General features: G+C 39.0%; 1 protein-coding gene across 1 annotated transcript; it reads right to left on the bottom strand.

Moving 5' to 3' along the window:
* Window positions 1-46,003: 46,003 nt before the first annotated feature.
* On the bottom strand, window positions 46,004-109,581 carry LOC135468486 (neuropeptide prohormone-4-like). Its single transcript, XM_064746769.1, has 6 exons — window positions 109,493-109,581; window positions 77,251-77,372; window positions 55,378-55,516; window positions 48,641-48,772; window positions 48,295-48,408; window positions 46,004-47,353 (listed from the first exon to the last, which is right to left on the bottom strand). Exons 3-6 carry the CDS (start codon window positions 55,511-55,513, stop codon window positions 47,154-47,156), a joined length of 582 nt encoding a protein of 193 aa, XP_064602839.1. The 5' UTR covers window positions 55,514-55,516; window positions 77,251-77,372; window positions 109,493-109,581; the 3' UTR covers window positions 46,004-47,153.
* Between the last annotated feature and the right edge of the window lie 10,571 nt (window positions 109,582-120,152).

Raw genomic sequence — 120,152 nt, 5'->3', positions numbered from 1 at the left:
TTGTGACGTAAAACCTTAATCATACATACATACATGCATACATACATACTTTCGCTATTGTTGTGGTAAAACAGCGTCGTCTTGCCTTTATTACTCTCCGGGTTAGGTTTAGGAGGGAGACTAAGATTTTAGGTGTCACTTTGGTACAATAATTTAGCCTTCGCCTTACGTCACATCAACTCATGAATGAACTGTGTACAAAGCCGTTTTCCATGTTGGATTCCTGTGTTAATACCCAGATTTTCCAGAACAGAGTCACGTTATAAGAAGAAAAATGAACGAGATTAGTCTGTCAACTGAAATAAATTGTCTCTGATAGTAAATTATTAAAAACAAATGTCTTTACTCAAACATTTTATATATTTGCACTTATCGCATGAAGCGGTTAGAAACAATGTACATTAGAAAAAGCAATGCTTTTAAAGTCAAATATTCTGCTAAACTAAATAAATAGGGGTGTTAATTGATTAAAGTAGGAAAGATAAATCGCTGTTTCCTATTAGGACTTAAGATCTTTAGAGGAAAGCGAGTCACAGAAAACAATACACGGGACTCCAGGAAATTTACCACATAGAATTCACAAAAAACCACATCCCTTGGGATATACTTAAAACCTGTATCGGAAAAGAAAAATTCCAAACACTTTTGTTCTTCGCGTCACATGACAGAGGCCGGTAACTCAAGCACTCTATTCTTGACTGGCCGATTGCACGACAGGCTTCCTTTCTTTATGAACCGGCTCCAGTGGCTCAGTTTGTAAAGCGTCCACTTCGGGGTGGTAGATCCTAGGTCAGTCCTGGATCGGGTCACACCTATGACCTTAAAAGGCTCATTCGGTTAGCGCGCTAGCGCAGCGTAATGACCCAGGAGCCTCTCAACAATGCGGTCGCTGTGAGTTCAAGTCCAGCTCTTGCTGGCTTCCTCTCCGGCCGTAAGGGGGAAAGTCTTCCAGCAACCTGCGGATGGTCGTGGGTTTCCCCCGAGCTCTGCCCGGTTTCCACCCACCATAATGCTGGCCGCCGTCGTATAAGTGAAATATTCTTGAGTACGGCGTAAAACACCAATCAAATAAATAAATAAATAAACCTTAAAAGAGGAAGTGGTAGCTTCCTTGCATGGCGTTCAGCATAAAGGGGATTGTGCAACGACTAGTTGACTCGTATCAGTATTATGGCTCGGATGGGGTGGTTTACTTGCCTTCGGTAGGTCGTGTCAGTGAAGCAGCACTAGACAAAAGAGTGGTGGAAATCCGTCCTGTAACACGGAGGTACATTACATGCACTCTGAGGACTCCTTCGTCGTCACATGATTGAAAAAAATTGTTAAGTACCACGTTAAACCCTAAGCACTCACTCACTCTTTATGACGATACTGCCCTTGGCGAAGGACAAATTGGCTAGTCATTGAAGTAAAACGTGATCCGAAAGATTACAGTATATTTTTTTTCGAGAGAGGTATTGACATTACACCGGTATCCTCCATAATATATTCATGAAGGAAACTATTCTGGCTGTGTGGCAGATAATCAGAAACCGTCTTCGACTGCACCGGAACCTTCCTGAATCACTTAATCGATAACATTAATTTTATCATCGACAGAAATCAACTAAGCCGACCATGCGTTTTAACAGGAATGTGGAATGGAGGAGAATTTTATCCAGTGAATGAATTTATTATTAATATGTTGGTATTTATTATTTATTATGATCCTACAGAGAAATGATGCTGTATCAAACCGCGCTGCAAACGACTTGAATTGTGCCCTATGACAGGTAACTCGTCAATTCTACATTTTCTATCACTCTGATGTCTGTCAATCAACAGATTTACCCCCATGGACCAAAACAGTAAGCAATGAGACAATATGTCTGCCTCCGAAATCTTGATCTTATCCACACTGAATATGGACAAGTTCATGAGATTTTCTGTCCTCCTTTGATTAGACAAATGCCTGTGTGAATCTGTATAACTCTGTATGCTTCTTATACACTTCAAACTATAATTTTGCACTTATTTTTATCTATTCACTTTCAGCAGGAAACTTTTGATTTATACAGTGTTAGTAATTTTATGAGTTCAAGATGATTTCACTTTGGAACCAGGATTTCTATTTGTTACCTCAATTACTCAAAACTGTAGCAGAACTACGTGAATTTTACAGTGGTTTCAGAAGCCAGTTTTCTGGAACTTGCCATTGTTATTTTGTTTTAAATGTATGGCATGGGTTATACTTGTTAGGTTCGATTCGAACACTTACATATAAATTTGATGCTATCTAATCATAAAACTGTTTCTTTGTTTTCTCACTAAGTTATACAAGTACATGGGTATAGTGAGGAAGATGAAGATGGCTGTGACAGCTTCTGTAAGCAATGCATTAGGACTTTGTTTGAGAACATTGATTTGTTTTGACCGCCTTGCGTGCTACGTTTTAGCGGATTTTCAAGGTGTCTGTCGAAACTGGCATTTCTGTCACAACTATGGTGAAATACGTACCCGTACTAGGTCCAAATCATCACGAACGTGATTGCAGGGTGGGAACGATCCTGTCCCGGCCTACACAAGATTTCCAGGAAAAGCCTGTGAAACGGACTGCAGTAATTGGCTGCCAAGACTTGTTCTATGCCTGGAAAGAAATCCAACGGTATCGGCTTTTAAGACAGAGGATCGAAGTAATTTGCCCAAACAGACAAAGGCTTTTCTTTTTTACCCCCTTTTTGTTGGGATTTCATTATCTGTTGGCAGGCTATATCCTGCACCGAAATTAGCCTTCTCCCCTGTATTATACATTGCCCGTCCTATAAATACTGCTCGCTTTCGTCACATGGACTGTGGGGGTTGCACGCGCGCATTGACGAAACCAAATGCATGAAGAAATTTTATGCTATCAAACACGTGTAGTGCAATAGTCCACACACTCTCGTCTCCTCGCATCTGCGGAACAGAATGTCTAAGGTTGCTGATTCAAGTCCAGTCCATGACAAGAGGCCGTATTTCCTCGACCTCATCACACTTTCGTGGCTGATCAGGTTTAACCCATTATGGCAAAAATCTCTGAATATATTGCTGTTTTACGTCAAGAATATTTTAATTTTTAACGAGCATTATGGTAAGTCCGTGGGGAAACACGACCACAAAATACGAAAAGAAATGGCCGGTAATTTATCCGAGCATTCGGATCTATGATTATGTTTATCTGTACGTAACAAGCTTGCCAAAGGTTGGGTGGTTTACCCCGGACATGCTGGTTTCCTCTATCCATACCACTCACCACCATCGTACAAGTGAAAAAAAAATTCTTGAGCACGGTGTTAAATATAAATCACTTAATGGATCGTTTCCTCGACCCAGTTAACCCGGCAGACTGATGGCTGGTACAGATTTCTATACAGCCTGTAAGCGGTCGCATGACTTCCACTTGTCTGCTGAATCGGGCATGACTCCGGCTTTTCTGATGAATCAGGCATGATTTCCACATTTCTGATGAATCGGACATGACTCCGGCTTTTCTGGTGAATCAGGCATGTCTCTCGCGTTTCTGATGATACAGACATCAATCCTGCTTTTCTGATGAATCAGGCATGATTTCCACATTTCTGATGAAACGGGCATGACCCCCGCTTTTCTGGTGAATCGGGCATGTCTCTCGCGTTTCTGATGATACAGACATCAATCCTGCTTTTCTGATGAATCAGGCATGTATCCCACTTTCTTGACGACCTGTGTAAATGTTGGAGAAACTTTTGGGTCAGTCAGCTTTTGTGAATCATGCAGACCAGATTCCTTTTGATCACACACAGGAGATCGGTAATGCCTTTGACCTCTCGTGTGAGTTTCCCAAAACTCAGTACATCTGACTGGGTGTATGACTGAGTTGAATAAGCTCATTGGAATGCTCGGATTGTTGCGTCAGTTTTGACCCTCTCTTTTTATCGGAGTGTAGATAAAGCTGTCCCGATAAAGGGCATGCACAGTGACATGAAAGCAATTTCAATGACTATCATTCACTCGAACATACTGGAAGACAACTGGGCTTAAGTATTTATTTATTTATTTCATTGGTATTTTACGCCGTACTCAAGAATATTTCACTTATTCGACGGCGGCCAGCATTATGGTGGGTGGAAACCGGGCAGAGCCCGGGGGAAACCCACGACCATCCACAGGTTGCTGGCAGACCTTCCCACGTACGTACGTGGAAGCCAGCATGAGCTAGACTTGAACTCACAGCGACCGCATTGGTGAGAGACTCCTGGGTCATTATGCTGCGCTAGCGCGCTAACCAACTGAGCCTCGGAGGCCTCCCTGGGCTTAAGTAGAGAATGTCCCTGTCCCTAGTTTAAAACACTAGCGTTTAATGGGGGAAACCAGCGTTTATTGGGGGGACACTAGCGTTTAATGGGGGACTTCTTTATCTAATAAAAACTGCACAAAAAACCGGGCTGGTTTTGCCTGTTTCAATTTGTCATGTAATTACAACATAAGCTGACAGTGAAAAGATTATTCCATTTAATATTCCATTCTGTTGTCTGCATGCCGTGCGCATGTCAACTACATTCGATATATATATATACTGCGCAATTACTCATCAAGCTAAATGTTAGATTTTATTTATTTTTTATCTGCGAAGACGAAGTCAGCATGAGCTAGACGAACTCACAGCGACCGCACTTGTGAGAGGCTCCTGGGTCATTACGCTACGCTAGCGTGCTAACCAACTAAGGCACGAGGGCTCCTGTTAGACTTTAAGTGCAACATATATCAAAGAAGTTTAAAATTACAAATCTGTTGTTATAACGGCATCCAGCTGAGAGATGGGCTCTGTGTTGCCGGATAACCGTATTCTGTGATAAACGTGTTGGAAGTGACAACCCACGGCTTGCAGTTACAGGCTCTGATTCCCGATTCCTTTCCCCGTTATCAACAATGTGCCGATTGTATATGTGTAGACAAAGAGCACGTGTTCATGATTTAGGTATTGCTCTTGTAGAACATACCATTATTCGCTGGAATCGCTTTAGAGAACACACATAACATCTCCCTTATACCGAGAACCGTAAACATCGTCAATAAATCATCGAAACAATATCCGGTCCATTAACCCCAGATCGCATAAACAGATTAGACGACCTTTGTACGTTTAATGCAGGTGTGCATATGTGAACGTTGTTTTGGTAAAACTCTGTATAGATAATTAATTTATTAAAATATCCATGATGGGAACCCTTCGAGAGATGATACCTTTCGATATCAAATGACAAATGAGAAAGATCATTTAAACGGTACTGATTATTTATAGTCATGTGGTCCCGAGTTTATAGGTGTCACTAAAGGAAACTCTTTATGGGGTAACGGTCTTGTACGACTAGCATCCCAAGGGAGTGGATAGGAAGGCTTTATCTGTTCAGAGCCTTCAGTCATAACCACAAATGACAATCCAGTGATTTCCAGTGCTTGATCTTAGTCGTCATATGCTTTATAACCGGATGCCATAATCAGAGGCATATTCTACACAGTCACTTCTGACATGAGTCAAAATTTATTATTTCCATTTTAAAGTTTTTTGTTGTGTTCAGGAAGGTAAAATGTTATCCACCTCATCAATGTTATCTTACGGCATTTATGTTAAATTCTAGCCATCATAACGAGAAAGTATACAATTTGAGGAGGTTTTAAATTTTGACTAGAGTTATAACTTTGACTACTGGCTTCTGCTCCATGCAGGTAGCTGTCGAAGTGAACTCCAGTTTCATCCGTCTATAAAGCTATTTGCGGTGATGTAAGTCAAACATTTTCGGGTACGACGTTAATCTCTAATGAGGAATGTAAAGAAAAGCTTTCAAAACAGACGCGAGTAAAAGCAAAATGTGAGAGATTTAGCAGAAGTACAAGTTCAGTTAACGGAGTACACGGCTACACATATATCCTTGAACATGTCACTGCTAGGAAAGGCTAATTGTGATTTCCGCCTGCATGCAAATGGAGTGGCCGACACATATTTCGCAGGAAGTCTTTATAGCAGAATTACTCAGTTAAAAAACAAAAACGGAAAAAACAACAACAGAAAAAAAGAAAACAAAAAGATTTAACTTTGAAAATATAAAAAATTAACAATTATAGGTTAAATGTAACGCCCAGGATTCAGCTGATGTTGTATTATTAGCCGATCATATTGCTCTACTTGCAAATCATCCGAACCTTTCATCGTGTCAACTGTTATCTGTTCTGAAAGTGTGTAATCTGAAGTGATTAGATTTATCACATATGTGGAAGCTTCTTGTTGTTTTCTAAGAACTAAGACTTATCCGTGGCACTCCCATGATAGTCGAGTTAAATCACCTTGGAAGGCCGATTACTGCCACCAATGGAAAGCAGTTGAGGGAGGAGAGAACCCAAGGATTCCGTGTTAACATTGTGCGCTTTTCTGGTCTATTTCTGCTTTAATGTAAAATGTGTTGACAACACAGCATTTTAGTAATTCACAAGATGATTTCTAGACCAGCGACATCTAATAAATTTTAGTTGGCATCGATGCAAATTTGAACTAATTCAAACAACGCCAAATCCCGCGAGATGTGAAAAGGGAGCTATTATTATCATGCGACTAATGTCCCTGATTTATCGATATCGATAAATAAATTAACGATATCGATAATTCATTTATCGATATCGCTAATTTGATATAGCTAAAAAAATTAGCAATATCGTTAATTTATTTATCGATATCGATAATTCTCGATTAAATGTCAATTTGGCCCCTCATACTTTGCTGCTCTAATTTTACTCTCTCTGCTCTATGTCATTAATTATATTCTATGTCTTAGTGATATTTGGAGATGAGGAATTTCCTTGAGCTATATGTGGAATGGTCTTAGATATGGTTGTACTATATCGTGTTTCCACGTTTGTAAAAAAAGAAACTCGGAACACTTTAAAATGTTTTATAAATACTGCAATATTTTTACCTATATTTTGACTATGGTGTCCGTTTTGACGACAACCTTAACAACTGTTTTAAGCACATAGACCTGGCACAACCTTCTATACTTTTATTGTCTCTCATTGTATAAACATTTATTTGTAGTACTGACAACTGTCAGTACTGGTACTTACCGATGAATAATCCTCGACTCGATCAATTATGCAGAGCATCGCTTAAAAAGAGAAGATTGTCATGAGAGAATTAGTGACAGTAGGGGATACCGCTGTCAATTTAGGACATTTAATATGGCACGGTCTACTAAGCCTTGAAAGCCAATATCTGAATACATATATATAAATGTTGGGCGGCCATGAAAAGGCTCCTGTATACTGGGACATGGAATATTCGGTGGCCATTCAACTTGTCTAGTGGGATTGATAATGGAAAATACATTACATTTGTTCTGGTTGAGAGGAGCAGCCAGGGCAGGAGGCCAATTTTTCTGGTGGTTGGTTGTTACTGTCGTTCATATTAGTTATAAATTCTGTGCTGTCTATCGTCGTCGTCGAATTAAGTTCTTAATGACCAATGGAGCCTAGTTTCCGCTGACAGATCGATAGGGTTAGCAAGACAGCAATTCTAGACCAGTGAGGTTCAATACATTGCAATTAACACCGTCATTTTTTACCTACTTCGGCTTATGGTGCTAGGGGCTTGTACATTGCTACTATTCATGTATTTACAAGACCAGTTAGAATGAAATCCTTAATAAGGCAAGTTAAGAAGAGGACCGGATTTCACCTGTTAGGTGCAGTGACCATGTGTCAACTCTCTGGTTTTGTTCTCCATGCTGTAATCTTTAAAGTTCTTCTGCTTTGGTTTTCTTCAAACGGTTGCAGGTAGATTTCTTTGGATACGTAGGCCACAACTTCATCAAAACATATTTTTATTCCTGTTGGAAATTATTGACCGACTGCTTCTCCCCTATAGTTTATCTGGTTTATTTACTACAAATATGTGTATACAATGCCGTATATACTCCTTTGAACGCTGGTGTTTTTAAGTTTCTTTGCAAATTGGTCATGCTACTCAAGAATATTTGACGGCTGCCAATATTGTGGTTGGAGGAAACCGGACAGAACCCGAGGAAACCCACGACCATCCGCAGGCTGCTGACAGACCTTCCCACGTAAGGCAGGAGAGGGTCTCCTGGGTCAATGCGCCACGCTAGCATGCTAACTCCTCAGCTACCGAGGCCTCAGTCTTGATATTATCGTATATCTCGTGTCTACGAGTGATATACGAATGTCGGACGTGACACCCATATTGTTATAGCATGGTGCTGTTAGAAAGAGAGAAATTTTGGTGATTTCGCCCGACATTGACACCAATTGTATACGCGCTGTTTTCAGTCGGTGTGAGGTAACTTTCATAACCGCACTTCGCGCCATCAATGTGACATACACAAAATTGATAGATCTGTCATCGGCATCAGCTTAATACACAATTCCTCTCAGTCGATACATAATCATTAAAAGTAAACACTAACTAATAAAATGGCAACAAATTGTTCTTAAAGAAGCACAGGCCTTTCCAGTGTCGATGGTTATTGTATTTCAAAGGTTGCAAAACTGTACTGACGTTCACCAATAGATCTGTGACACCAAGAATGGGTTTCCTGAGATGTTCAATTCCAAGGAGATCGCTTTTAAATTGAGTTGTCCCATTTACACGATTTCCTAAATAACATTATTCACATACTCAATTAACTCTTTTGATCAAATGCTGTTAACCTAATTCAAAAGATAATCCGTTCAGACTTCAGATGATTTGACAAAGTAGCTCTCAGAATATCAAGCATGTTACCTGATTCAACTGTGTAGTACGACTCATGGTTTTCAAGAACCAGTGATACTGAAATCATGAAAACTTCCATGAGTCTAGTCTCATGAGCAGATGTTCTCTGGAACAAGCAGGTGATGCGTTCAAAGTAATACAGTGTAGGGACCGTCATTAGAGGACAAGGACAGAAACCCTAAGGACTTCAGACAGGGAAAATCGCAACGAAAGCCATTGTCATGTGATCCGTTACGAGATATGTTATTAGACATCGGTTAAAAGCCATGTCAAGGAAACCAGAGCAAAGAAAGGCTCTCAGCACGAAAGCCACTTAAATATTTCATCCGGGAGGGTGAGGTTCAATTAGATTTCTGACCGACGTCAAAAATAATCCATACCCTCTTGAGAGGGAGACAATCGTATTTTATAGCCAGGTCGGCGGCGTAAGCTCGTGGGTGATAGCCAAGGTTAATTACTGGAGATTTCGAGTCTCATCTGGCGCTGCGCAGTGGAATAAGGTGGGCTTTTACTCTATAATATTCATAGATATGCTGTCTGACAAGAACATGAGCTGAAAAGACAATTAGATATGTCCACTTCTCTCCAGCAGGTACAGCACTGGATGATAATGACCACCGACTTCTGACTCTCTAGACAGACTTCTTCTTCGCATTTGCTTACAACAAAGGCTATGTTCTAGCCACCAAAAGCCCATCTCCTTAGACACATGTCAGTCAGTGAAACGATGCATGAGTGTCTTTTTACACTTACACACTTCGCTTTTACGTGATAATTTATTCCTTCTCCATGTGATGTTGATCGGCCCCGATGGCTCAGTTGGTAGAGCATCCGCTTCGGGAGCGGTAGATCCAGGATCAGCCCTGGGTAGGGTAACACTAAGATCTTAAAAAAGCTTCCTCGCTTAGCGTTCAATATTAAGGAATAATGCCACGACTGATTAACTTGTATCAGTATAATGGCTCGGCTAAGTCGCCTGAGTGAAGCAGTACTAGATAAAAGAGCGATGGAAATCCGTCCTGTAACAAGGTGGCACATTTCACATACATGCACTCTAAGGGCTCCTTCGTCGTCATATGACAGAAAAATAATTAAGTACGACGTTAAACCCTTAGCCCTCACTTACTCACTTACATGTGATGTTCAAAGGCTTACCCAGTGCTACAACATAAGCAATGCAACGAAAATTGAGGCAGAGATTTCAATGTCCAACGAGATGTATATCAATGTTCGAAGAGATATCATTTATCAGAATCTCATGGCTCAACTATATATATTACATTGCAGAATAATCCCTAAGCGTTTAGTTCATTGCACATTCAAGTAATCTGACAAGTGTGTATTTGGCGCAATGACGCCCGTTGGCTACCACCTCATTCATCTGTAATATGGGAATATCGTTTCCTGATCTAAGAAGCTATTCGTTATTTTATATTAATTAATAAGATAGACACATAATAAACAATACAAGAGGGAAAGATAAAAAAAAATCAATAATTCCAAACAAAGAAAGTATTGAAAAAGCCTTTAACATGTAGTTCAAGACAATGACTCGGCATTATAAACCCTTGTGAACTGGACATACGCAGAAGGTCATGCAACGATGTCTTCACTATTTCCGTAGTACTTAAATGTATGTCTAGTTTGTATGTCTCAGACTGAGTCTACTTCGGCCTTTCCGCCCACTGCTAGATAACGACGATGCTGTCCCATGAGGATAGATGTTTCAGCAGTTGGCCAAAGGTTATAGCTATAGAAAAGGGGCCATCGCCTATGGTGTATATGCATATAGAATATATACTAAGCCAAAGCCATAATGTTACGATGTAGCACTGGGCCAGTGTATACGCCTGGCTGTAAATACAACTGCAGAATTGCTGGGAGGCAGAAAAAAACATGCTTAATAAATCTCCCTTGATAATTCGTCGGGTCTCTTTGGCCGGCGTAAATTTGACGTCGGGATAGAATTGTGAACGGCGCTTATAAATATCTCAGTCGGCATATCAATAGTTAGCCATGCTATGAGGGTAGGTAATCCAATAATAACGGGAGCGCCGTAGCCAGATAAAGATAGGGGAAGTCAGATCTGTGGTTCCATCCGAATAGGGAGGCCAGACAATTCTTCCAGAGACGTACACAATGTATTATTCTTTATATGAACCGAGACAGTCTTTTGGATAAATTTTACTCCAAGAGAAACCTTAAAATGATTTGCTGGGTGTCTAATCTATACCGGCAAGCACCATCATTTACTTGTTATGTCTTTTTTGGCTGACATTGAAAACAGGTTTTTATGTTATGTGTGGATCCACTGAGAGTATACCGTCGGAGTTTTCTTATTTTCTTTTGGTCAACGCAGTTATGACTACTCTCATCTTATTTTAACCACAGGGCGATTGCTTTATATAATGATATCGGGGAGTTCAGCATAGATGTGTGCCGTAACTATCAGCAATACATGTTAAGGGTGTATCTGGGTTTATGCTTTCAAATCATTAGCAACCCAAACCAGTTGCACTTTGGTCGGATCCACTAGCTATAATCTATTCCCTATTGACAGACGAGGTGAACTGACATTTTCGAGCCAGTCCTGAATGGGTTCAATGGACGAAAATTTGTTCTTGATTGAAATAGATGGCTTGCGATAATGAGTAATTGCACCAAAGAGTGCAATGGGTAAATGATGTTGCTATCACAGAGTGTCACTTCCTGGGTTTTCAATATCCCCTCATCACCGACGATAGGCATCTTTAATTGCCGAGAGCTGTCAACCACCTACTCTCACTAAACTCAAACTCTGATTTGATGAGCATAAAGAGTTCATTGTTGCTGTCATTATGTCATTATATATGTAAATATTTTTTTTTACATTTGGTTGAATTGGTGTTAACGAAGGCTATTTACTATATAAAATACACGGTTCACCACATATCGATCACTCCATTGATTGATGGATAGAAAGATTGATTATTTATTACTTAATGACTTAACTGTTTGAATTATATACATTTGGTTTAATTTCATATCTATGCGTCAAAACAGACATTCGTGTACCAGCCATCAACCAATATGAATATTCTAGACCAATAATCTCGACATGCTGGGTTTTAACACGAAAATCTAAATCTAAAGCTGTCCAAACTGGCTTAGTAAACTAGTGCAGTTGAACCGTAATGATAATGCAACGCCATCTGTTCCGTATATCGATAGCGTACATGGACGACAGAATTGCATCAGCGCACAAAAGATGCAAATTGTTCGACTGTAACAATTGCTGCGTTGGTGAGACTTGATCTAACACATGGACATTCTACCATCAGGAAAGATTCAAGACAGACTGGTGTCACCGAAAGCTAGGCCTTGGTATCAGATATATACGTTTCTTGCTGTCAACATCTGGCAAGTCGGTAGAGTTAATATACAATCACTTTAAAATGACGCAAAGACGCTACCGATCTCTGATGAACGAAATGTCGTCATGCTTTTGTGTATAACCAGGGCGATAGTTAAGTCAGCTGACTGATCCTATATTTTAGGGTAGGTCTCAAGAACACCATAGTATTGTAAACTTGTAAGTGTCGTTAATTTTTGTTGACATGCACTAAGCCTGTTTGTTTGCTCTGACTAAGCTTAGAGATACCAGTTTCATCTTTTTACATGTAAGAGCGTTTTGGTAAATTCTATGAAGACGTTGTTTTCTTTAGATTTCTGTGGCGCCCGGATCGTATTTCTTCAACTTTTAGAGTCACCCGACTTCTAAACCATAATCAAAGAATTTTTTAGCTTTTACATTATCATTATTGTCGATTTGATAAATTATGGTATTAGTTAATTGCTAGAATAAAGAATAACCATTCCAAAACAGCTTTCTTGTATGTGCAAGGATTTATAATGTTTCCTTCGCCATTTTATTTACCGTCATTTTATGTTAGCATCTTATTATCTCACATGCGACTCCCAGAGTGAAAACACCTTTTTTAAAATAATTAATTGAACTGGTCACAGTCAAGTCAAATGTGAAAATACGAGAAAAACCATGTGTAAATATTTTCTTTCCAGCCTCGCTAAAACCATATGTATTCACGGCGCATTGCTGTTTCTCGGCAGAGTCTATAATGGCGAGGCATTCAGGATTCAGCTCCATTATTGTCATTTTTTCCTTGAACAGGCCATTGGCAAGTTACGGAATCTGTGGTTTAACAACGGTTTGTGTGAATGGCCACATTCCGCACTAAATATCTCTAGGCAACATTGACCAAAAATAAACGCAAGTTAGGCTGGCAGGCAGGTAAGACGAAAACAGACGATCCCTTACGCCTTAACGCCAAGTGAAAAGTGAACCAGAAAGAAAAAAACAGTGATATGTGAAATGGCGCAGTTTTTGGATCGGATACACTGATTACATGAACTAATCTGGTGTTATGCGGATTACACAACTAAAACTGAAGCCTTAAATGTGTCGGATAAGAGGAAAGTCTTGACAAACAAGATCGACCAGAACCCTACAACAGTGTTCTCATTATTTTAAAATATATTTTTTGGCTCGTATTTGACTGAGAGGCAATTTGCTTAATAGGAAGTGTAGTAAGATATGCTCTGGAGAGTACACTGTGTAGGGCTTCCTGTGTGTGCACATACAATCATAATGGCGCCATTCTGCAACAAGAAACAGATAGCCTGGCAACAAGGACGTTATAGAAAGCTGAGGTAATCAGGTGGCCACGTTCTCGACGAGGAGAATACTGTTTGTCACACTCTTCATGATGTTCTGAATCTTTATACATATACAGTTTTTAACCCCATGTGCTACATCATTTGTCATTAGCCAAAATTTCCCATATATGTCAGACATGGATGGACCCCTCAAGGCATAGTGCTACGCAGGTAGCCCATCCCCGACTAAATGCTGTCTCCCCACACGTGAACATTGTCGACATCACAATCTGTAATCACGCGCACTCCGACGCTTTAGCTATTCGTCAGGTGTGTTTTATGCGATGGCAAAAGTTCCTTAATAGCCAAACCGCAAAATCGAACTTTTCTCAGCTTTTACCAACTCTGTCCGACTTTTTAGATGCAACGCGCCGTAGATTTATCTACAGTGATTTACTTTTGTTCACTTTTGTTGGAAGGCTGTTGAATGACAACAGAAGTTGGATTGCGGTTAAATATAGCACAAGCTGTTAGAGAACTGCTCAGTAAAGCTAATTAAATGAGTGGTGACTGCTGTGCGTGTAAGTCATGCATCGGGGACGAATACAACTGTAACAGCTGTTATACTATCTCCTTCTGTGAGTTTTCACCACGGTGTCCTTTCGAGACTAACAAGTTCCAGTATCGACACACACATATTATGGTACAGCCTTACTGATGCCTTACCCACTGAGGTGGGTGTTGGTTACCAGGCAAGTACCAAATTTGGGGATGTTCATGCGATAGTACCAGTTATTTCATTCATCTATGAGTATTATGTAGCTTATGGACAGGGAGACCTTACTGTGTCTTATTTATTTTGGTATCTGAGAATCTCCGACCGTTGCAAAGGTATGGCAGCGGTTGACCAAAATTACCAGATGGGATATGATTCCTTTGTATCCAGAAAGCGTAACCCTCCAATGATAGTGAACCAGTGAGCAATCACACGTATACATGTTAAAAACTGCTTTTGGTGCGGTTGTGAAATCTCTGCTCGTCATGGGCCAAAACGCATCATGAACAATGTCACCTCCACACCATATACCATATTCTAAGACGAGAGACCAACACATACGGTGTTTCGATCGGAGCTAGCTAGTGAGCACCTGTCAGCAAATGACAAGTGTAGGCCAAGTATGAAGAGCTGTCTGCTAGAAACTTCTGTCCGATATGAATAGTATGTTAATAATTCGTCTGAACAGAAGTATTAATACATACATTGTGTATTTCTGACTCGGTGAAGTACATTGCCGTTTTACCAAGGAGTCATCTCTAGGAATCGACTCACGTTTTGTCGGCGGCTTAATTAAAAGGTTGTCAAGGCAATGCCAATTGTTCCCGACCAGTCTGCTACTTAGAGGAGTCTGTATAACCTGAACATTTCCAATGACCCGATACTTTGCCATCCGACCACAATGCCGACTAATTGACTGTAGCTGACACATGCCCAGAAACCTGTGTTAAGTAAATTCCTCAGCCCTGGAAGTGGGACAGATAACTGTCGTTTGGGATCAATAAGTTTCCTGGCAAGCCGGACAGCTCTCACTTTTCCGGGCTGCAATCCCGTGACGTGAACACGTGTTCAAGCATTAAGAAGGGATGTCACTTTTTCCACTATTCGACAAAGTCAACATTGCTGGTGCAAACCCAATATTCAGTTTTCCTGTCACTCACAGTAAGGTTACAGGCAAATGCCTACCCCAGGGCTGGAGGGGGTGGCAGGCTAAAGGGCGATGCGTGTTTTTATCACATCCCTGTGACATGGCATCCAATAGAGAATAATAATCTATTTCATGTCATGACCGATTAAAAACATTTTCTAGCTTGCGAGATCAATAGCATCTTGGATTCTGATGTTCAGTTAAGGCTTGTCGACTCTCAGGCAACATTATGTAATTGTACGACAGTTCGTTCAGCGAAGCAGCATGGAGAAATATCAATTCCGTGCGATTCTTCAAAGGTTACTTTATTGCTCGAGTGTTAACCGAGAGGCGGCCGATTAGAGTTTGTGATAGACCAGAATCTGGTCTGCTCTGACGCGAATACGCCGTCCACACAGACATTTACTGCCACCGCCAGTTTTATTCCGAAGCACCAGCCGATTGGAATATAATAGTCCCTTAGTTCTTCTGAGTGTAGACATTCGAGGTTATGAAACCAAATATTAATCCAACCCCTTGTGGGACAGTTTCAATTTCTTGCTGACGTGCAGGGAACTGTAATGAGCTTGGTGTACTAATCAGTTAAAGCAACGACGACACCAGCTATATGACCGAATTAAAAAGCAACGATATAGCATGTAGCTGTTATCTACGGCTCATTTATGCACCAGAACACTAGGATGATGAACCTACATTTGGTCTATTTGGCATAGACCAAAGTCATAAAAATGAACCCATAGCAATATCTAATACAGCTATGTTTTATAGTTGATCATAGTGTACTTATGCGCAAGGTTTTTTTTCTTATACCACGTTTATTGTGGCTTCAGATACTCTCTCACGATGTAGGGTCAATGCCCCAGTGTATAAAAGATCAACTCTCGTCCGTAATGGTTACACTTTCAAGCCTGTGTGGTGAAGACTAGAATCTAAGCTTCATATCAAGAAGATGGCGATGGTACATAGTATCGCTTTTCTTGGAGTCATGCATTATTTTAAGGAAAGATGGTCGATCTGCACGGACACGGGAATGGTACATGGTATCCCTTTTCTCGGAGTCATGCATTATTTTAAGGAAAGATAGTCGATGTGCACCAAACCATGGACACGGGAATGGTACATGGTATCCCTTTTCTCGGAGTCATGCATTATTTTAAGGAAAGATAGTCGATGTGCACCAAACCATGGACACGGGAATGGTACATCGTGTCCCTTTTCTCGGAGTCATGCATTATTTTAAGGAAAGATGGTCGATCTGCACCAAACCATGGACACGGGAATGGTACATCGTATCCCTTTTCTCGGAGTCATGCATAATTTTAAGGAAAGATGGTCGATCTGGACCAAACCATGGACATGGGAATGGTACATCGTGTCCCTTTTCTCGGAGTCATGCATTATTTTAAGGAAAGATGGTCGATCTGGACCAAACCATGGACATGGGAATGGTACATGGTATCCCTTTTCATTATACATGGTATAATTTTCAGGAAAGATCAAGGAATAGCCGAAATGGACCAAACCCAGAACGTTGTTTTACGAAAGAAAATATTTTCACCAGACTTCTCTTTTCACCAGCCATCTTAGAAGAGCCTGGTTATGGTCTACTGACGTTTGCTTACCTGGTGAAAACATAGACCTGATGTGACCAGACGAACGGCCGTCGAGTGTAGTTACCTGTGCCCCGTTTCACCAAGCGGTCATAGAATAACTTGTACGTCACAACTATGGTGATGTTACACATTCTCTACTGGCAAAAATCCGAATCATTAATTTCTTTAAACAGCGATTTTACCAACTGGAATAAAACTATTAACAAGTAGAAGCCTATAGAATTGTTAAATTGTCTAACGCATAATGCTGTACTTTCTTTAAGACGAAAACATTTTTTTCCATTAAAAATTAAAAGTATTTTCCTCGTTTTGTATATTCACTCTCCATGTTACACATCAAGCATACCCCTCTTCGAGTAAAGAAGAATAAGGTATATGTTGTTTGTATAAGGTTTACCGTAACATTACTTCAGTCACAACACAACGGTGTCTCCCTGTGGTAGGCCGGGCTCAATGCCGACATGTGTTGTGTGCCTCACTGGAATGCCATGCCGAAAACACCAAGCACAACATCCAAACCACTGAGTTGGCCCTTGATTTGTGTCTGATTTGAATATCTGGAAAAGACTTCAAGACTTTGGTTTATTTATTTATTGCCAACTGTGGCATTCGAAGGCGCCTAAACAACCCACTGAAAACAGTGTTAAAACTGGGTGTGATATTTTATGTTTTCGCCAATCTGCTATGAACAATGTGGATTTGTTATTTTGAAAAGAAGCACTTTCAATTTATGTTCCATTTTATTTTAGAATAAAGGGGTTGTTGAGGCTAAAAGACAATCAACACAATCCATGTAGCAAATCTACGTCCAACAGATCCCATGTAATGATTATGAAGTCGATTGTGCTTCTGTGTGACTTAGAACTGATCTTTTCTTTTATTCATTTTATTAAATTTGTTTTTATTATTGTTTAATCGCCATACTCACGAACTGTAGGATGGCGGTCACTTTCTTTGATGGGGGGGAACTAGAGATCAAAAAACTAAGGTTACTCTGCGAAACTTACTAGTGTCATCAATGGCTTATTATTACCAGTGAGATCGGGGGAATCGGATCGAATCGATATTTTGAGTTTGAGGGAACAAGACACATATATTGACTAATATCAACAAACAATAATCGATAACTCATTTGAAACCTTTAAATGTTACTGATGTCAAAATTCCTTGATGCTTTAATACTTGATGCCTACGCTGTAGGTGATGTACATTTAGTGAATAAGCTTTCAAGATTTGTTATGGTTCAGACTGCGCAGTTCTGACTTTTATCTGAAGTTCTAAGTACATTATAAAAAGTAAGGGATTATCTGATAATCCATTCGTAAGGCATAAGTTTTCGGTTAGAAGCGATTAAGGGAGATAGTCACGAAACACTGTAGCCAACGGACCTAGTGGCGGAATGACCTTTTCCCTTTTACCGACTCAGACAAATTTCTGCCTTCTTTAATTTCATATCCATGGTCTTTATGACTGATCAATGGGTATTCCACAAGTGGCTTGCTCTAAATCTATCGTTTTTTTTACTTAGTGTCAAAGCGTTTTCCGCCCCGGAGACATTCGTTTAAAGTACTCAGGAATTCGTTACATGGTCGAGGTGCCACGCCATTATTGAGTGAATGGAAATGTTTCTGGACAGTGCTGATGTACAACACTGATTTATCATGACGTAACAATACCTCCATTATTGACATCTGTTTTGCCTGAAAAGTTGAGTGGTTGGAAATATTTTATATCAAAAACAAAAACAGTAACACATCATCCTGCTCATAATTACTTTAACGGCACGACAGAAAAATGGCTACTCTTTGCTACATTAATCATTTTTTGAACATTTTCAACTAATCTTTTAGCCTAAAGGGATGCTCTTTGAGTTGCCAATTACAATGTTAGGCAGAGGTTGTTCAACGAACTATCAAAAATTCCGGTGTTCTAATTACCTTTTTTGAGCAAACAGTAAATTAATTATAAACTGACGTTCATGGCTCACAAATGTGTGTCGTATGCAAATGGCCTTTGTAATGATATTATTAGCTGGAGAGAACTGAATGGCACGCGAGCTATTTGAGTATTAGGTAATTTAATACTGAGCAATCTTAGATTATAAAGACGTGTCGTCACGTTTTCAAAAATTCGATAATTTTTGACTTAATAAAACGACTTCTTTGTCCATTGGTTCCGGACGAATTGGTTAATGCGGAGACTGTAGCTCCATTAGCTTAGGACAGAAGGCGACAGTTGGTGGACAAATAAGAGGAACTTTGTAGGTTATTGATTCATGACCGTGTAAAGCAAAGCCGTTGTGATGGAACTGGTAAGACAGATGTCAAGATGCCCCTTGAAGTCAATCTCTGCGTGGAGAAATTCGGACATGCCGTAGTATTGGGTCGGCAGAGATCGTGGTTAAGTACCCGAGGCGGACGTCAGCTTGTGAGCTGATCTTCAACGGGAATACTACGAGGGCTACAAGTAGTGCGGGCGTCGACAACAAAGAATCCATTAAAGTAAAAAGAGCATGTATAAGTCGGACGATTAACTTGGGATGTCATTTTTTATTATTTCACTGACACTGCAAAAACCCCGGAGAATACTTGAGTTATTTCACGTCAGTAATGATTACCTCAAACATGCTGAAGCCGAGTTCTTCGATCTCAGTCATAGCTGTATTCAATATATTCTTCGCCTAGAACAGGAAATTTAGTGTCTTAAAAACTATAGCAGGTCAGTATTTTACTTCTTTAAAACCGGTTTCCGATTTTTTGGCGCGCTAATATATATCCGAAGCTTAACCCTTGATAGTCTTTGTCTCATAAAAAAAGGACAACAACATTTCTTTGAGTTCCTGAGACGCTGCAGAGTTGTGCCTCGCTCTAAAAGTTTTTTTTGTCAAACTCCACAAAAGTTTTGACAAGTCTGTGATCTAATATCCCGAGATAGTAATCACTGCGGCTAAGGTATTTATATCAGACGTTCTCAGAATTTAATTTCATGAGTTATTAGGGCTTGGCCAATTGGACCCCCCGCATAGATTTCTTGTTCACAATGACGACAGTTGTCACACATATAATCGATCAATCATTTAGGTGTCAATATCCGAGTCTCGAGCTGACAGACAGCTTAAGTGAGGGCCTAATTTTACCAGTTAGAGATACTTCCAGCCTACACACACAGCTCCGGATAGACTTGACACGGCTATGTGATTCAACTCTGAAGAAGCGAGAAAAACGTCACATCTGGTATAACACAGTGTAATCATTCAGAATTAGCATGTTTTTCATTTACCCAAGCCTCGATCTAAAGAAGAAAAACCCCCACAACGAAATGTTTTCTCTCTTCCTCATTTTCTTTGTCAAAGGAGCTTTTTAGACTTTGTATAGATCTTAAAATTAAAAAAAAAAACAAGTTATAAGACGCGAATTTCTAAAACTGCGTTTGTCTTAGAGCCAAAAAATGAGTTCAATAAAATCTGGTATGTACAGTGATACATGTATATTTAATTTATTTACAAACGGCAGGGAAAACAGAGTGCCTTAATTGGTTAAAATGGATGAAATAACGATGATTTTTACAATCCTTAAACATTGGCATGTCACAACAAAATAAGAACAATAAAAAATTGCAACTTTTGAAAACAGCTACAGTGTGAGTGCTGACTTATTGTTACCGAAGGCTGAAAATTGTGGCGATGTGATTGGCCTAAGATGCGACATCAAAGTGAAGCATATGGTTTCGATCTCTCATATGCAAAGACCTGTCGTAAAAAATTTGTTGTGACTTTACGTCTGTCTTTGACACACAACGAATAAACAGTTACTTTTAAAGAGTACACAGGCGAAACTGTGTTTTTTTTTTTTACAAGTTTCAAGGTTAGATATTCAGATTGTTCCAAGATGTCGCTTGACATTGCTCAACAGAAAACAGAATGTTTTTTCCTTGCCACGTTAGTCTTCGTCATTGACGTGGTCAAAGTGGGGGTGTTTTAAAAGTTATACACATGGGGCATTCATAGCCGATCGCTTTCAGGCTGTGATTAGATTGTATAAAACAGCGAAGGAAAGCCTCTTAATTCTTCAAGAAAACAGCAATCTTTCACTGTCAATCCAAACGTTCCACGCGCTAGAACTGCAAGCTAGGAATTTTCATGTAAACAGTGCGAGTCCTGTTCTGAAATTTGTTCCGCCAAAGACATGGTGCAAATGTATTCTTGATTTCTCCGCGCCAAAGAAAATAAGCTCAAATTGGCCATTGCTGCGGAATCCCCCAAATGTCGATGTTATCTTGTACTCAGACCCCGCGTCAGCTAAATGATCAGTGTTAAAAAGGTAGGATGTTTAACATCTGACAGACAGAACGACCTACAAAGCTGCTGGTCACAGAAACAAATTTTCTCCAGTATTTGCAGTTCGTGATTTCCACAAAAATCCAGCCCTCATTGGTTACCATTTTGATTAGTATTAACATTAAAGACACGAAGAACATATAATCCTATGTGATTTGTGACATCAAATTTCATGTTAATAAACCTATCCATTTTGAGAATCCTGTTACAGGCAACTGTACAGATGCTTTGTTGTTGTGTTGCGTGTAGATCGACCATCTCGCTCAACTACTGACTGATCGTCAATGTCAGTGAAAACAAAAACAACGAAACAGTAATTGGTTGAAGGTTGTCTAGTTGTTAAGGGCTCTTCATGCATACAGGCTTCCATTCGGCGCAGTTACAACTGCACCTCCTCGGTTAACAGCTGATCTGAAAGGGTCTATTTGACTGTCTGTTTAGCCTCACTTTCATGACTTCGACCATACTATGGCAGTGTGAGCCTACCCGTGTAGTACAGTTAAGATCGGTGCTTGGCCCAAGAAACCAAGACTTTTAGAATGATCCTCCTTGCGATTGAATCCCGGTTTGTCAATTACGTGGAGAGCGATATTATTAGTATGCGTGAACAACCGCATGATGATGTACTATATCTTCATTTGATTGTTATTTAACGTCATTCTCAAGAGATATACTTCATTACAATCCTTTACAGCCAAAATTTAAATTTTTAAAAGCCATATCTCTCTGTAGAATCTGCTAGTTTGTTGGCATTTTGTTGACAACTGAGTTACGTGTTTGATGTTGTGTTGACTTTGATATGAAATCGCAATACAACGCTCCATGTGAACGTAATCCGTGACAAGTTATTGTCTCTTTGGGGAAAAAAAATCCCTTATCGCTTGAGTTTAAAAACTGGGGAAATGAAACATTTCCCCCAGGCGGTATTAACGTGTGTATCATACAACGGTCTATGTCCATATGATATGATATCATCTTACATTTGTACAAAAAGTCCACATGGCGCCTTCTAATAATGGCTGACGTCTTCGAGATCTTTACCCCAGACATCGGTTGTTCATAGAGACATATAATCAGAACCATTACCAGCAATGAAACGTAGAACTGTGAAAATTTTGTCAGGTCAGAACAATCCAGTCGTGAAGGACATACACAAAGTATTAGACGGCTATAAACCACAAGTGGTCAGCTCTCGGGGTGTCAAAAATTTGAAAAAAGAATTCATTAAGGTCGATGGTATATATTCTAACCATCTATACGGACCATTGTGCTTTATACTTCATTTTTTTATAACATGGCTAGAATCCGCGGCCACTATGTTTTTTCCTGATATTTAATATATTGCTACACCTGTTGCTTCGATCAGGTATGCAGTACTTTGGGCCTTACAAAACTCCTCCTCTATTATCTTTCAGTGAGTAATAATATGTAGTTGATATGATGTTGTTTCGCCTCCCTTGCATTACGTCTTTTTTGAATTTGGATACCGTTTTCAACGGTACATTAACTCAGGAAGAGGAAGAGGTTGGTATATATGGTTAGATATCCCTTAAGCTATTTCCATTATAAACTAAATGTCTTCCAGAGGATGTATGCGCCAGAAAACACCACGCTACCCCTGTTCCTTTGGCATTTATTTATTTATTTGTGTTTCTGGGTCATTCCATAGCGCTTGTGTGCTAACCCGATCGGCCACAGGGGCTCCAAGTATGTAATAATATATAGATAGTGCATGCTGTGGAGTGGGACATCAGGGATTATCAGCTCCCAAAGCCCCACCTCTGAGAAGTGATTGAAAATCACTTCTTTCGAGCTGATATAATCATCATGTGACATAATCATCATCTGTAATATCATGTGACCGTCTCTCCACCAATGGAAACTGAAAATTACCCTATGAGGTATATTAATATGTAATAGAAATGATATTGTTTTCGCCTTCGTTGTATTACGTCTTTTTTAAAATGATTTCTTTTTGCAACGGTACATTAACTCAGGGAGAGGAAGAGGTTGGTATATATGGTTAGATATCCCTTAAGCTATTTCCATTATAAACTAAATGTCTTCCAGAGGATGTATGCGCCAGAAAACACCACGCTTCCTCTGTTCCTTTGCCATAGACACGGAATACAGATTGATTGAGACTCAATGTAAACTTCATAAAACGTTTAACATCGGCAGGTTTCGTGGACAAACTTTCACAGTAGTTTTAGGTTTGCTGACTGAGCAACCTAGAACAATGCATTCAGTGATGGCATATTGAACAGTCAGACAAACACTTGCATTGGCGATTGCTGATATTACTATACAGAGTTATTAGACAAATAATGACGTGCTGATGTCAATCTGGTAACTAGACAATTACTACGACATCAACCTTTTTGACTTTGAGGTTTGCATGAAAAGTTAATCAGCCAATAACCTAAGTGCAAACATTTTAAATATTTACTATATACAGTACTGGTCTTTATTACAGAAAACTCTACTATATTGTTTTTAAACTGTTTTCCAGGCTAAATACACATTTGCTTGTATTTCTGTCCCTGCATGAACTTATAATCAAAATCGCTTTAGATGACGTCTAAGCAGCGTATGAGTTGATGAAATTAGCTGATGAATTGTGTTAGATATAGCGAAGATATATATATTTGTGTACATGTAAACACCTGCGAATAAGCTTGTTTCGTGCAGCGCCAGTGACCCAAAGGGAGCGTTATATCCTCTGACAACCATACACAGTAGAATGTTACGAATACATAGCTGCAAGACTTGTTACCATGTCCCCTGGTATGGTAAGGCGTGGAATCGGCCCCAGTGGAAGAAATTGTACACCTCATACAGCGAAGCTGACTGTAGCTGTGAGTGACGACATACACTCGTAAAACTGCTTTTTTTAGTTCTGTTTTACTCTTCTTTTCCTGTTATATGGCAGCCATGCGACTTATGAAGCGCTGAAGCGATGAATAAGTCATAAAATCGAAAAGTTGTAGTCGGCTCCAGCCACAATGAAGTATTGTTTTTTGCATTAGACAGTATAGAGTTATGAAAATCACAACACCACAAATGTAACTTTCTGAAGAATTCTTGAGGAAACATAACCTTCAGCCTTATACTTGCGCTACGCATAACATGTCATCTGAAAAGTTTTATCTGAAAAGTTTCCAGAATTTTTGTATCGGTTTAAAATACACTTTCACATATTTTGGCGTAAAACACCAATCAAATATATAAATGAAATTACTTGCAGCTTTGCATACTTGTTTAGGCACATATACAACATCTGAATGCGTGAGTGCTTTTCAAATAGCAGTGTGTCAATTATCACGTTGCACAAGGCATTGAAGGTACACAGGGAAACAAAGAACATTTTACTAGCCTTACATGCTAAACTAATGGAATAGTCTGATGTTTCAAAGTAAGCGTTGGAATAATGCGAGTGATTTGTTAAATGCTTTATGGAAATGCGATTCAATTGTTCAAGATGTATATATTTATATATTTTGTATAAAGCCACGTAACACACTGTAATACGGGTAAGTATCGCACGCATTCTGACAACTGGCTAGTAGGGCGTTTTGTTTTTCTCCACATGCGGTGTCTACAAGCACTGTTTGTCACATTTACGGGAGGTTGTATTCACACCGAAAACATTACTGTGTTTTTTCTGCGAATTTCTGAGCAGTGACAATAGGAGTCAGCAATCGTGTTAATACAATGTCCGTCACCTGGACCAGAGCCTCGGTGTGCTTCAATTAGGTCCTAATGGACGGAGATAGCAGCAGTTCCATCAACATGTGACAACCTATGGCTGTTAGAATAAATAGCTATTTAAACACTGGTCTGTCTTGGGAATTTCCTTACAGAAGAGATGCTTACCGATGAAAGAGGTACGGATTACATGATTGTATTTCCTTGTCCTGTTTCTCAACAGGAGAGGGTGAGTTTGGATGCGGTTTGAAACATATCGATGGTGTTCTTTTCCTGAACGGACATGGAACAATGGGAAAAAGTAACATTTCACCCGATTGAAATAATTTAGTTCATTGCATGTGCAAATTACGTATCGTAAACTGACTCCCTTGATTCTATCAGAGGCCAAGCCCGAGGAAAAATTGCTCCTTGTAAGTTAACATACCGTATTAAAGAGCTAAGTCAGGCGATTTCATGGTGATCTAAGGTGGGATACTTAGCCTTAAAAATGGGAGAATAGTTATGTGAATTACAGAATTTTGCTTGAAGATTTAATATCAAAATTATCGCTGGTAACCATCACGACTAACTTTGTATGTGTAAAATCCAGACCACATATATTCTGGGATAATTTGAGAAACCACCTCTACTCATCGATGTTGACCACTCTTTATACAACGGTAGCCGACTTGTCGACCTTGTAAGGCCTAGTTCTTTATAGAATTCTTTGGGTCTGTTTGGGCGAGTGTTGAGTGAAGCAGGTCAAGATGAGCACAATGGCCCAGGAGCCTCTCACCTAGTTGCTGTCTCTTGCAGGTTTCATCTTCGGTTTACGCGAGGAAGGTCTGTTACTGAAGCAAGCTTCGTGTGGCTGTGAGTTTCCCGTGGAATCTGACCGGTTTCCTCTCACCATAATACTGGCCGCCGTCATTTCTTACAGCATAAAAGATTACGAATTAGACATTAAAACGACAGAAACGACAACGGTTTGAAAGTTAGAAAGTGGATACACATAACCAGTGAAATCCGTCCTCTTCTTTATTTTTCTCAGTTACGATTTTAATCCTACTGTTTGTGTAAAGGCTTAAATTGTTGCAACTGATACGCACATAGCAGAATTAGATAAATCATGCATAGATCTTATGCCATTTGACACTCGGAAAGAAAAGAGACAAATGAATACAAGATAAAAGACTTCAGTTTAGAGAGGAAAGCTAGAGCAATGACAAGGGTCATTATCAAAACCAAAGACATGTTTTCAAAAATGTACAAAGGCAATGCTTGCTTGAAACTTTGTTTAGAGATTTATGCCGCTTTCAAGGTTATTTCGGTGATGTCAAGCCGGTGTTTTCTTGTAGCAGGCCAGACCCAATTTGGTTCATGGTGCTGCCTCACTAGAACTCCACGCCGGAAAACTACATGGTGACCCCACAACCTCTGATAATATTTGCTGACTCCGACCGGAACAGAACTTGCTCTATGCCCTGATGCTGTGAAGACAACTTATCATATACCTTTCATAATAGTAACCCCAAATAAAAGCATTTTTTGAACATATTATCAATGGGAATACAAATACAAAGCAACTAAACCAACTTTTGTTGAACATTTCTTCGCCGTCAAGACAATAGTGTTCATGGATAGATTGTCATTCTGACCTGATTACCTCCTGTTCCACAAAGGCCTGTTTGAGTGTCTATTTAGAGTCGCTTTAACTATAATTTCATTCATTCCACGACGGTGTAACCATGTAGCAAGGTGCAGAAGTTTGTCTACCACGACAACCAGTTCTTGGCCATGTCCATTTTGGTCTTCGTCATGCCAGGATTGACTGAGTGGGTGCTGTATAAAGTCATAGTTCAGAATGTTTCAGATGTTTGTTGAGGAAATATATAGTCTGGGATGAACCACAGACCTAAAATTGGAAATTGGAAAGTAATTAACGAATTATTCCTTGCGTGACTTACAGACTTGCACACCAGATTGATGGAAGAGGAACTTCTGCAAATAATTTCCTGTGCACACCTGGTATTTCTCGTAGTTAGGAGACAAGCACTGCATACAATGGAGTGGCGGCGTACTGTTTTAAGCATGTTAATTATTTGCAAGGCGCAGTCACGGATTATAATATCAGAACCAAAAGTGTGAAAGTCTTATCATTCTGTAGAACATAAAATGTTAGTTTGTTGACATGGTGTTGACAACTGAGATATGTGTTTGATGTTGTCTTGCCTTTGATATGAAATCGCATTACAACGCTCCATGTGAACCTAATCTCTAACAGGCCATGGTCTCTTTGGGGTAAACGATTCTGGTTCACACACTTGGCAATGATTTTTTTATTCAATCCCTTATCGCTTGGGCTTGAAAGCTGGGGAAATGAAACCTTTTCCCCCAGACGGTGTTAACGTGTGTATCATACAACGGCCGATGTCCATATGATATGATATCATTTTTCATTTGTACAAAGAGTCCACATGGCGCCTTCTAATAATGGTTGACGTCTCGGAGATCTTTACCCCAGACATCAGTTGATCATAGAGACATATAGAGACCATAGAGACATATAGAGATCATAGAGACATACCGTTATCGGTCATTAAACGTAGAACCGTCAAAATATGTCAGACCAGAGCAAGTCAGTCGTGAAGGACAAACACAAGTATTAGTCGAGAATAACTCTAGTGTTCAGTTCTGGAAATATCGGGTATTTAAAGAAGAATTCATTAATGTCTCTGGCATATATTCGGCAATCTGTAGGGGCCATTGTGCTTTATAAGAAAGTTGCCTGATCTTTATTCAAGAAAACTGTGTTTTGAAAGTGTTCTTCAGTTTGGATACACATTTGCCTGTATTTCTGTCCCTTTGTGAAGTTATAATCAAAATTACTTTAGATGACGTCTGTCTGATAGGTATGAATTGTGTTAGAGCGAAACATTTTTCAATTTGTGTAAATATTTGCGAATAAGCCCTAGGCGTGCAGTACCAGTGACCCGATGAGAGCGTCATGCCATCTGACAGGCATACAGACTAGACTGTTAAGAATGCATAACTACAAGGCTCACTATCAATTATTTGTTTTTTGTTACGTGTTTAGCGTCGTGTTTGAGATAATTGTGGTTTTTTTTTTTAACTGCTTGTATCCCGTTATTCCCACAGATGAAATGTTACAATGATACCTGCGGAAAGCCGTGAGGAAGACTCCAGATCAAACGCCTCATTTATACATACACTGGACCGAGCAGGACTGCACATTAGCCGACGAAACAACTTAACGTGCGCCCATTCTGCGTAAGATGCTCATCCAGCGCGCCTTCATTTTGTTATCAGTTCTTCACGAGATAAAACTAAATGCTCCTCCATTCCCACGAATTGCTCAGTTATGACCTATTAACCGAGTAACCTCTTCCTCCACAAATGTGATGATCTGTATCTGAACAGGTTTTATGCGTTGTGTCCTCCTTGACCGCATTGATATAGGTCTATATACATAATTAATGTTATAAGAAGAGAGTGGGTGATAAATACGGTAGCACTTAGTGGAAGTGAATCTCAAACCTTTGGGTCCGAGGATATATAGTAAGTCTAATTCCAGATTGCATGTCACCATTGGATTCCATACTACAGATGTATACTGCAGTTTTTTTTTAGTAAAACATCTTCCTTTCGTTTCCTTACCTGGCTCCTATGTGCAAGTTTTACCACAGATGGATCTGAATGCGGATCACATCTATGAATCTTTAGTATATTTACATACGACATACGACACCTAGATTTAACAGAAGGCCAGGTTTAAGGCTTGATGTACAAAAGTCTGATACGAAGCCTTGATTTGATAGAAGGCTGCGGTTAAATTTTGGGGCGGGGGTGACGAAGAACTGTGTTGTCTGACATATAGCCATTCTATATATTTAATCAATTTAACCATGAATTTAAGCATCAGGCCCCGAGATCACGAAGAGATCATACACATAAGTCAAAATTTCAAAATTGTAAATTATAACTTAGCATCGGAATCCCATATTTCCTAATAACATCGCCTGCATCTGATCGCTACTGGGTGTTCGACGGGTCAGTGTTTCAAAGCGATTTCTGGCTCTACCCTAAAGTTGTAATGTAAACTCTTATATAAATGCATCAAATGGATGAACTTTCCACCTCCTATTCTGTACTCTGGAAGTACAATTTTAGTCAATTTGTGCTTCCAATGTTATATTTGGTGAAGAAAACATGGCCTTCTGAAGCATGTCCACTCTTTATCCTCTCCAACCACACTTTTGGCTGAACCCTTTCTTACAGGCTTTCTGTCGTTTTATAAAGGGATAATTGAGTGACCTGTAAAATACCAATCAAAAATGAAAATAATGGTGACCTGTAGTTGTATCTGACAAACATACACCAATGTAGACGGACGTCAAATGATTCAAGAAAATCACAACTGACGCGTTCTCGTATATTTCAACTCTGGGTAGATGGTAGAAATCGGTTCAATGTTGTGGGAGATTTGGCTGAAGATTGGTTAATTGGTAAATGGATTGCTGTCTACCTTTGTAAATACTTTGGTAGCTCTCCCCATGCACACACCAACCTTGAGAAAGAGTTTGTCTGGTTAGCGATGAGTTGTGTATTACCCATGGAATAATGTGGGTATACCGGCGACTTATTGCCCTAATTCTGTACAGGTATTAGTGGGCGTTCTAATGTCCTACGTGTGGTTGGCAAGACGCGTCAAATGCTATTTAATGTTTCAGTGAGTCATTGCGTTACGACTTGAGCCTCATTTGCGAAGCCCAAACTGCGTACAAGGAAATCGTAAAGCCACTGGTAAAAGCAAGAGCCAGCTAACACATTAAAGACTATCCAAAATCTAACAGTACTGGGGTAATGTGAAGACATCCGCCTCCCGGAATCCCACACCTTCCATTTTCTCAGAATATTTTACATTACTCATTAAACTGCGTGTTTTGATTGAATTTTGTAGGCCATGTTAAACCCAATCCTGTGAAGAACTCTTGACATTTCATTCGATACTTTCCGGCTTAACGTTTTAACTGGTGACGCTGAGTTAGTTGAATCTGGGATATACTATATCACATGCTGAATGTGTACATTTTTAAGCAGTGTAAGACTAACCACAAAAAAAAATATCCAAAATACAAATGTTCATCACAAACCAAAGACAAAAAGAAAGTACATAAAGTTACATAAAGAAGGACAAATTCGAACACAGAGAGGAAGTGAACAGTTTCATAAACCCTTCAAGCTTTAATGAAGGATACTGAATTTTTTACCGCGGGATTTAAACGATTTTGGAGGGTATCTGTGGTGAATTTGCTTCTGATTTTTGAATCGATGTTACTTTGCTACATGTGCTTAATTATTATGGCAGTTTCTCATGGCATATCGCTGCTCGTTTCATACTTAGTTAAATGTGGTGATATTTATTTTTTTTTGGTTATCTCTGCGTTATATTCCTGTAAATGATAAACCACTTATTTCTTTTGTATCTCATGAAAGGAATACTTCGATTTTCGAGTGTCAGACAAGTCAAGCAATTTTTTTGTGGACAAATATTATGGTCTGATAGTTATATAATGGTAACAAATTAAGATTGTTTTTTGTGTGAGCCGTGTTTTATTACCCTTTATGGGCTTGTGTCGAATGGTTGACTGCCCCCCTTTGATAATAGGCGGTGGCAAATCAGGTCTTTAATTACCGCGTTAGAAGCAATTTATCATGTCAGTGGGAAGACCCCCTGTGGTAGTGATGTCTGCAGTGGATACACTTGAGTAGCTTTTATTATCAAAAACCCTTAATAAAACAGCAAAAGGGAGAATCCTTACAAAACAGGAAACCTGTCCTGTGCCACAGCTATGGAGTGCAACTCGCCGGATGTCCAGTTCAGTGTGTTCATGTTAGCAACATACTTCCAAGTCAACAACATTTTAGCCCTGTTGCAATCAAGGTAGTTTTTCCTGGATCTCGGCCATTTTCTAGAACCCTTGTTCCCGGATATTACTTTGAATGGAAACTACATCCCAACGGGCCACATTATCCACATAGATCTTTATGTATCAAGTTAAATTGATTGATGATTACATCTCAGGGTATAAAAATAACTGGACTATAGTCTATTTCTTTTAGCCAGTCGCCTATATTCAGTTGTCTGTAAAATCGGTCATACTCGCTACCAAAATTACCTTTCCTTAGTGACACGTAACAAAACAAGCTCTACACATTGATATGTTGTACGTCGAAATTATTGCAAGGAGGATGAAGTTATAATACTTTTTCTGATCATAATGTTAATGTCCATAAGCCAAGTTTCAACACCAAAGGGGCTGGAAAGCAATTTGTTTTACAATAGCCACATCAACAAACGGTTAGAGCAAACCCCACACAGGAATACAGCCACACTAATGTCTCAGCGAATAGACTATATTGCTTTTTTTTAATAACAGAATTTCCTAAAATGCATCTCTTAATCCATACTGCTGTGATATATTCTACAAAAGATAAAATCAAATTCATTTATGAAGTTTATATTATACTAAAAGGTGCCAACATTGTCACATATGAAAGTGTTCTAACAAAACATAGCACGTTACGACTATCAACTTTAATAATTTCTAGCGGTATATTAATTGACGGGAAAGCACTTTTATACCTGATGTCTCCTGTAATAGAAGCACGCGCATGCGGTGAACTAATTTATTTCAATCGCGTTAAATGTTAGTTTTTCACATTGTTTCATTTCCGTTCAGGAATAGAACACCATCGATATGTTTCTAATTGCTGCCAAATTCACCCTCTCTTGCTGTGAAACAGGACGCGGGAAATATAACCATGTAATCTGTACGTCTTTCCATCGGTAAGCATCTCTTCTGTAAGGAAATTCCAAAGAAAGACCATTGTTTACACAGCTATTTATTCTAATAACCATAGGCTGTCACATGTTGATGGAGCTGCTGCTATCTCCGTCCATTAAGACCTAATAGAAGCACGCCGCGCTCTGGTCCGGCTGACGATCATTGTATTAACAAGATTGCTGACTCTCATTGTCACTGCTCAGAAAGTTGCTAAAAAAACTCAATAAATTTTTTCGGTGTGAATACAAGCTCATGTAAATGTGGCAAGTCACAACGCCTGTAACATCGGGTGTGGAATCAAACGAAACTAGCCAGTTGTGAGATTGTGCACGAAAATGATCCGCATTTCCATAAGTTATGGTTTTGTGAAAAAAAAACGCTTTAATCTATTTAAATCAATTGGATCGCATATACATAGAGTGTTTAACAAATCGTCGCACTATTACTTCGTTTACTTTGAAGAATCAGAATATTCCATTAGTTTTGGTTTATAAGGCCAGTCTAATGTTCTGTGTTTCCCGGTGTACCTTCAATGCCTTTTGCAACATAAATGACAATCAAATCATCTATCTGATTGGTGCTTGACGACAAAAGTATTTGCAAGTGTATTTCAAACTGATACAAAATTCTTGAGAACCTTTCATATAGAAGCACCAAAACTTTCACAATCTGGTACTGTATGGTTACCGAATGGTACTGAGCAGAATGTTTCCACACGGTTTTGCAGATGCATTCTCAACATTCTATTCTGTATGCTTGTCAGATGGTATGGCGCTCTCATCGAGTCACTGGTACTGCACGCCACAGGCTTATTCGCCAGTATTTACACAAATCTAGACCTCCTTCGCCCTATCCAATACAGTTCATCAACTAATTGCCATTTCATAGGCTCGTTACCTATCAGAAAGATATCATCTAATGCAATATTGATAATAACTTCATGCAGGGACAGAAATACAAGCAAATGTGTATCTAGGCTGGAAAACAGTTTAAAAACAATATAGTAGAGTTTTCTGTAATATAGACCAGTACTGTATATAGTAAACATGTGAAAATACCTGCGTTTAGATTATTGGCTGATTCCCTTGACATGTCAGCTTCAAAGTAAAGAAGGTTGACGTGATGGTATCAGATCAATATCATAGCGTCATTATTTGTCCATTAACATTGGACAGATTCATATCATCAATCGCCAACGTAAGTGTTTGTCTGACTAGTCAGTATGGGACAACGAAATGCATTGTTCCAGATGGTTCATTCAGTAAACCTAAGACTACTGTTAAAGTTTGTCAACCAAACGCGCCGACATCAGACGTTTTATGAAGTTTACATTGAGTCTCGATCAATCTGTATTCCGTGTCTATGGCAAAGGAACAGAGGAAGCGTGGTGTTGTCTGGCGCATACACCCTCTGGAAGACATTTAGTTTATAATGGAAATAGCTTAAGGGATATCTAACCATGTATACCAACGTCTTCCTCTCCCTGAGTTAATGTACCGTTGCAAAAAGAAATCATTTTAAAAAAGATGTAATACAACGAAGGCGAAAACAATATCATTTCTATTACATATTAATATACCTCATAGGGTAATTTTCAGTTTCCATTGGTGGAGAGACGGTCACATGATATTCCACAAAACATGATGTACAATGATCACGCGCGCCAAGGAATGCAACGCCAAGCTCACAAAGTATTATACCAATTTCCAACGAACATCTAACGATCATGTGCGTTTATTCCACAGCAGATATCTCCCTTTGAGAGCTACATACAGATTCGGCGATTTAAAGTACAACTCGAACAAGTACTGTTTTTTCGGTATAATAAAACAGATAGCGCATGATGTGGGGTGGTAAATTATCAGCTCGAAAGAAGTGATTTTCAATCACTTCTCAGAGGTGGGGCTTTGGGAGCTGATAATCCCTAATGTCCCACTCCACAGCATGCACTATCTATATATTATTACATACTTGGAGCTCCTGTGGCCGATCGGGTTAGCACGCAAACGCGATGGAATGACCCAGAAACACAAATAAATAAATAAATAAATAAATAAATAAATAAATAAATAAATAAATAAATAAATAAATAATGAATAAATTATTACATACTGAAAGATGAAAGAAGATTTTTGTAAAGCCAACATGCGTGATCAAAGCGAAAGGAGCAGCAATACATTAAATATCAGCAACAACAACATAGTACCCACCAATTCTAGTCATATTATAAACTTATAAAGTAAATACTATGGCCCGTATAGATGGTTAGAATACATACCAGCGAAATAATGAATTTGCTTTTCAAATTCTCCGCACATTCAGAGTTGAACATCAATGGTTTTGTCCAGGCCTTGTGCATTGTTCTGGCCTTCCATATTTTCACCGTTCTACCTTTCATTGCTCGTAATGGTTCTAACTACATGTATACGATCTCTACGGATATCTCAACGGATATCTGGAGTAAAGACCTCCGGAGACGCCAGCCATTATTAGAAGGCGCCATGTAGTCTTTTTGTACAAATGTAAGATGATATGATATCATATAGGCATCGACCGTTGTACAATACACACGTTAACATCGTCTAGGGAAAAAGGTTTCATTTCCTCTGCTTTCAAACCCAAGCGATAAGGGACTGAATATTAAAAAAAATCTTTGAGTGTGTAAACCAGGATCGCTTTCCTCCAAAGAGACCATGGCTTGATGGAGATTAGGTTCACTTGGAGCGTTGTAATGCGATTCTATATCAAAGGCAAGAATCATCAAACACGTAACTCAGTTGTCAACACCATGTCAACAAACTAACATATTCTGTACTACAGAATGATAAGGCTTTCACAGGTTTGGCTATCTTAACTATGACGTTATACAGCATCCACTTGTATCAATTCTCGCATGACGAAGAGCAAAATAGGCAGCATAGTGAACGCGACGCTAGAAAGACACTCAAACAGGCCTTTGTGGAACAGCAGGTAACCATGCCTAAATGACAATATGTCCATTGCCACGTACAGTCTTGACGGCCAAGCAATGATCAGGATGTTTAGTTGTTTTGTGTTTTTATTGCCATCGATGATATACATTTGTTAAAGAAATGGATTTATCTGGGTCAGTGCCATGATGGATATATGCATGTGTACAATTGTAATGTGTAAGTTGATAGAATTTAAGCATTTACATGAACAGTTAGATTAAAATCGTAATTGAGGCAAACTGTCCAGACGGTTGCTTTTCAAATATCAAATGTTTGTGTATGCCATGGTTTTAATTTCTATTCTGTAATCTTTTATACTGTAAGAATTGACGCTTGTGTTCATTTGCATTATCTGCACATCGCAGAACCATTCAATATTTTACACATGACTCAAGAATATATATATATATATATATATATATATATATATATATATATATATATATATATATATATATATATATATATATATATATATATATATATATATATATTTTACTTACACAACGGCGACCATTATAGTGAGAGGAAACCGGCCAGGAGAACCCACAAGAATACGAATGTTGCTGCAATAGCAGGCCATCATTAGACAGCATGAGCCGGACTTGAACTCATAGCCACAAGGTGAGGAGCTTTGTGCAGTCATTGTGCTGCACCAGATGTTTCTGAATACATGTTGACCTGCTTCGCCAAACACTCAGCCCCACAGGCCCCAGGTGCTTTTTATAGGACCAGGTCTTACAAGGGATTCTCTGCCGGTAACTTGCGGGTGGGCGCGGGTTTCCCCCGGGTTCTGCCCGGTTCCCTCCCATCATCATGCTGGCCGTTTTCGTAGAAGTGAGATATTCTTGAGTACGGCGTAAAAACCAATCAAAAAAAGTAAAAGGGTTTCGTGTCACCCAACAACTATAATGCTAGTGCCCTCTCTTCGTAAATGACTTTGCATATCACAGAATAGTATTTATTTCTATATTTGAATGGTGTTTTAAGCCGTACTCAAGAATATTTCACTTATACGACGCCGGCCAGCATTATGGTGGGTGGAAACCGGGCAGAGCCCGGGGGAAACCCACGGCCATCCGCAGGTTGCTGAGAGACCTTCTCACGCGCAGAATAATAAAAAAGAAACTATTTTATCTGTCATCCACAAGTCGGCTACTGTTATATAAAGACTTTTCAGCATCAATGAAGAAAAGCCACTCTCCATCGAAGTGTCGGTCTACGATACACCGCCTACCTAAGTGTTGCGTGAAATTATCCTAGAAGTTGTGTGGCCTGGCTTTTACATTTGTAAAGTTAGTGGCGATGATTAGCAACGGCGATGTGGATATTGGATGATTTTCATTTCCAAGAGCAAAATTCTGTAATTCTGCAACAGTCCAACTTGACCGCTGCCTTTAACGATGACTTTTAATGCCGTGTGTTAATTTGTAACTGTATGGGGACTCCGTGGCTGGGGAGTTAAGCACGCCATCGCCATGCAATGACCTAGGAGGCTCTCACCAATGTGTTTGCTGTGAGTTCAAATCCAGCTCATGCTGGCTTCCTCTCCGGTCGTAAGTGGGAAGGTCTTCCAGCAGACTTGTGGATGGTCGTGGGTTTCCGCCGTGCTCTGCCCGATTTCCTCTCATCATAATAGTGGCCGCCGTCGTATAAGTGTAAAATGTAAACGGTATGTAAATGTAACGGTATGTTAACTTGTAACGAGAAAGCACTTTTCCCTCGTGCCTGGCCTCTGATAGAATCACGGGAGTCAGATTACGATATGCAGTTTGGACATGCAATGAACTAAATTATTTCATTCTCGCAAAGTATTAGTTTTTCAGATTGTTCAATTTCCGTTCAGGGAAAGAACTCCATCGATATGTTTCTAACCGCAGCCAAACTCACCCTCTCTTGTATGGAGACGAAATACAATCATGTGATCTTTACGTCTTTACATCGGTAACGAAAACACAGTAAATGTTTTCGATGTGAATACAAGCTCGAGTAAATGTATCAAGTCGCAGGGCTTGTAGACACTGCTTGTCGAATAATACAAAACGCCCCACGTGCCAGTTGTGAGAATGCGCGCGAAAGTTATACGGGCTCATGATGTGTTGTTTCGTACAAAATGTTACACTTCAACTTGTTGATCAGTTGGATCGCTTTTCCATAAAGCCTTTAACAAATCACGTGCCAGTTGTGAGAATGCGCGCGAAAGTTGTACGGACTCATGATGTGTTGTTTCGTACAAAATGTTACACTTCAACTTGTTGATCAGTTGGATCGCTTTCCATAAAGCCTTTAACAAATTATTCGCATTATCCCGTTATTTACTTTCAAAGATCAGAATATTCCATTAGTTTTTGTTTGTAAGTCTAATATGATGTTCAGTGTACCTCGTGCAGAAGCACAGTTGATAAACAGGATCCTAATGAGGATATTTTTACACTCAGTTCTTTTACACTACTATTTAAAAATCACTCACGTACTTGGATCTTATATACTTGTCTAAACAACTATGCAAAGCTGTAAGTGATTTCATTTATTTACATGACTGGTGTTTTACGCCAAAAATATTTGCATCTGACTTTAAAAAACTGATACAAAATTTCTGAGAACCTTTCAGATACAAGCAGTAAAAATTTCACCATCTGGAAATGTTGCCTAATGATAGTGAGCAGAAGTGTTTCCACATAGTACACACGATTTTAACCGTTGTGGTACATGTGACTTTAATACTTGTCGTACTTAATAGCCGACCATACATTATAACGTGCGCCTTCTGCGCGGTACTGAGTCGCTCACAACCGCACAGTACTGAACAGATGCCTCACGGTACCATGTGGCTACCAAATAATTTGTGTACTACACAGGTTGTGGCTGTAGTTAACCTGGAGACCAATGACAGTACGGTATCGAAATGGAATTGGCACACAGTATTAAACATGTTTGTTTTTTCACGTTTCTGAACCGGTCCATGAAATGAAGTGATCGTTTTCCTCTAAGATCGCTTATACGTCTTTTCACCTTGGTTCATTTTGATTTCTGCTTAGAGCTAAAGATTTTAAGTAATTTTAAGTAAGACATCACTGTTTTGTTACATTACAGACTATGTTCCGCTTAATGTTACTGTGTGTGGTGTCATGTCTGGTGTCTTCGACATGATGCTTCTGAGGCGGCAGCTCTTTGGCGGAATGGACGCCCTGCCAAAAGAAGATATGTACACCTATTGATTCCTGGTCATTATATAACTGAAAAATGATTAAATACGACGTTAAACCCCAAGCATGAATACATACATACGTTTTTTGTAAGTTTGTATAGTTGAAAGTCATTTGCTTAAAGACAATGGTTTTAAAAATTAACCCACCTGACGTTTAACGGGAGTTTTTCCCAAGAGAATGTCTGCTATATGTGTGAGTGAGAGAACAATATCAAAAGGTGATTTGCAAAAATGTATCCGGCAGTATTAACAGTTCCGGATAAATGCCATGTAAATAATTATGATGAACGATTAGAAGGGTACCAATTTCTGAGTGAGTACATTAATAATCGATACTGAATATCCCTTTAGTGATAACCAGTGATACAAGCATGTTACATTTGATGCTTAAAGGATCAAATGCAAATTGAAAATGCAAATTTCAAAATATATTCCTGAATGAGAAGTACAAAAACTGGTCGAAGCACTCATAAAGTTATTTGGCCATAGAAGAGATGGTTGCTTAGTAATAACCCGCCAAAATTGCACTCTCAATCAAAAACGTCAATTTTCTGTTCAAACAAAATTTTTTGTGAATTTTCCAGAAAGTTACATTTGTAGTGCGGTGATTTTCCACATTCTGCAGTGTCTAATACTAAGAAAAAAGGGAAAGAGTATAACGAAACTGTTGAATTAGATCGCTACATTGGATATATGATCAGTTGCAATCAAAGCGCAACCGAGAGTCATGTTTTATTATCAACAACTTTACCAGCCTGGTTACACGATTTGAATTTCTCTCGTTCGCTTTGAACGTACCTGGCGCTTTTCTAAACATCAATGAAACCTGCTGACTGCTTTTCTTTGCACGATTCCGTCCTAATTTCGCACTTAATGTCCTTCCTTAGTTCTTTGGTAGTTTTGTTAAAAGTTGTTTTGGCCTTGCAATTATTGACCTGCAACATCCATATTGTTTGACAGCTGCTTCGATGTATATATTCTGTTTTTTGTTTTTTTTTTTGGAGTTTCTATGCTTTTGCAAACAATCTGGATCAATTCCACGAAGCTATTTCGGACTTGAGTCAAAATTTTAAGTAAGATTCTTGAGGTTATTTGGTGGGCTCCAGAAAAAAATTTCACCATCGCATGAATGTCATCTTAAGACAAAAGTGTCAAAATTTCAACTTCTAGTGCCAAAACATAACCTTGTTGAAGTAAATTTTGATGTCTGAGTAAGAAATGGCTATCTGTACTGAGAACTCTCTATTTCTCTTGTTTTGAAGAGTATAGTATTACGACACGAGTAACACTAGTGTTTTGTTGGCAACGATGCGTGTAAGTTACTAAAGGATTATAGATACACCTTGCATAATTTCGACGAGTTCTCAGCACATTGTGGCATTTTATACTAATTATATTATCATATTAATTTGCTTCGACATATTCAACACCTTTGTGGAAGTGATTACCCCAGTTAACCTTGGAAATGTTGTTTATGTGAAAAACAAAACAAAACAAACGTTATTTGTATTCTGTTTACTTTGGTGTTCTACGCCGTATATACTACTTATATGACGGCATAAAATTGTTTGAGTAACGCAAAGTAAACGTGTGACGTAAAGTGTGAGTTATAAAATAAGTAAAACAATTGTTTCATTGATAAATTTGAGAGTTTATTTGAATGTCATCATAGAGATATATGACTGTTGGCTGATGTATTTGCGGTAACGTACGGTACATGTTTAACACAGTGCTTTTTATGTTGTTAATGAGAAAATTTCGTAATGGATTGCATTGCTCATGAACCTCGTGATCTTTCGACAATAATATTGACATTGTTTATTCGCTTGGAATGATGATATTGCTATTTTCATGTTAACTAAAATGTATATATTGATAACACACTCTAGTTATATTATATCATAATTATAACGTTTAAAACACGCATGATTATGTACCTGAGTGGTCACGTAAAAGGTGTTAATAATGCTGTTTATTAAAAATTAATAACGTTATGAAATGAAAAAAAACTTGCCCTGAAAACGGTCTGGTTAACGCTGTGTTCAAGAATGTTTCACTTATATGTCAGCTTTCTGGATGGAACAAACCTCCTGATTTAAAACTGCAGCCGAAAACGCATGAACTGGATTCGAACGCGCAACCTCAATGGTCAGGGGCCTGACACTCAGAGTCAGTCAGAGCATCAACCATTTGAGCCAGCTTGGTCCCATCTGGGAAGAGGCACTGCTTCTGTGGGAACGTGAATATGAGCCAAGGATACATCCTAAATTATTCACCATATTCTTCGATGATGGGATAACCTAATAAACCTTCCGGGCAAGTGCACTGTTAAGAGCAGGCCTTTATGGTGCGATGTGATGACTGTTGATGAAAAGGCGTATATAGGATGGACTGTTTCTTTTGTTGGGTTGAAAAATATTAACTGCCGAAGCTTTCTGACCTGCATTTTTAATGGAGGAATACACAAAATCTAAATGCATACAACTACATAAAACGAACGTCTTAGATAAACTTAGATGAGTCAGTGATCGCTCCCTGGTTTTAGTATGTCACCTAACAACTATGTCGGACTAACAATATCTAGCTAATACCAACCTGGGCGGTTTCACATAGCAAGGGAAACAAACAATCAAAACTTGGGTTATCCCATAGGTTTAGAAAACAAGTTTACTCGAATTGTGCCTTGTGCACATTATACAAGAAACAGTATTTGGTTATAGTTCTAGACCAGTAACGTCTAATAAATTGCTATGAATAACATCAATGTATTTTACATATTACTGAATTCTGCATAATCCACAGTGCTAAGGCTGTGTAAGTTCAAGAATTTACTTCAAGAAATAAATATAACATTAACTAAGGAAAAGTGACAGATCTGTTGGAACAGGTGACAGGCCTTTGATTACGTAGGCCTAATACGGTTTTCGGTGGACTTCGTGACTCAGTTAGTTAGCGCGCTATCGCAGCATAAAGACCCAGGAGTCTTTCACCAATGCGGTCGCTATGAGTTCGTTCAGGTCATGCTGGCTTCCTCTCCGGTACGTGTTAAGGTCTGACAACAACCTGCGGATGGTCGTGGGTTTCCCCCGGGCTCTGCCGGTTTCCACCCATCATAATGCTGGCCGCCGTCGTATAAGTTGAGTACGGCGTAAAACACCAATCAAATAAATAAATAATACGGTTTTTGTATATTGGTGTCACCCAGGTATTCGTTTCCTTCATTTGTTGTAGGCGTGAAGAATAGCCCAGAACAGTGTGAAACACGTTTAAATAAATAAATAAAAAAATAAATCAATAACAGTTGTAAGAGTGTAAGAAGTAAGGAAAAATTTGTTGATACATTTATTTATTTATTTGATTTGTGTTTTACGCCGTACTCAAGAATATTTCACTTATACGGCGGCGGCCAGCATTATGGTGGGAGGAAACCGGACAGAGCCCGGGGGAAACCCACGACCATCCGCAGGTTGCTAACGGACCTTCCCACTTACGAGAGGAAGCCAGCATGAGCTGGACTTGAACTCACAGCGACCGCATTGGTGAGAGACCCCTGGGTCATTACGCTGCGCTAGCGCGCTAACCGACTGAGCCACGGAGGCCCCTTTGTTGATACACGAAACGCATCTAAATGGCCACCATCATCACATTTGTTGTCAGTCATTGTTCTTCAGCCAATGCCATATCCTCGTTGGTTACCATCAGCTGATTATCGATTTACAATCATCCAACCACTTTATTAAAACGTCGCAAGTCCGAAGTACTTTTAACTTAATGTCAAGGAAATGCCAAGACTGCAGGTAAATGGCAGTGATTCACACATTCCATAATGGACTTTAAACAGACCTTTGATACATGTATGTACAAAGACAGTTAGCTTATTGACAGGCCTGTAGGAAAGGATGCATTTGATTAGGTAGGCCTAATACGGTTTTCGTATATTGAACACGAAAGACTACACCCTCTGATTGCATATGATCCCAGTAAATGTTCCTTAAATTGTAAAGGGAATATTAAATTTCCGGTGAGTTCATGTGTAAGGTTGACTTAAGATTAATATATATAGTCAACATACATTGCAAAGGCGTCTTAGCCAAAGGTAGCGACCAAACAAAACAACTCTTCACACAGTTTAAAGTGTAAAGTTCACTATTGGCGTTTGAATTGAGACAGCTGTTTCTTGACATTACTGTTTATAAAGTATTATTAATTTATAGTTTAGATACATTGCAACGACATCTCAGCCACACGTAACGACACGACAAAGTAACTCTTCACTCATTTTAAACTGTAAAACTGTTCGTATTTAATTCGTAAGGCGACTTTTTAACTCTCAGGCTTTTCAACTTTCATATTAGTCAAATTGTAGACTCAACTTGGGCACCGTCTATCAGTAACCTTGGATACAACACGTGTGTCTTAAGTTTGCCTTACCTGGAATAGCACTTGCCAATAAAACAAGAGAGCTTTTCGAGATTGTACTAGCAATACTATCATCCATTTCATGGTTCGGACAGCAACAAACAGATCAAACACATGTTCTTGAAGGTATAACAAGATCAATCGTACCTTGGCTTTGAATTATAGCTTTCTTTTGTTCCCATTGTCTTATAGGAAACCAGTTGAAACTGCTCTACACGATCATAGCTATACCTATTGTGTCACACAATTTTGCAAACTTGCCTTTCGTGTCATTTTTGTTACCTGTTTTGTCTGTACACAATCTTGATTCAAGACAACACAATCCACGTTTGGAACATGATATCCTAATTTTGGGACAATTTGTAGAGGGGATAATGCTAACGTTCTTCTGAAGCAAGCAGTGTAATAGGTTTGCCCTCACTAACATGTATGTTTACAAATGCATGTGCTCCTCTGATACTGCTGCATCAACTGCACATTATGCAAAGTAAGGTATAATTCCCTGATCAACTGCCTGCAGCATGTAGCGGCTGTCATCACCATCGCACACTCGGCAATGGGTTGCTTCCGTCTGTGGTGTGCTTATATCACGATCACGTGACGTGATGACGTAGTGATGCCCCGATAGTATTCTGCCATGTCATTCTATATACTCCTTAAATCTAACCGGAGCACATTCCCAGCTTTCTATAAAAGCTTTTCTTGACACATGATAAAGATTTGGAAACTTACTAACTGACAGATCTTCTAATATAATATTAAGCTATCAACTTTATTATTTTATTGTTCAAACGTAACAAAATGATAAATTTAGCTGAGGTTGATATATCGGAGGTGAACTGATGGTTCACAATTCATTTGATATTCAGATGTGTGTAGTATGAAGCAAATTGTATGTAGTATGTGTCGAAATTATTCATCCCTGCTTGTCGCATTCAGCAAATGTATTGATAATTGCACGTTCGGTACGGTGAAGTATCATTCCCTGACCAACTGCTTGTAGCATGCAGCAAATGTATTGATAATTGCACGTTCGGTACGGTGAAGTATCATTCCCTGATCAACTGCTTGTAGCATGCAGCAAATGTATTGATAATTGCACGTTCGGTACGGTGAAGTATCATTCCCTGACCAACTGCTTGTAGAATGCAGCAAATGTATTGATAATTGCACATTCTGTACGGTGAAGTATCATTCCCTGACCAACTGCTTGTAGCATGCAGCAAATATATTGATAATTGTACGTTAGGTACGGTGAAGTATCATTCCCTGACCAACTGCTTGTAGCATGCAGCGAATGTATTGATAATTGCACGTTAGGTACGGTGAAGTATCATTCCCTGACCAACTGCTTGTAGCATGCAGCAAATATATTGATAATTGCACGTTCGGTACGGTGAAGTATCATTCCCTGACCAACTGCTTGTAGAATGCAGCAAATGTATTGATAATTGCACGTTCGGTACAGTGAAGCATCATTCCCTGACCAACTGCTTGTAGCATGCAGCGACGGTTCGGCATGGTGAAGTATCATTCCCTGAACAACTGCTTGTAGAATGCAGCAAATGTATTGATAATTGCACGTTAGGTACGCTGAAGTATCATTCACTGACCAACTGATTGTAACATGTAGGGACTGTACATTCGGCATGGTGAAGTATGATTCTGTTAAATTTTAGAGCCATTTTACCTACCATTTGAAAGAATTCAACAAAATCGAAACGTGTTAATATAGCATGAAGTATAAAGCTTGTCTATTTTCATTTCATTAGTCGTACATGACGAGTAGATAAATGTAGGACAATTCGCACCGTATGCGACTAATACTAGTCTACACGGTTTTGAAAACAAAACGGAAGAAATAGAAACTGTCCATTTTTCCTTTTAGTATTTTATCTCTGCAAGCGTTTGTCTGCGTTTTTGCTTATCAACAGATTAGTTTATCTGAAAATTGTATTACGTATTCTCCGTGATGTATTTGGCAGTTAATGTCTGTATAAATGCTGTGGATGGTCTGCTATCTATCCAGGCGTGGTGACGAGAAAACAGATAGGTGTGTTCAATCAGCTCTTAACACGGGTTGATATTCCCATCACATTAACGTTGTTAACGTCTTCTCTAGATTACCCGTAGATCAACTCCAGCTTCGAAACCCGCCTGAGTTCTTCCGGTACCCACGGATACAGGATTATGGGTCGATATACGATGACATTTTCAATATAGATATCGTTCAGACAAAACCCCAAGTGAAATGGTTTCCCGTGAATACAAGGCGCTATAACGTTACTGTGATATCCTACGTTGTGCAGGACTGGGATTATTATGTAACGGTACGAAGCTAACAGGCAGGATGACGGCTCCAGAAACCGTCTAACGGAACCAAATAGATCAGAAAAGAAACCTGGTACATGTAGTTTAGGCTGAATGGTTAATTTCTCTCTCGGATTTCATTGTTCATGTGCCGAAAATTAAAGCAATTCGCCCAACCATAACAGGGTGGAATGGCAACTGAGACAGATATGGTCGAAGAAAAACAAATTAATGAGATAGACAATAGCCAGGTAAATAGGAAACCACTGAATCACCCACAGGAAACCACTGACTGTGCAGCGTAGGTAAATATCAACTGCTACTGAAATAATCAAACAACTGACTGAAAACGATAGGGTAAATGATTGGAAACAGTACAGCAACGGGCTGGAAACCATCGAGCAATGTTCAAGCAGTCATTTAGCCGTCCGCTACACTGTATTGAACAAACGGTAAAAAAGAACCACTGACCAAGTGAAGGGAAACCAAAAGGGCTATCGTTTTATAACACAATCACTATTTGCTGCATGTATTGGGTTCAGTTAGAATAACGCGGGGGAAACTGCGAGCTAATCAAATATATGTCACACTATCTTGAAAAAATTATCGCTGGTGGTCGCTTTAATGGAGTGTTTTTATCCATTCCATACATTCATTCATCAGTATGAAAAGCGAGCCACTAGCTTGCCTCCATTTGGCAAATGAAATATGGCCAGAAGTGACAACTGGAACTTTAAAGCCTAAGATTTAAACATAAACCAAAAATCATTAATTCACTATATTTGGATAACACAATTCACATTTTCTTCGAACAAACCAAGATAGTTCATCAAGCGGTTTGAAGATCCTTTATCTGAACTTTTTGAGTATGCTTTTATTGCTGTCAAAGAGCTTGAGTTACAGATTGTTTTGCATTGTGTATTTTCTGCGGGGTATACTTATGTAGCACCTGTTTTACTGCAAAACATTGGCGCTTTTCAGAACAACAGGACACATGCTGGAAATGTCAAGTACCAAACAGACAGGATAACCTTGTATCACGTGACTTATAAATTGGTACCCGGCTTGACACAAATGGCAGTTTAGACAATAGCACGACACGTTATTGAGGATTGCGTCTAATGCTTTAATGTTGCCATTCGATACCTTTAAAAGCGTTCGACTGGTTAAATGGTAGTCATTGACACAGCGACCAAAACCAGAGAGTGGTGAATCGGGTTGAAAACATCCTAAACAATGGGACTGAACAGAGCCTTTTACTCTTGCAGCATTAGCGGCAATTGTAATAAGTCCTGGTTAGATGATACCTTGTCACGCCGTACAGCAAATCCACTCTACGTACGTCTACAGGTCTGTTCAGCTAAGCAAAGGGCGAATTTTGGAGGCAGCTATTTGGCCACAATCAGGTCACACATGCAGATAACAGAAGGTTTTGTCCCCAGAAGTCATACAGCGACACAAGTACCACAGGTAACGTCGAAGCACAAAATATAGATTTTATTATAGACTATACATAAAGGCATTTACAACAGCTCTTGGCTACCAACGTTAATTGGAAGTTCGCAGAGGAATGGCCCATTACAAATCTGAAAGCACGGTGAGGTGTATCTCTCAATGAAATTTTATCTATTCATTGACGAATTCACATGAAGTGATTTTTACCATTTACAAACGGACGAATTATAACGGTTTCGTACAGGGAGTTCTGATACAAACAAGCAGGCTCTGGACTTAGCTTACAGAAGTGTAGAGTTAAAAAGCAAGTTTGTATACCGTCATGCACTAGTCCTCTAAAGTTATAGAATTGCTTCGATCAAAAGAATACACCGACCACGAAATAAGAACAAGTAAGTAACGTCTGTATAAGAAGTTATTACAAAACAAAGAAAAACACCATATTGCTTAAGAACTTTTTGAAGATGATTGCTGGGTCCTCAGTACTGGTGTCTAATAATTCGCAACATGGCTTTTAATATTATTTCTGAGTTTTCTCAGGCCGTTACCATGTTTACTTGTTTTGGCGTGATCTTGAACATAAATACCTATTCCATACCACTTTTAAGTTGAATACCGGTTTACTTTTTACCTTAAACGTGAATGCCGAATTCCAATTGCGTAGAGCATAAATATATCGGTTTCCCATGAGCTGAAACAGGAAAACCGGCTCTCCATATTTTGAATGTGAACACCTATTCCAGGTCACCTAGAACATGAGTACAGAAGTGCCCATGGCATAAAACCTGAATACCGATTTTCATGACAATGAACACGAATACCGATTTTTAGGACAGTGAACATCTTGAACATAAATACCGGTATGCCATTGCGTCGGTGTTAGACTGTGTTGCATGTGTATGAGTGTGTATGATGCATGTGTGAAAGTTTTGATTATTTCCGTGCTCCATCTTATTCTCCAGAAGTTCCTTTTGTTTGGGATGGAGCTCAAAAATGGCACAAAAATATGGACAGTTTTCTCTATGGTTGGTTTTATTAGCAAATCGCAGTTGAGTTTGCACTAAGATATGTGTCAGTTAACTCAAATCCGAATAACTGGGCTGTGTGACCGGGAAGTCCCATTCTTCACACTTGACACCAGTAGCTTTATTTCTTCACTTTGAATCCACTCTTTATCAGTTTGTCCAGCATATATTCTGTCGTGTGCCATTCGTTCTCGGGCATGCCCATGGCCTCCAGTGGACGCTCATCACCGTCTTCCACCGCCTTGAAAGCTGTTTTGATGTTATTAACTGCGGTATCGCTCAGGCCCAAAACGAGCTGGACATCGTGAACATCTGGGCTTACTAGAAAACAAATTTCAGAAAAGAACGGCGATTATGCTTTTTATTTATTTTATTGTTTGTTAATGCCATATTCAAGAATTTTTAATGCATATCGGAGTAAACCACTGACCATTGGCAAGTCACTGACGAGCTTTTCCTCATGTGTAACATACATTATGTTTATAGAGGGCGAACTGCCTCAAGCGAACATCATGTACGACCACACAAGACAACGTAGACGATAGTCTCTTGCGGCTAAGACCCCGAGATCAACGGAGGCATGTAGGGGAATCACGAAAATTGCTTACCAGAGAATTTATTTATTTATTCGATTTATTTATTTATTTGATTGATGTTTTACGCCGTACTCAAGAATATTTCACTTGCACGTCGACTGACATAATGGTGGGAGGAAATCGGGCAGAGCCTGGGGGAAACTCACGATAATCCGCAGATTGCGGGCAGACCTTCCCTGGCCAGAGAGGAAGCCAACATGAGCTGGACTCTAACCACAGAACTGAACATATATATGTGAGTAAGTAATTTAATGGCGATCCCCTGGATCACTCGGCCAAGGCCCTCTTCCCGGACTGTAAGTAACGAACATTATCTGGAGATGGCATTCTGATTAACACTATTTGACGGAAGAAACGTTAGTGTGTGAGCACCATTATTTTCATTTAAATATCTTTAATACATTTTTGATGGTAAATAGGTAAGCAAGAAAAACCGCTTCACGTATTTTACAAAAACATTACATTGTTTGCTGTTTGGGACTATAATGAATGACAAATGTAAAACTAAATACTTAATAAAAACTACATCTTTTCATATAGACCTATTGCGTAACAATATATGAACTATTAAAATATCAATACAGTCGAGCTGAAAAACAGATCAACCAATCAAAGCTTTTCTCGATGACTGGCACAATGTCGCACATCGGGTTTTCACCCCCTTACCTGCTAGGCTATGGGCGACGAATTCTGCGTCTATTCCATCAAAAAGCTTCGGTAAAATCCAACTATGTTCTTTTTCTAGGAACTCCCAAAGTTCCTCGACTGGCGGTCGGTTGGCTAGTCAAACAGAAAAGAGAATGACATCGGTTAGTTGATTGGGTCGAAGAGTGAGTAGTGGGGTGAATGCATCATTTTGCTGTGTTTTGATCATGCATTGCCCCTAAAAGCTAACAGCGTTTCGTGGTTTAGCGGAGAAGGGTAATTACGAAACCTTTCATATGACAAATGCGAGAACGGAAGTGTGTGGTCTTGCTAAGGCATCTTTAATTTTAACAGCCTGCATGCTTACCCGCATTGCATACAGCCTCGTTTTCATCGAAGCCTCCGTCACAGTCGAAGTTACCATCACACACATACTCCAGTGGTATACATTTGGGAGTTACTTTACACAGGAATGGCTTATCTGCAGGGCATGGGTTACCTGAAATAAGAATAACACATCAATTATTTAAACTATTAAATGTTTATTTTCTTAAAAATCTAAAATTGAATCGACACATCGATGGTTCTAGTTCACAAGCACTTGCACACTGGTGAAACGTACTTTGATGTTTAACTCGATGTTTAAATGTAGTGGTATTAAATTGACGTAAAAGCATTGACAACAAGCGTGATAACAGAGAGCGGGATTTTAATGTTTTATACCGATATCTCATCAGGACATTGCGAGCAGGATTGACTTCTTGAACACGTCCCCAGACAACTGTACTATGAAAACACAATTGCAGCTTGTGGTTAAAAAAAAACACCTCTCGTAAGCTCTTCGACTATAGCGTTAATCCTGCTAAAGTTCGCTGATCAAATTATACGATCTCTCAACAGGAAGTCTTACACATTAATATCAACGTGTTTTCGCGAATCTTTAGGGATAATGCGATTTTTTTATTCCCTAGACTCGTGCGAGAGGATACCAACTTTGATACATACATCTCAAGGGAGGAGGAAGATGTCAGGCTTTTATGTTGATTACCATGGCTTCTCTCTTCTCGCCTGTGTCTGTCATAAATCCGGGCGATCCCTTAGCGCTTCCGGGCCCACAACAATGGGGGCCGTTCACCGTTTCTCCTAACATTTCCACAGTTAAACAGAGGCGTGTAAAGGTATTTGGTAATATCATTAGCGAGAATTTGAAAACCTTAACCATATAATGCGTTTCGACACCCTGTCACAGTGCGCTCATGGCACCTATTCCCGCTGCACGTTGCTCGTTGAGGGACAATCTGTTCTCCCCGTAATTTGGTGCTTACACTGCACATTACTTTATTTTTCCCTGTCATGCAGTAAATGAGATGTATAATTTAAGCTTGTCTGCTCGGTTTTACGATTTAATTGTCCTTTACGGGACTAACCCATTGAGACCGCCATAAAACCATTAGTTCTTCGGTAGCGTTTGCATATCTGTGCCGCGCTCATTGAAGGAGCAAGCCAAGCACACTCTCTCAGCACAGAGCTTAGAAAAAAAAATACTCCCACACAAGGCTTCCGTGGGGAGCTCGCACTGTTCTTTCGCATCTTCACGAAGAATATTTAACACAGAGCCGAATATTAAAAAGGTATTAGCGACAATACATTCGATGACAAGCGAATATTATAAGATGGCTACGCATGTTTCCACAGCATTACGCTGTGTATAAGTGCTTTTGCGAGACCTGATTCACAGGATACTGGGACAACATGACAGCTATGAAGCATTGGACTTGGCACTATATCCTGCCAATGTAACAAAAACAGCTCAACGGCCCTGTCGCTCCAAAACCACTCAGTTATTTTGTGTTACCAACCCAGGTTTCTGTTGGCTCCTGCAACTTTCGATTTTAAATACATTTATTCCAAAATTATTCTAAGATTATATGCCTGTCTAATCTATATCCTCTGAAACGTATGCTATTCGCGTGGAAACGTAAACTTGGCAAATGTACACAATAATACATTTCAAAGTTCTTTTGCTATGAGACATGTTTTCAGAATATTATGAAAATATGAATGTCTTTGGGTTAGCATTTAAATGTTCCGAAAAATGGCATATATTTGTTGTAAATGTTAATTATGGAACAATGCTCATAAAATGTCACTATATTCAGTGCCAGGGCATACAGATCTGAATGTAGTATGATTTCTATCAGAGACAGATACACATTTCGCATTAGTAAATAAATACGAACGTTGTACTGGAATATTGTCCTTTTCACAAGGAAAGCCATGAGAGCTGACGGTGGAAGTTTACGTTTATTCTGTAGTTGTCGTTGATAGGGGAACAATCTGGTTATGGTATACCTCTGACCGCGCAATTGCGACTCAAGACATATCCAGATTGCCCGTTGCTATCTTGTATGCTTTGAAGTTTTACATCGCACTTAACACTTTTTCAGTCATATGACGACGAGGGTTTATTAGGTCTGTGTACATATAATGTGCCTTCTTGTTGCAGGGCGAGTTCATGCCGCCAAAGTATCATGCCGATGGAACCATACATGACACTCCACAGAGTCACATAATACAGACACCGGGCCAACCAGCCATGTTTCCTTTCCCCAACCTCTCAGTGGCTTTGACACGGGTTTGATCACCGATCTCTCAACTTCGGAGAGGAAGCTCTAACCATTAGGCCACCGAAGCGATCTGTTATTTTGTAGTGTCTCAATACTATTTTACCGGTTTGCTCACAAATCGTCATCACAAAGGCTAAAATGAACAACAGCCTACACAGATTAGGCGTGAAAACGTTCTCAATGACAGTAGTGAACCAATCGTATTTGTTTCTTTCTTTGTGAGAAAATTACGAAGAAAGGTACTGACTAAGCTGTAATAATACCCCTATCCTGCTTTCTAAATTTCAGCGAACAGAATTTCTACTGAAGTAATAATATTTAAATGGGAAATCATCCCACCTGAGCTAGACGTATACGTACACATGTCGCAGATTAAATACGGGTATTTCTACTAAAATGAGATCAAGACATGACCGTCTACGATTAACAATTGGAGATAAATCTGTTGTTTATTACATGTGGCGGATGCTCGTGAGTTTTCCAGAGCACTGAGCGGAAACCTCCCACCATAATGCTGACCACCGTCGTATAAGTGAAATACATGTATTCTTCAGCACGCGGTAAAACACCAATGATGATATCACAGCACTTTGAGTATTTCTACGCCAATGACGTCTGATACATTGCAATTGATATCACTCTTTTATTACCTAATTGTGTTTCAGCCATGGTGCTACTTTTAATCATTTACAGGATCAGATGAGATAAATCGCTAACTGAGGAAACCTAACAAGAAGCCGGATTTGACCGTGTACGTGACTAAGTTCATACTTTTGAAGTATTTACATGAACAGTCAGAATAACTCCCTGACTGAGGGATACTGACCAGAGACGGGATTTCACCAGTGACATGATCATTTGCCAGCTATTACATTGTTACTTTGGTTTTGCTCGCTATATTGTAGTCTTTTATATTTAACATTGATGGTGCCTTTTGAGTACGTCGTAGAACACCAATCAAATAAATAAATAAAAAAGATCCTTTTGATCTTTAATAAAAAAAACTACTGGATTCCTTTTCTTGTTTAAGCATTAACCTCGTGATTATCTATACCTGCATCATTTTGACAACTTAGGATTAGTGAGGATTAGTGCATGAGTACTAGTAACAGTACCGGTAAGTAGGTTATCATTAGGCTAAAAAGACTAAATAGGCTGATCTGCAATTGAGCAAAACTGACCAGGTGTGTTAAAGACATTTTGCCGGTTAAATGTTAAAGACATTTTCGCACGGCCAACTTTTTTTCTCGAAAACGGATTTCCTTATCCTCCCAACAAAAAATCTTCCAAATTTTGCTCGTGTGTTGAAAAGAACAGTAAGTATTCTGGACTGTCCGTGATTCACCCACCGGAATCTCCTATTTCCTATCCTAGTTCCAGCAACAATTGTTGTTCGTGTGCCCTTGTCTTTAAGAAAACTAATGATTTAAAACAAGTGATCCAATATCAAAACAAGACATCGTAACAGTTTTAACTGAGGTCCACGTTTTTTTGTCTTTTTTTTTCGCCTGAAACTTGACCACCGTCATAGAGAGAAAATATTCATGGATATAGTGTGAAACACTAGTCAAATAAATAAACAAATAAAATTAGCCCCCTGGCTAATGTATCCAATTTATACACTGATGGTGTAGGAGGACGATTGCTACGCAGATAATGTTTCTCCCTCGATAAGGTCGACTGCGGATTACTGCGGACATCGTGGTCAAGCAATATGATTAAATATTCTGTTCACTGCTGTGCATGGTTTAATACTTAAGATATAAATATGTAATTTTCTTCATCCTGCGTGTCATTGCAGACGCCGACAGCGATTATAGGCCATTGTAAATACTGTACAGAAAGCTTACATGGATACACAGTAGGCCATGTCATGAGGGCATACAACACACAGAGAAAAAAAACATGGTATAACGTGTTTGGTGGATGGATACATGAAGTATCCTGTGGTGTGCGGCGTCGGAGGTTAATTTGTTTGCAGAGAGGATTAAAATTACCCCATAAATATATCAGCATACCGCTTGTTTGAACAAAATATGACCCCGTGAAGAATTAATACGGTGAATCCCTAAGGCATCCTACCTTTTCGAGAACAAAATGAGTGTCTCAGCTGATTTCAGTACTCACAGTGTATGGGTAGTGTTATTGGTAATTCTAAAATTAAGCTTACATGCAACCAACATAAACATCAACCATAACCTGTTTTTCTTCAAACCAATATTAGATCAGGCTACTTGAATATTGAATGGCCCCCAGATAACGTAAATGTACATAATCCATGTGTCCGATGTCATGGGCGACGATACCTTGATTCCAATGATATCATTTTTATGGAATAAATCCCGTTTTTTACGATTTAAGCTTTGCTCAGGATTAATCGATAAATATAACTCCTCTGGGAACTTTAATGAAATCGGCCTTTTTGGTGCTGTTGGAGAGCGAATACATTTTCTGCGAAACAAACAAAAATACATAAATATGACCCCCCCCCTTCTAAATGCGTGCTTAAAACCTCACGTTTGCCCATCATCCAAAAAACGGTCAGCCCAAAAACATTTTGGCATTGATTAGAATTTTAATTTGAAGGGATATAAAGGACCTGGTACAGTAAGACGCAGAATCGGCCACAGAGAGGTACTACAAGAAAGTGCAAATTTCATAATCACAGCACAGTTCTGTAAACTTCGGAATCAGTAGTATAAAACTTCGTCGAATCACCCATAAAAAGATATATGGCCATAAAAGAGATGGCTTAGTAATAAATCGCCAAAAATGCACTCGATCAAAAACGCCAATTTTTCGTTCAAACGAGCCACTGTGTCTTTAATTTACAATATAGAGATCAAGGTTAACTTGTCTTTGTAAGAAAAATATCTTTACTGAAACTTTCATATGTGTATTTCAACGTGCTTTCAAAGTTTCGTTTTGGTTAACGTTGATCTTCATTTGTAAAAATTAACTTTATAATGCGGTCAGTTTTGTCATATTTTGGCAAATTACAATTCGTATTACGGCCATAATCTGCTGGGCATACTTCACAGTACAGGGAACTAACGAAGTCTTTATGGAGAACAGGTTACATTTCGAGGAAGGGTTCGAAAAGGGTTAGAATGGATAATTGTTAAGTTATGGTATTACGTAACGTGTGGCAACTATAGCGAAATCCTATTCACATGTGGTCCTCTTGCTATCAAAAACATGTTATGCGTAGCAGAAGGATAACGCTAAACATTTGTTATATATGAATTTAAATGACTAGTGCATAACTGCGTGCATTCATAATTTTTCAGAAAGTTACATTTGTGGTGCAGTTATTTTCCCCACTCTACAGTGTCTGATGCCAAAAAGATGTTTGTGTACAGCTGGAGCAGTCTACCATTTTTCGATTTCATGACCTATACTTTGCTTCAGTGTATGTTCTGAGCTTCATAAGTCGCACGCTTGCCAAATAGCAGGAAAGAAGAGTAAAGTAGCAACCTGCGGATGGTCGTGGGTTTCCGCCGGGCTCTGCCTGGTTTCCTCCCACCGTAATGCTGGCCGCCGTCGTATAAATGAAATATTCTTGAGTACGGCGTAAAACACCAATCAAATAAATAAATAAATAAGTAAATAAATAAATAAGAAGAGTAAAACAGAAATTAAAAAGAAGTAGCCTCACGAGGGTGTCAGCACCTGTCGCTCACAGCTATAGTCAGTTTCGCTTCTATAGGTGCACAGTTTCTTGCTCTGGGGCCGATTCCCCGCCCGACCATACCAGGTCCTTTACACAAGACGGTTATTTTCTGTACCCAGTTTGAAAAAAAAAAACAAACGTCTACGTAATTTGGAAAGGTCTTCAACAACGGTTGGCTCGAAATTCTTCATTTCCGCTATGCCCATTAACTATGAGACAGATTAATGGGGTTTTCGTCGATACGATTTTTCAACTGACATATTAACTGATGCTTTTAGTAAAGGCGTTATGTAATCGTAGCCCTACACACATTTGCCCTGTAAATTAAGGTCAGAATACGGTGTAATGACCTACCGCGCAACAGATTTTCACAACTTCACCTGTACACTTTGCACACGTCTTCAGCCTGAGGATACAAGGAACGTGGCGACTCCTCTACAACATGGCTGCTCTAAAGTGGATATAACTAAATGGCATTAGAGACACCGGAAAGACCGAAAGTAGTCGAAGTGTTAACTGATGATCTCGGCGTCAAACCTTTCAATGGCTAGACCACGAACTAACAGAACCAAGAATATTACCAAAAATCTCTCAGTGATCATGGCAACGGGTACCAGGCTATTATGTTTTCATGGCGCCGATTGAGGCGTGTGTTGATTGGTAGAAATTGGCACTGCTTTTTTTTCCTTGAAATTTTAAGTATTGACTCGCATAACTACACTTCCTTTCACTCTTTCTTCATAGGTAATGAAGTGCACCGACGTCGGAAATACTTTTATAAATATTTTTCATTGTTTTTCTTACCTCCAGATCCTCTCTTGTGCAACAATGCTCTGTGCTTGGGATTTGAAAAATGGGGGAAACGGACACTGAGGGCGTGTAATCCCGCGCACATTAAAAATAACACAATGACAGACGATTCCAGCCGTCCAGTCCACATTGTCTGTAAAGAGAAAAAGAATAAGAGTAAAAAAATATGCAGTTCAAACGTCCTTTTCGTTTCAGGTGTAGAAGGCCGTTGAAAAGATTCCTGCGTGTTTTACCATCACAAAGCCCTTGTAGATACCTGATGGATGTATGGTTTGTGTATCGCCACTGATCATTTGGGAGATCTAACAGGTGTAGGGTTTGTGTATCGTCACTAATCCATTTGGGAGATCTAGGGTTTTTGTATCGTCACTCATGCATTTGGGAGATCTAACAGGTGTAGGGTTTGTGTATCGTCACTAATCCATTTGGGAGATCTAGGGTTTTTGTATCGTCACTAATGCATTTGGGAGATCTGACAGATGTAGGGTTTGTATATCGTCACTAATCCATTTGGGAGATCTAGGGTTTTTGTATCGTCACTAATGCATTTGGGAGATCTGACAGATGTAGGGTTTCCTAAAGCCATATATGGAGAAAAATGGCCTGAGGATAGAAACGTTTTGGAAAAGAGGGTCAAGGTAAAAGAGATATACCGGTAGGACAAGGTCAGCTTACGGCATAGATTTGATACTTACAAAGACAAGGAATAAAAAAGGGTAGGAGTACTGTTATTTTGAAAAGGTAGGCTGTAAATGTTGAAGTAAAAAGGACGAGTGAGGAATTATGTCGTTATTGGCCACAATTAAATTAGCAATCAAAATGTTCGAAAAATTCAATTAAACTTTTCAAGATAAGAACTGAAACACAATAAATATGCCGAGCATGTTTCAGGTGTTTGGGTCTGTATAACTGAAGACAATTGACAATCCTATTAACATATTCTCTCCTTACACATGGTGATAACATCATGGACAGAACAAGAAAACCCTGGAGGATGAAAACTACACATCTGTAGCCCTTCACTGTCGAATGAATTATGACAAATCGGAAGATTCAGAATTTATGCTAGCAATGATTTCAGGCTATAGCCACTTGCTAATTCTGCGGCTAACCCATGTCTATGTTATTTCAATCACTCAAGCTGGCAAGCGTGAAAAAAAACCCCAAAACAGCGAAGCTTTCAATAACATAATAGCATTCTGAATTCATATGTTGAAGCAGTTGAACGGGACAAGCATAGCACCCGGGCCAAGGCTGGGAATGAAAGGACCTTTCGAAGCGTATGAGACCTGGAGCGATGGCAAATTTACGATACCAAATGTTCCTAAATAATTTACCACTCGCATGCTCCTGAGACAGGACAAAATAGTGAAAACAAAGTCACGGTGAACCTTTTGGTGAGGAGTATATCAAACTATAATGCTTCAGTAGTGTGACATGGACTGTATGGGGATTACGGAATATGTAGGCATTATCTGTGAAGTACCGATTACTGGAAATGCCTCGAACACTTCGCAAACACCGCTATTGAAAGAGCAGTATATGCTATGCAGTGAATCCGTTACACCTACTTTAAAGAATAGCAATGGGCAAGCCAATGGTTTGCTGTCTCCCATTGAAATTAACTTGCATAACCTGGATGTACTCATATACCCACGTGAATTAATAAATTTTAAAAATTCCAGTTCATCACTTTGCACCAATTATTTATTACAGACAAATCATATTTCATCCAACTGTCGTGCCACCACTACTGTATACATGCAAAACTACTAGTTAACAGTGTAAGTGTGTCACATTTTTAAAAGTCATATACCTGATTTAACTAGCTTTTCTTACAATGTACAATTAGCTGAAAGCAGAAGTCAGTTACTTAATACGGCTGCTATTTTTTGTACATTAATTGACGTACTATTTGAAAACTTCTTGGAAAGCACGCAGCGTTTTGTAGTTTACATTTCCACCTCTTCAAACATTTATATTTTCAATGACAAGCGTGTTATTAATCATATTTATCCCGCTATGTTGGCTCGGCGGTTCCCAGTATTTTTGCCACTCCTACAACATGAACTTGCTGACACATGACCACCAATCCCTGCTTCTGTAGCCGAAGTAATATCATTTCATTGTCGATTCATTGGCCAATCCCATTTTTCTCTCCATTTCAGTAAAGCAGGATGCCTGAATACCTCGTGACTAAGAAGAAACAGAACACACACATGCCCAGTGCTCTCCAAGTAATTCCCAACACTATAACTGTACCCAAAACTTTCACGTCCAACTCACCTGATTTGTTCTGCTCTGTGGAAATGGTTCAGACTATTCCGAACTGAATCGTCAAACTGATTAATGACTGAAAGTCCATGAGACTTTATTGCAGGAACGATTTGATGATGCATGATTAAATTATGGCTAACATTTTATCCTAAACTTTGGTGGCTCATCAAGCTAGTTCAAAGGAAACAAATATCATTGATGATCACAATGCTATGCGATTAGCAAACTGCTCCTTCGTGGAAGGCCAAATTATTCGGTACCCGAAGTTCATGAGGATTCTATTCAAACAGTAAATACATGAAATAAGATTACTATTGCCTGCAGGGGAAACATTTGAGCACCAGTCTTTCTATTCCTTGACTGTGAAGCATTCAAAGCCATGTTAATTTCGGTCGAATGGTGCTGTTTATATAGCTCTGACTGTGCAGATGTTAACAACATTATGATTGAGTGACTAGATGTTAACATAAGTATTAATGATTGAGTGAAAATGTTCACACTACCATGGCTGGTTTAGTGACTAGATGTTAACACTGTTACGACTGGTTATGTGACTAGGTGTTAGCTCAGTGACGAATGGTTGAGTGACGGCTAATTGTAACAAAAATATTAGTTCGCAGTACTTATTTCAGGAAGCTGGACATAATAGTTGTCAATCAACGACGTAATATCCACTAGTTGAATTTAATCTAGCATGGTGGGTAGCTAGACAAACATGAGTCAAAAGTGAAAAGCTATATCTGTTGATACAATGACGTTCTAAGAAATTCTGTCTGATCCGCCTTTTATATCCTGTATGTTATGTTCAAACCAAAAGCACCATATGCGGGTATTTTTGATGAAATTACTTTGCTGATTTTCTGCACGTTAATTGCCATAACCATTTCTATAGGTTCCGGAACTAGCATTCAAATAGTTGTATTACATGAGACATGGTGGTAGAAACGAATTATAAACAACACGATTCACTGACATAAGGCCAGCTGAGACGACATTCGTCCACGGACAATGGCTGGGTCACACAGTTCGCCCTCGAAAGGGTCAACCCGTTTGTGGAGAGGTAGATGGTAGTGGGGCCTCTTACATTTTGGTCAGGGTGACTGGCTGACTGGCTGGGAAACTGTAAGGGAGGGGGATAGGTTGAGGTAACAAACTTTTTGGAAAGCACGCAGCGTTTTGTCGTTTGCGACTGTGATTAAATCGGGGAAATAATGCATTAAAGCTGCGCGTAATGAATATTTTAACGATTCAAGTCAAAAGGCAATCATTGTGGAACAAAGTTAGGACGGGCTGAATTATCTGCGACTGCCAGAGAGAAGAATTGTGAAGGTCTCAAAGTACACATGCAAAGCCATTGTTCTTGAACATCACAATGGCGAGGATATATCATTTGGGAATGTAATCGAAAAGCGAGACGATTTAAAATTACACAAAGGGTTTAACAAGGTTACAAATGCTCGGCTATTGAGTATTCGACCCAAAGATTGCACTCGCAATTAGGTGTCGAACCATTAACTTCGCAATAGATGTAAAGGGCAGCTGTGTGGCATATTGATGTCTACTGTGAGTGAGGAGACAAGAGCAGACGCGAGGAGACGAGACACTGAAGGATCATGAGAGCATGAATTCTGTGTGCATGTGTGGACTGAAAAGTCAAATTGATTGGTAGCGCTGTTACGCTCAATTGCTGTGGTAAGTGATGCGGATGTGAAGTGTGCTCAAAGCAGGGCTGATGGCATGGCGCTCTGTTGTAACGTTGTCTCCTAGAGACCAGTCGATTTGGTGGACGCTTGACTCGTGGCAGACGGCGGTAATAAAACAAAAATCCACCCCTGCCGCGGGCTACCTGAAGTCGGAATCCATAGAGCAATAGAGCAGATAGATCCCTAGCAGAGTTGCACATCGTTGACGACTTGAAGAGCCACATGAACACATTCACAGTAACGTCTGAGAATTACCATCTGTATGACGTCATCCAATAACGCGCCATTTGAACACGGCACTAAACTGAACAAATGGCCAACTCTGCTCACAGGTATAATTGAAGAAGTTTTTCTATATTTGTGATTGTACGGCGATGTTATTAAAATACACAGTTGCAAAGCGTTCTTTTGACATCAGTATGGCACCATTGGACCAAACACATGCTATGATACAACATGGGCAACACTATGGTTTAACAAAATTGAAGACAATCACGTAAGCTAGATGATGCTTGGAAGCTATATTTGAGGCATTTTAGCAAATAAAAGCATTTGTACCACGAAGGACGATCCTTCGCGTTGTGCCAACAATACCGACTCATTTCACAGACAGATATCAACCTGTGAACCCAAGAATAACAATAATCAAAAAACAAATCACACGTTTCTACTGTGTTAAATTCTGCAAGTATAAATGTGTGAGAAAGCACACGCTCGAGGGGTGATGAAAAACAAAGCTTAATCAAGAACAATGAGCTAAAGAATAAGTCAGTGAAAAAGGCAGGTATGTGAAAGGCTCAAGTGTCTTTGTACATGTAATCTATGAGTGAAATGTTGTAGTAGAACAGTGTCTGTTCACGGACCGTCTGGAGAAGGTAGCAAGTCTAGTTAATGTTTATATAGCCTGGAATGTCCAGGAAAGATGACATACAGGGGAGGCAAAGATAAGCATCTTTTCGCCTTGATTTCCCGTAGGCTGAAGGCAACCTAAGCGAAGGTGTCCATCTGATGTAAACAAGTCTGATATCACATCGCCAATAAAGGCTCCACCAAGGGATTGGTGCGGGAGACGAAGTTAATCACGCACTGACATGGCTTGGTGCCGGGTCAAAGGTTATCATAGGTGACGTGATTCTTCTTGATATCGCGTTCTACCTTGTCAGTTTCAATTAAAACGGTGCCAAACAGCGACTTACTTGTGCATGCATGTCGGCAATCTTTCGATGAGGAATCGAGCCACGTCAAATTGCAAAGGGGGGCAGGTCATTGAAATAAATGAGGACTTGTTTAACCTGCCTCCAAGGCAACGAACACAAAAGCGAAAAAGCGGGTTTATCAAAGAGAATTGAGACATTCATTGCAAAATATCACCTTTAAGCCTTTTCCCGCAATTGATAAAATTTAACAAGAGCAATGGAGGTATCTGACTATTCACCATGTATAAAATAAAAACTATTTGTTGAAATTCTTTTTATCTATTGAGCTTGAAGTTCGAAGACAACGAATCTCGGCATCCGGTACAGCAATTGGGAACTTATATAATCTGATGCCCAAGTCGTCTTTACATGGACACACGATTACTTATGCTTTCTGTCTTGTCACAAAGAAACTATTTTATGTTCTTACCAGGTTATTGTTTAATGCCATACTCAAGAATTGTTCACTTATACGATTGCGGTTAACGAAAAACCATCACCTTTTGACAAGTTCCTGACGAACTTCCCGACGTGTGACGCACTGACTTGGACGCAATATTAGAGGAAGACAAGTGATCTTAAACGGACGTAATATTGCGTAAACGGCCTCATGGGCTCCTTCGACCGCGTATTGTTACCACGGCCCGACGAAAACTGACATCGGGGAATTGTGTAAATTCCTGAGACATGGATTGACTCTGAAACTCATATGCAAAACAGCGTCCACTTCGTAAACGAGATTGTATTAAAAGCATAGAAAAGAGTTCTTGACTTGAAGTGCTTTAGAAACTTTCTGTTCTACATACATCAAGTTGTCGACGTTTACGGTACAATTTGTGTAAATTAGACTTTCATTTTAGGTAGTAGCAAGACATTTCCACTATCTATTCGTTTGTATTTAAACGGCCAATGTAGCCTGTCATCAGCCACAATGACCTCTTCCAACTTGACTTCCACTGTGCAGGACTACTTTTATTGTACCATGTTGGTTTCGGCCAGATAACCGTCACACTATCTCAAAGACCCTGTTGAAAATGAATTGCCCAGAAATCGCATGATATCCGGAATTGGTTAATCGGCTTCCAGATAAACCTTCCTTTGAGAGTCTTTTCTCTTTGCTGTTAGCAGCTTGGCTCAGGTCCTATGCAATTGAACTGGCGAACCGGAGAGTGAGGCTGAGCGTCGAGTGGGAATGGTCTCTAGATCTATCGACATTCACAGCAGCCTCACCTAGAGCTGCCACTGTGCTACGCTACGATATTGTACCTCTTTGAATCACCAGTGCGGCTTGAGGGTGTTTGCGCACAGCACATGATCTAGAGCCAAGATTGTCACTGGGTCTGATAGTCGATGATTAAAACATCTTGATATGGAAGCCCCAAGCATTCTATACCCACAAGGTAAACATGGGAAGGACGAAAAGCCAATATATTATTCAAAGTTGTATCGCCACTGAATGATTACAATAACGGCCGCGGTTATTTAGGTCAAAGTTACAGCAAAATGTCACAAAGTGCATAACTAAGGCTATAGGTGAACTGACAGAAGAAGAAAATTTATCAAGCAAAACTGATTATTAATTCACTCCCAACCCCCACCCCTTCATACCTTCATTCTTCGGTTGGCTAATTACGAGAAGGCATACTGCCTACATGAAATCCTACATTCTAGGAATCTGCTGTGTTCACTAGGTCTTTGTTATTAACGGCCTTTTCAATACCACCTTCTCTTGTAGGCTTAACTTCTAAAAATTAATATCTTACGCTTTGAACATTAATACCTGTTAGCTGGTTTAAGCAGAAAAACCACATCTTAAAGGTTTGTCAGAAAAATGAAACTTACGGAGAAAGATTTAAGAGATGTTTTGGTTGGAGAACTACAAAAGAGCAATTCACCATTGACTCAGTACTCACATTCAAATTTTTTTGTTAGATAAGAATGGAGACGAAATCACAAAGAAATGAAAACAGTCGTTGTTTTGGTGGAAAATATGCTATAAAATAACATAAATTTTCATCTTTTAAATGCGTTTATTAACAATTTAAGTATAACTGCGGTTTACATCAAAGATTGGCATTGTCAGCATTGAGGTCTAACAAATTAATATCTTGTCACGATCAGGTGACTGGTGCCTATCTTTTTTGTTTTCATCGATGCCTACATTTATTTGCAAAAGATGATTAGTCCGATAATTGTGCTGTTATCTAATGCACTTAGTATGTCGCTAGTGGTACGTTGCCATAGCAACCGAGTGGTTTCAGCAACATTTTTCTTTATTTCCGAGGGAAAATTACGCGTCCCTGAAGAGCAGAGAGGAGAAAGTTGAAGTGTTTGGTGGACGACGAAAAAGTGCCTTTTGTTGGAAACTTCCATTCCGAAGAGGTAATGACTATGCTGTAATTGTTTTTAGGAACGCTTTATTCTAACAGAATTCAGAGGTATATTATACCTACACACTGGAAGGCTTTTAACATGTTCCTATTTTTGATAGGCATATCCAAATCACTCTCACAATGTACATTTTTATGGTAATAACTAAATAAATTATTCAATTATTGTAATAAATAAATAAATAAATTTTATTTTAGGCATAATGTAATATTCTATCACTAGATATATTGTAATGTTCTGTCACTAGGTATAATGTAATGTTCTATTGTAATGTTCTATCACTAGATATATTGTAATGTTCTGTTGTAATGTTCTGTCACTAGATAAATTGTAATGTTCTATCACTAGATATATTGTAATGTTCTATCATTAGATATATTGTAATGTTCTATCATTAGATATTTTACAATGATCTATCACCAGATATATTGTAATGTTCTGTCACTAGATATACTGTAATGGTCTATAACTAGATATATCGTAATGATCTATCACCAGATATATTGTAACGTTCTATCACTAGATATACTGTAATGGTCTATAACTAGATATATCGTAATAATCTATCACCAGATATATTGTAATGGTCTATCACTACACATATTGTAATGGTCTATCACTACACATATTGTAATGTTCTATCACTAGATATACTGTAATGGTCTATAACTAGACATATCGTAATGGTCAATCACTAGATATGTTGCAATGGTCTATCACTACACATATTGTAATGGTCTATCACTACACATATTGTAATGTTCTATCACTAGATAAACTGTAATGGTCTATAACTAGGCATAACGTAATGGTCAATCACTAGATATATTGCAATGGTCTATCACTACACATATTGTAATGGTATATCACTAGACATTATATTTCTAAAACTAGTGTTTGTTTTCAGAAGAACACTGGTAATCTGAAGGAGGAATGGGAATTATGTCCAGTGTGAGCAGGGTTCACATAAAACCACATGTTAACACTTATCATTAAGAGATGGCTTGGGTACCTCTTTTCAACACTCGTATCGAATGTTCCTTTCCATTCGTTCCGCCAGTAAAACACCCAGTGCATACCGCCAAATGCTTCATATGGCTTTGCCATTTTGGTAAAAAAAAATAGATACGCACGAAAAAATTTCTAGCGCCAGTGTATGATTCTCTGACATGATACCGTTAAAGCAATCGCTCCATTATCGAGAACAGAATATGGCAAAAGTACAGGATTCACCCAGGTAATTCCAGGTAAACAGATTTCTGAAATGAAGAAATTGTGTAGATCTATGTACATTATTTTGACATTCCCAATAATCTAACTCGTGTACTTCGTTATTAAAATGGTCAATATTTGCTGTCCGTAAATGTCTAACTGTATAATTGTTTTCACAGACGATATTAATGCTTTTTCCACACTATCAAAGCTTGCGGGACCAAAGCATAAATTTTTGACCGCTCATATCCTGTTCACAATTGACGTGGCTCGGCGAAGAGCAGTTTGCAATGGAGGATTACTTCATACTTTCTTCAGAGATGCTGAATTTGGCTTCTTTTTATAGCATCGTTTTGTGTCGATTTCTGGGTATTAACGCGCAAACCGCCTTCTAAGTAATGGAATATTAAAGACTCATTCAAGGTATGGTGCCTGTGGAATGAGTATGCGTCTGAGTGTTGGTAAATCTTACATTGTTGAATTAATGGCCGTGTAGGAAGACCTAGAGATGCGCCGCTATACAGGCCTGAGTAGAACTGTTGCGAGCGAGATGATGTTCTCTGATGAATGAGTAGTGAAAATCTTGCTGAAGCATAATCCACGCTGCCAAATCTTTGCTTCTCTCCAATCGGTCCGTGGCAGGTCCTCAGGGAGACTCTAACAATTATGTAACGATTCTTCGCTTCAGCACTGCTCTGTATGGTTTACACTTGCCGGTAAGAATAAAAAGTAAGGCTTACAAAAACTTCTTGAACAGCATGCTCGTGACATTGCCAGAAGGATTGGGGTGCCATTCTACTTCACATTTGTCAAAAGGTTTATGAAGCATAAATAATACAGCGAAAGTCTCTCCACGGCTGATTTACCTCGAAAACCGCGAAATGTGAAGCAAAAAGTTTCACACAGAGTTTACCCTTTCATTTTTAAAGAAGATAAAATTATCTTAAAGCTGTTGTTTGGTATAATTCACTTTAGACCTCACAATCCCTTTAAACACAGTCTTAGGAAAAATTCTACTCGATACCATATTTTTTCTAAACTGTTTTTTTTTTCAAATTCCCGACGGGACTCTGACATTATTTCTGACATTCGTTAATTTGCCATGAAATAATAATGAGTGATCATTAGTAACAATGTCAACACATAAAACAGCAAAAGAGGTACTTACGAAAAAAAAAACATTGACTGCTCGTTATTGTTTTAGTTTGAAAGAAAACGTGCTGGGAATGCGGAAATTCGCTTATCTTGCCATTTGGCTTGTAACGGCCTAGAATCACACGGTCTCTAAAGCTAGTATCTGTAAATTGGACGGTAGTGTATCTTAACTGGGGGCGAAGTTAAGGCGGCGCGAAGAAGTGATTGCGACTAGATCTCCTTTCATCCGACAATGCGATCAGCTAATGCTGAGACCTATGCCCTTATCACTCATTTCCTGCTAGTGTTGGGATTCTGGACTTTCTCAAATCAATCTGTCACGATAAATCGCTTTGCAAGCCCGTCACACAGCGCTATCTCTTCCTATGCCAGGGCAGGAAAACACAGCGAAGGGAACCCGAAGAAGATACAGTAAACCTCGATGACAATGCCGGCTTAGAGGGGCGAGAAGAAATCAAGCGTGTGAATGCTTAGGAGATTGGCAATACGAGACATATATAAAGCCAGGATTCGGCTCATGCTTGTCTGAAAATATGACGGTTGTGATTCCATGTTACAATTCCATTACGGAAGGAATTACTGAGCCGACAAGCGCGATCTGGACACGGGGTTTAGCAGAACCCGCCTCCCTAGGCTGGATTCCACCCATTGATTTTGTCTAAGCGACATTTATATTAAATTATCCGGCCACTCTTCTGAAGGTAATTTGGATGGTGCAGCCAGCCCAGTCCAATAGTGATCATTGGTAATTAAGTTACATTCTGAGGCCAGAGGTAATTCTAAGCCGTAAGAATAATTGCGTCATGAGCTTTGTTGTGAAATTATGTTCATCATCTCGGCGCTTTATGGATTCCAAACGATTGACATGTGCAGCAGAATTTAAGGTTTAAAAAATTCGTGTAAGGTTTTTTTTTCTTCTTTTAAGATATTACTTAATAAAGATTAAATACTAAGAACAGCAGCCCACACAAATTCTTGGACGAAATATTCACCAGTGTCAAACTCCTTTTGTCATTCGTATTGGTCGTATTGTCATCTTTGTAAAAATGATATTATATTATCATTACATTATTACGACATTATATAACACTAAACGTGGATATAATGGGTATTGTGTTACCTAGTAAGCTTGCGAAATATGATAGATACCTGGGTTGAAATTCAGGCAAATAGTTCAATAGTTCAGCCGGTTTTTTTTTTAATCCAAAACGTTTTATTGTATTGTTTAATCAGTTATACGCTGGTACTTTCCGAAGGACTGAAATTTGCTTATTGAATAACTTTGGATATCAAAGCAGATTTTATTTGCAAGCCATTAAGTGTGTTTACCGTGTCTAGTCGAACAAAGGCAGTGTCGTCGATTCCATATAATGCAAACAATAATCAGAGATTTCAGCATCCCAGTGGGAACGTATAATGGAGCCGATAACTGTCCATCCGGACAGGTCACCTCCCCGTGTGACCGTCAAAAGTTTGTTCCCAGGCGCCTCCGGCTGACATCTTCCCTTGTGTTCCAGCGAACTGAAGGTAAACATATCTACATTGTCCCTAGGCCCTCACGAAACACGACAGACGTGTGCGGAGTCAGCCTTGTCTTAATGCTCTACGAGTGTTGCCGCTTATGGGCTATGGACATACGGCTTATTTATCAATTATTTTTAATGTGCTTCCATGAAGTCTCAGAAGACATTAAATCATGGCCTCTTGGGTTCAACCCTATAAGTAATGATCCAGATCTAGTCGAGCACACGCCTTCACTATATGCAGGCACAATAGAAACAGCACCACGGACGTGTACAACCGCTAATGGACTAATTGCCCTCGCATTGTTTTATAAAGTAAACGATTCCTTCAACATCGCGTCTATGACCTTTACTAGTCTTTTGTTACGAATACTGCGAGACGAGTACAGCGATGCTGTTTATATAGTTTTAGGTTCAGTATACGTGCAACAATTATAGCTTCATGTTTAGAAATACATATCAGCGCAGAAGTGACCGATATTGCCAAACAAAGTTCAACAAAACAAAACTCATTTGTTCCAGACAATACTAAACAAGTTTTCTCCTGACAAAGTCTACTGTAGTCCATTCTTTTAAATAAAATTATTGCTACAAGTCAAGAAAGGTTTTCAACAGCTTTCCAGTTTGTTATAATTCCTAGTAAGCCAATAGAAAAGTGAAATACCACATAGGTAAGTAATATTTTATAAAATTTCATTTATATGTAATATTCTAGAAGCAATCTTTATTTCAGAAAAGGCTCTGCAACACATGAGATCAACAACTAGCTAAGGTGTTTTCACAACATGTCCAGATTGTAAATTCAGGAATAAAATTCAGTTCAAAATCAAATGACCTCAAAGAACTACTTCATTTTCCAAATTTCCAAATAATTCTTGAGATTGATGAGTCGGCTTATTATCCTAAGGCGTCATTATGTTTTACAGTGTGTAGACACACTGGTGTAGACGAGGCCAAAGTTTCGTCTTGGTGTTTGCAGTACGTGCGCAATTTGTTCTGAAATGAAACCTCTAAAAGCCTTGCATAACACTTCGTCTGTTGACGCGAGGCAACCATTGTGAGAAATGAAATGTCACCATGTCTGACAAGTTACGGAATACTCTGAAGATATGCTCGACATAGCTATCATTTCTAAGATGGAGCTATTTGATTCGCCCACATCCAAAGGTACGTCATCACTCGAATTACGACGCCTGTTTCAAAACCAATCTGTAAATTAGATCGGAACTCGGCATGTTTGTAATTCGACACCAGGCGACTCATCTAACATCTGGGGTCTTACGCTGCTATGGAATGACAACGTAACTAGAACTGTTCAGTGGGAACTAGATCGATTACGTGAATCTAATCACAGAGATAAAGTGACAACGACTGTCGGTATATAACTGTTATGGGTCGGTATATTACGGTAATGGGTTGGTATATAACTGTTGCCGGCGTATAAATGTTGGTATGTAACTGTTGCCGGTGTATAAATGCTGATATATAACTGTTGCCGGTGAATAAATGCTGGTATTTAATTGGTGCCGGTGTATAAATGTTGGTATATAATTGTTGACGGTGTATAAATGTTGGTCTATAATTGTTGCCGGTGTATAAATGCTGGTATATAACTGTTGCCGATGTATACATGTTGGTATATAACTGTTGTAGCTTTCTCGGGGAGGTTTCTGGAGATGGACAATCATTGGGCAGCTAATGTATTAGACTTGGGAAGAATGTGACAGGGAAGGCTTCAAGTTTCAAAAAATTGGCAATATTCAACCGAAAAATGAAATAAACCGACACATGTAACGTCATGCGTACGGAACGAATAATATAACTAAGTTTTTTGCATGACAGAGAAATTTCAAATTTGGTTTTCGCTATATGCACATGTACTACCATTTCACGCAGTATATGCAATTTCCTCATCTCAGAATAAAACAAGTTTACTGTTCGTTTTCCGAATTCGCGTGCCTGTTAACCTTAGATGTTCGGGTTTGGGTTAAAAGTCCTCGTTTCCTACTCAAAAGGTTATATATTTTCATTTGATCGTATTCTGCTCCTAGTCTTTCTGTTGGATGTTTTCCCTCGTGGGAAGGCTGTGGTTCATGGGGCAGACGTAGGCATAAAGCCCACCTTCACCTAATCTCAGGTCGAGTAAACATCTATGCGAATTATATACCAGTTTTCTAAAACACAATCAGCACTTTGAATCTGCTCACCAGAAATGGAGTGATAGGTGGATTGATCAGTAATATTTGCACAATGGGAGTGTGTGTGTGCTTTGTTGGCTTCAATCTGGGCATTTGCCCATGATGCTGGGAAGACGTTCCTCCCTATAATATAACAGACCTACAACGGTTTTCGAGTGGACAACAAACGAGAATGTCGTGAGTGATACGAGAACCCAAATCAAAAAGCAATCACTCAGGGAGAAACCGCAAAACTCTGTTGGCTTGAGGACTGGTTAAATCAGAGGACCAGCGGTAAGCCATAGGGGACGAGACATAAGCAATTAACAAATCATTGACACAGATATTACACCTCCAGGCTAGCCTGAGCATCATTGGTAGAGCATCAATCATAATCAAGCCGGGGATCGGCTATTGACCAGGAGTCTCCACGGACTGGGGCGATTCGGACAATCACTACGCTTGCGTCTAATTAACAGTCAGAATGATTGCTTGATGTACAGTTGTGGCCAAAATGTCTTGAGACATACCAAACTATGGAGAATTGCAGCTCCTGGCTATTGCTCTGTCGTTGTGTTGCACCGCATCAGGGGCTGTATCCATGCAGCATTCATTCATCAACGAAAGTCTGGTATCTTTCATTGATATATTCGTGTGAAAAGAATAATGACCGTAATTCCTCGCAGGCCATTTACAATTAAACGTTGTGCCTTTTCCCGCCCTTTGTCGAATTAAACTTTGACACAAGCTTGCAGCGTTCCTTTCGAAGATACTGGATATATGGCCACACCACATCCGGCGACAGTGGGAAATACCGAACAAACGGAGAGCGCATTTCTAAAAAATAACTAGACGGAAGGATGGAAATATTGCTAATGGTATTAATCGTCTGTAGCGCATATAGTTATTTGGTATGGGTAAAAACTTTCTTGCCATTTGATAAACTCTTGTTCCAAGCAGCAGATTTGCAAACGAGGCAGCGGCTCACTTTATTATAGTTCATTGTTGGACTCCATAATGTACTGTAAGCAATTTAAAAAAAGATCTCACCATAACCCCAAATGACGTACAGGCGAAGAAACATGAGAGAACTATATAACTGAGAAGATATAAGGTGGTTTTTATTTCTGTATCGGCATCTCGATATAATTTAGATTTAATTGGAATAGTTTTTGTCTTCATTCCACTTGGACAACAAAGTATCGACTGACTTGAATTATTCTCAATGATTTTTTCCCTGCTTATCTATCAGTGACGTTCAATTCTTACATTGGAAACCTTCAACTCAATGTTTATTGCCACAGAGTAAGGCTAGATGGGATACCTCGTATAATTTCATATTGGTTTAACTAGCATCACTGGTTTTCTATTATGTTCTACTTTGATTCTAATTAAATACTAATACAAGGAATTACGTGATAGGAATTCAGACGGAGTAATGGATGATTACTTCAAGAGACGGGTGCTTTTTTCACCTAATTGACATTTAATCTTTGCACCCGCGCTCTATTTGTCGACTATCATAGTGTAATTTCCCCGCGCCGGATATTTTACATTCAGCTAATTCCCTGACATCTTCGTGGCCTCGTTTCGACTGCGCTTCATCTAATAGATGGCTGTAACGTTAAACCATTATCAAACATATGTATCAGGACGTGAATGCTAAATCAGAGTCATAGGCAGGTGAACGTTCTGCTATTCTCTTTTGATGATTGATGATTGGTGAGCCTGTACATATCACAATGCGCAAGTCGCCATCAACACTTTGAAAAAGTAAACGAGACAAAAAAAAGGTATTAAGTGGTTACATGTTTCACCGATGTGAAACTGTTGCTTTCCACGTTAGTGAATATCGGTATTTGTTTGAATACGTGAATGGATTGATTGATTGATTGATTAATTGATTTTTGCTTTCACTTCACACACGACAGCGGACAGGGTGTAGGAAACTAGAGTACCCTGGGCACACCACATTTGGCAAATTTCGAACTGACGAACTTTCCCACGTGTATTGTACAGACTTCCACACCTCGGTGGTTATATTTATTTATTTATTTATTTATTTATTTATTTATTTATTTATTTATTTATTTATTTATTTATTTATTTATTTATATATTTGATTGATGTTTTACGCCAAGAGTATTTCACGGTGTTCAGCATTGCGGTCAGGTATGTCGATGGTTTTCAGGAATCATAATATACAGCGCGTGGTTTGTCTTCAGATGTAAGATAGCACAGCAAATAGTGACGTTCTACAATGTACATGCACGTTTAGGGAATGGAGTAAGTGTGTGTATCATCCCAAGGTCGGTAGTTTTCGCCATGTTTCCCCATTTTAAGGTTATTTAAAATTACGTGCGGAATTGTTGCGTGCGGAAATGTCGCCTTTTTAATCACGGTTTTTATCACGCACGCGGTTTCCGGTGACGTCCCTATGTGATTGAGATGTACAAGGCATAAATCGAGCCAAATTTCTTACAATACTGCAGTCAATGGTTTTTACCATTCATAAATCACCCACAGTGATGACAGTGTTATGACTTCCGATGGACAGATTTTGAATCAATAAAAACGAGAAAAAGTGCTTAAATATAGCTTTTTAGCCATGCTGGCACATGTAGCTCAGCGTTACACATTTTTTTATCTATTGAAGTACGCTTTGCGGATTTAGAAATCGGGTTGGTGAGAACTAAAGCTTTAAACTTTATTATCTCCAACAGCTCATTAAAGCAATTATGCATTGGGAACCAGTGTAGCGCTCCAAGTAAAACTGCAAAAGAAAACTAATGGTGGTTTATGCAAATACACCACTGCGAAACTCATCTCGATCTTGACATTGTTCTTGACAAGCCTACTATAGGAGTTGTGGCAATGCTTTATTGAGCAATTACTGGCATTGAATCCTCATTTTTAAGCATTAATATACTGAATGAGATATCGTTTTCTGAACACCAGGCCAGCTGTAGGCTTACAAACGAGTTTCACATGAGCAAGTTGATGACCAGTCCATTGTAAAAAACCAACAGGAAATGTATTCAGAAGGAGTGGGATGTCGATAGCAGTTTCAAATACGAATGTCTCTTGTTCCGTATGTTACATTTGTAATTTTGTGAGGTAAAAGATGAAACGTATTTAACTCTGGCAGTTTGAGAAAAGCAGATGTTCAAATTCGGGGGTTGATCACATTTGTTGGGCAATGGGCATTGGTCGTCAGCGGTCAAACACTGAAACATTGGACTGAAGGAGCATAGACAACATTCAAAGCTATACTGTAAAGCTTTGGTATACAGCTCAACCAGAAACCATTTTCCATGCTGCCCATCAATACTTTGTCAGACGTGTGCATTCAGAACACAGTAGTGCAGGGCAAACATAAGGGTATCGTGTATATAGGCAAAAGCCAAACGAGTCTCTAGTGACGTGATCGGAACTGACCAGACTCTCGCTTGATTGGCATAAAGGTCACAAAGTCACGCCTCTTGTCGTGGCTTCTACGTATTGTGTCGTAAATCCGGAGCAGAGCCGTCGTGGGAAGGCTTGTAACCGACACCTCAGGGGCTCGTCTCCCGTCTTTATTGTTATCTGGGGTGAGCAGGTTGTTGCTTGTGTGAGCAGGGTTCCAAGGGCTGACTAGGGATGTACAAGCAATAAAGGAACAGCAAGTACAACGTGGAGAAATCAGCCTTAGCCTCGGAAGGACAATACGCAATCAAACTGTACTGTGAAATAACATGGACTTTAACAAATTCTACGGAATTAAAAACTAGTTCAGTGTCAAGTTTGATTACACAGCAGGCCTAAGTGAATAGGCAGTGCTGATGAAGCATTAGTGAATGTGTTGACGTGAAGAAACTGCTCTCTACCAAACCCTTGCTTCCAAATGAACAGACAGAAAACATGTGATTCGTGTACTTGTTTAACCATTTCCTAATCCGCATTACATGACATATATCCATATAGATAAAAGGAATATTTAGTTAATTTTTTTATTATTTTACTTCATTCGATATGGATGAAATAATATCATAGCACGGTTTCATTGCAATCATACTCGCCACCATCGGGTGATACTGGTTCTGATTAGAACAAGCTCTCATTTGAACCTAAAGTTACTCAAACAACAAAGGCACACGGTTAGTATTTTTTTTTCGCTTGTATACAAGGGTGCCATGTTTGAACTATGCCTTTTATAACGCATATATCCTTTATTTAGATAGCGTACTCTTGGATGTTGTCCAAGTAATTACATCGATGCCTGTCCGCCATTTCCCTTGCTGATTGTGCTCTATATGCGGATGGCGAGTGTTACAGATTCGTAAGCCTCTGGTTCAGTATTATCCTATTTATGCTCTTGATCGTATATAACTGTATATATGATCGTATTTCATGAACACGAGCTGTGGCCTATAGCGATGATCGGGTACAGTGAGATAACATTTCAACAGTTTTCCGGACAGCAAGCCAAACGGTGCGGATTTCACACGAGAATGAGTGCCAAAGATAAAACAGTTTAATTTGATCAGCAACGATTTTCTCCACCCCGATACACAGACAACCTCACAATCTCTCTACCATGTACATGTAGTGGTAATCCCTTCAATTCGTTGTGGGATTACCGAACGCTTCGTCTCACAGATAAATCTCATTATTGTGCACGAACGGTGCTGTACCGTGTAGCCCTGCATGCGAGCACCCAACGTTCGCTCGAGCTTAAATAACATAACGCAATGCCTATGAATCAAGGTACCTAATATTTACAATTACTATTTTATTTAAAGTTGAATATATTTTTGCCAAAAAGAAAGAAGGTGAATTGTAGGTGGAAACATAAATAAAAAAAGACAACAATTGAAACAATTTGTTTTTGAAAATTCTAGAAAAAACTATATTGATATATTTGTTTCTTCATATGTTTTTTATTTATTTATTGATCTGTTCATACTAAAGGATTTTAGGATGATTATCATTTTCTTGGATATGGAGAACCTGAGAAACACAACTTTTAAAATGTCAGATCATTGTTATAGTGTATGTTGTTGTTTGTATGTATGTTGTTTGCCTCTCTACATACCATTTCTATACTGAATGCTCTACAAAGTTTGTGATATGCTTGACTGCTGGTACCTGTAATGTAGCTGACAGGTATATCTGGACTGCCCCCGCCCTGCACGGCAGGTGTGAGATTGACGTTCGCAACGGCTCACTGGCGATGCCATAACAGTTAACCAGCATGAACGGCACATTAGTGTTACTCGGCTACCTGATGGCGGACTGATATACCTGAAAGCTTCGTAATTGAAAAGCTTGCTATGTGACTGATGCTAAAACACAGAGGACTGTGGAATTTTGCCCGATAACTTCAGTCAATTTGCGACATCATGACACCGCATTGTCCGAAACGCGATGAACGCGAGACATCTGGTCAATAGAGGGGAAACGCAAACAGTATAAGTATAGATTAGAAAACGGGCTCTGTAGTGTCTCCATTAACCATTACAGCGTGGTTATAATGGGCCTATCACTATCTCATTGTTACACAGACGCTATCTCCTTTTGAAAATATGACAAATACTATGACGGTTTGTTCTCGTGGAGAACTTGTCATCCATCACTGGTGACTGGTGCGAAATGAGGAACTTGATTCTTTCCTAATAAATACAGCAGCGTTGTCAGAGTCAAGTAGGATCAGTTTTACTGTGGTGATATGCTATCTTATATATACATTTTCATCCGCAGAAAGATGAATTTAAACTTACTGATTATAGAGAAAGTTCCCAGGGGAAATCACATAAAAGTCAGCGCACTCCAAAGGCTCATTGATCACAAAATCCAGACCTACACCATAAACATAAATATTAATGTGGATGCGCTTGCAGAAACGTTGGAAGGTATAAAGTAACACCACAGGAGAACGCCGTATAGCTTAAGAGTCGTCAGACGCAGCCCTACTGTAGATATGCGTATATAAGCAAACAAACACTCTGCGCGGAGAACGTCATCCCACGACAACTGTCTTCACGCAGATATCACGCCTGCGCAACAGCAACACTAATTATCAAATGTTCTCTGGCGTTTGAAGACACTGGCACGGGATTTTAATGGAGTGCGTTCAGACACTATTGCTGTAGTGGAGAGATTAGCTGATTACATGAAACTGGCCAAGCCGTGTGGCTCAGGCACAAACGTATCAACGTATTACCGGGATCATGTGCACAGAAGATCGAGTTGTGGCGGAAAATAGGATTGGTTTGTCTAATATCCTTCATCTGCAGATTAATTCATAATTCTGCATAATCCTAGCGTATCAAAGTGTCTCAATGTTTATTGATTTCATGGAATTACCAAATGTGCTGCGTAGCAGGCCACCGAACCCATATTATTAGTATGCATACCTAATCCCATCATATCTCAATTCACTATGCTCTATAAACTGGATATGAATTCTGCTTTCCATAGCGGGTAATTTGCTCTTGATTGTTAAGTAAAAAACGCTTCAAAATATACAAAGAATGTGATAACGCATGTTGTTATATCATGTATTCATTAATTACATGTTTTTTAACAACTAGTTTCAAAATAAATCAAAATCAAAGGACGGTAAATTATCACAGCTTTCAAATCGCTGGAGCTGGAATTTATGTGATGAAACAGTCGTTTTGGAGCTTCTTTATGGATATTTTAAGGTATTGCAATACCAAACTCGTTGCTAGATTTGATGCCAGTAAACCACGATATAATATCTGCATATTCAATTATTCACGAGCTAAAAAAAGTAACAAAGCGGTAGCTTAGTGCAACATTTAAAATTCATAGATTCGAGGAAAGAAAAAATGAGCAGTAAAATCCTAGTAATCACTTTTTATATGGCTATTATAACGATTGAGTCAGTCGGCCTTCCGGAGCAGCATTTCTGATTAGCTGATTCTAGTAGCTGACAAAACACAGTTTGTGATCGTATGTTCGCTAGTAATCGCTCCCATGCTGGACTTTAATTCTTGCTGGTCTTGCTGGCAGCATATCATACTGACTTCAATATTAATCCAGATAACCCGCTATATCGCCGGGTATTATTTTCACATAAAATATTTCGCACCTGAATAAGGCTCAGATGTAGAACGAGCCTAGAGGGAAGTTCATACAAAGCGTGCAAGAACAAACCCCTTAACATCCCCAGATAAATACAGTCATTATAGTGTCTTCCAATAGATCTATTTTGAACATACAATACTTCCAACGGACATCATTTAAGTAGCACATGGGCAGTGAATATTTCTTCCAAAATACCTGACATTTATATACATTAATATACATTAATATTTTCCAAAAACCATATTCCATCCACTGTTTTGTGTTAAAAGGATCATGCATAGATCAGCGAGCACCCGTCTATCGCTTCACCAAGGACACGGAAATGTCAAATTTTCTAAAGCTTTGTTAAATTTTCACGCTGAACCTTTTGACTATATTGGAAAGTAACCCTGCCCCAAAGTCCCTACCCCTTGGAGACCCTTACACATGAATCATTCACAGGGTAGTGTGAAAGACATTTATTTCTGACCCAAACCGACTCTCTGATGTCCTATATGATAGTGCTGTACTGCTGGGATATTTTCATACCACTGATCGCTTTGTCTTTCTGCGATTTACGCAGTCCAAAGATTAACCGATCTTAGATATTTACTGATATAGATCCATATAGGAAAACCGTAAGTCTAACTACCGAGCGTAGATAATTCACCACACCTCTTTAACTCACAACCAACAATGCAAATACTAAGCAAAAGCCACCATCACGACGGGTCTCCACGAAGACTGGGTTTTCGACACTTCACTAACTTGATATTAGCCTCGTGCATCTATTTCTACGTTCAGGATATGGAGTTATATGGTAAAGAGTACAATGTAATCAGAGTATTTCCATGTCAACAATTGTCTGGTTTGATTGTATGAAGATGGGGAGTAGGGAGATAAGAGAGTGGAGAAAAAAACTGAATGAAAGCAATAACGATGACAGGTACACATGTAGAGTTTTGATAGCTTGGCAGTGTTGTCAAATCCATGGCCCTATCCCATTTGAAAGTTCTTAGACACTAAAGTCTCAGCGGATACGGGTTCTTAACAAGTTACATCATGCATATGTATAAACCGTGCTGTCTTACAAAAACTAGTCCAGCAGTGGTCTCGAGCCGATCACTGATAAAAGTAGCTCGTATGGAACAGTCTCACTTACCTGGCGTTTTCCTCTTTCCCTCTGGTTAATTGCTTGTATTTGGTGCGGGTCAGCTCGGTTGGACAGTCCGGTGTTTGCTAGGTTCCTGCCTCAGTTTCCCCCGCCGATAGCACAGCGCCAGCCTGAAAGAACAAGAATTATACTCCCTTCGTATCCGAACACCAACGCTGCCAAGTGCAATTCAACGCCCAACCAAGAGGCTGATAAATAAATTCATGAAGGGGGCCCTCCCAATGCTTAGTCTAATCGATACCACCATGGTAGTGCTCCAGAGAGACTTTTATCAAAGAGTTTGACCATATATGGTCACGAGTCTGGAATAATTTGCCAGGTAGAGGCGGGGCTAGAAGAATCCTACTGTAACGGTCTCTGGTGAAATTGTACGAGTCGAGTTTAAAACACATGTACGAGTATCAGCAACAAGCTGGCGTATTCAGTCGTTGCACATGTTTGATTGACAGAAGAGTCCTCCAATCAGATATCGGAATACGACAAATTAGTCTCTGCCCTTATCGTCCCACGCTTTTACGGAAAACAAGGGCATTGCAAACATGTCTCCCAAAATCAAAATGCAGATGCGTGTGTTGACACCAGTGAAAGTCATTACTTATCCTATTTATTAATAACACTATTAGATGCGATGTAGCACTGCGGGATAACCATGTGTTGGGGGAGTTAAATATCTAAAGCCACATGACACTTTGATCTTATTTGATCTGGCTTATTCGCAATAGCATTACCTTATTGACCATCCAAAACAGTCACAGAAAAGCGGAAGTTTTTGCTTCAGTACTGACGTTTAACATCCGATCCCATTCTTAATACATTCATATAACATTTCATAACGTTTTCTATTTTGTCAGTGATTTGATGATAGCAGTCCAGTTGATGGTGGCTGCCTCTCCGGTCGTACATGCGAAGGTCGGTCAACAACCTGCGAATGGTCGTGGGTTTCCCCCGGCCTCAGTCCGGTTTCCACCCACCATAATGCTGACCGCCGTGGTATAAGTGAAATATTCTTGATTACGCCGTAAAACACCAATCAAACAAAATAAAAAAAATATATTCTACATCCGGTTCGTGTTAGAGCTTGTTCTGTTGAACGTTTGTTTGTTATGATGATGGTATCAAGTTGTTAGGTGAACTTTACATGTGCTGTTGCTGATGTCTTGTTATTTGTTGTGATGATGGTATCAAGTTGTTAGGTGAACTTTACATGTGTTGTTGCTGATGTCTTGTTATTTGTTATGATGATGGTATCAAGTTGTTAGGTGAACTTTACATGTGCTGTTGCTGATGTCTTGTTATTTGTTGTGATGATGGTATCAAGTTGTTAGGTGAACTTTACGTGTGCTGTTGCTGATGTCTTGTTATTTGTTGTGATGTTGGTTTTCAGTGGTGTTTGATTAAGGGATTTATGTGTGTTGGTGTTGATGAATGTTTATTCGTTGTTATATTGGTGTCTAGTAGTGGTTTGTTCGGGGACATTTATGTGTGTTGGCGCTGATTAGCGTTTATTTATTGTGGTGATGCCTAGTTGTTAGGGGACATTTACGTGTGTTGTTGCCAATTATTTTAACTAGTGGTGAGGATGTTACATAGTCATTGCATAGGCTTTTATGGGACATTTACGTGTTTTGTTGCTGATGTCTTTTTATTTCCTTAGTAAGGTGTATTGGTATCTAGTAAAAATGTTTGCTTGGGGACATTTACGTGTGTTGTTGCTGTTGAGTGTTTTTCCTTGTTATGTTGGTATATAGAAGGGATTTGTTTGAGGACATTAACGTGTGTTGGTTGCGACTGTTCATCCGTTGTGATGTTGGTGACTAGTGGTGCTTTGTTTGGGGACATTTATGTGTGTTGGTGTTGATGAGTGTTTATTCGTTGTGATGTTGGTGACTAGTGGTGCTTTGTTTGGGGACATTTATGTATGTTGGTGCTGATGAGTGTTTATTCGTTGTGATGTTGGTGACTAGTGGTGCTTTGTTTGGGGACATTTATGTATGTCGGTGTTGATGAGTGTTTATTCGTTGTGATGTTGGTGACTAGTGGTGTTTGTTTGGGGACATTTATGTGTGTTGGTGTTGATGAGTGTTTATTCGTTGTGATGTTGGTGACCAGTGGTGCCTTGTTTGGGGACATTTATGTATGTTAGTGTTGATGAGTGTTTATTCTTTGTGATGTTGGTGACTATTGGTGTTTGTTTGGGGACATTTATGTGTGTTGGTGGTTGATGAGTGTTTATTCGTTATTGATGTTGGTGACTAGTGGTGTTTGCTTGGGGACATTTATGTATGTTGGTGTTGATGAGTGTTTATTCGTTGTGATGTTGGTGACCAGTGGTGCTTTGTTTGGGGACATTTATGTATGTTGGTGTTAATGAGTGTTTATTCGTTATGATGTTGGTGGACTAGTGTTGTTTGTTTGGGGACATTTATGTGTATTGGTGGTGATGAGTGTTTATTCGTTGTGATGTTGGTGACTCGTGGTGCTTTGTTAGTGGGCATTTACGTGTGTTGGTGGTGATTAGTGTTTATTCGTTGTGATGTTTGGTGACTAGTGGTAACTTTGTTTGGAATATTTATGAATGTTGGTACCGATGAGTGTTTATTCGTTGTGATATTGGTGACTAGTGGTGCTTTGTTTGGGGACATTTATGTGTTACGAATTGTTTTGACGGTGGTGTGTAGTGGTCGTTTGTTTCTGGTAGTTTGTTAGTGGGCATTATATGTGTTGGTGCTGATGAGTGTTTATTCGTTGTGATGTTGGTGACAAGTGGTGCTTTGTTTGGGGACATTTATGTGTGTTGGTGTTGATGAGTGTTTATTCGTTGTGATGTTGGTGACTAGTGGTGCTTGTTTGGGGACATTTATGTGTTGGTGTTGATGAGTGTTTATTCATTACGATATTGGTGACTAGTGGTGTTTGTTTGGGGACATTTATGTGTGTTGGTGTTGATGAGTGTTTATTCGTTGTGATGTTGGTGACTAGTGGTGCTTCGTTTTGGATATTTATGTATGTTGGTGTTGATGAGTGTTTATTCGTTATGATGTTGGTGACCAGTGTGTTTGTTTGGGGACATTTATGTGTGTTGGTGCTGATGAGTGTTTATTCGTTGTGATGTTTCATGACCAGTGGTGCCTTGTTTGGGGACATTTATGTATGTTGGTGTTGATGAGTGTTTATTCGTTGTGATGTTTGGTGACTCGTGGTGCTTTGTTAGTGGGCATTTATGTGTGTTGGTGGTGATGAGTGTTTATTCGTTATGATATTGGTGACTCGTGGTGATTTGTTTGGGGACATTTATGTGTTACGAATTTGTTTTAACGGTGGGTGTGTAGGGGTGGTTTGTTTCTGGTAGTTTGTTAGTGGGCATTTATAAGTGTTGGTGCTGATGAGCGTTTATTCGTTGTGATGTTGGTGACAAGTGGTGCTTTGTTTGGGGACATTTATGTGTGTTGGTGTTGATGAGTGTTTATTCGTTGTGATGGTGGTGACAAGTGGTGCTTTGTTTGGGGACATTTATGTATGTGGTGTTGATGAGTGTTTATTCGTTGTGATGTTGGTGACTAGTGGTGCTTTGTTTGAGGATATTTATGTGTGTTGGTGTTGATGAGTGTTTACTCGTTGTGATGTTTGGTGACTAGTGGTGCTTTGTTTGGGGACATTTATGTGTTGGTGGTGATGAGTGTTTATTCGTTGTGATGTTTGGTGACTAGTGGTGCTTTGTTTGGGAATATTTATGTGTTACGAATTTGTTTTGACTGTGGTGTGTAGTGGTGGTTTGTTTCTGGTAGTTTGTTAGTGGGCATTTATATGTGTTGGTGCTGATGAGCGTTTATTCGTTGTGATGTTGGTGACAAGTGGTGCTTTGTTTGGAGACATTTATGTGTGTTGGTGTTGATGAGTGTTTATTCGTTGTGATGTTGGTGACTAGTGGTGCTTTTGTTGAGGATATTTATGTGTGTTGGTGTTGATGAGTGTTTATTCTTGTGAAGTTGGTGACTAGTGGTGCTTTGTTTGGGGACATTTATGTGTTGGTGTTGATGAGTGTTTATTCGTTGTGATGTTGGTGACTGGTGTTGTTTGTTTGGGGACATTTATGTGTGTTTGTGTTGATGAGTGTTTATTCGTTGTGATGTTGGTGACTAGTGGTGCCTTGTTTGGGGACATTTATGTATGTTGGTGCTGATGAGTGTTTATTCGTTGTGATGTTGATGACTAGTGGTGTTTGTTTTGGGACATTTATGTGTGTTGGTGTTGATGAGTGTTTATTCGTTATGATGTTGGTGACTAGTGGTGTTTGTTTTGGGACATTTATGTGTGTTGGTGCTGATGAGTGTTTTCGTTGTGATGTTGGTGACTAGTGGTGCCTTGTTTGGGGACATTTATGTATGTTGGTGCTGATGAGTGTTTATTCGTGGTGATGTTGGTGACCAGTGGTGCTTCGTTTTGGGACATTTATGTATGTTGGTGTTTATGAGTGTTTATTCGTTCTGATGTTGGTGGCTAGTGGTGCTTTGTTTGGAGACATTTATGTATGTTGGTGTTGATGAGTGTTTCTTTCGTTGTGATATTGGTAAGCAGTGGTGTTTGTTTGGGGACATTTATTTGTGTTGGTGCTGGTGAGTGTTTATTCGTTGTGATGTTGGTGACTAGTGGTGCTTTGTTTGGGGACATTTATGTATGTTGGTGTTGATGAGTGTTTCTTCGTTGTGATATTGGTGGCTAGTGGTGCTTTGTTTGGGGACATTTATGTATGTTGGTGCTGATGAGTGTTTATTCGTTGTGATGTTGGTGACTAGTGGTTCTTCGTTTTGGGACATTTATGTATGTTGGTGTTTATGAGTGTTTATTCGTTGTGATGTTGGTGGCTATTGGTGCTTTGTTTGGAGACATTTATGTATGTTGGTGTTGATGAGTGTTTATTCGTTGTGATGTTGGTGACTAGTGTTGTTTGTTTGGGGACATTTATGTGTGTTTATGCTGATGAGTGTTTATTCGTTGTGATGTTGGTGACCAGTGGTGCTTCGTTTTGGGACATTTATGTGTTGGTGTTGATGAGTGTTTATTCGTTGTGATGTTGGTGACTAGTGTGGTTTGTTTGGGGACATATATGTGTTACGAAGTTGTTTTGACGTTGGTTATTAGTGGTGGTTTGTTTCTGGTGGTTTGTTAGTGGGCATTTATGTATGCTGTTGCTGATAAATATTTATGTGCTGTAATGTTGTAATACTGCAATATACTTTTTTTTTTTGGCATTAGAGGAAGCTATTGGGGGCGTCCGTGGCTCAGTCGGTTTAGCGCGCTAGCGCAGCGTAATGACCCGGGAGCCTCTCACCAATGCGGTCGCTGTGAGTTCAAGTCCAGCTCATGCTGGCTTCCTCTCTGGCCGTAAGTGGAAAGGTCTTGCAGCAACCTGCGGATGGTGGTGGGTTTCCTCCGGGCTCTGCCCGGTTTCCACCCACCATAATGCTGGCCGCCGTCGTATAAGTGAAATATTCTTGACAACGGCGTAAAACACCAATCAAATAAAATAAATGAATAAAGAGGAAGCTATTGTGAACTCACCCGGGGTATAGCTATCGGTTGCGAATGACTAATTGTTACCACCGCAGATTTGCCAGCAAGTATGATATAGTGACATATGTGGTAATAATATACACTACTGAGTATACAAAGTTCATGCCTAATCGCTCACAGTACATCAGCTGATGATATCTTGAATCTCGATGACATTTGTTGTATCTTATAAGCAGAAGCTAATTGAACCTCACTTCCCAAAGCCACAAACACCGCATTGCAGTCGGTTCGCATGGATATACTCTGGAGCTTCAAGTCGGGATAACAACGATTAAAAATTAATAATTTGTAGAAATTAATGGAATTGACTGGAAAATCAATGAGACATCCCTAATCAATAGCTTATCAGGATAGTAGTATGTTGTCAACTGATCAGGACGGATTCGGCACGCTAATTAATTACTTATATAGGTAGAAGTCGCGGGTCTGCTGTACTGCTACTAAAACACAAAGGTTGGACTTTCAAGCTGAAATAGAGAGCCCTGTGAACAATGGTGTGGACGGGGTGCTTCCGAACGTCACCTATAGAACTATGTAAACCGGACTGTGGCGCAGGTCATTCTGGAACAGTCAACATGGGATCTCTCCATCACTGACCCTTTTCTGAACTGATCTGGTCAGGCAACGCATGTTACATTCTCCCACGCTATCCGATTCCAAAAACTCTCGGACATGGAAGGGCCTATGCGTCGAAACAGACATTCATATACCAACCGTCAACCAAACTGGGTAATCGCAAGGCCAATTCATAAAACGATGTTTAATACAAATCACCAAAGAACTGAAAAATAGATTAAGTACGAAATTAGGGCGGAATCGTGCAAAGGGGAACAGTGAACAGTTTTCATGGATGGTGGATTGACGCAAGGAGTGTTCTAAACGAATAAATGAAACTTAACTGATTCTATGTATTTTATTCCCGACTACGAAACCGGCTTAAGTGCCATCTATTACCTCTTGCACATTTAATCCTGGTAAAGCAGTTAGGAGTTTGCCAAGTGTAATAATATAAGCATTGTCACGATTTGTTGGTAGAGGAAAAGTGTAAAGATGCCGTACTTCACCAGTTACGCTGCTTATTTATGTATCTTTCGTCACTGCTTTGGTCTAATTGTCAGTGCTGCTTTGATTTAACTGTCGTTTGTGCTTTTGGTTAAGACTTCGTCGCTGTTTTGATTTAACTGTCCTTTCTGCTTTTGCTTCAGATATCATCACTGTTGTTTCGGCTTTTTGTTTTTCTGTCCTCGCTGCTTTGATTTAATTGTGGTTTCCTGGTTTAGATTTCGCCGCTGCTTTTGGTTAACTGTCGTTTTTCCTTTTGCCTCAGATTTTGTCCCTCCTTTTAATTAACTGTCGTTTTTCCTTTTGGTTTAGATTTCGTCGCTGCTTTTGGTTAGCTGTAGTGTCTGCACTTGCTTAAGATTTCGTTTTTGCTTGAATTAACAGTTAATTCTGCTTTTGGTTTAGATTTTGTCGCAAAGTTTAGTTAAATATCATTTTTGCTTTTGGCTTACATTTCGTCGCTGCTCTGATTTAACTGTCGTTTTTGCTTTTGATTTAGAGTTCGTCGCTATTTTGATTGAACTGTCGTTTCTGCTTTTGGTTTAGATTTTGTGGCTGCGTTAGTCAACTGTGTTGTCTGCATTTGGTTTAGTTTTCGTCGCAGCTCTGATTTAACTGTTGTGTTTGCTTTGGTTTAAAGTTTGTCGCTCTTATGACTGAACTGTAACTGTAACTGCTTTAACTAAATCTGTAATTTCTGTCTATGCTTACATATCGTCCGCTGCTTTGGTTTAACTGCCGACGGCACCTTTGCTCAGGTGATTTTCGGTACTTTGTCTTCCCTATCGTCGCGCGACCATGTTATTGCCTCCTTTCTCTTTGTCATTACTGTACCTTATTCATAGACTACAACTTCGTTTCTTCGTTCGTCTTGTGCTCCACCGGTGAAGCCTCGTTCAGTTTTCTCAGAGCCAGCAGACAATTATCCAACGATCGTCTGTGTTTCCTCGCTGTAGGCTGGCAAATCGCCACGCATTCTCGCCAAGCTACTCACACTTATCACATCCAGCATCCATCGTTCGCCATACGTGACGCCAAATAAGGCGCGCTGAGTGATTGTTTTGTGTGTCAGTCCGCGGCTGAACTATCCAATCTCACAACTACCTTGGCCTCTGTCCATATGGTTTGTTATAGCTTTTGTTCTAGGCCTATGGTCACGCCTGAACATCATACAGTCACACGAGATCCCAGGACACAGGCTAAAGGCGTGGTTGTCTGATACCGTGATGAGACGGAATGACCGTTACATGGTAGGGTATCTGGTACACAGGACGAGTTCGAATTTGTTTCCTGGATCTGTTTTCGGGATGTCCGTAAACGTATTCAGAAATTAAGCATTCTCCTCCATACGGTCCCAGTCACAAGCGGCGATGACTTAGACTGTTGTTTGCCGCGAATTTTCAAAGATGACCATTTTCTTTCGTCTAAATATAACATTTTGTCTGATGCAAAGTTCGCCAAAAGTCTCAAGTGGTTCCAATCCCACCCTTGCAACTTTCTATTCTAGTCCTAACCACCGAATTACTGACAAAGCAACATTGAATGTAATGCCATAGGTTCATCAGCACATTGTGTTTTAATGCATGTTTTTTCCGTTTGCAAGAACGCAGAAACATTACTTTTTTCAGATATCGTATTTACTATGATCTCAAATATGCCTCCATAACGATTTAGACTACTTTTAGTCATCTGGATTAAACCAGATCAATACTGTACCAACAACACTGTCTTGGAATGTCACACCGTGCGTTCAGCTTTCAGTGCATTTTATAATAATAACGGTGTTTTTAGTTATACTGTTGTACTGATCGGATAACAGTTCATGGACCTGCTGGATGGCGCAGAAGTCTCTATTAGTCGGAAAGGTGGACGTTCCTGACAGAACTCGCAGTTAATTATGCAGAATCGGATTAAATCATACGTGGCAATTAGCCCGAAAGTGACAGTCACATCCAAATCGATCCGGTGTCATGGTGACGTCACCGCCTGTTGACATTCTTATGAGTCTGACAACATCGTAATAACAGCCATATCTGATCACTATACCAGCCAGAATATTGCATCACAAATGTTACAGTAATGAAGAGGTTAAGATTAACTCTAACTCAAATACATGAAAAAGTTGGAATATAAAGAAAGCTCCCTCACTCGCAAAATCAGTATCAATATTTAGTTGTGTTGTAGGTTTCGTCCTCATTAACCTGATATTCGGCGAATGACGCAATTCGTGATGAAAAGTGGTGGGTTCGATTAAAGATTTTACAACATTGATCACTGCGTAATGCTACATTTGGCAATAGTTCGCCCGACTGGCGTCATTCGGCGTGGAGTTTACAGGGAATAAGTCATGGGTCATGTCAGCATCTGGCAACTGTCTTTGAACAGGTAGCTTGATGTTTGACTTATGCGCGTATAATAAATGCGTGCATGTTTAATAAGCTGGAATACATCGCTCTCCCGGAACAGATGATTTGTCTTTTCTCTACATAAATTGTGAGGCCAGGCCAAGACAAGAAATTGTCCTTCAGAAGCAAACAGCTTAGGCGATGAATAACGCCTTGTTCAAGCGTTGGTTATTCTGGGCGAAAATGTTCATGAACGATAGTTTCCTGTCTAACGCTTGTAGTAAACCAGCTGAAGACAAGGACATTGAAGACAAGCACATATTTCATGTTTATATCACGTAGTCCTTTACAAGCAACTATTAAGCTTCTTTTAATTCTTTTTTTTTTCTTTGGATAAATCAAAATCTGTTCTCGAGGAAATCTACAAATAAGTTCCGTCGTTGGCGTGAACCGTCCACTTCGGACAGGTACACGCCATAACACCACACCACACCTTAAATGCCAATCTCCCCTTGCCCAACTGCTTCCATTCCGCGCTACCCTCCAACCCCAAAACACATTTTTATCGTTTGTAATAATTAAACCAATCTATCGAATAATACATTTACCATTACCACATGATGTTAGGAAGTTATCTAATTTAGAGGACAGCTTCAAGGTTAGTGAATTTAACGATTCAGAGCGTTTAATGTGGATGGCCAACCGATCTCAGTGATACTATCAGTTATATTTGAGTTCAGCTTTTGTTCTGGAAAGGAATGATTTTATCAGCAAGATTTCATCAGACAAATATATAATAACGGTAATATCCGATATATGGATGCAAAGAACAAATACTCACATTTTAAACTTTCATCCGTTTGCGCTTCAAGTACCGATTAAACCATCGTAATAAAATTAACGTTTTCCATATTGTTTCAATATTGGCTTGTTTCCATGGCAACACTCACCAATAATGCCTTTCTGTTTAACAGGTTTGCAAGCGGGCAATTAGGTGCGAACCAGTAACAATGACATCTATTTTACCTTGGTCACAGTGGCGGCCAATGTTAATGTCAGAAGCAATATTTTCAGCTATCATTCTCCTGAATGTTTATTTGCTGGCACCAATTACTTGCTAGATCTGTTAGGCGAGAAAAAAATATATTACGCCAAGAACTGAGTTCCATATTAGAGGTATTATTAACACCATTAAACATTAGAACATGGGTCATTCGCATGGCCATTGAATGAAGTCACACGGATTTGTCTCTTTCCACTCTCATCTAGTCATTCGTATATGCGTGTATACATTTTAAACGCATAAAGTATTCAGCACGAAGGCATAGTTTTGCGTTCATTCCTCATTTAGGAAATGGGAGAGGGTTCTGGTGGTGTTTGTCTTTCCATCGCTAGGTAACAAGACGAGGGGTCTGGATTTCTCCACTCTCTTTGGGTTTTGGCTGCAATAAGCGATCGACAGCGTTTCGTTGTTTGGTTTTGCATTTTTTCTGGATAATTCTTGCCCTCTACACATGCATGTATAACATAATATAAAAGACTACAGCATAGGGATTAAAACCAGAGAAGTGACGACAGTGTGAATCTTGGCAAATGATCTCACGTAACCAATGAAACGCCGTCTCTTGTCAATTTACCTTCAGTCAGGGTTTAATTCTGACTGTTTATGTAAATGCTTAAATAGTAGCCAATTACATGCTCACCTGGCAAAATGGCTTGAGCAGATTAGGTAAGGAAAATATACAGTGCAATATATAATTGCAATATATCTACTAAGGGAAGTGTGAAAAGGCATTGCCTCGAGTCCACGTAATCCGGGCGGTTGAATAATTTATGAGTTTAACCACTTTATGGTCAGTAAAGCACTTAGTCAGATACTTGGCAAAACCTCCAGATATAAGGGCGCTGCCGCATTAGACGGAGCTGTGTTCATACTGATCAAATGTATTAAGACTTAAGTTACCTTTAAAATGTAGGATGTTTAAAATTTGTACACTGATTGTTTACTGCAGAACCATGTACAAACCACAATGTAAGTTTTTTCCTCGGCTAATTTGTTTAAGCAATTGCAATTTATGCCTTACGTCTCAAATTGCTTAGGAAATACGAGTCCAGGGCCCATCCCTATCAAGCAACTAAAGACTTAAGTCCTAAAAAGCCAAACTCGAACAGGAAAGACTGAAGTTGTGGTGAGTAATTTTTTCTGCACAAAAGAATGAACAAACTTTAAACGTTCTATATCAAAGCATTTAAATTGTGTTCAACCGACTTCACCTTTAAGACGTGCCTTAGGGCCAGTATTTATCAAGCAGCTTACGCCTTAATCCATGTTAATTGTAAATCCTTAAATTGCCCATTTCCGAACAGGAAAAACTCAAATTGTGGTTAGTACAACGTATATTGTATACATCGTCGCTGCTCTGGTTTTACTATCTATGCTGTACGTCTATCACGCTGTCATCGCTTCTCTGGTTTTACCCTCTGCTGCTCTGGATTTACTCTCTATGGTGTACGTTTATCACACTGTTGTCGCTGTCCTGGTTTTACACTTTATGCTGTGCGTCTATCACCCTGTTGTCGCTGCTCTGGTTTTACTCTCTACGCTGTACGCCTATCACAGTGTCATCACTGCTCTGGTTTTACTCTCTGTGATGTATGTCATTGATTATATTGAGTGAACACCAATCAATCACCGAGTCCTTTCAATATAATGTCTTACCCTGTTTTCTGACAGAGAACTTGCGGTACATTTTTTGTTATTCATTTCTTATCGGCACCAGGGGCATATGCATAATGTTATTTTCCAAGAACCGAAAAAAGGTATACTAAGGCGTTCTCTAGAGTAGACTTGTGTGTGGACTACTACATTCACCAGTCATACAAATCTGGATGAATACTGAGATACAACCGTCACTTTAGTGGTTTACGGGATCAAGTTTAATGGTATACTGCCTGGCAAGGTCATACACGGTGTACATGTCTTAGCATACACTAATGAAGCCACATATGATCATTTTAATAATAAAACCACAGGCCCTGTATGTGACAAAAATTAAAAAAAGAAACAAGTAATCTTCCATTAATATTTAATATGCTATCTTACTTCTATAAAAAAAATTTGAAATTGAAATCGTCGTTGGTCAGTTTCTATTTACTTTTTTATATAACTCTGTACCATCCAACTTTTTCGTAATTTTGTTCTATTTATTCAAACAAGATTTATTTATTTTAATTAAACAGTTGGAAGAATTAATCCGCTGAAATGAGTAAAATATTATCAGGCTGGTATTCCTTGAGCTCTCATGAAACAAAATGAAAAAAAGTCGTCATGGTTTTTCCGGATTTGACAAAGGCTTGTAATTTAATTCTTTATTTATTCAACGTGGATTAACCTCAACTCGATGCCTGCGAGGGCTTCTCCTCAACGTAATTGACCGAACATTAAAAATTATTCGTGGTATGTGTTTGTTCTGTGTAAATTCAATTGTTAGATGGAAAGCATGACCGATATGAGAGAAGTTACTGAGTGTAAAGGCAGGAACGAAGCAAAGATAAATACATTGCGCTTAGCCGGCGTTAATGGTCCAAAAGCAAGTACAAAGAAGGCGTTTTAAAGGCGTTTATGACACTGGACGCTACTTTTCTTAAATTTAAAAAAAAAACATATTATTTTGATAGGAATGACATAAAAAGACACGGAGAATTGATTTTTTTTTGAACAGCATTGTATTTAATTGCAGTTTGGGTAGCGAAAAGAATTATGTCAGTGATTCGAAAATATTATCGTCCTTAGAAGCCGTTTTATTACAAAATTCGGGCTGAAACGCTCCACAGGAAAGAAACTTCCTTTCATAAAGTAGATTCTGCAAAACGACTTCCATCAGTTTTAGGGTTTATCCATTTTCTCAGAATCGTGTCTCAAGGGAACGTAGTTTTATGCTTTGCATTTTAAGGACAGTCATTCGCCTTAAATAGGAGTCAGTTGAAATTGAGTTTTTTTGTTTTACTGCTTGCATACTCGTGGCATGCATAGACTGGACGGATTGCTGCAGTGGATGTATTACAGCCATTTCCATATACGATTTGTACTTCGACTTCGCTTATTGCCAAAATTTAATATGGTGTCACTGTCGGTAATAAACAATTTTCCATTACACCGGTAGACTGTCGGTTTACCATAAAGGTGTTATATGGTAATGCTGGACAATAATAAATGTGATCAACTCGCTTTGACGGAAGCAAATTTCTACAGATTTCTCGGGTGGAATGCTTGTATTAAAACGGAAAGCTTCTATTGGAAGAGAAAAATAATTCTCACAGGTGTTTAGCAATTCCTGAGATGAAAGTAAGGCGTGAGGGAAAAATTACTGCCAATATAATGTTTGTCTGCAAAGTGGGACATAGATCTTAGCTATAATGGAAATAACTCATTGCTGTCGTACATGAAATGGCGCTACTATGAGATTGACATGTGGAGATATATCAGCAACGGAATAGAAAGGAGACAGGAAGACCTGAGGGAATGACAAGTGGCTCGCTGAGGAAAGAACACACAGACTGAAAGACTTGAAGGGGAAAAGAAGAGATTCGCTACACACAGAGCACACAGGCTGGATGACTTGAGGTTGGGGGTGTGGGGAAGGGGGAAAAGAAGTGGCTCACGAAACAAAGGACACACAGACTGGGAGACTTGAGGTGAAAAGAAGTGACAAGTAACTGACTCGTTGAACAAAGAATACACAGACTGGGAGACTTGAGGTGAAAAGAAGTGATAAGTAACTGACTCGTTGAACAAAGAACACACAGTCTGGGAGACTTTAGGTGAAAAGAAGTTATAAGTAAGTGACTCGCTGAAGAAAGAACACACAGTCTGGGAGACTTGAGGTGAAAAGAAGTTACAAATAATTGACTCGCTGAACAAAGAACACACAGGCTTAAAGACTTCAGGTGAAAAGAAGTGGCATACTAAACGAGGAGCACATAAACTGAAAGACTTGAGGGGAAGGAAGTGGTTCGCTGAAAAAAGAATACAAAGATCGGAAAAATTGAGGGAGAATAAGTGGCTCGCTGAATAAGGCTTACAGAGAGTGGAAGATTTGAGGGAAAAATAAGTGACTCGATAAACAAAGGCCAGACAAACTGGAAGACACACATGACTGTATTAATATTTTAGTATACAGATTATACAGATAGTGATACAGAGGCATCCTATATTTTTCCGTATAGGGTAGTTCAAAGACTGATACTGTTGTCAATTTTTACTTTCATCGCGCCCTCTAGTTGGAGCCCCATGTGTTAATATGGAAATGGGGCGTAGCGACATAATAGCGACAGCGTAGATACTCAAGAATACAAGTTTAATGTCTTCATTTTCAACAACAAAGGGCCAACAGGGGCGGTCAACACGGTTTGAGGGCAAGAAATGCATGCGGCTTCCGATGAATCTGTGAGCAAAATTACCCATAATTGGATCTGAAATCCCGGATTTCTACTAAAAACATCAAAATACACAGGAAATATGAAACTGATTGACTTTCTTGGTGAAAATCCTGAATTTTGTCAACAAACATGTTGTAAACTGATAAATATTCACAAAACAGAATGACAAATTTTATGCTGGCAACCATCTGGTTTTGGCTAATTTAATTGGTGATTTTGAATTAAACTAAAAAGAGCACCAATTGGTTCCCCATTTGATCGTTTCCATTGTCATAATCAATGTTCGTTGACAAACTGTGATTACGCGCTTCAAAAATTTTCAGCGGAGTCCATAGCAACATCATCAATGGCTCACGGAAACGCAGACAAGTTATATTTTCAATAAATGTAAAATTTGCTTCATTAAAGGATTGAACTATTAGCTGCAAAAGACTCTCTCATCACAAAACCTTCAGCCAGTCAACACCATTTCCTTTCAAAACAGGATCACGTGTTGGCTGGGCGTTCGGGGATTCCCTTGAGGTAGGCTTAATACAGCGCTTCTTGAAGTGACCGCCGTGAAATAGTTAAATCTGATGGGCCATCACTATATCTTCTTTACTTGTATTTGTACTTTTCTTGTACATACCCTGCATTTGAAACTAGTGAATTGCAAACATAATAACTTTGTCATATTCGAGCTTAAGAGATTGTGCACATTTATTGATGATTGCCTGCATCTGGTTTTCTGGTTGTATCAAGTAAAACAACAAGTTGACGAAAAGCCATTTGCTTTTTTACACTTTTGTACGTAGAAAGAAAGGTATATGACATATAGATACTTATGGAAGTTTGTATCCTGCGATTATGTTTCAGCTCTCGATGCATCAGTTCTGGTTGCATCAGCTCTCTTTGTGTCAGCTCTCGTTGTGTCCCTTCTCGTTGTGTCAGCTCTCGTTGTGTCCCTTCTCGTTGTGTCAGCTCTCGTTGTGCCCCTTCTCATTCTGTCAGCTCTCGCTCTGTCAGCTCTCGTCGTATTAGCTCTTTGTTGTTTCGAGCGTGTCTGATACGACATGCCGGTCTTAGACAACTTGGGCTGATATATCATCGCGAGCCACACACAGTCATTATCATCTCTGTATCTTTAAGGGTACGGTACAATTTTATTTTCATGAAACAAAGGGAAATTCAGCTTCAAGCGATTCTCTCATCCGATTTCTCCCGGTGTATACAATCTGTACGAAAATGAATTTATACTATCCTGTTATGTATTACTAATGTCCAAACACAAACATACCCCTGCTATTTGTCATTTTGCTGATCGCTTGTTAATAATTAATAATTATATCCGCCAGCTAAATCATAACAAATGACAGATATACGATCTGCGGGTGGATATGTCGTACCGTCTGCTCATCTATACCACGACTTAGCACTTGTGTGGCATCGCTGACATCATGGCGTTGAAGGACCGACAATAATATGAACACGTTGAATCACACAGAGCATGTGTATTAAGCAGGGGAACGAACTTTGGACGAAACATTTATCTTACCTGATTACGACATTATGGAACATTCTGAGCATTGTGTGACAGGAAAAATCAGCCTGGATCAACGGGTATTTGATGCATTTATCAGGAAATATAGTATATTCTGTTAACATATTGTTCATTAGTCATCACCACTATTTCAAACCAGCTCGGTTATTCTCAAGATTTACCATCTTCTAACAATTGCAAACATATGCTTTGTAAAATATGAGTCAGAAAATATTCAGTTTCCATAAGTTGTCTACAGTGTTCAAATGGTACACATAAAAAATTACATGTGTGGAAAAGATGACGCATATGGCCAACTACCTTTAACTCGCTGTGTAATAACCCACAAAGTTTTCTGAATTAACTGGCTCCAATCGGCTCTATTATTAAGAGTGCAATTTATTCCAGTTATTCATTCAGCAACAGGAGATCAGATTCGATCATTTCCTGGGTATAATATTTACGAATACATCGGGGAGAAATAAAACGAATCTCAAAGCACCAGACACTGGATATTGGTCATTACATGCGGTCATAAGATCTTAATTAAACATTGGAAATGAATCTAATTTAAGAGAACCTGTTCACAGATCGGTTCTCCAGATGGCAACCTGTCCCATACACATTATATGTCTTCTGATGGTATATGAAATGCAAGTGAAATATATTTGTGTTGAAAGCTGATTTTATTTTCGAACAAAGGTTACGGGACAAATGAGATGGTGCGGCGTCAGTGGCATGTCACGTGGCAGATGTATCGTGTGTCACATTCCCAACTGGACATAACAGGTTTAACATGTCAAGAAGAATAATCGTGTTGAAATATTTCATTTATACGACGTTGGCTATCATTCTGGTATGAGGAAACTATCCGCAGGTTATTGCAACAGACAAAGTCCTCACATCCAAACGAAACAGTTTAGTTAACACATGGTCGCTTATTTAATCCATCAGCGTATTAGATCAACAAGAAGAGGAACGATATGGCTGTGACCGTATCATGGTGGCCCATTCGTGTTCACAAAACGTGACACTCCGAATTGACGGAAGAATTCACGACACTCCGCCGTTCATCCGTCTGTCAGGATTCCCAATGGTTGCCCCCAGAAAGTGGCGTCTGGATATGGGTGCGAGTTGTTCATTTCCTAACGTCCAAATTCGCCTACGCCTACATTCTACGTGCAATGTGTATCATCCATGTGTTTCCCAATGCCGCCGCACACTTCCATTCAATTAGACTGCAATGCACAGTGTCATGCTAAGCGTCCATTATGTTTGGTAACAATTGGTTCAATGCACACATGGTTTAAACCCATTTGTTTACCAAAAGGTTGAAGTCAGTGTAGTTTCCAGATTATGTTTGTTCTTCTTTTATAGGTAGCATGAACGAGAAGATGTAGTCAATACGAAAATATCTAAGCAGCACGAAGGAAGTTGCAAGGGTTTCAATTACAGTCCGTGTAATGGTGGCATATTATACTGCTTACATATAGCTTGATATGTTTGTTATAATGTGGTGCCTAAAATACGGAGAACTTCGTTATAAGTCTGTGCCGTTGTCAGTAAGAAATTTAAGGTAACTTTTCCTCGCGCTGAACAGATCATTGTTCTCTACACTCAACAAAGTAATCTGTTACTTTCAACCGAAAGTCTGTTGCTCCAGTGATGCCAGAATGTATTCTGTTATTACAACACAACATTCTGTCATATTCAACACAAAATTCCTGAGTGTACCAGTTACCACGTTACCAGTATGCCCACAAAGGCATATATGCACAAGAAAATGACTCCTTGAGGTAATAAAGGTTCTCCATTATCGGCCTAAAACAGCATAGTACGGACTGGCATATTTCGTCTATTCTCCTTTACAGTTATAGACTGTTTCCTATGTCAGCTTTTTTCGTTCATCAGTAGTGGTACATACACAGGTCTCTATTTACTGGACGATCCAGTAATATTCAACCAAATTGCTAGATCAAAACAGTCTTGGGATTTAAGCCACGTGCGAGATGATGGGACACAGTTTGCTCTGTTGAGGTCTGCCAAGATTATGATGATAGTGAATATTCAATATATGATCAATATTGGTCGTTAAAGTCCGACGGATGACAGAAGTCCAATAATAATTTTAATTATATCCAACTAATTAACCCTCATTACAAATCATTACCCTCACTGTAATTTTTCGAAAATTCAGCACGTGAAAGATTTGGCTCTTGAATTCTTGCCTGCCGAGTTATACCGAGAAATGCAGGCATGTGCCAAGTTTTAATTAAAAAAGAAAGTCTGGAAAACTACTTAAGTCCAAAAACTGGATGAAAGCAGACATATAAGCCTTCGGTAAAGTTCATCGTCATACATCGAATACCTGTATGTGAAAACGTTTTGTTAGCAAATGTCTGGTTATATAATGAGCTAACTGCCGTCAGTCTCTTGAATCAGCAGAAAGAGGCTAGATGCCTCTGAGACGGCTAATTCCTGATTGGTAAAAGCGACAATAGATGGTGGAATCCGTGTCATTCCGCCATTCATGTCTCTGGATTCTCAACGGGCGCTTCTAGAAAGTGGTGTCTGTCTATGTCAACGCCTATGTCAACTACGATAAGTTGGAACTATAATGCATATTGGTTATTTATTTCGCAATGCAGACTTCCGCCCATTTACACATAACACAGCGCATGGCAACAATTCATTGTGTACATTGTTTCTGGTAATAATATACACATGGTTTAAACGCATTGTTTGCCGAAATGTTAAAGCCAGTGTGGATTTCAGATGGGGTTTGCTAATATTTTAGCACCCTGATATTTATAATTGGATGTTTTATATGCGGTATGTGTACTCTAGTGACAGCTAGCACCCTGATATTTATAACTGGATGTTTTATATGCGGTATGTGTACTCTAGTGACAGCTTTCCTGTGTACCGGGGCATAGCTAATGGTTGTGACATAATACTGAGTACTCTTGTCTTTAGGGATACTGCCGTATAACCTTTATATATAACAGTCATACAGTCATCAAACTGCATTGTCGGTATTATGCATATCATGTAAGCAGCAGAACAATTTGTACAGTTATTGAATATTTACCCATCAGTAAAAACTTGCCATGATATTTGTTGCAAAATTTAAATGCGTTTCACTGGCTTAACATGGCGCCTTACTGAGATGGCGATTGCTACCCAGAGTCATTGGTGTTTTCATACTCTAAAGTCTTCTAGTTTATGGATCTAGGAGTCTGTTATGGTCAGAGTAAATCCCCACCCTTCTCCATGTAGATATACCCGACAAGGGCACCATAAGGATAAGGGGCAATAAGCCTTACTGCCCTAATGAAAATGGAAAGTTATTGTGTAAGGAGTTCAACAAAAATCGGATAACACAGAAAACATGCATTCCCGATCGTCCTACAAGCTTTGAACAAAGTACACTGTGGTATATTCAGTGCTTACACAAGTAGGAAACTGATCCGCTGTGCATAGATCACAAGGTTTCCAGCCATGCACAACCTGTCTGTGACAATAAACATTCTGCAAGTATGGAGAAGGCTATGCCTGTACACCATTGGACTGAGCCATCAGAATAATGAGTTTGTCAAAGTCAACAACAGGTCAAAAACAGCCAACATTTTGCTGAAAATCGACGAAACAATGGAATTTGATCTCTAAGTCATCACAGTGAAGTCGTTTATCTCCTTCTAATTTAATTCGTTGAGCCTTTTTGAAAAAGTAGGGAAAACTGCTCAGGTCAAAATCTGAACAAAAAGCGGCCAAATCATTTTGTCCAAATTGGATGTAAGGGTCTCAAATTTGAACTAGATCTGCAACTTGTCAGTCTGAAGGAATGTACCAAGTTAGAATTTATATAGTACCCAAAACTGTCCAAAAGATCAAAATTTGACGAAAATAGGCATAATTTAAGCCCGTACTTAGAGCTTGATCTTTAACTTAAACCAGTTTTAAAAAAGGGCCAGAAAACTGGTAAACTTCGTACTGGCCATTATTTAGTCTAAATTGAGCATAGGGGTTTAAAACTCTAGCTTGAGCTGTAACTTGATTAAGATATGTACCGTACTAAATTTTAACTTAATACGATGAAACGTTTTCAAAAAAGTTCGAAATACTTATATGACGGAATGGCGGACCTGACAGGGTGCCAACTAATTACATGGACATGCTACATGTAATTATGAGAGGAAATGGGACATTTTCATGAGTCTGCACCATATGTTTAAAAGCAAACTGAACCAGTAATACGAAATGCTTAAAAAGTTTTTAGTTACAGCATTAATACCTATTGGCAAAAAGTAGAAGATCATGTCCATTTTGTAAATGTTCTTGAAAATATTATCATTCATATACGTCGTAGTGGTACCTTTACGGAATTTCCAAAGAATGTAGTGATCAGTTGAATTTCGGTTAACCATTAAATTCCTCAGAAACAAAGATTTTTACCTGTCACCGTGTATACAGTAGCTGGGATGGTCTACAAGCTGGGTTGAGCTGCATAGGACTTAATCTCGGAATCAACTGGGCACGAATTAGTTGCTAGGCCAAGGAATGAGTAGGGCTAAGATGACCGTCTGGGGGGTCACACGGTGTGCAAGCCGTAATGCTTACACCAGTAGTTTTACTATACTTACACTAATTTATAGCTGCTCTTCGAGGCGTTTTGTAGGATAATTTGGTGTAATCGTGCTATTGTGAAGAAAATCTAATCTCTTCAAGACTGCTATATACTATGGCCTTTTTTACAGTTTGCTTTGGAAATACACTGAAGGTAACACTCTGTGACATAAAGTATAGTTTTAGGAGCAGTAAATTCTTATACGCTGCATGCGGTCAGAAATTACGGGATAGAATTCATGGAAGGCGAGATCTCGTGGTCACGTACCAGCCCTTCACTAAGAGGAAAATTTCAGAAGCGAGATTTCACCTTATATGAGCTCTATTCCAAAATCACCATATATATTCCAAATGATGAGAGCAGTGGGGAAACTCTTTAGGGGACCGGGCGATGTACATCGCCTCTACTACCGGTTGTTTGCACATCCTAGGCTATAAGTAAAACACGCCCCGGGAACTCTTCAGCGGACACCCCGGAAAACACCAATTTTTCACCACTTAAGTGCCTATGATCTCAGATGAGCTTAATATCGGATTTTCATTATCAGCCGGCAAAATGGCGAGATCTCTCTCAACCGACGTTTATCCCAAGTCAACAAATGCCCTCCTCCTATGTGCCTTTGGCTTTACTCTCCACTTTGTTACACATGCCTCCAAAGGCACATGTACATATTGTATTTAATGGCTCGTTACAGACTGACGATTTGAAGTGAAAGCAGCATATCATGTAGAAGTGGGACTGAATAGCTCTCAGTTTTTAGCCTGTTCTTGAATACCTTTTCCCCAGCATACACGTCTGATAATGTGCCAAGAACCGTTTCTGCTAGGTCAGTCTCTGGAGTAATCCTTTTAGATCTGGTATTAGTGCAGGATCGATGTAGGATCAGCCCGAATAAATCATAAATGGCTGTGTGGATGGTGGAACTCCGTCCTCTACAGCCAAGGCTCTGTCGAGTAATCAAATGATTTTATATTGTCACTATTGCGCGGACTTGACCTTGAGGCCAGGGTATATATCATGTGAATAGCAATCGCTTCTCTCTTGCTTTGCGCCTTCGCATCAAACAGAGCTCTCTTGGGACACAGAAGAATAATAACATCTTCTCGGATATTGTTTTCCAGCTTCAACGTTCTCCGAGGAATTGTCATAATAGCTCGGGCACATAGGTAATGTATTACATGGAAACCGTCGGTTTGACCAATGACAGGTTTCACTATGTTTGACTATGATTGTAACCAAGTCAGAAAAGCTCTGGGCCAACGCGTTTCCAATCTGGATTGAATTAATGGGATTATTAAACTAACGTAGGAAAAATGCCTTGGCCTGTATTCCATGGAGATCTCACACTTGAAGGTATATTATAGTTTCCATCAGAGTCCAAATGACATAATTATATCCTTGTCTAGCTTATCGTAGGCGTGAGTCCTGGGAAAGATACTGCTGTATGTCTTGGCACGCGTTATGTCCGTCTAACAGATGAGTTTCATAAGCAACGCTGCTTTAGACAGATTCCAAAGATTCCTATCCTGGTTTCTGTGAATTCATACGCCTTACCTGCAACTCGTTTGCTAAGTGTAAGACGTTAAACTGGTGTATTGGAGCCTCCGTGGCCAAGGTGGTTAGCTTGTCAGTGCGACACAATGATCCAGGAGCCTACCACTAATGTGGTCGTTGTGAGTTCAAGTCTACCTCATGCCCCTCTTCTTCTCGTGGAGGAGGGTGGGGATTTGTTTGACTATTCTTGTCTTAAATACATCTGTTTCTTTCTTTCTATATTTGATTGGTGTTTTACGTCGTACTCAAAAATAATTCAGCCCGGAGGAAACCCACGACCTTCCGCAGGTTGCTGCAGAGCTTCCCGCGTACGCACATAAAAGGAAGAGGTGTTAGACATTTATCTATAAGTTTCAAAGTTATGTTGACGAAGTTTTAACTTCAGCATAATATGACAAGTTCTTCTGATGAAGATATGCTTTAATGTAACAGTATTGCCGCTGTGACCTGTGCTTTGTAAGATTAGCAAATATTAACATAATTCAAATATATCAACCGCTTATTCTATTCCTGGAGATGATTCCCATTGCTTAGGCATTTGGTAAACTATATCTCAAATGTCAGAGCTATTCTTGAATCTCGAACGCAACAACGAAATAGATTCCAAACAATGTGTGCTTCCGTAGTTGAGCTCTAGACTTAATAGCACAGGCCCTGAACTACGCGTCATTGTACTTAGCTGTATAAGGTAGCTCTTCTACGTTATGGGCCCAAGAGCCACTCTCCAATGCGGTCGCTGTGAGTTCAAGTCCAGCTCATGCTGGCTTCTTCTACGGCCGTACGTGGGAAGGTCTGCAAGCAACTCGCGCATGGTCGTGGGTTTCCACCGGGATCTGGCTGGTTTCCTCTCACCATAGTGCTGCCAGCCGTCGAAATATTCTTGAATACGGCGTAAAACACCAGTCTAATAAATAAGCAAAGAAATTTTAGCGTGTGAAACAGAAACAGTAACAATTATAAAAACGCGAACGGAGCATCGAGCTCCAGCTCTGATCAAAGCAAAAGTCATTTGGTCGCTACATAACGTTGTTTTATTCACTCGTAAAGTCTTGAATACATCCTTTTTCACTGAACATTTGTTCTTTTGTATCGCCCTTGTTCAGAGTTTCCTGTATATTTATAACCCAATTTATAATATTATATTTATTAATGTATAACTTATTATCGAACTGCCTTTCGGAAACCATTTAATCCACACAAGCCTTAAAGATGGCTGGGCACTGGAAAATCGTGTTGAATATTACGATGTTTCAAAACCTTTTATTTCTCTCGCGGAAAATTTAAACATAAAAAATTTAATCACTATTCGTACAGCTGTGTCATTTGAAATGTAATTTGATCAACTGTGGTCTTTTTAGCGGTAAAATTAAACTTGGCGAGTTGGCAAAACGCGTAAAACGACCGCACAGCATATGTTTCCTGAAATAAAAGAACAAAAAAAAATTACCAAACCATCCTCCCCCGCATTTGTGTTTCAAGTATTGTTACTTTAAATTATTTATATACTAGTTTTATTATTCAGATCTTTACAATAATCACAATGTGCAAAAGCAATGCAAGTATCATAACGGAAAACAGAAAAGATTAAATATGTACCAGTGAGGCAATATTTTTTGGTAAATCTCTATTTATAAAATGTGTCCTTTACTGTCCTCCGAAGTAATTTGCAACTTGCCGCTTTTTCACACCAGTTTTATTAACTTTCATATAAAGTCAATTAATTTTCAGCCTAAGCAATGGGAATGGTGCCAACAACATGGCTCGTATCGCTCCCACAGGTCATAATTGTGATAACTACACGTATTACAAAAAGATTTCCACCGGTTTATTTGCATGTTTGATCCCCTTTGTTGAAATCTTATCCTAAAATGATGTCCCTTAGGGCCATTGGAAGCGTACATTTGATGCCAGCCTTAGAAAACATCCATGACTTCCCAAGCCGTTGATGGAAGTTGGAGTAATTGTAACAGACGTGGTCACGCCATATTCTCTAATCGGAGAGACGTTGCTTGAAATAGTTTCCTGATTTTCCATGATTATATAAGACTACTGGTCAAAGCGCAGAGCTGAGCTTTCTTGCCAAGCGTCGCCCAGATCTCGCAAGTCATACATGAATGGAAAATTGCTTGGCCAAAAACACAATGACAAAATCGGGGGAGCAACTTTTATGACAAATTAAGAAATCCCCATTTACAGTTGTTTCAACAGTATTCTGTCTCTTCTTTTTGACATTACTGGAGGCGTGTTCGATTTATTCAAAGTTTCTTTTTCATGTATGTTCTGAAACAGATTTTATTGTAAGATTCACACAGGTCCTGAACGTGAGACCTTAATTACTCTCTTTAAGCCTACTCTCTCCAGTTTGAAATCACCTGCAGATGTAATGTGTCAGTAGGGAAGAGCAACCATCACCTGTCCTTTTGTATTAATTTTGCCGGCTTCATTTTCAAGACAAGGATAGTCGACATTTTGTCCTAATACACCAGTCGCATCTAATATTCATAGCTTACACCTTTCGGAAGAACTGGTATTGTACTAACAGCTGCTGATATCAGAGCGACCCATTATCAGCGTAGATCAAAGTTTACAACAGAATGACACTGACAGTTTACACATTCAATTCTCCTAATTAGCCTTCGTGTAGTCCCTGTGTGTGTGTTTCTTAGAAAGGTTAAGGACAATGGCGAAAATTTCTAGGTCACAGGACAATACAATCATGGAGTGTGTCAGGGCCATGTCGCCATTGTCTCCACCAATGAACCAGCACAATAGAATACTTCTGTAGTGCGTAAATTAAATATCAATAAATTCATACGCTAGTGCAACCAACGGCTCATTTGGGACAACAATCTGGAGTTGGCATATGTTGATATCGTGTGCAAAATTACGACTGTATCATTTACTCAAGTATACATAGTATATCCATGTATTTCAAACTTACAGTTTTGGTGCCAAGTTTTGCAGTTATAGTCCACTGTGGTTTCTCACCAATTACAGTCAGAGTTTAAATCCGATAGTCTGCTATTTTTTTCTTCATTCTAAAAACTATATTAAGCCAAAAGATTTGTCAGGTAGGCCTACTTGGTAAATGTCGGTGAGATTAATATTTACACTTCGGTTTCCTCCACCCATAACCCAGTTTATATTACACTTGTCATATAAGTGGAAACTTCCTAAGTACAGTGCTAATTTATTTACACCCTGCTCAAGACGTTTCCTCTTATACGATGGCGGTAAGGTTTTACTGACGAACTCGTGACGCACTGGTACAGATTTACACCAATATTTGTAAAACACCACTGAGTATCAACGAATGTTAGACTGTGAAAACGGCCACAGGTGCGTCGTCTGCTTAAAACATGCAGCGTTAAACAACAAAAAAGGGAGTGAAATGATTAAATAAATAAATACAGAGAAAACGTTTCAAGACACTGCACCCTATCTATTTCTATTCAAGCCGTGAAACGCAGTGGTGTTTGCGATGGCGTACCTGTGAACATTTGTTTGATTGATCGGAATGAAGTGCAAATGGAATTGGAAAAAGTGACAAACAAAGAAAGATGTATTGCCTTTATCTTCTCTATGCATAAACTCACAAGTTGCTGATTTTATGCTAAAGATTTGCAATAGTATTATATATACTCAGCATGCATATTTATCATCTCATCTATAACAAAATTCTCTCTATTTTCCAGGTCTATTGTACGATCTGTTATATCTGTGCCTTTTATAAAAACTATACAGTACCTTAAAAAGTAATAAATTTAACTTTTGAACATCCAAAATAACATGTCGACAAGGAATTACGAAACAAGGCTCTCACCCTCTAAAATCCGACGATCTTTTGAACCCAGAAGCCCATCCTGATTCTTTAATCCATTACGATGAGTAATTTTATGTCAGAAAGAGCAAGAAAGAAATGCACTGAATATAAGGTGGTCGGGGGAAGAACGCCTGTGCAACTGATTGATCTGATAGAGAAAGGTCAACTCAATGGCGGCCTTCCAAGGGACCAGAGGCTTGCACAACTCAGCGCCTCGCCAGCCCCTCTCCACGACACGGAGACCTCCACTCTTAGGATGGATAAGGTATAATTAATTGTTTCTCACTCGCCTCATTGATTATACTTGAGAAGAAAAAGCCGATGCCAGAAGACGGAACGTTCCCGCGCAGGATATGAAGGGCCCTGAATCGGAAATTGGGTCAAATAAAACTGACTAAAAAAAAAGGACTAACTTTCGGAAACACATCCGCCGTTGGATGTAGTAACATATTGTTTTCATTACAGATGATGTATCGAATTTCACATTAAGATCTCACAAAAAGACTAAAAGGCAGACTTCTAAGGCTAAGTGCACCTTTGCCCGATCTGCTACCCAAGAGGAACATAAAGTACCCTGCACATGGCACAACAGCCCTCTTAACAGCAGACATGGGCATGGGCTCAACAACACGGCTTCACAGGAATTTTCAGTATGGCGTTTGTATTACCTTCATTAATTTAATTCGTGTTTTATGTCATAGTGAATACTACAGATATTATGAATGCAAAGGCCGTCTGGTTTATGGGCAGAGAAAATAATGCAGTCGCCCTCGCCTTGCCATAATTCGAAATAGTTCGAATTCAGAGGTAGTATTTAATTATTTATTTGATTTATTTTATTATTATTTTTTATTATTTTGTTTTTACGCCGTACTCAAGAATATTTCACTCATACGACAGCGGCCAGCATTACGGTGCGAGGAAACCGGAGAAACCCACAACCATCCGCAGGTTGCCGAGGGGCATTTCCACTTACGGCCGGAGAGGCCAGCATGATCGCATTGGCGAAAGGCTCATGAGTCATTACGCCGTGCTTGTAGTGCTAATCTATGAATCGAAACAGACATTCGTATACCAACCGTCAACCAATAAAGACTTTCCGGGTCAATGATCACAAAGCCAATTCGTATAACACAAACCACCGCCAGTAACATGCGGATGGTCGTGGGTTTCCTCCACTATAAAGCTGGCCGACGTCGTATAAGTGAATATTTTTGAGTGTGACGCAAAACACCAATGAAACAAAAAATAAATAAATTATTAATATTGTATTACAAAACAAGAAAAGGCACAAACGTATCTTTGCTTTTATTGCACCTTTTCATATAAAATATTTATTTATTTATTTGATTGATTGGTGTTTTACGCCGTACTCAAGAATATTTCACTTATACGACGGCGGCCAGCATTATGGTGAGAGGGAACCGAGAAGAGCACGCAGGTTGCTGGCAAACCCATATAAAATAACGGTGACATTAAAATTGTACCATGGTTGTATTGCCCCTAGATAATTTAAAGATCAAGGTCGTGTTTGTAACTCGTAATGGTCCAGGAGCCTCTCACCAAAGTCCAGCTCGGGCTGGCTTCCGGCCGTGCGTGGGAAGGTCTGCCAGAAACCAGCGGATGGTCTTAGGTTTTCACCGAGCTCTGCCCGGTTTCCTCCCACCATAATCCTCCCACCTGAAATATTCTTGAGTACGACGTAAAACCTAAATGCTTTGATTAAAATATCTGTCCCTTGTACCTAACCCTTACTTTCTAACGCGGATTATGAGACGAACGTAAAATACGTCAGACAAACCCTTAAGTCATGCAATATCAGATTCGTAAGCATTTAATGAAAATGGTAAAGGATTAAACTTAACAGAATAACTATTCAGATCAAGTAAAGCAGACCAGACCAATGAGTGTTGTAAATTCTTCATTCAGCGTCTAGATAATACCAAAGAAAGCGAGAATTGAATGGCTCCCTTACAATTTTCCTAATGCAATTTAATGCTCAAACGGCGCGCACAAACAACATGGAAGAACACACTATTTTCTTATTCGTATATGAAGCTTGACATGTTAAAGTAAGAACAACTTAGTACGATGTGATAAGGGAGAACTGTACAGAAACTAATGGCAGGTATGAAGAGAGAGTAATAAAACCGTCGGTGCAGGATATAAGGGGCAGTAGCATGAAGTCACAAGTATAATCAGTGAAACTGGGTCTCTTATCAGCTAACTTCGGCGTTTTATTTTAATCGTTTATATAAATGGTTATATTGAGTAATTTCTGAAAACGCAGTGATCAATGTCAATAGCAATTTATTAGATGTTACTAGAATTACTCAATGCTCGAGTAGTGATCCCATTTAATATATAATAACTATGAAAAGAAATGCAAAAAAGACAAATATACGATTAAATTCATGTAAAGCTTTGTAAACGACGTACCAAGTATGTTCAGATGCATGTAAAACTGTTTTACCGCCACGTCCAATATGGTTACATAAAAGTAACTTTGAGTAGACGCACCCCTCCCCCCCCAAATAAAAAATAAATAAGACGCCACATCCATTAAGTATCACTTTGTAGGCACCACGTAAAATATGAATGGTCGCAAGGAAGCCTATTTGTAAACACAATACAAGTAAAATTGTGTGAACGCCACGTGAGCTAGGATTACATTCAAGAAAGATTGTGTACATTCCATGTAAAATATGATAAGAGTGCAAACGTCGAAAGACACACTGTACATGTGAAATATAAATACATACAAATAAAATTGTTCAACGGTCACATTAAATATGATTACTTGCAAAACTGCGTAGAGGCCACGTCAAGTAATTTTACACACAGCTAAAATTACATGTCGATCATAGCGAACCAGCGCGGTGCAATGAACCTGAAGCCTTTCACTAATGCGGTCGCTGTGGGTTCAAGTCCACCTCTTGCTGGCTTCCTCCATAGCAGTACGTGAGAAGGTCTGCAGCAACTTGCGGATGGTCGTGGGTTTCTCCCGGGTTCTGAACGCCCCCCCCCCCCTGCCAGCATAATGGTGATCACCGTTGCATAAGTGAAATTTTCTTGAGTAAGGTGTAAAACACTAATCAAATAAATAAATAAGTAAATAAATAAAATAGGAATGTGTACATGTAGACATCATATAGACGCCATCGTATGATGTCATAAAGATGGAACTGTGTAGACGCCACATCAAACATGATTACACACAAATAAAACTACGTTGAAGCAACGTGAAATGATACTTTGAGTGTCATCATAACGCATGGCGTAGCGGTATAGTCGATCCAAAAAACCTCATCGCTTATCCACCGGACCAGTGCTCTATAAATCTGATACATCTTTGACATCTTCATGACAATCGATATCCCTGTCGCCGAAACTGATTCATAAGAAGCCGTGAAATCTGACAGTTGCCGGAGAAAAGCGTTAGGAAAAACACCAGAAACCTCACTGGTATAAGGGGCTATAATTGACTTGTCGTGTTTTTAATTTGCGGACGTCTAATAGATAGTTATGGAAAATAACACGACTTTGACATGATCACTGAGAAACGTCCTAATTTCCGAATTGCATAACGACTGTAGTTGTTTGTGGGTGTCGGTTCCTTTTGTTCAGAGAATGAATCAACAATCCAAACCAAGAATTCAAGCGCATAGTTTTATTCCAAACAATATTTCCAGTCGTTAACACTCGAGTAAAGCCAATAAAGTCCTGTGTTATTCGATTAACCAGAAGTTGTGTTAAGAAATACATATCATCTACTGTAATGGTTAGTGACATGTTGACAGCATTACATATAGAATTTTCTTTTTAATTTTTTTTATTTACAGTTCAAAAATATGTGTCACAGAGTGGCAGAAATGTTATTATTTTGGGAATTTGCAGGGATTTACTTCATAGATTCTCTCGTTATCTTATAGCAGCCGTTTTAAACTAAATGTCGAAACTTATATAAACCTTATAAATGCTACCAACAAAAAATATGTTTGTGGCATTAAAAGATCATTTATCAGAACAAATGTTGAAGATACCAATGTATCTTTTGTCTGACCCTCAATCCAATATGGCGATGATATCTGGGATGATCTTACTTATGCTAATACACCCATTTCCACCCGGCTATAAATAACAATATCACAACATCACAAGTTTGCCTGATTGTTAAGTTCCTGAGAACTTTACAGCAAACTGAACACAATATCTACAATCTCCCTCGTCGCGACTGACAAACGTTTAACTTGACGACCGTTTACAGTATTTACCATAACTGTATATCCTTTTCTGTTTAACCCTGTCATTTTCATTTTATATTTGTGTTCTTCACTTCATTTTTTTATTCATATTTGCCACATAAAAATGCAGTATTACGTGAAGCTTTCTTCTCTGAATAACTTGATTCTGGAAAGTACAATTTAATGTTGGCTGGCCATGTCGATGGTTCTAATTCAAAGTGAACCTTACTTTGCTAAAATTTATTAGCATAGGTTCAAAGTCTCTATTTAGTAAAATTGAAAAATTACCTAAATTTTAACTGGAGCAAAATAATTATCCAAGATTCAGAAATCTTTGAGAATATTTTCATAAAACTACACATGACTCTAATATGTCTTACATGCAAAATTCTATAAATATATGTTATCAGACAAATGAACGGGTCTGTTTGAGTACACGTGACCCATAGTACACACTTTTGAATGTGGGTTGATGTCTTTATTTCGCATTTCTCATAATTCGGTCAAGTCACTGAAGTTACAATAATTGCGCGCGTATTGTCCTGGTCACGCCAAGGGTTACCTCAGGCTCAACATTCACCAAAATACTATTATCTGGCACTATATATTTGAGTTCATTCAGCTAATTAGCCATCAATACTTTTCAGTCATTGCAAAACCCAATACCACTTTTCCCTTATGCTGAAAGTGGTTGCCCATTCGTCCCTTTCTCTGACACCACACCTTTGATGGTTCAAATCTTATCTCATATATATACAATTTTGTGTCAACTTTAACAAGATATTGAAAATTGTTAACAACTATTTTACCAATAATGTTATAAAACTTTTTCAAGAATGACATTATTTCAATCCAACTCCCGAATAGTGGTCCTTTCCTTCACGAATAAATAATATCGCAGTGATATAGGCGAAGGATTGCTGAGTGCAGCGCAAAACACTAATCCAATAAATACACAATCGTAAAGAGTGCCTTACGGGGTCAACACGGTAATTTTCTGCCTGTGTAATATAGAGGAACTGACTGATTCATGAGCATACATGCTCTTCCAGTTCTAGTAAATTAGCACAAGCCTGTCCTCATAAAGAGAATAATAGCCAGAGGTCTCAGTACCCATGTTTTAATGTAATGGAGTATTGCTGAATTCATTTTCGTGTACGATTACTTGACTGCGGTTTGTAATGTTTTGTTCGAGTACTATGACACTCTTAATTATATATATATAGTACTTCGGATCCCTGGATGGAAAGGGTGTTCTATATATATGTATATTCCGAATCCAAATGATAGCCTTCTTAGTTCTCTGTTAATTAGAAAATATGTTACTTTTTGTCGTCACCGAGGATTTACTCTTTACGCATCCCAGATGGTCATGGCAAAAATTTGAAACGTTTAATCCTGAAGAACATTGAAAATAAGCTGATTTTCCCTGATACAGAATAAAGATATTAGATGATAGCTTTGACGTTTTCTCTTGCTACAATACCTTACAGTAGAGGAAATCAATACCCAAATTCAGAGAGCAGAATAAGGTGTTTTTTAAGACAAAAAGTCAAATCTTACATAAATAATTATGTATAGCATTATCTGGTTCATTTACCATCATTGTTACTGTGTGTCACTGGCATCAGTATAGACATAGATTAGCATTATCTGGTTCATTTACCATCATTGTTACTGTGTGTCACTGGCATCAGTATAGACATAGATTAGCAAAGAATTCTCTTGAGCAGTAAAATTCTACTCACAGAAATCGAGTATAAGCAGAATGAAACTTTGACATCCACATGTAAACAGGCCGTATGATTTAGCGTATACACGCACGTACAGGCGTTTTGGGAATACATGGTGAGAAGCTGATCGCAAACAAGTGATGTGTGTGAAAACGGAATCCCATGTTGATTGAGTCACTGATCTATAACGGGCTGCAAAAATCCATTATAGTGGTAAATGTCAATAATTTCACACTTTTAAACTAACAAATATATTATTTATTGGTCAATTACATCTGTGCATCACAAGTAAAAAAATTCGCCATTTACTTACCAAAGGTCGGGGGTTTATTTCGGGCACTTTGGACTCCTCCACCCATCCAAATGACCGTCGTCGTAAGAGTCAAATATTCTTAAATACGGCTGTCAGAAACGGATAAGTTAATCATTAGTTAATTAATACTGGAACCACATCTATGAATCTATGAACCACATTCACGGTGGCGACTTAAAAGTGTATCCCACTTATTTGGTATATTTGACAAAGTTCATACATCATTTACTCGTTTATTCATTCTTTTATTCGATCATTCATATTGGCATATATCCATTTTGCTTTTCACCACCAATGGGTGATCAGTGTAATGGACCATACTGATTTATGTGGCCCCAGTGATAGATATTAACCATATCTCTCGTATAATGTTTAGAAGGGTGTTTTTGGTGTTTAGATCATGGTCTAAATGGTCCATTAGTTATTCACTTGCTGATGCATTCATTCTTCTATTAATTTATACATTTATATATCCATCCCCCCTGAATGGCTGTTAAGTCTGATGGGCCATCTGAATTAACCTTTACTTATATCCAGTTATCAAAAATGACCACATATTCTGAAAGTGTGCACAGATCCGACATTCGTAAAATATCATCTTCCAGTAGTTGGAGAAAAGAATTCAAATACCTTGGGGTTAACAAAACCAAATTTACCATATTTGGTACCAGGGATATCAAAATAATGGTTCAGAAACCATATTTGTTTTCTTGTGTATTTACTTACATATTTATTTATTTCAATATTTATCTGATATTTTACGACTTTCTCACGTACTTGACGGCAGAGAGGTTTCTATGGGTGGAGAAAACTGCACATGGTCTACTAGCACTCTCACCTACCAATACTTGGTCAGAGAATACTAAACCCATATGTCGTTTCCAAAGCATAGACGAAGCATTAGGCAGCTGGCATAAAACGGATTTTAAATCACACACATTCTTGATTTAGAAATCTATTTATTTATTTAATTGATTGATTTTTACGCCGTACTCAAGAATATTTGACTTCCAGCATGAGCTGGACTTGAACTCACAGCGACCGCATTGGTGAGAGGTCTCTGGGTCATTATACTGCACTAGCGCGCTAACCAACTGAGCCATGGAGGTCCTCTTTAGAAATGTATGACAATTGCCTGCAACATCCACTAGCACAAATACCTGTGGAACTTTGAAACAACGTAATGGATGAAATTATGACACTGTACAATAAATATTCAAGAATTACACGTTTTTTGGCCCAGTTACGGGCATTCGTTTAAGTAGAATCTTGTAAGTTATGTATATTATATGCAAGAAACTGCACTGCAATTGATCAAAGCAACAAGTTAGTATTAAATCTCAGCAATTAGAAAGTAAACGTCTCTTCACCAGATGAGGATCTGTTTTAAGTCCTATTCGACTATACGCCAAAAATCTTCCATAATCGCTTGCATAGTTTTCTTACTTCTTAACGAAATTTTATACGAAGGTTTTATTTATTCTCAGAGAATGCTTCATTCTTTGTCCTCCAATGTAGTAATACTCCATAAATTATAACCACAGCAGTAAGACAGTCTCCACGGCTCCTGGGTTTGTTCGTTGATAGTGAAACGTGGGTGTCATGTTAGTGGCCGCAATAGATAAGGCTAGTCGAATTCACAGCCGAATCAGCGCACAGTGTATTCAAGCCAATGATTTTATTTGTCATGCAAAGAACAACCAGTTGCGTCGAGAACAAATCTAGGCGTCGTAACACACAACCGTTTACCAATAGTCAGTCATCATTTAATCAGTAAACATATCGTGTACCGTGATGATTGAATATTTGTCGTTAATTAAAAGCATATGTTACATTTGCTCTTTGATTGCAGCTGTTCAGATCTCCAAGGTGGATATTCGATTGATCACGATGCATATAAATCCCCTAAACCCTGCCGAAGCGGAATTAAACACAATCTTGAAGCAGATGGCTAGATTTTTAACAATCCTGTTCTGGACAATCCGGACGTATTGGGCGAATCTATGCGTCGAAACAGATATTCGTATTCCAGCCGTCAACCAATAAGGGCGTTCCGCGTTAATGATCGTAAAGCCAATTCTCTAAACGATGTTGAACACAAATTACCAAAGAACTAAGAACTTTGTACAAATATAGGTCTAGATAAGATGTACCATCTGGAGAGTCTGTGGTTTCCTTTAAATCCAGCGAGTTTGAGTTATCTTTTTCAAAGTCTTTGCTATAGACGGGGTGTTTAAAGTCAGCAGGTCATTTGATGGAATGTCGTTGAAAAACGTGTGTTTGTAGTAACAACGTGCGATGTTCACATAAATCGTCAAACAACATATGGCATCTAATAAATGCTACAAGGCGAGATATGAGCATGTCACATGCAAGACCGTCTCGCTATACTGATGTGCAAGGAAGAACAATTAAATTAAGAAGTCAAAATGGAAACTGTATATATATATATATATATATATATATATATATATATATATATATATATATATATATATATATATATATATATATATATATATATATATATATATATTATTGGGAGCCATTGTTGTGGGAGATCATTTGGTAGATGAGAAAGGTGGAACTTGATAAGCATATTTGCTAGCCAATCAAACATTATAAAACAACAAGTGCGAGACAAAGGCCAAAGAGGTTAATCTCCTGGACAGTGGCGATTATCTGGTGACAGAGACACCCACACATCAGAGAATCACTATCGATCACTGCAATCTTAATGCCTGACGTTTTGTCTGCGGTCAGGCTGCTCCCGTACACTACCTAGGCGCCGCGAGTCTGATAAACACGCTGTACGACTTTGTTCACAATCGTGTTAAACTAAACCACCAAACCCATTAGCGGGTAATGAAAAATAAATGGATACTTCATAGTTGAGGCTACATGACTGTTTATGCCATTGGACCATTTAATGGAATGTACTAATAACACCCCATTATCCGACCCATTTGAAGGTTCCACGTTCTGCCTAAAGAGAACACGGTACAGTTTGTCCAGTCCGAAATAAGGTATTATACTTTCACAGGCATAAACAACTGTTAACGATCTTTGATTATTAGTGATCAATACTATAACTTTTAGGCATTAGAATTGCGCCGACAAACGACAAACCTTGGTGAGTAGAAGAACATCGTGCACACCCTGGTTATGTTTCCAAAGAGCAAAACTGCTCATTTGGGTTACACAACTTGTGAACGACCCAAAGGAAACGGTTGTATTGGCTGTATTCTGCGTGCCAGGTGTAACGTCTTTGTAGCACGTTGATGTTTCTGTAGACGCATAACGGGACTTTGGGACTTCATTATTTCTGATTCGTCCCTATAACAACAAGTTTATATCATTATAGTAGTATTACAGTGTAAAGATTTAAAGCCTCTTCTACTTGATCCACTCAGCATTATGCTGAGATCGTCGAAATGAGTTTCTTCGGATTAACTTTGCTTATTTATCATAACCCCTTGTCGCCTGCTTGCCATGTGATGAAAGGAAACGATTACAAGTAAAACCTTCCCGATCTTGATCACCATATAGTTACTTGTTGTTCAGGAAGGGTAATGTAAAAGGTCTCTAAAAAGACATGGAAATCTTGGATGGGTTCATGGATTCATAGATACAAAGTAACATACAGAATGTTTGTGATACGCGCCACAGAATTTGCGTATGGTCTACATATAAAAAAAAGTAAATCTTTGAGAGTAAAACCAAAGCAAGGATAACAGTATGATAGTTGACAAATGGTCACATGTAATCGATGAAATATGGTCAGTTAGGGTGTTCAAGTAAGGGTGTTCATGTAAACGCTTAAATAGTAGCAAATTCACACTTAACACTTTCCAACGCCAGTCTTTTACAGGCTGAATGTGACTGCAGTTGCATCATACATGGACGCTTGGACTGGTTGTTAAGCCTTATGTCCACAAGCAAGTCAGTACTGATCCAGCCTTGCATTTGTATAATTCTTTTATTGGTATTCTCAAAGCCCAGCTTCATGCCGTGTTCTTATTGGTTACCGACATATTGCGATTCATATGATAGAGATAATACATACGGATGTGGTCTGACTGAAGCAATCCTCCCTTTCTACTACATGCTTCCACAATCACCAATAGGAACAAATCCATTCATTCATCCCCATTTTATTTTTGACTGCTTTTAATTTATTTTGATTATTATTTACAGCCATACTCAAGGATTTTCTATGTATGCTCTGTTCAATTTTACGGGTGGAAAAGAAGGAGGTGACTGAGGTAATTAACCACCGACCTTTGGCTAGTTACTTATTTACCTACATTTGATGTTAGAGTAGGAGTTAAGTCGTCTTCATCGGGCGCTAGACGGTACAAATGGCCACACGAACGCCTTTAACCGCTGGCAATCACCAAAACACCATAACGGTATATCACAAATCCCCTGAACCCACGCCTCACGTTGCATATCTTTTGCAAAATATCCATTAACCACTTTCTCACTTCCATGTTCTTTTTTAAACCAAAATTCTTTTTCTGTATACATTTTCAGGAGTAACTTTAACACTATTATTTAGTGCCATCATGTTTATATCACCAGCTTTAGAACAATAACTGCCGTCTGTAAGGAGCGATGATTTTATAGCGATTTTATCGCGGTTTTATATGGCCTCCCATGTGTCATGGTGGCGAAGAGCTGTCATTCATTTACTGTTATGTGTTTAATGTTATATAATCCGTATTTAAATGTGGCTTTTGTTCAGCAGTAAATGTATTTTTGTTCGTATGACGTTGTTTGGTATAATGTATTGTCATAGCCATTAGCTTTTTTTAGCTTGATAGTATTCCAGTACTCTCTGCTGGATGTTTAATTGGGATACAGCTTGCAATATATTGTGTGTAAATCGTGAACAAATTATGACATATTACAATGTGAATAAAATCTTGATGGGTTTGGAAAAACTTCAGTATAGCTGTCATAGATTGCGATGTCAAGGTTCAAGCTGAAATATTCGGTGAGTATAATATCGCTCCCCGTCAAGAGAATTCTGCCTCCGTTCACTGTGAAGCTGAATGGCATAAGTCCCATGTCTCCAGTCTCATTTGAAAATAGTATACGTTCACTTCCGGATTTGATAATGTTACTTCCGGTTAGAGTTAATCTTCAAACATTTAAAACACATTGCAAATGGCAGGTCTCTTCAACGTATTCTGGAATATATAACGCAAGGCCCAGGTAAATAGATGGCCACATTAATCGAAATTGTAGGAATAGATTTTGTTGATATGCGACTCTTGTGTCCTGTCAAATCGCTCCACATACTGTTATATAATAGTGTACTGAATATATTTTATAAGGTAAAAAGACTGGTGTTACCCCATAGTTTTAAATGTTTTTCCACCTAAGAGGTAAATCTTTGTAATGAGGAACTTAAGTATGTCCAGTCATCCGCCTACTTAGGTCACATTATTATTCACGACTTACTTGATAACGATCATACTTAAATTATGTGTGAGTGCGAATGTATTACTGAGGAAGTTTTGTTATTGTCGGGCTATAGTTAAGAAGTCGCTTTTTTCACACATTTTTCTGTCTTATATTGCTGTCATTTATGGTGTGTATTTTCTAAATACAAGATAAGGATTATGTACAATAATATTTTTCGATGGCTTTTCCATCGCAGACTATCAGTCTGAAATAAACGGCGACATGGTCATCATTGAGTGCTTGTGTTCCTCATTATATACAAATATCCTGTTCAATGTCGGGTTCAACCCACACTTTTCGTTTTTCACCGATTTAACCGCTAGAACTTTCCTCTTACCCATATCAACTTCTACAGCGTTAAAGATACAAACATTTATTAGAGCATTTCTTTAAAATTGAACAACATACATCTGCTCTTAGATCTAATAACTTCCAAAAGGACACACTGTTTTTGTCAATTATTGGCCATTTTAGGTAATGTGTGCTCTGACGTCATATCCGGTGACCGGTACTTCCGCAGCAAAGGCCTGGGTTCTTCAAACAATCTAGAAGACAGGTTAAAATTACAGAATGAAAGTAATTTTAAAACTACTCATCAAGTTTGTTTTACCATGAAAATGACATTGTCATTTTTAACAAGAAAATTATTCTCTTATAAAGCCATAACCCTGAGTTTTAAAAGAGGATGTCATGAAGGTGACTTAACTTAATATGCCTAGAGCACTTGATCATCCACATTGAATGCCGAATTTAACAATTCCTTTATAGCTATAATGGCTTTAATTGTTCGTCACAGAATCATCAGTGAGGGCGTTTTTTTTTTCGTCAATGATTTTGATACAAGTTATTTGTAACCAGGTTTTCGCAAAGGCATCCGGCTCATTCTGAAAGTATTTGCCATATGAAATGTTAGTCAGGTCAAGGTCAGGCTCTGGGATCACGAAGGGATCTTAGACTTAAGTCAAAATTTCAAATCACATTAAAATTCTTGTTACTTATTTTACCATCTCAAAATTTTGCTTGACAAAAATGGTGGGTAAATTATTGTACAACAAATTTCCGCTAAAATAACGGAAAGTAACATACAAAATTTAATGATTGAAGTTTTGACAACCATGGGCAAGGGTTAACACGTCTCGGCACCTAACCCGTTCATCAGATCCAATGCTGGAATCCGGCTGACAATTTGTCAGATGCAAGGTTGTCTTTGATCCAAGTCATCTTTAAAACAACTTTTTCACACAGGCCATTGTTGTATATTAAAGCATTTGCCCTATAATGTGGTAGTTTTAGTGGCTCATATCTGAAGCGTCGATCTCGCGGCAACCAATCGATCCTTAAATAGTCAGGTCGAATGCTGGAATTTGTTCGTGCTGGTTTGACCGGTTTTCAGCAATGTAACAAGCTGTGGTTTTCTTAACATTAATGACATTTAATGGCATTAAACACCATACAATGAAATGAAAACAACAAAAACCGTATTTAGTTTTTTGGAAAATCAAACAATCAAAATTATTGGACACATTTATTATCTGTCGACTGTGGAATTGAAATCCCTATCTGTAGCTGATCATCCATATGTCCCATTCAGTACAGATGGAATAGAACATTGCAACCTGATTTGCAAACATGACCAGGTAAACAATAGCTGACATATATGAATAGTGTTTTATACATAATCATATATACACGGCTTCCTTATTTTAACGGCTTCCCCAAAGCGAGAGCATCACCAAATGCAAACAATAGCTATAGCAATTCACTTAAGTTTGACTTGTTTATCTATTTAGATCTAATCAGAATGGTGAATAAATAGGATGGCCAGATATCTAGATGACCGGAAAATTTCCACTTGCAATCAAGGTTCTCAGCATTATAAGAAAGGAAACATGGTAACCAAAACATCAACAAAACTAGAATGATAGTTTCTGAGATGTTTTGAATGCAAACAAATCAATAGTTCTCACTTCTATATTAACTCATATTGTTTAAAGTTTACTGTAAAACGTAGAATCAGATTCCGAAACATCGGTGATGTCTTTACACCATGTGTCCAAATGAATAAAAGAATGATAACGGCTTAGCGTCACACTGGCAGCATTGCAGTCATATCAAGGCGATTTTTGAGCACACGATGCCACTACGGCGGTACAATGCACCCATATCGCGGCAACCAAGCGAATTTATGGATATACAGATATACAGCTGGAGAGGTTCGACCCAGTACGAAATCATTACCCAGAATGATCGAGATAGACTTCTGGGAACCATATTGCGTGAGTTGCTCCCATCTAGAGACAGAGTTATGACGACCTTCCTGTGACCTTGGCTTAGACATTCTCTCCAAACGAATCCCAAACATAGGATAACTTTGTTACGGTACGCATTTGTTAATGTGAAAAAATACAGATTGAACTTTCCTTGGGTTTTTGAGAAGACACAGCCCCTTATCTAAATCCATCTCCCTGTTTGCACACAAAGTTAACGACGCAGAACGTACATGGTCAATGAACCACGCCTCTTGTTTCTAGTGTGATCTCATTAGTCACCAATCAAGATAAATTAGAGGACATACCTATTCTACAATTAACATAGATGAGACAACTTATTGTCAATGAAGGCTGTTTAGGTTAAGAAATTACGCGTACAAAATGACTTTTTTCTTTGTTACAATATGTCAATATTGCCTATCGACATTTTATATAGATAATTCAAAAGTTCGCTTATTACACACGTAATATCTATTCGGACGAATTCAGGCAATGATAAAACTCCCTCAAACACTTCACACACGTTTCAATGTTAGGCGTGTGTAACAGCATTATTGATGGTATATAGGGCATATTTGATCCATTAGATGTATACATGATTTACTAAACAGCTTGTCCCAATGTCTGTAGCGCTGACGTTCAGAAAGCTTTTTTCTCCGTTAATCGCTTTGGAAGGATTTCTGTGTGATTTTATTTGCTTCTTACCTTTTTACTTCTAACAAGCAGCTCTTCGCGGGATTACTGTACTGTCATAACTGTCCTTCTTTGTTCTTTTTGACGTTGGTGGTACGGTACCCTTCTTGTTCTTGATCGTCGGGTGCATTTTTGAAATGCCCATGTGTCTCATTTTCTGGGCGCACATTAATCAATTTGTTTTTTTCGAGAATCAAACGGTTTGCGCACATTTCCTTCCATCATTAAACATGACGTCTTTCAGAAATGGCAAAAAACATTAAATCACGCACTCGACAAAATAGGTACTCAATACAAAATATTTCAATCCATTTAAAATGCACCATTTAGTCTCGTTCAGAAAGCTTTTTTTCTCGTTAATCGCTTTGTGAGGATTTCTTTGTGATTTTATTTGTTTCTTTGCAGTGTTTCCTCTCCATATTATCTCTAGCTATTTCACTTCAGCTGGAGAGAATTCCACCCGTCGTTTGGCGCAGAAATCTCCCACAGTTCTGACAGTGTCATAAATCCCTGCCTTTTGTCAGATGCTCTACCTGGCTCATTATAATTTGACGCTTGGTTATCTGTTTATATTTGACCGGTGTTTAACACTGTACTGGGGCAGTTGAATGGCTGGAGAAAACCACCGCCCTTGGTCAGCTATACCAGAAACGTCTGGTCTTAAAGCCTTAGTTGGACTCGAACTTGCGGTCTCGTTGCCTAGGGGACAGATAGTTCGAGCGAGACCGCAGATCGACAGCTTAGGCCAGCGGAGGTACTTCTTTTCTCGTTTTGGCGTAGCTTAGTTGACCATTAGAACAGCTTTATCTTTGTTGAAGACAGAATATATAATAAGACACCAAAAAGAATAAATAAATAAACAAAATGAGGTGAAGGCGTATCAAAAAAAAGGAACATTACATTCCAAACAGTTTAGATAATGAAGTTACCCATAATTTTTACTGTGTTTTTACTGCATTAGGCTTTTAATGTGCACTAAAATTTGTAAGTTTACAAAACATATTTGCCAAATTATGAGGTCTTTTTCAAAAGAAACGTACCCAATGTAATGCCAGGTTGCCAAACTCTCATTAAATATTGGTTTAGCAAAGAAATAAATTGGTTAATGCACTGTAATACACATGCATAATTTAGCATTTGGTGTTTTCATAAGATTCTTTTGTTCGTACTATACAGTTCACATTTTGAAATGTGAATCATTAAAAATGCTTCAATTTAGTTAGGGCTTAGCACATAATGCCGTTTACGCTATGTGTGTAGTAGCCCTTTAAATATGACAACAATAAAAGAGACATTAAACCCACGTAAACCCACAAATGACACTATTAATGTAAAATATTTGAGAACACATGTTATAAAATGTTGTGTGTACAGATCAAGAAACATCGATTTCTCGTCATTTATTGCTTGGATTGTTTTGTCAAATACACAAATTTATGGGATTCACAGGGGGAAAATATGAGAATGTTGTATTTTGAGAAATTTGAAATGTCGATTTGTCGATGCCTGCGTGGAATGTTGTGACTGGGTATGACCTGGGGAATCACCGTTTAGGTTGTGGACTTAGTAGTGTCACTCCGTTGTCGCTTTTTCCTCTCATATTTAACTAGTTGAATGCGCTCTAATCCTAGAAAGCTCTTAGTTTTAGTCTTCAGGACAACAGCACACACATGTACGTGTTCAAACTGAAAGAAAAAACGTCCATGGTTTTTGCCATGAACGATTGCAAACATTTGTGCAGGAGTTGAGAATGTTGATCTGTTGAGGTTTTTGTGCTCACGTCCGTGACTCCGCTTAATTGACAAGTTACAACCAGAGTATTCTGCGTGGTAAGGTTTTTGAAATACGAATACAGATCGATGGCTCATTCGTATGAAGCTGGCTCATTCGTATGAAGCTGTGGCCATTCGAATGGAATTCTGCTTGATTATCATTTATCCTTTAGCAAGCCACTGGGTAAAAACTACCGAATTTATGTATAAAGGGGTTGGACACGTTCGAATTTTTTCGAAAACAGAATGATGTGAAGTCCATCCCGCATAAAGTCATTTGGCTCAAAGCTGTTGAATTTATTGTTTATTGCCGCGTTCGCTATAACGATATGTGGGCAATACGCATATATTTCAAAAGGTCACTCTGGCTTTGATACAAGACGCCATTAGACACGGTAGCAATGGACAGTTTGTTATAATCTAATCTGTCAGCAATCTATCCAGCCTACTTAT

The sequence above is a fragment of the Liolophura sinensis genome, chromosome 6, assembly GCF_032854445.1.
Source record: "Liolophura sinensis isolate JHLJ2023 chromosome 6, CUHK_Ljap_v2, whole genome shotgun sequence".
NCBI lineage: Eukaryota > Metazoa > Mollusca > Polyplacophora > Chitonida > Chitonidae > Liolophura > Liolophura sinensis.
This window is presented reverse-complemented; position numbering and strand designations above follow the sequence as displayed.

What these genes read in the sequence shown, in the direction of transcription:
- LOC135468486 (XM_064746769.1), bottom strand. Translation starts at nt 55,513, where the DNA reads ATGTGGACTGGACGGCTGGAATCGTCTGTCATTGTGTTATTTTTAATG. An exon ending in CGAGGCTGTATGCAATGCGG is followed by an intron (nt 48,409 to 48,640) that starts GTAAGCATGCAG and finishes CTGTTTGACTAG; the next exon opens with CCAACCGACCGCCAGTCGAG. An exon ending in CGTCGCCCATAGCCTAGCAG is followed by an intron (nt 47,354 to 48,294) that starts GTAAGGGGGTGA and finishes TTTGTTTTCTAG; the next exon opens with TAAGCCCAGATGTTCACGAT.